This window comes from Cataglyphis hispanica, chromosome 1, assembly GCF_021464435.1.
Source record: "Cataglyphis hispanica isolate Lineage 1 chromosome 1, ULB_Chis1_1.0, whole genome shotgun sequence".
In the NCBI taxonomy this organism is placed as follows: domain Eukaryota; kingdom Metazoa; phylum Arthropoda; class Insecta; order Hymenoptera; family Formicidae; genus Cataglyphis; species Cataglyphis hispanica.
In genome coordinates, this window is record NC_065954.1 from 18236280 (window position 1) to 18372500 (window position 136221).

Consider the following 136221-nt stretch of genomic DNA (forward strand, 5'->3'; position numbering starts at 1 on the left):
AACTCTCTCTTCCTCTTTGTTTATTCCGTCTTTGCCATTTTTAAATGCTATTGTTCGCCAAGTGGCGCAAATCGCGTCTATCCGAAACATTAGAAGAAGCCTATAAATAATGGATATTGTGTTTTAAGCGACGGTAAGGTCACGTTTGAAAAAGTACTCCTTCTTTTTCCACACACAAGGGGGTATCAAATTCTTTGTTTTTAATATATCCAAGAGTCATTAAAAAAAAAAATTGATATCCGCAATTAATACCTAGCTTCTTTTCATCGCGCAACTACGTTATTTTCAAGCTCCAGCATTTCTCCTTTACTTTGATGTCGCAATGTTGCAATTTGCAATATCTTATCATATCATTAAAAAACGAGTTATTCCGCAAGATCGTTATAGAAGCAATCTTTGCTTCGACTTTGCTGAGCGTTTCGATGAAATAAATCAACGCTGATGCGTTCGCCGAACATCTCGATACGATCTCGAACATATGGTATCGTTGTTAATCGACGAGGAAATGATAAACGCGGCGAAATCTGGAGCGGCTTTTCAATCGCGCGTTTCGCTCCTCGTACGAACCTCCTATCTGGGTCAGGCGTGTGACCTGACTCGCGCTTGTATATATATATATATATATATATATATATATATATATATACACGTGACCGCACATCGAGAGGCCATGAGTAAACATATACACACGTGTCGCTAAACCTCCAAGTGTGCTTGTGACGCAGTACTGCGCGTTTCATTTGAATGAAAAGTACAGCGTTGCGACCAGCGCTGTGAAATAACACGTTTCACTTCGATCATCGCCCAAGCGATGTTATATCACAAAGTGAGTATGATATAATTAAGTACACTTATAATTAGAGTATCGATTTTATATTTTTATCTTAAGATGTTAATATATAAATGTTAATAAAAAAAATGTTAATATATAAATCCCACTTGACATATATATTCCAGGACTGTAATTTGTAATTAATTTTGTTTTATATTATGTCGATGAGATAATAGTATTATATGTAATAATCGGCATAATCTTATTTTAAAAAACCACAGCAGCTATTAATGTACTTTTTTTAGGAATTAAATAATTAAAGTTAAGAATTAAAAATTAAATAAAAAATAATTTTATAGATTTTTATTATGAATATAATTTCAAAGGAAATATAAAGAAAAAAATATGTATACATATATAATTGGAAAATTCTGTAATATATTTCAAGTTTTTCGTAATTTTATCATCACATTCAAATATAAAAAACCGAAAAATGTATATAAATTAAATTATTATACAAAATATGTCCGTATATATGTTTTTATCTTTTATTAATCTCTGTCCTTTTACAAAAGAAACAATACAAGAAGAATAATTAAAAAGTAATGAGAAAAATAATTTTGGCATCGTTCGTTTTTTTAGAAAAAGTAAAATTCAAAGAAATATGAAATCAATCACCCATAATATATAATTATATAAATTATATAAATTTATATAATATAACCATTATACATGTATAAATTTTGCAGCGTCAGAATCTGGCTTTTCAGCAAAAGTCGATTCAGCACTGCCGCGCATATGTGCGTTATTCTCGTCGGAACGTCAATATACGAAGGATACCTCGTGCGAGAGTTTTCGCCATAACAGTCGTAAGTAAGCAGCGGAATGCTCGTCCACCGGACGCGCATAGCTGGCGATGCATTCGTGCAGCATCAACACACAGATCGTCGCGTCTAGGAGCGTGCGCGTGCGCGCGCGGATGCACGCGGTTACGCTCGTATATATGTACACATACTTACTGGAGCGCGCGCGCGCAGCTCGTGCACAGGTATGTGGTATCCGAGCGCAAGGTCGTGTCGGGGTTGGGAATTCAGACCATGAAGGGTTCCCATCCCTTCGTACTGCGCCAGAATTCTGACACTGCCCGAACCCGAGGAGGGAGAGACCCACCGAGAGAGTGGGGAGGGACGGAGAGAGAAAGGGCCAGAGAGAAAGAGAGAGCGCGAAGGAGGGGGCATGTCGTCTCGTCCCGTTCCGCGATTATCCTTAGGGAATATCTAGTGGGTGATTGAAAACGAAAGAGTGCATTTTGAACAAAGCGAGGAATTTTTTTTTTTTAGACCTAGGTACTTGAAATGTATTGTTGGAAAGTAAATAATAGAACATAAGACGGCGCATTGTGAATAGAAATAATAATATGACAATAATAGTTAATATTAATGTCATCAATTAATCAATAAAAATAAAACACTATTAATATATGCATATATTTTCTTTCTTAATCAAAGATGTTGATACATGAGTTGCGATGGAATGGGATTAACACGAAAAAAAATTAAGAGTTATCGAGAGAATTACTGGAGAAAGGTAATACTTCTCATTTCGGTCACCCGTTATATACACGCCACCGATCTGTTCGCGTAATATTATAGTCCGGTGAGCAGTAATCTGGGTTACGCCCTCCCCTCAATTCATAAGAACCGCGCATTTGAGTGGGAGAGACTGTATGTGATTTCTGTGCTTCTCTTTTTCTGGCTCTCGGCGCCGGTTCTCTCTCCGTTCTCTTTCTTTCTTTATCTTCTTTGACCAACACCAATTTCCATCGTCTTTCCTTTCTTTTTCGCCTCGTTTTCACCTCTGTCCCGGTTACGCTCCTCCCTTCATCTTTCGTTTTTGCTTTAACAAACGATCGATTATTTTGCGTTTTAGATAATCAATAGAATCAGAGAAAAATCTGGAAAAAATAGGATTTTTTTTAAGAACTTTTTTTTTTTTTACCTGGATAAAAGTTTTGCGGAATTTTCTCAATTAATTATTTTCCTCGGAATTCGGCGAATTATCGTCGAAATTTTCTGTTAGATGGTTACCAAAATCTTGGTGTATAATTATTTTTGTTGAAAATATTCTTCTAGTATACCGAAATGCTATTGTATATTTTTGTTTGAGATTTTTAGACTTTTAAATAACTATCTAAAGAATTTTTCTTCAATATTCATCTGTTGACAGCGCTTTCTTTACGCTTATGATAGATATCTATTTTCTTATAAATAAAAGAATAATTTTTTTTTTATAAGAAATGCAAAGTATATGTTTTATAAAAATTCTTCTATTTTTTTTTTAATATCTTTTTAATGTGATATTTATAACAAGTAGCTCTTTTTTTTAAATTCTTTTCTCGTATATATAAATAAAAAAGAAGCCAGATTATAATAATTAAATTTATTTTAACCTACATTTAAAATGCTATAATTTTATTTGGAAAGTTAGAAAACTTTCCTAAAATTCTCTTTCAAGATTAAACATCTTAAAAGTGTGTAAATTGGTGCCGCAAAATGCGGCTATGTATTATGTCAATATTTTACACATAAAAAAAGACTCTTTCTATCTTTCTCTCTTATTAATTTGTTCCGATTAAATTAATATAAAAAATCTTTAATTATAATCTTCGACGGAAGTAGCACTAAAAAAGAAAATTACGTATTAAATTAAGTTATTTATTGACATCCAGCGGGACATTCCCTCAAGTGACAAGTTTCCGAGATTTGAATTCCGCTTATACACGTTATAAAAAAATATTCCTCTCCTCCTGTCTCCCTCTTTTTCTTCCTTATAGATGCAACATTATCCTTTAAAAAATTATCCTTCTTCGCGAAAGAATTTAACTTTCGATATTATTCGCGAGCGCGAATATACGATATCACGGTCGGCGTCAATTGTAAATATCCGATATTTCGTGTGTATGAATATTGTTTTTGCTTGTTATTTTATTAGTGCAGAACTTTACAGTGCGTCCATTTATCCTTCTTTTCCTCTCCTACGTGCCACCACCTTCCTTTGACCGTTAAGTACACGTACGTGCCAGATATATTTCTCTCACTCCTTTCGCCCCCTCCCTCCCTCCCCTTTCCATTCACGCGGGATTAAGTACTCGCGCGCGCACAACGAGAAAGGCCGGATGTATCGGGTGAGAGAGAAACGACAGAGGAGAGGGTTAGAGAGGGGAGATAGGGCGAGGATGCGGATCGAGGATTCGTGAGAGAGAAAAAGAATGAGAGTTCTCCAAGAAAGTCCGACCGCGGTGAAAGAGGAAAGAGGTGGTTGCCGGGATTGCGGCGCGGGGGGAAGGGGAAAAGAGATTTGTTGGAGTGAGAGGGAAGAGAAGGGAGCGAGAGGGAAGGGAGCGAGAGGGAAGAGAAGGGAGCGAGATGTGAAACCGTCGGCTCACTGTGGGAATTTGTAATTGTGCGTTCTTCTGCGCAGGGGCGGGGGAAGAGGGGGCGAACGGGGGGGACTTTGGGTTAGGATAGGGATGCGCCGGGACAGAGGGAGGGGGAGGATACTACGAGATAGAGTGTCGCAATGGCAATATAAACAAGCGCGCACCCCATATCGGAGAGCTTAATAAGGCGCGACACGTTTTCTCTCTCGTTTTCTTCCTAAACTTGTCATTCTCTTCTCTTGATCTCACTACAAAAATTTCCCTCGACAGTTCGTTTGACATGAGTCACACGCAACAAAGATAATTTCCTTACGAATCGATCGATTGATCGTTTCGATTATAAGATAGAAACATTTGCAGAATAATTCCATTTGATAAGAAATAAAGCTAATTATTATTACTTACCATACAGATGGGATTTCCCGCAAGCGTCTTCTGTCTTATAACACTAATGTATGATGCATCGACCCGACCGAAAAGTAGACTGCGGTAGTTCTGTCGTATATATGTGTTTCAATTAATCTCACGCAGGATATAAATCACCGACTCTATGAATAGCTGTTAGTTACCCTGAATTATAAATCTCGTGATTAAACGATGTAGGAACATATATGCATCCCACGTGATGCAGATGCACCACGCGTTTCAAGATATTGTATTTTAAGTACATAAATAATTTCGTTCATCACGTGATATATGCGTGTATGTTCTAAATAAAAGGGGAGAAATGCATATTATTAATAATACAAAAAATATATATATTATATTTAATCATATTTTTATTAATTTTTAATGTCGAGTAAATGCGCATGTGACCAAACACCAAACACTCTAACGTTGCAGCAGTCGGATAGTATTTAAGTCGCTTCTTTCACGATTATTATCGATAATAAATGTTTGACCCAAAATCATACACGAGTGTATTATATTTTGCCAACGCATTCTTTGTCCTTAACAGTCATCGATCGCCTACGATCGGCTACGAGGGCGTGTTACATAAATCAGCGATCTTTCGAACCCCCTTCTTTCTTCTCGAGCAGTGATTTAGCGCGACGCAGGACCATCAATGACCGGGCGCGCGACACGCGTTAAAAAACTGCTCTCTCAATCCGTATATTTTTCATAAGCCGCGCTCGCCATTGTGTGCAAATACACAGGATATAATACTTTCCCCTCGCATGTCTTTCACGCGGACTGTAACTCTGCGACTCGCGCATATCTCCTCTCGCAGCACGACGAGCGTTAATAAATCTCGCCAAGGAACGCGGCTCTCTGGAAAGGAAGAAACCTGAAGGAAGGGAGAGGATGCGTGCCACCGCACACGAAGGGACGCGAAGAGGCGGTGTCCGTTCGATCGGTTCATTAACGTCCCGGCCGCGGTTCCTGAGAAATGTCATAGAACCTCATAAATGATTTTTTTGTCGAGAATTTTAGGATATAAAGAGCTAATCGAGCAATTTCGTGAATTCTTACATATCTCGTTAAAGATTACCAGAATTTTTCTTAATTTCAATAATTTTCTCAATTTTTAGTCCGACATTTATTTTGATATTTTAAGCAGTTATTTTATAAAATATTTAATCAATAGTTTTGTTGAAAACTTCTCTTTTAAATAGTCTATTTTTAGAGGACAAGATAGAGAGAAGCTCGATTAATTCTTATATAAATTAAACCTGTCAAAATTTTTGAACGTGAGAGAATTGTGGTTGAAAGTAAACCAAAATTTTTCGGGTACTCGAATTAATTATAACAAATAATGAACGATTACGCAAGCTAAAAAAAAAATATATGTATATATTCAAAAAGAAAAAGAACAATTTATTACAACATGCTTTGCATAAATCGATACATATTTTTTTTTGTAGAATCATCTTGATCTTCAAATATATATATTTTTGTTATTTTTTATAAAATTGAAAAATGTGTAAGAAAGGAATTATTTACTTCAAAGATATAGATAATACATATTATGACAGAAATAATAAAAAATATAAAAACATAGATTAAAAATATAATGTTATAAAAATATAAAAATAGAAAATAAGATTATAAAAAATTGATGACTATAAATGTTATAAAATATAGATAAAACCTTGTTAAAAATATATAGCAATTTATTTTAATACAGCAGTCTTTGAACGAGATGAGAAAAATTGCTGGTGGAGAGTATTATTTTAAGCTCTTTAGAACAAAGAAGCATATTTTCCGATGCCGCGGCGGCAAATGAATTAACATCTTCTTCGGTGGTGGTGTAGTAACGTAACGATCGGCCGAGTTCTCGCGCGTCGATCGTAACTTTCGAGCCGAGAGCGGCAATAATAAATGCTGCTTTACGCTATGCCTGTTACCCGACCGAGTATGCATACAAATGAGGTTTCAATGAACGCACCCATCAAGATGAGAGAGGCGAGGTTGCAGCAGGTTTCGCGGCATCTCTCGACGATTACGTACTTACGGCGAATCTGACCGCGAGTCTCCTCTGAAAGAGGGGAAGAGAGGAGGAAGATCCTGGGAGAGTAACGAGTGCCATAAGGTCGCCCGGAGGCGGAGAGCAACCGCTGTGAAATTATGCGGGAGACGACGGCGTTGTAAAAACGTCAGGGAAATGCGAGAAAAAAATTGAAAAATTTGTATAAAGCGAATTTTACAAAAGGAATTTTACAAGACGCTGATTTAATCCGAAAATCGATCCCATATATATAACAAACGCAATTTTGTATATAAACTGAGTTTTTTATCGTTATAATCCCCAGAAAAGACTTTTTATAATAACTTTTATAATTTAAAGCATTTATTGTATTAAAATTGTGAATCGCCATTATTATCGCGATTGATTGTGAATCTCTTGTCGAAATCATTTTTATTATTCATTGTCTCTCGGTCGATCGCGCGTTTGCGTGAGAAACCTACTTTCTTTCCCTTTTCCGTTTTTGACCTCCTCGTTGAAAGGGGATTGGGACAGATCGTGGGGAAATTCGCGGATTCGGATGTGAGTGACATGTGTCAGTAGGTACCCTCGGGACCGGGCTGGAAGTTAGGCCACTTTTTCTGCCAGTTTTACGCACACGTACGCGCTCGCGCGCCCGACAGAGAGACAGTCGTCCCCGTCTCGCATTATAATCATTCTGTACCGATCGAATGTTCCTTTTCGCCGCTCTCTAAGGTGGGAATAGATACGATTCCGGACACACAATGTCGCGTAATTGCAAACAGGCGCTGAGAACCTCGTCAATTCCCATCGTTGTCCCATCCTCGCGCGATCGCGACCCGTGATACAGTTTTAAAGTCTCACACGTACGGACATTACGTAAGACTTTTAATATGTAAAACGTAACTTAGAACTAAGACATTATGTAGATTACAATGACCTATAGTCATTATAGTTTGAATATAGATCCCGGAGTTATTTTCTCATAACTTCTTCCCCCTCTTAGAAGATATAACAAACGGTTATATAAATATTTATAGATATAGATATCTTGTTTTACATACTTGCGTTTTGCAATTTGCAAAGGGAAATCGAGGATAAAGTCTTTCTGCAAGTTTTTTTAAGTGTCTTATAAACATAAAGAAGTCACTCTTAAGACATAAATGAGATTCTACAATTATATTTAATTGCTCATGTGCGTAGTAAAATGCGGATAATGAGAACTAATGGAAAGTGCATAATTCAGGTTTGCGAACCGTCAGTTCTACGTTTTCAACGAGCGCGCGCGTTGTTGTAAATATATCTTTGGACCCTCGCACGAGAGGAAACCCTCGTTCGGGCGACAAATAAATACAAGCGGCGCAGGGGTTGGCCTCCCTCGCGATGCGACGATGTTGGTAAGAAGATTTGTAAAAAAAAAAAAGCGATTCGCTCTCTTTACGACAGCTTGTTAGGATCCATTATTCTTCCTTCCAAAAGCCTTTTTCTTTTTTTTCTCGCGAACATCGCGCCCGGCGGATTCTCTTTTAATCAATTTAACGAGACAATCGATATTATATACGCGAATCTATCTTTGTCGAAACGCGACGGAGATGTCAAGATTTCCGCCTCTCAAGAGAATTTGCGAATCTATTTTATCCGTGTTTCTTGGTGGCGTCAACCTTCTATCCTATATCGTTTCTCTCCGCAAATATATATCCCGATAATCTAATTATTCCGTTCGAGAAAAAGCTCCGCGGATAAGCCGCATCCGTATCACCGGTTTGACTTTGCTTGTAAAATTTATGTCTCCCCTCTGCATTCAGTCCTTCTTCGATCAATTCTCATTTTAAACCGCAATCGCGTATTTCGATCATCATCTGAGAAAAGCGCGAATCCGTGTGGAAACTTCAAAGACTTATTGACGTCCTACTGTCAATATTTCTTATATTTATTATCATCACATCCGGTTTTCTATCAAGACACACTCTGATTCTCTCATACCAATATTTTAATTTAATAATTTAATTTAATACATTTATACACATTTTAATTTAATAATTTAATTTAATACATTTGAACATTTTGATGAGAAAGTTAATGATTTTCTTAAAAAGATACAAGGAGCATAAGCTCTCGATTAACACTTTGGTACTTTAATGTATCTCATTCATAATCGTTCGATTTTCTACGTTTCCAATCAACGCCTTTCGTAATGACGCCACCGTGGGTCACCCGGTAGATTATCGTTCTCATGTCAATACGGTTATCAGACTACTCGAAGATAATAGGCCACTCGACGAGCCGACTCAAGTGGACGAGCGGGAGGTTTCACTGGCGTAGAATTTTTTCTCGATGCATCGAAAGTGATTTTTAAGGACGTGCTCTGCATTCAAAAGATGCAACAAAAATTATTTATATAAAAATAACACGAATCTATTATGTCTTGTATCATTTTATTTTTTTATTCAAAAAGGTTGAAAAATAAAACTATAATTAATCCAAGAAAATTGATTTTTAAATATTTCTCATGATTAATTATGCCCATCTAATATTCCACACTTTATTCTGGAAAAAAAAGTCTTTAATAATTCAAAATTATTTTTCCTGCTTTAGATTGATGATATCATCGAGAAAAATTGATCTGTCTTCATTGAAATCAGTTTGTCACATTTTTTTTGCGCGGCACCGACGTTTCGAATAATATTTTCCATCGCTGTAGAAATCGATGGCAAATAAAAAATCCGTCGTGTTCTCGGCGAATAAATGAATATTTATAACCGCGCGCATATATAACGCGTATTTATAATGCGCTTGCGCAAGAGATATGGGTTCAAGGTGTCGCGGATCGTGATGTGCATTTTGACCGACCTATAAATAAAATATTCGTCAGTGCGAGAGATTCACTCGCGAGCGCATTCCTCTCCTCTCTCCGAAATTCAAGGAATAATAATCCCGCGCGAATCGCCACCGGACGGGCTTTTGCGGGAAAATCTCGACGATGAGAGAATGAAAGAGAAAGAGGGAGGCAAGAACCAAGAATCGTTTTGCGAAGGAGCGTGTTTTATGACGCGTTCGTTTGCGACGTTTCTTAAATTGTCGCGGCGGCTATCGGCGGGATAAAAAATAATTTATCGCGCTTTTACACACGCACATACCAGTGGAATGAATGGTGAATGCGACTAACGTCAATCATTCTCGACTGGAGTCCCGCCAAGAGATGCGATACATCGTTTACGAGCGACGTTAAGATGTTCTTCTTTCTTTCTCTCTCTCTCTCTCTTTCTCTTTTTCTTTTTCTAAGTATTTATTGACATTCCCTAAGTATGTCTTGTATTTTTTGGTGCTTGTTATTCCTAATATTTGTAATTTGTTATTAAATGCTAAATTTACTATTGTAATCCCATCTACTCTGATTTGCGCTTAAGGAGTTTTGTGATCAGAGCGTTGAATGACACTTTCTCTCTCTTTTCAGCAGCAAATTAAATTATTGCAAAAGATTTTAGTCTAAAATTAAAATCGCGAGCAAACTCAAGTCGCTCAAGTCGATGGACATTGGAAGCCGATGAACGAAGTAGAGGATCGCCGATGATTTCATACCACGGATTGAGGTACGAAAGCGATAATTCTATCGTTTCCTCCATGAATCTCGTTTTGAATAAACGCCGATGTGAGACGTTCGACACGGGAAATTGGATGGAGCGGCCACCGATCTCGCATCGGCAATGACGATCATTTTCTTTTTTTTTCTTTCTTCTCCGACGAATGCGAGATGCTAATTATATGCACTCGATAATTATTTCGCGAGTCATTTCTCCCCTTCTCCTCTCTTTGCACGGTCTTTGGAATGTCTTTACGTAAGCATGCGACGAGATTCAGACAGCCCAGAATATTAGTTATACGTGTAAATTATATGCTTACATATTTTTAATTTGATATTAATTTTAATTATTTTTGGTTAATTAATTGTTTGTTGAAAATGGGTAAACACGTTTCATGTATTATAATTTTCGAGAGAAAGTTTGCGTTGATGAACAACAGAAACTAATTACAAATTCGTACGCATATACAGTAGCAAAATATCTTTTAATCAATTTTATAATGTAGTATGGAATAATCTTTTTTATTTATATATATTGCAAGTTTTTGTTGTAAAGAGAGACTGTATTTGTAAACTGCAACATATATAACTATTATATAATAAATGTAATATATGTAATAAACTAAAATAATCATCTCCAACAATTATTCACGAAAATAATTCATGAATATATGAATATGTGATTTTAAATTCTGAAAATAATAATAGAAACTAAATGTCGCACTCTGCGGCTGTTTTTCTTTTGTTTTAATGACAAACATAAAACGATATAATGAAAAATGCGCAAACGAGAGAAAATATATAACTGACAAAATTATTTAGTACTTGAAAATTGAGAAAGAGACTCATATACATATATATATATATATATATATATATATATATATATATATTTAAGTTAAATTGATATTACAATTTCTGATATTATTTGTTAATATGACTGAATAAAGATTTGTTCTCGTAGTCATATTGCTAACAGTAATACTTCTAATATAGATAATGAGTACATCAATTTAATGAAGCAAATATTTAATTGCTGTTTTTTATGCAAAGAAGGAGATCATAATCTACTTTGCTTAAAAAAAAGCTTTATTAAAATTATAAATTAACTAATATAAATTTAGGCTTATCAAAATTCCTGAAAACTTTCATGAGTTTAATATTATTTATAATTCGGGAAACCAAAAATTAAGATCATAGTCTTAATACACATGAGAGAGCCATTTCATCGTTGCAGGGGATAATGGTGATGGTTGAATTACTCGTGTCAAAGTTATTCGAGATATTTGTTTTACATTATTATGCGCTTTCATCGTAACCGAATAAGTTTCTGCAATTCCGACACAGTACATACGAACCTACGACAGTGCACGGTGTATGTGAGAGGCTCGTGGCGCGTATATAATGCGAGTTTGAAGTTATTCACGCACGCGGGGCCAACTTGCTCAGAGAGCATCGGAGAGCTTCGTCAGGCGCACGATATAATACGTGCGCCACACGAGCGTTTACGTAATTCTGATTACGTGTCCTTGCCTTAAATGCAATTGCAGTGCACAGACATATCTCTCAGACTGGCTCGTCCGCGACCGCGAGTATCTACACACACACACACACACACACACACACACACACACACACACACACACGCGCGGAACGTATTACCGCATCGTTTGACGCGCGCCATTAGTTAGAGAATTTTCTACGGTCATCCGGGCGTACCGGACACCGCATAATGGCGTATGCAAACTGGGTGGATGAAGAAAAAAGGAGAAAAAAAACCGGTTCTTCACGGCGGCGTGCACGAAAGTCGAGACGAGGAAAAAATATCGGTGCCCTCAAGAGGGAAAGAGAGAGAGAAAGAAATTCCATTTAAATGCCGTGAGCAGGACACACGCAGTTTATTCTCTTCTTTCTTCCACTGTCTTTCTTTCTTTTTCTTTTTTTTTTTTTTATACCGCTATTTTCATTTTGCGCGTGACTTTCTCCCCCACTTCTCTTCACCTGTCTTAATACCTACGCACATCAATGTGTTTGTATACACGTTGGTCTCTCATTCTGATTGCTGATATTGTTCTCGCAGGGATATCTTCATATTTCGTTGATATGGCGACGCTAATAGATTTCTAACTGCAAATGATATCTTACATCGATTTTATATATATACGTATCATGATGATTTTAAATCTGACAGAATTTTAATCCAAAATCTAGTCTCGAGAATGAAGCTGCTCCGTCATTTTCGATGACAATGCTATGACAAGTATATGTGTATATATATAGTAGCGATTGCGATATAAGTATTTTAGTGTCGTTGCTAGCACATGTCATATCTCAGTAATTTTTTATAGTTACATACTAGCATCGTATAATTTATTTTCGTAATATTATTGAACGATGTGTATCTGTAGAAAGACATACGATTGCAAAAATAATCACGTCAAAAAAATAACTTCTTCCTTTTTTAAATTTAGGAAAGATAGTAATTATCTTTCCCTCCCCTTAAAGAAAGCTGCAAATTGAATTATTAAAGATTACGATTTAATAAATATTTTTCAATTATTTATTCAAAGATATATTCCGGGTCCCTGAAGATACAAATCTAATGTCAAACTAACTTAAAATGAATACCACAGAGATATAAAAATTTAAAAAGAATTTAAATTGTTCTCAAAATTAATATACATTTTTTAAAACCGGTTGCCAAATACGATGTTAAAATTGAATGCAATATGGTGGATTCAATATAGTAATCATAGAGTAAATAATTAATTAGATGTTTTTTGCGCTTTAATAGACTTAAAAAAACATTCAATCACAAAAATTTTCACCAATTTTCTTATAAAAATTGAAAATTTCACCAATGCACAACGCTTTACTTTTAAAGAAATTAAACTAGCTCAGTACAAATTACATTACACATACAAATAAAAGTTTCTGTTAAATTATGTTATACAAACACTGTATAAATTTCTTACATACAGCGACGCTCTGAATCGCGATAAATCACGAATTTTTAGCTTCAAGCCAGATATCGTCTGCCTGATATTTTCATTTTTTATCCATCCATTATATAAGCGTGCTATCGGAATTATATAAGCGATCTTCGGAAAGGATTCCATGAAAAAGAAAATTCGCGACCTCTTCAAAAGAGACAGCATATATTATCCTTTGGCGGTCGGCCAAGAAAATCGCTCTAGTTGTACGACTATATGTTATAGTCGATGTTACGAGAAGGGAGAGAGAAGGGGGAAAGGGTGCACGTGCAATGTCTTGCTTACTATACGCGGTTGTCGTAACCGGATATTTTCATAAATTAACACGTTATTCACTCTCGTTGAACCTAACTAACTCAAGCTCGTAAATAACGCGAAATGGGAATTTTGTTCATAAGTCTTAATTCGGATTAGAGAACGTGTTTATTTCCGCGTTACTCTTGAAACGCATTAATCTGTTCGTTTGGAAATTTTGCGAAATTATTTGCCCTAGCATTATATGTTCTACGGCGATTTACCAAATCTATTTCCGGAAGGAAAAACCTCTCTTCTTCTTAAATTTTCTTTCATCAAATTGCGTAAATTACATTAATTATTTTTCTTATAATTTTGTCTTATTAGAAAATTAGAATTTTTCTTATGTTAAGTTTATATTTTATAATAATTTTTTTTTCATATAATTCTTATATTTTCTTTTACGAAAAAAAGCTGTACGTTTTATGAAACAAGCTGTAGAATTCAGTAGCGCGTGATACGTAGTAAAATATGCATTTGCCCGACATGTTCGTAGCATCGATGATCCGAAAGACAAGCATGGAAATTTAAGGGGAGTACAAGCGAGTTCTAGGATGTGTATTCCACGCGATCCGTGTTTCCATTCATGTCTCGCTTTCATTAATTTTAATGGTTGAAGCCCGGCTTCCCTCGTCGTTCTTCATCGATAATCCTAAAACGAGGTATTCTCGCTTGCCGAGAGGACGCTCTCGTTGTAGATTTTTATCATCAAATACATTGGAATGCGTCAAGAAAATCTATGCGATGATTAAACAGAAGAATCTGTTCGAAATTATTGTGTTTAGAATTTTTGATTGATGTGGTGTTGACAATGTGGTGTTAATTCAATATGGCGGCTATGGAGTAGATAATTAATCATGACACTTTTTCTCTCATTTAAATTCAATATTTGGCAAATAAGAATTTTATTAATTTTAATCTTCACCATTTTCTTTTAAGGATTGGAAATTTTAACAATACACTTAATTGTAGAAGTAATAATCTTTTTTTGTCTTCCTATCTTTCTAACAAAAACCACGTACAGAGACTACATTTATTGTATATCAAAAATTATGTTAAAATAGTTCTTCTTCTAACGTGAAATTTTTAAAAATTATTATATAATAAAGAATTGCGGGGATTAAAATTTTATTCACCATAAAAATATAATACAATTATTCTTGAGGTATTTCTTTTTTTTTTTTGAGATCTGTATAATTTAAATTATTCATAAATTTAAGATCAAATTTGGTTTAATATTCATCTAATCATACCACGTATCTCGTGTAATGCGATGTCTAAGGGTGTAATCCATCTTATTCACAAAATACGGCGCATAATGAACTGAAGAAATATCCTTCAATAAGACGCAGAACGAACATCCTCCGAATTCTGTCTACGCTAATGGCAATGTAGCACTTAAGAGGAAGTTTATATATGTAAAACATATGTGTCTCGGGATGCGGATGAGTTGATCAAAGACAGACAAGGAAAGTGTACAATGTTCTTCCATAGCAGGGAAACGTTTGGACTGTCGTGAATGAATTGGTAGAGAAAGAGAGAGAGAGAGAGAGAGAGAGGGGGAGAAAAGAAAGAAGGAGAGAAGTTATTTTATGTCAGGTATAACCGACCTGAAACTGCTACGCCTATCAGCTTCTTTATTGCCCAACTTTTTCGGCTTCTCACTACAATATGGTGACTGGTTTCTTCTTGATGTATCTAGCAAGAAATAACTTTGTTTAATTATTATTCGACATATTTAACGACATTCGCTTCGTAATTGAATCGACAATGGTTGCGAATTGACTTTCACTCGCTTTTCACGACGGCGCATAACAGTTTTCCAAAAAACCGTGATCAGAAGAAAAATTTGTGTCTGAAAATAAAGGGGAAAAAAAATGCATTACGTGCGTATCCAAATAATCTATTTTCAATTCTACGCATTTTGAATCTAAATTGAAATGATAGAAAAATTATTACAGAACAAAGTTCTTCGTACAGAGTGCTATTTTATATGTTTTATTAAATTATTAACTCCTTATTTTTTAAACCAAATATGTCGTATTGTAATACCAGATTTATTTTAATACAAAAAGAATTAATAAAATCGTCATATTGTTAAAGCATATTTTACATGTATTCTCGCATGGTACGTACAAAAAACGCAAATATTTCGCAGACTGCTTTTACAATTTATATAAGCAAAAGTTTATATTATAATCTCATACAAATAAATTAATTCAAAAATGCCCGGAGAAATATACTTTTTATTTATGAAAAATTGACAATTTGATAAAAATTTATTAATTTTTATTTTAATTTTTTTGGAGGTCAAAAAAAAAAAAAATAAAACTATATCTCTAAAAAAGCTATAAATTGTAATATATTTAATTAACCTTTAGATGTAGATCCTCCTATGATATACAACTTGAAACTGAATCACGCAAGTAACCGAACAATAAATTATCAACATTCGAAATGGCGCAACTTATTTCTATCATATTCATCTTTAAAAAATGCAAATTTTAAACCGACACGATAAAAATAATAACTGTAATGATCATTTCCGAATGATAGTAGATTATAAATGGAAAGTTTGGCAATTAAATTAGCGACATAAAAATTTGTAATTTTTATTTTCTTGGCCAAAATGCCTCACCGCCAGATATGTGGTAGACGATAAATTACATGCACGCGAGTGGAGGACAATGCCGTCCTCGTATCGGATAACGCGTGCCGCTCGTTATCGCTGTTAAATAATAACGCGCCGATGAATCGCATACGCCTACGTGCACTTGCGACCTTATCTTACTCGGCAAACCGTCGCGCGTTCGCCTTGAGGAAGCTACGTTGATAGGGAAATGTGTAAGGAAAGAAACATTATTATATTTATTCTCTGTGTTCTTTGCGAACATCTCATCTATTAACCACATCTCCAGCACATTTCTATCATACCAAGGTAATTTTTTATAATTTAGAAAATAAAAATACGATGTTGTAAAAAATCTGAATGATTGTAGAAGAAGAAGAAGAATGGAAATGGCGGTGAAAATGAGACAATTCTATCTATTTGAGCGAATAGCTCCTTTAATAATAACGTGTAATAAATGATGATATATGATAACGATAACAGACATAACGGGAATTAGTATTCACATTAAATTATTGTATAATACTAATCTCATATTTTCGTGGAATGTGTCACCATTCAATATTATATATTATTGCAACACTTTAATTTTGCAATAATTAAAAATTATTTATATATATTTATATAATTAAAAAATGAAAATATATAAACTAATATAATATATTATATTTAAAATAAAAATATATAAAATTGCCATGTACATAAAATTGTAATATATAATAAAAATTGCAATATATGATAATAACAAATTGACAAAATCAATCAGCAAAATTAATTCATTCATCCGATGACGAATGTTAAGTTAAAACAGCATAAAGGGATCATCTCTATTGTTTTTGGCACGTCTTCTATAACGAAAAGCGTTATGCGACAAGTCCGTTAATAACGATCGAATCGAGAATATAAAAGAAAGGTAATTTATTTATCGGTGATACCACCGATGTACATACATCCTTGCCCGTTCGCCAAGCAAAGTCGCTGAACGATCGATAACTCTACGTACTAGAAAATTGCACACGAATACAAATACATATTGCATTCACATCCGCCGCCTCTTATCGACTTGACGCTTTCGCATCCACTCGCAGCCGGTATCGTTTCAGCGAAATATGGCACTGGCCGTTAACAACGCTTATGCAAACGCAGTCTTTTTCACTGGCTAAGCATTTTATCGTCAGAGAGATAGAAGATATACTTGTCGTCGACTAGTATCTCGAGTCTCGCGAATGAAATTGCAATTCTTTTAAGCTTGCACACATTTTACGTGAATTTCGAATCTAAAATCGCGATTCCGTCATTTTTCTTGAAGAATCAATATTGCTACATATTAGCGATTATATTTCACAAGAAAATCAACTTGTATGTATTACAAATATCTAAACACATTTAATTTTGTTAAAAACTTAATGTTTTTCGTATCATATTATCGTCAAGATTTTTTATATAAAGATATTTATATAATCTCTGTTATATAAATATTTCTGTATATAAATTTGCAACGTAGAGATAACGTTTTGATCACATGGTCGGAATTAAATTGAAAAAAGAAATATATTTTTGCCAACCGGTCTAACTCATATCTGTCTCGTCTCCATCATCAGTTCGCCAGCATGAATCGGAGAGTTACGTCCTGTCGGCATATGAATCCTCCGCTCTTTCCGCTCCCGAATGTATATTATATTTCACGCGCTAACATATATATATATATATATATATATATATATACGAGGTTGCAATTTTCGAGGGCGGCTGCATAAATTTCGCCCTGCGAAAAACGACCGCGGTAAATGCGCCGAGCACGATATCGACGCGTTGTACGCGAACCGCGGTTCGCACGCGGATGATAAATTATTATGCGGTATTTTTTATTTTACGGGACGATGCGTTGCCCTCGCAAAAGAGGGAGATTTCGTGATGACGTGTTATGCTAATAGCGGACTGTGCGCGTATTCGCGCGTACTCGTTTCTAATTCGTAAATATCTCGGATGGGGATTCGTCGAATTCAAGCAATCGGAATTTTATATACTATTCACGAATCACGAATACACGCACAGTTTTGACGCTAACACATCACGATGTGTTCCCGTTTTTGCTTGGCTCATCGCCCGATTTATACGATTCGACCTTCTCGCCGCAGCTCGTTGCAGCTGCATAACGATACGCCTTTCGATGCGATAACGAGGCGAGTTTCTGGTACTGGGAACGCGTTCGTATCATCTTGAAATTAATCGGTGTGGAAGCTTAAGAGAAGACCAGAGAATTCATCCTTTATATTTTCTAAATATATCTATTTAAACATCATAGTGTGTCATGGGACATTTTATTATCGTTGCGTATAGAATGTCGGTTTTATTAAGATGTCCTTAATCCTTTTTACGTACACACATACATAATTTTTTCTAAAAACCGATATATTTTATGTTATGTTATATACATATAATTTTATTTCGTATAATTCTTTTGTTTTATTTTATATATTTTTATTATATATAATTTCTTACATGTAATATCAAAAAGTTAAAATTTCAAATAAAAAAATCATTCCTATACTTTTACTTTAATAAAGTATGCCAAGAATTTAACGATGAAAAGAATTAGCTATTGATAACACATTTCTTTCATTTTTGTGCAGCAAATATTAAATTTGGCATTTATATTTGACATTTATTATCTGACATTAACATGATTTGAGGAATTATGTTTGGAAATCAGAGTCGTAATGATAACAGATTAGCAAGGCAATAATTAGAAGCGGATCTCTCCGATTATATTCAAGCAGGACCCCCCCCCTTTTTCCGCCCCCGTATATAGAGGCAGCATCGGTGCGATGTCGCGGGGGCCGATATCGCGTGACTTCGGGCCCCGGGGAATCCCTCCGATCCCCGGGAACCAATAAAAGGGGAGACTCCCGACCATATTTAAGGCTAACCGGATTCATTAGAATAAGGAGCGAGGGGATCGCACGCTGCATATGCAGTACACAGCACGAACCGGGAAAAGGGTCTCTGCTCGGGTACGTATCAGGATGTACTCCTACGCATTTTCAGAATAATGGAATGATTATGTCAAATACCTGACATAATCAACAATGACGGATGCCGCAGTTTTCTTATCTATCCGTAACGAAAGATAATTAGCTTGTTGACTATAATATTTTATAATGTATGTGATTTGAATTAAAAGAGATAGATACTACATATTTTTTTAAATGAAGAACTTTTGCCGTACATTTTGAAAAGTGTCGAAATAAATTCAATACAATAAAAATAAATGCAATACAGTAAAAATTAATTAACTAAATTAATCGGCGCTTGTCTTGCATTTTATTTATGTGCATTATTTATGTTGATTTTTATGATTTTTTAATATTCATATATCTTTTTTTTATATTTATAATTTTTATTTTTCGTATATCTCAGAATAATTGATATCAAGTCTCTCTCACCATATATGTAATAGTATCTGATTTTTTTCTTTAAAATTTTAATTTATTTATAAAGAGTGTTTTAGTGTGCGTGTGCGTGCGTGCGTGCGGGTGTGTTTTTGTAGTGCGCTCTCTCTCTCTCTCTCTCTCTTTCTCTCTCTGTCTCTCTCATTCTCTGTCGGATATCGATCACTGAGCGGCCGTTGAATTCTTCCGCCGTTTTAGAATATCGGAATATATTTTCAACGTGATGCGAGACGACGTAAGTGAAACCTCGTAATTCGATTTCGACGACCGCCGGCCCCGCGGAATTAATTAAAAGTCGGTCGACCTAAGGTCGACGTATCATACGACGAGCGATCCCCGGAGTTCCACCCCCCCCGTTCCTCCAATCAGCAACGCGCACGAAAACACGGCGTTAGTTTCAGCGTACCAGCCCGGCTTCCTGCTCCTCTGATCCATCGTCGTGGGTTCCATTGTCCTTGGCGATCTTCGCCAAGCGTAACACTCTTCCGCTCGTCCGCTTATCCTGCTAAACGGCGTGCTCCCCTTTCTCTCCCCTCATCCCCCTCTTCGTTCCCATCCCGCCGCGTCGCGTCCCCGCAGAGCCTATTCTTCTCTCGCCATCTCCGACCTCTGATTACGAGGATCCCTCCCGCATAAGAGCGGAAATCCACTCTCGTGGTACCCTGGTAAATATTGGCACGTGGTAGCGCGAACAGCCGGTTCGAAACTGCTCCAAAGCCGAAAACTGGTTGAGCTTTCGACGGTCGATTCGACAGCGCACGCAATGTGTGCGTGTATGTGTGCGCGCGCGCGCGCAAGTTTGTCGGAAGAGAGGGAGGGTGGGGCGAAAAGCACCTGTTATCCTGCACCAGGACGACTCTTCGAGGGAGAAGGAGAGAGAGAGAGGGGGTGGGGGAAACTTCCGGATCGATATTGCCCAGCCGCGTGTAAAGTTATTAATATGGTCGAGAGGCGCGACGCGAATCGTTTCTCTTGCATGTTGAGGCACGCATCCGCCTTCTCTATCCGCTCCCGTTTTGAAAATGAATTTCGAGTTAATCGGAAAGGAGGACAAAGATATTTCTTTTAGCTTTGTTGGACTATGCGAGAGTCCTTGTTTGCATTTGCCGCAGTTCGTTATTTTCGTATTACATATTATTCGGTGCGACTGAGACCGAGTTCAATATATTTGAAAGTTTAATAATATAGAATGACAAAAAGAGCTTAAGAAAAAGAATAATTATTTCATACAGTATTCTTTGATTTAAAAAATATTCTATTGCCTTACATTATTTTGAGAAATTTCAAGTTAAAGTTGTGAAAATGGATTATTTTAACGTAATTTGCCGTACTAGCTATGTTACGCGACGCATTAAAAAAGTTTTTTCCTTTCATTAAATATAATTATACTCAGAGTTTTTAACTCTTGAGAGAAATCTGTCGTGTGAAGATAATACACGTAGCTTAGTGTTAGAAACTATTGTGTCTCTTGATTTTATATTTGATTAATTATAAATTTTATTTTCTTATATCGGATCCACTATTATATTATATTTGTCAGTTTTAATATTGGATTTAATAATTTAAAAAATATGAATTTTTCTCTTATATTTAATCATCTGAAAAATACTGAAAGTGAATTTAAAAAATTGTAAAATTGATCTAAAGAATGTAAATTGTTTGCGTGAATTAATTTACAACATTTTACAACATAATAGATTTAATATTTAAATGCGATAACTCTATCATGTTAGATACATATTTAATGGCGATAATCTATTTTACTCGCCAATATATCTTTTTTAGGATTAAATTTTAAGGATATATTTAATTTTGAATGGAACAAAAGTTATATTGAAACTAACTAACACTTTAATCTTCACAAATAATTCTTTTTAAAAATTAAAGAGAGTCTGATAATATATTTAATTTTTTTAATGGAATAAAAAACTTTTGTTTCATTCAAAATTAAATATATTGTTAGAATTCAAAACTCAGAAAAAATTTGTTGTGATGATTAAAATTAGTGAAGGTCTAATGTTGCGATTAAATATCGAATTTATTGCAAAAAAAAAAAAAAAAAACATTTTAAAGACAAAATTGTACTTTGCATTAAGAAAATTACAAAGATTAATTATTATCTCTTTTTCTCTCTTTCTCTTGAGTTTGAGAAGAAGCTATTTTTTCTTAAACTTTATTCTTAATTCATGATCCTTATAATTTGTCTTAATAATAGTTACGATTGAAGTATTTTCATTTTTTTAAACATAGATAGTATATTTAATATAGATGGTTTGCGTATATATTTATTATAATAATAGTTTCGCTTATAAAATACTCATTACAACTTGGTTTCACTCGTAAAATACTTATTAACTAGTTTCATTAATAAATTACTTTTAGCGCCTTGTATAATGTCACGTATCGCGAAATCAAGGAATCGGATAAATAAAAACGCAGCGGAAGGGAAATTTTAGGGGACTAAGATTCTCAAGGGCAAAATGTTTCAGGATGTTCAGCCATCGCGGGCGGTCGAATCTTCATTATTCCCCCGTGATTCGGATCGCAATAATTAAGGGTTCTTTGGCGAGTAAGGTTAACGAGCTGCTAACGAGCAGTCGCGAACGGGACGATTATCATAATCAATGGCGCATGAAGATGGCCGTGAACGCGTGATTTCCCCCTTTTGGCAGTCGCGTGTGCGCCATGGAAAACCGCCCTCATCATTGTCAGATAGATTTTTCATCGCTTCCTTTAAGCAAATGTCATTGGCGTTCTCACCCATAAAATTACTAATCAATGGTAATAAGAAATAATATAACTTTAATATTAAATTAAATTTTTCATTAAAGAAATAAAATTTTTTGACAACTTTGCGACCAATGGGAAACGCCTAATTTTCTTCCAACTGTAGAAACAATAAATATGTATAAACGTAATATACTAGCTGGTGTTTTTTTTTTTCGTGTGTTTCGCGCGCTTGGTGGCATATGCTACTGCTGACTTTTTTGTAGAAAACGTTTAATATTACATTTCATTAGTACAGAAAAATGATATATCTGTTAAAATTATGTCAGAATTTTCGAAATTTTATTTAAAAAAACTACACTTTTTGAAAGAGAAGAATTTGATATGTTTTTAATATATTTATCAAGTTTATATTTGATCTATTAAGAATGGAATACAAAAAATTTACGAGACCATAATAGTCCGTGTATTTATATTGGAAATGCAGCATGACGAATGTCACAGGATTAGTGTGGAATCACACGTGTCGCGTGAATGTTTTCCACGACGCGCTTGAGATCCTTACCAAGACCCACCAGCGACATACTCTCTTCCAGCTCCTCGGCCTGAAACTTCTCCCTTTTTTTTCCGAGGGAAAACCACGGTGCTTGACGCTGCGCGAGGTTTTAATGAGTCTCCTGCACCCAGCTGCTCTCCAGACTCAATGGCGTAACTTTAAGCGAGTGTCTCAAGCTTCCTTATTCCATTCTTGTGCATTGTAGAAAACAGTCTATCTGTACGTCGATTAACCCATCAAATAGTGGACGCAAACCGTTTTTGGGGCATTCGTGTCACAGATAGATCATGAACTGTCTTCTTTTCTTTCTTTTTCCATTTCATCTCGGTCCTTCTAGGACCGTCCTTTTATAAGTTTTCGACATTTATGTGTCTCGTGGGAGAAAGTTGCGGGCAAGAGGAAGGCAACGAGAACAAAGTAGCTTCGTTAGATGCAAATCGCCTCTGAAAAAAAATCCGAAGAAGGATATAAAGAATGTGCGGGGGTAAAAGGCGCGGCGGGTGATATTTTTCTTTGACAAATCTGGTTAATTTTTCTCGAATTTTCACAGATCGTTTCTAAATCTTATGTCATTCTATATCTTATATCGTCAAGGTGACAATATCACAAAGGTGTCAAGAAAATTTTTATAAAATGGTAAAGCTTTTGTTTAAGCTATCATAAAATGACAATCATGTATTTTTGCAAAATTGTCGAAGTGTATGTTCACACCCTTTGACTATTTCACTATTTTAAGACGGTGTTTACGTGTACACGTGTTTGTATGCACTTCAGCGCGATAAACGACGACAGTATCGAAACATCGGGATGCAAGACTGCAGGAGGTGAAAATGGGGGTGATATAAGCGCCGGCGCCAAACGGGGATTCAGTCGATAAACATTGAGTCGAGCACCCTTCTCCCCCCGTTCCTTTCTGTCCTGCTTGTCGGACTATCGTTATCGTTAAACCGCCGTAAAGCCCAATGACGTACAACGCAGCCAGGGGTGACGCGAAATGAATGTTGTACCTAAGGAATGAATAATGATGAGCCCATGAAGAAACCAGCATGCTTATCATTTGCAACGAAGCCTCTGTCGTAACAATCTGACAGACAAACAATTCGGTCTGAAGAATTTAAAATAACGAGCGTGTATGTTTATATATGTTTATGATAGTCTATAAAAATAATTTATAAAAGAATTATAAAAAGTATAGATATATATTAATATATATTAATATATAATTACATTATAATATTTCACGTATAAAACTTATCGTGTTTATCTGTGTACGTATCATACTATATATATATTAAATATTAATATATTTATACATAATTATATATGTATTATAATTATAACATACGCGCACGCATACATAAAGAGCTTATTATAAAAATATAATAAATATAATAAAAAAATGTATAATTGAAGAACTTATGTTTAAAGTATCTTTAAAAAAATGAAGATTATATATATCAATCTCTATATGACTTTTGCATGATATTTAGTTAAAAAAAAATATGAATTGCCACTTCCGTTTGCAAGTCAAAAAAGATTAAAATATCTGTTACTCTATGCTCTAAAAAGGATGATTTGTAATCATTTTATTGATTTTTTTTTATCAAAGATGTGAGACGGATCTCATAAGAAGAATGATATCTTGATGAAAATTCGAATTGTTTGCGGGAAAGTTTACTCGCGCCACAAGTTAGAACTACATCATGATGACCAGTAAAAGGACGTCGTCCTTTTTCTTTCTGCGATCTTGAGTTTCATCCGGGATTCCGAGCGTGTTCACCAGTAAACCGAGCAATTTGGCTCGCCGCAGCGAGCTCACATACAAGATTGCCTCTGCCTTCTTCCTTTACCTGAATTACACGACAGAATATACTTCTCTCTTTCGACGCTCACTCTTAATCGCTTTACTCCCGGAATGCAATTTACATTTCGCATTCTCGGTGTCTTGAATTGTGTTGGAAAGAGTTTTATCTAGAATTAATTCGCGAGATTAATACATCAGACGGTTTTCTCCATTTTTTTTTTTTTTTTATCAGAGATACACATTCCTTTCTTTACTTCAAATCGTATAATAAATATATAAATAATTATCGTACATCAAATAAAGTTATCAAGATATAGATATTGTATCACCATTCCATTAGAATCTAAAATTCCAGAGGCGTGACACGACAACATTATCCGAAGACGAATTTCTTATCACTGCGTCTAACGTATTTACGCATCAATAAAAATTACGCAAATCGTCAATTCATCGTCTTCCTCCCCGATCCGGAAATTAGTTAGTCGCTAACGACGGTTAAGAAGGGAGTTGACGAGGAAATTTACTGCGAGTACTCCCTACGCAGAAGCGACGATGAGACCGGGAAGGCGGACAACGACGCACTATGATGGGACCGAAATAACTGAGATTTATTTTGCGAGGGATCCGGAATCGCACGGTTTGGCGCGCTAAATTCTGTTAAACGGGGAACGCACATGACATGCAAACCCGCATGTCCTCACGCTCCATAGCTGCAATACGGGATTTATACATTTCTCGCGCGTTAACATTACCCAGTACATATCGGGCATATCTGATTTATTGAGCATCTGAAAACCGCCAAAGCTTCCAGTATTTCTCCGATTGCGTGTATAAATTTAGAATACGGATCGTAGCGTTTTTTGTAAAGAATGAAAAATTTGCGAGCAAATTTTAAATAATAAATAATTAATTAATTAAATAAATTATATATTTATATCTTTAAATTTTTAATAATAATTTAAAATTCTATATATGAATAATATCAAGTTTTATATAATAGCCAGATATACATTATATAATCATAACTTATATTAAATATATTTTTTAATTTTAAATATATATAGTTTTATTAATCTTTTCTTATTAATTAAATTAAATATATTACTTATTTCAATAATATATTAATTATTAATAATAAATTCTTATTAATTAAATTTTACAAAAATTTATTTATTTTCTGTCCCTCTCTTTGTCCTTCTCTCTATCTCTTTCTCTTTTCTATGCTTCTGCTATACTTTTTCCATTCACATACTACTCATAATAATAATTTTTCCGTGCGAAAATTCCATAAAAATAGCATTCGTTCTTTTTAATCGCGCACCTATCTGAATCGAATAATTACAATTCGCGGAATTCGGTTAGATCATTTCGCGGATGCGCGCACGCGAGCGTCGTAAATCACACCGAGGCCTCGTGATTGCGAATCGTGGGCGTCCTGCGCGTCCGGTCGAGGATAGGGGGGCGAGGGAGAGGGGACGAACGGAAGGGTCCGTGAAAGGGCCCGCGCGCGGTTGGAGTGGGACGTCGACGTGTGGGACGGCACTGTGGTACCTGCGAAGGTGGATACCGGAGGCCGACAGTTAGCGCCAGACGGTCAAAAACTCGCCGGACCGGCTGCCACCGCGCGCGGGGCTTTCCGTTTTTTCTTTTTTTTCCTTTCTTTTTCTTCCGCCGTCGTCGTCGCTCGTCGTCCCTTTGGGTCGCACGGGCCCTGGCGCGGCTTAATATCGAACGCTCGTTCGTTTCGACTTGTTTGCGCGAATGCGTATGTTTGAAAATGCACGATCATTTATTTTGATATGGGTTTTGGGCTATTCCGTGCGCACGGAATTTAAGCATATTTCAAATTGTACAATATCGATAAAGATTCAATAATAGGTACAAGAGAAAGAGAGAAACCTATTAAAATTCTTCAGAATTTTTTGTGACTTTAATAGGTAGTAATATAGATAGTAATATGTTAATAGGATATTATATTATTTTTTTAATAGTTTTCTCTCTCTCTCTCTCTCTCTCTTTTTCTTTCATTTATATGGGAATTATATTATATTGTGCTCTTACTTGTACCTCAGACAGAAAATAAACAGTTTCCTACTACGATGTTTAAAAAAGGAGAGCTCTTAACAAAACTATAGATTAAGTAGTTTCAAAGTAGAGTAATTTGATTGTTTAAAATATGAAAGTAGATATTAAATTGAATGTTGAGGTTGAAAATAAGAGAAAAATTCGATTTGGGATAATACAATACATTAATCATGTATTAATTAACTTTTGAAATTCAAGGAGAGAGAGAGAGAGAGAGAGAGAATACAGAATATTCCGAATATTTACATATTGTAATATACTAATATTATATTATCATATAATATTTACATATTTTAGTATATGTTAAATATCTCGCAACGATAACAAATCAGCTTTATACGCGGTATTCGATATTCATTTGTATTGATATAGCGTGCTATTGTGTGTACATACACGAGGTCACACTTTGTTGTCATTCAGCGGGACTCGAGCAGAAAGGTGAAAGAACGATTTATTATCGCAGTATCTTTCGGGACACTATCACGGTAACTATCGGCAGACAGCCGGACGCGATCATTCGCTACAATTGTTGCAATCATGATTATTAGCTTACGCGATTGATTAATTCCAGCGATAAACGACACGTAGAAATATTAGCGACAGTTTATTTATCAAAGTATATATTTTACAATATATATGTATATATTCTCTCTCTTTTTATTCTTTATACACAATATATTAACTTCGCATTGAATTAATTGAAAAATTGTCGCTCTTATCTCGTTATATATATGTTTACGAATATTAATGTAATATTAGTGCGGTGTTAATGTCAGTAATAGTAGTGCAGAACATAAAGCTGATTGTGCGGGCATTAAACGAATCGTAATTTTGTATGACCATAATTTTCGCGCGTTGTTCTCTCATCGCAATGTATAATAAAATTCGCGTCGTGTGTGATCAACATAGGAAATGCCGTTTAAGTATGCGTGGCCATCGGATTTTGTTGATTAACATTTGCGCGATCGTAATTAACCGTATTTTCGCGACTGAATATCGTGAAGGAGCAATAAAGGAAGAATACGAAAGGAGGAGAAATCGAAGATCTGGAGAGGCGACGACAGAGAAATCATGAGGTGAGCAAACTATAATTTATTTAATTTATTATTTGTTGTTTAAAAAAATAATTGCTCGTATTTTCAAAGTGGAGAATTATTATTACATCATTATATAATAATATACATATAATAAAATATAAAAATAAATAATTATATATAAATGTATATAAATATATTCTAGATTTTTTAAAAATATTCTAGAATGATTGTTATTCTTTTAATCCTTCTATTAGTTCCTAAAAATTAAACGAATGATGATTTTGCGCCTTAAAAAAGAATAAGTTCTTTCTACTGTGTGTGATGCGGATTTCAACTTTTAATCAAAAATTTAAAAACAAAATTTACACTCACAGAAGTTTACTAGAGACCGCTTGCTATCTAAATACATGGGAAGACATTGCAATCAATTATTACATTCTACAAACTTTTATTGAGGTTAAAAGAAAAAAATTACTTATTAAAAAAAATAAATATATATTTAAAGATGCGATATTTTCCTTTAATTTTTTTTGAACCACAGGATTTTTGATGCATGACATCTATAAAATATCTTTCAGATGGATTAATCTATATATACATTATATATCGATTTAAGAAAATTATATTAAATTGCGTTAATATAACATTTTTTTTAAATGATTAAATATGAAAATGTAATTTAATTAATTAATAATAGTTTGATTGAAACACGAATAAATTGACAGTAATATGCAAATTCTAGTATTTCTTTTCTCGGAAAAATTTAATGGTGCTAATTGTCGGCAAAATATCGCGATATCATATAGGTAATATTGAAAGATCCCTTTACAAGTCGTCGATGGTTTCGAAATTTATCACAGTTATTTACATCGCTATTATCATATGCATCGAGTAAATATTACATTATATTCGTCGATATGTATGCGTTTCTCGTATGTCGGGTTTACAATTAATTCAGTTACAAGCAAATATACATTTTAATTCTCGTATTTGCCTCGGGGATTATCAATGCGCAATTATGAATAAATCAATGAAATATTATTTTCATAGGCACTGTTGTAATTACTGCCAATATTAAAGATGCGCGAATGTACGATTATATCTGTGATTTATGCCAATAATACGTAGATGTAAAGCTGTATACTAATACCATATATTTATCGTGTATCAAACAGATGTAAGCGTTTAATTTGAGAAAGATAAGTTCAGTTTTCCTAGTTGTTCATTTACATGTCACTTGGTATTATGAAAGATGATGTTATATATGATTTTTATATAAAATAAAATTTGAGAAGAAGGAAGGAATTAAACGATCGCGTTTGGCGCTAAAAACGAGATGATAAAAATCAATAACAAACCTCCTTAATCCGTTAACGACTTAATCTCGGCAAGCGCGAGTCTTAAAAGGAAAAAATGCGAAAGGCGTTTCTCGCGGTGACACTACAACTGGCCGGAAAGGACTCTCTTTGTGCTCGCGAAGCCGACACTCCGGGAGATCGGAGAGAAAAAGGCGAGATGAAAGAGAGAAGGGAAGGGAGGAGGGAGGGGGAGGGGGAGGGGGGAGGGGAGAAGGACGCGAAGTGTAGAGGGTCAGGAAGAGCCTAGACTACTTCTCCTCTCGTGACTCTCCACGAATTTGCATGCGGGTCCGCTTTGGACCGGTCGTCGATATCGATTCGCAGGTGGCTGCCCGGGGGGATCTCTCTCGCTTACAATACGATTTATTATGGGGGACCACCTGCTCGCAGAAATCTCAATCGCGCTGCCCTCCAAGTCACGGCCGGCGAACGACAGAGACGTTCTTTCTCTCCCGCTTCCCATGAAGCTTCGTTAAGACTTTCCTCGTTTCGCATGAGCTAGCAAGGCCGTCTTTGTTCTTGCAGAGCGAGCTCTCAGATCGATCGTTCCTTTAAATTTGATCATTTTCTCCTTATCCTCCTTGATAGAGCTCTCGAAGGGATTTTGTCGAGTTTCTCATTGGCTGCGTGCAAAAAAATTTAAGAAGTTTAAATATCGCAAAATTATGCAATTTAAATAGATACGTATATTTTTTGCCATTTAAAAATTATAAAGAAATAAGAATAAAATTTATTTTCCGCCAGTTTCTAAAATTTTACGACGTATGCATAAGTATACGGTAAGATATAACATCGAGAAACGACAAGAGTCTGTCGTTTACGATCGCTAAAAATCGAGAGTATATTTCGACGACGGTAGTCGGTTTATCTCGCGCTGGACATGGTGAACGACGCTCTATGGTGGTTGAGCGGGTGAGACGAAGCGGGAGTTTCGGTTTATGGTTATTGCACGCCGTGCGGCGACGTCGCGTTTCCAGGATTTTTATAGCTATCGAACTTTCTGCAGGAAGAAAGAACAGAATTTATACCTTCCAAGTTCGGCAATTGTCTTGAACGCTCGACTTAATCTCGATCGCTGATCTCTGTAAGGATCTTGTAGAATCTTATCTTTTGTTCTTGCGGCTAATTCAAATGTACATACATCCTTATCTCCGCGCGATTTTACACCTTCGAAGTTTTAAAAGATTAGAAACAACAATTACGAGACATCTTCGTGTCTCGCGAGGATGCATAAAGATGCTTATATAACGTTTTCACGTTTTTCGCACCTCGTCCGTATCTCTATAATAGATTCTTACATCGCGACAGAGGCGGGACACCCTGTATATCGAGCGAATCCTCGCTTCGATCGAGTTGGCGAGTCGCGCCGCGAGTTCGACGACGAGAAGGAGGTATTTCTCTCTCGAGGAAGAGAGGAGGAGGTGGCTCATTCTCGTCAGAGTGAATAAACGGTGGACTGCCGCGGGGGCGATATCGGCGAATGTCAGGAGGCCGGCCGCGACTTGCTCCTTTTTTTTTTCCGCATCGAACGCAGACACGGATGGCAAATCGATATCTACACTCGCGCAGCGACGGTTTCGCGTTCTCCTACCTGCAACCGACCTCTGGTCTGGGGTCACTGACACGTTGCTGCCACCGACACGTTTGATAAAATTGCAGCCGTCGGGGAAAACCTCGTTGGCGATCGCGTAAAAATATCGTAAACCGGCCTCTCTCTCTCTCTCTCTCTCTCGCGAAAAGACGGTCGTCTCCGGTTGTTCCTCTCGAGCGACGATCTCTCGCAAATTTCCGCGTTGTAATTAATTCGATTGTCGAATCGTCCGTCCGTCCGTCCGTCCGTCCGTTCGTTTGTTTGTTCGTTCGCAATGAAATGGGTCGTGCACGCCGTGAATTTCTTTGTCGATGAGTATCGATCGCGGTTCGCTGTATATGTGTGCCCTTTTTTTTTAGTATGTCGTCGGGAATTAATTTTCCATTTCGCTGCGAAAGCGCAGCTCGGGCCGACGATCTTCGCGCATTCGTAAAGTGAGACTGATATCGAAGCGGATCACTCTCTCTCTCTCTCTTGGTAAGTGCGCGAAACGGAAAAGATTAATATTTACGGTCTCGCGTCAATTTTTCACAACGCCGTCCTATATTAGCGAGACCCCGCCTCTGTTTTGTCGGAGTTGAATCGTTTGTTCGAGTTATATTTAACGATTTCTGCACATTGACCTCAACCGGTTGCAAAATTAACGAGAGCGCGATCTTAATAATAATCTCGAGAGATTGCATTTTCTAATTTAATTAATTTTTCAGAAGGATAAATAGGAATAAGGAATTTTATATGAAATATCTAGCGATCTCTCGCGTTTCTTAATTATGGCTTCATAAATTGACTACATTTATAATTTTTATGCGATCTTATATAAAGTTTTCTTCAGAAGCAAACAATAGCAGATTTTGCAATTTCGTTTTCTTCTTTTTTTTTCTACCACTTTGGTTTAACAATCTTGAGAAGTAATTTCCACGTTTTTTACGAATCTTTCGTTGACATTAGTAGATTTATACGTTTAATGCTAATAGAGACACAGCTTTCTTTCTCGTTTGGCGGTTTCGCGAAGCGAGTCGCGCGACTTTAATAGCCATCCGTAGGTCGATCGCTTTCGACGACCTCTTGCCATTTCTGCGATCACGCTCTAACGCAGGCCCTCTCCTCGTTTCTACACTGTACACGGTAGAGAGAGAGTGTGATTCTCTCCCACGTGGCAGCACCGGTTTCATCTTTAACGATTCCGCGAGGAGGTCGCGTGCTCCTTTTTTCTTCGCGGACCTCGCTGCTTCCCTTCTCGAAGAAGAGGTAGACGTATTCCCTAATAACGCCATGTCCGTCGTACATCTCTATCAGGCGCCGTCTCTATAAATTATCTCGTTTCCACGAAACGCTCTCTGTCCCATAGATACGTACAATCTCAGATTTGCTGTAAACTCGCGATGACAATAATTCGCGCGAGACGCAATTTATAGCGAGGAAAATTGGACTCTTATCGATTATTATATCACATATATATAGATCTCAGAATTCTCTCACGCTTTCGTGTAAGCGAAAGTGCGCGCGTGTGCGTGTATCTGGCGCGCATGCACGCTGTCAGCTGGTAACGAGGAGGTGGGCCACCTCGCCTCTCCTCTCCTTGACGATGAGACGCGGACAGTCTCGGTGAGCCCTAAACGAGACGCGGACTGTCTGGCGTTATGCTCGCCTGGTACCATGGGCAGCCGGACGCAGACGTGCAAGATGGCACGCCCAGCTGTCGCCACGCAGACGCCGTCGATGTTGGCAGCCGTCCCGGCAACAGGATCGCATGCCGCCAACCATGGTGTCCCGTTCTCGGTGCTGTCGCGATCACTTGCTCGCGCTAATAATAACTAACAACGACAATGTGCCGACATCGCGTCGATTGTAGTAACGTCGCGGCTCCGACGCTCCTATATCCTCGCGATCGTTATGCGCGGGCCGCGCGTTTGACATGGAACGTCATCTCCTCTCTCTATCCCTTTCCCTTTTCCTGCAGAAAATCGATGACGTGCGATAATCGTGATTAGAATTGATTAGAGGGAGGCTATCGAAATAGTTTCCTTTCAATTGACGTCATCTATTTCTTGAAGATGCCAAGTACTTTATCAGGCTTAATATGCAAACTTATATCTTTTGTCGGTTTATTTATATATCAAAAACTTATAATTCATGTGCTAAAAGTCGGGAGTTCTTGAAGCTCGAAGGCGCTTTTCGCGAAAAGCAGTTGTTCTCGAGAGAAAAAAAAATTATAAAACAATATTATGAAAATTGATAATATTATGTAATCTAATACATTACTTGTATAAGTAAAAATTTTAATTTTTTGCAGTCTAAAAAAAACAGACAGTATATGGGTCTCGCTACTATGCTTTTAATGTAATGACGTTTTTGAGTTATATAATCGAGATATACTATATTTGCATTGCTGGCTTCTATTGCGTTTTTATGTGAGAAAAATAATATTTGATATAATACATATGTATATTTAATAACCTAATTTCTTGAAAATCTCAAAGCTCTTTCAGAAATGTCTATACATATATGTCGGCTTTTATGATTAATGGTTCAAATTTTATTCATTTCATTCTCACACATATTTGCATCGCAAGTTAGATTATTAGAAATTAAGATATTCTGAATTGTGACTGTAAACGTTATATGTATATAATTTTTGCGGACACTAATTGAAACTTTAGAAATCGATGCGAAATCTTAATCGAGAAAATTAACAAGCTAATACGTTTTTATTTCCTTTTACATCCGCTAGTATCTTGTTTTTTCAGTTATTTCTATTTTTTAAAATTAGATTAACATTAGCAATAATTACAAAAAGCTTTATCCTCATTTTATTATTAAATTTATCTCCGAGATTGGAGGAATTTTTACAATTATATTTTTATTTCAGAAATTTGTAAATTTAATGTTTAGAAACCGTTAGTATTTTACTTATTTTTTACAAAAAAAAAAAAAAAAATTTGTCATATATACATATAACTATGTGTGATAAATAAAAAAGCTTAAACATCCTTCATACCATTAAATCCTATTTAATATGTACCTGAAGTTACGAGAAAAGAAGATGGAAAAAAAAAAGAATAAAACGTTTGTGCACATTGAGTTCGATGAAAAAAGCAGCATGGAAAAACATCCATCCGTATTCGTAGCATAAAAGTACCTCGTTCGCTCGCTGTAATCTCTCGAATTCCACTCGATCCGTTCACGGTTTCGGCTGAATTGTTTAAATCTGTCGTCTCCGCGCTCATGCTAATTGGAGAGCTTCCTCCCAGAGCAGCCTTTGCCGCGATCTTCTCCCGCTCGATGTACCTTTGTTCGCGATCTCCTTTCGATTCCTCCCTATTCCTATGCCGAACTTGGACGTCGTCGTCGTAGCATTGCACGAACGCGAACGCGATTTACATCCCTGTGGCATACATATTTTCGCGATATGTAAATCCTTTTCTTCTTTTTCGCTGCCGATGCAGGACGGATCTGCATAATTGAGACGACGGATGGACGGAAGGGTCGGAGATTTCACGTGTCGACGCGTTCGACTTTTTCGAGAAATTCGTCGCAAGGACGGCGTCGAAGACGCGGGAAAATAAATAAAGAAGCGGCAGTGAAAATTTAATAAAAGCGCAAAGACAGCGCGCTTGTGCAGATAAAACCTTGCCTCGGACGAGAGTGTTACGTCTCATTTAAATTTTACGTCTCTTCTTGTAAGGAGTTCGAGAATGGGACATTAAATACGATACGATCGAAGGATATATAAAACGAATCGAAAAGTATGAGCTTTTGGGAAAATCGCGAACAACTCACGAATCTACGTGAATCTTCGTTAGTATCTTTCGTTATTAATTAATATGATATTTTTTTGTTATTATTAATAATTTTTATTTAATTCTCAAATTAATATTATTATAATTCCACACACAAATGTATTTCATTTCATATATCACACGCGCTTACGTGCATCGATCGAGTACGCTCGTTTATTTTAATTACAATGCGCATATCCGAGTCGAAGTTTTCCTCCTATACTTTTGATCTCAATTTTCAATCTAATAATCTGTTTTGATTTAAACAGTCATATCGCTTTTGTTTTTAAGCTATTTAATCTATAGTTTTGTCAAAAGTTCTCCTTTTAACTTTATCTAAGTTTAAATGATTAATTATTTGTTTATTGCGTGTGCTTACAAATGTGGAGGGGAGCTCAATTTCTATAAATTAAAGCTATATATCGAAATTTTCTAGAACTTACAAACATGAAAAACTGAAAATTGAAAATAAAAGCAAAGCTTCTAGCGGATATACGCAATTGCGTGTGATTCGTACAAAACTATTTCTATCGCGAGATACTCGCAAATAAATTCACATCTTGATCGCCTATGAGTTACTGCCGAATAAATGTATTTGTCATTTATATCTTTAGATTATATGTAAACATTATATGAATTTTCGTCACAAATTGTCCTCTGCATATTTCCTCCTACATTCCGCGTACATATCGTCGTATAAAGGGTATAAAAATAAATCATACGCGATTCCCGGTGATGTTAAATCGGCTAACGTACATCGGCGTCGATCGGCAGAATCGCAGCCGAGTCGCCGATCGGTGTCGACAAAAATGGCGGTCGCGCCGCCCTTGAATTCCGAGGAAAGTGCTCGGACTTTGGACTCGCCGCTGCCGCCACGATTGGCCGATTCGTCCTTGGCCCGCGTAGGGGTCGCGAAGGCGCGACTTCCTGTCTCTCGAAGAAGCGTCGCCATCCTGTGGCGAGCCACCAAACTGCGGAAAGCTCCGCGCAGGGGAATTCATCGAGCCATCATCCCTCCGCGCGACCCTCCTCGCCGAGACCCTCCTCCGCCAGCCCTTATTTCGTGACAGATCGGGGTTGGTAATTCCGGGGCAGGAGCGCGATTTTATCGGCGGCGAATACGCCGCGTGTTGACTTGCGGGAAAACTCGCGGGGGATGACGAGGGCTCTGCTTGTTCTGATTGTGAGAATATATTTTTATAAATAGATGTTTATCTTAACTTTACGATGCGTTTAGGATACATATTGGTATTGTTTAAATCGATTAAAGATATTCTATCTTTATTAAAATCCATGCGAACTTTATGAGATTATCTTCGCGATTGCTCTTCTTTAACAATGCAAAGCTGTCTATAAAATTTGTCATTATTGCGATTGAGATTATAGTTTTATATCATAATGAAAGATAGCTCATGACAATTGTTTCAGTTCCGTTGTAAATATAATTTGCACGAGATAACTCGTTTTTCATAAATTTTCCCTTTTCCCCCAAAACGTTTTACCTTTGTTCATAATTTTCTTCGACTGTTGGGGACTGTGATGTCGTCATATGCAACTGTCAATCTATCATTGACAAGTCATTTAGTATCGTCGAGTCAACGTCATTCATCATTTCGGGAGATCAAAAATATAAAGACACATTTAGCACGTTCTCGCGTATTTATCTAAATCAAATTTTATTTACATTCGGATAAATCCTAACTTTTTATGCCATTCTAAGTGATCTCTTAAAAATTCCGTTTGCGTAAGCGATAATAAAGCTCCGGTAACTTAAAAATTACAGAATACAATTGTCATGAATTGTGTACATAATTCGTATGGATTTTAAATTAACGATCATTGATAGTACTTTGAAAATTCGATTTGATGCGATCAGGCTAATAATGCAATAGAAACACTCGTCGTTCATAAAAAATTTTGTTAAAAATAATAATGTTAAGGTATAAATTTATTTTTAAAAATTCAAGACTTCTCTGATATTTCTGTACTATTGGAAAAAAATATTCTTTTTCTCTCGTTTAAAAAATATAAAATCAATTATTTCCCCAAAAAATCTATTTTTCCTGCGAAAAATATATTTGTTTCTTTCCCAAGACAAGTTGTTACTTTTTCGTAGATATTCTTTATTTTAAGAGAGAAAATAGGATCTTGTGAAGATGAGAATCTATCGAGAAAGTGCGTTAAGAATCACTATCAACAGGTGATATCGCTCTTTAACATTTACTGCTGATCGCGTCAAAAGAATGGATTTCTCCAATCTGCTCTTTTTTAGTCACAATTGCTGCGCCTATTACTTCTTTTCCGCAAACATTTTTCCAAAATACACATACATTCCAATTCAAGATAATTAAAAAAGAAAAGATCCGTGCGGTGCGGATTTGCTGCAAAATGTAAAAAATGAAATACCTTCAAGATACCTTCTCGACTTCTCGATTAATATTTCTATCGCTCATCTGTAATTAGACACCGATGTATCTCTTAGGCGACCCTTGCCGAACATACGCGAGCACGTGCGCGCGTACGATGACGCAACACCCGCGCGAAATGCACACGTGATGTAACACGACGCGCGAGCTCGCGTTGAGTGGAGAGAAGTTAGCGCGAGTTAACCGCCGCGCGCTTGCGTGCGCCCTCTTCGTCCTTTCACACTCGTTGCACTTCCGAGAGTGGAATATGTGCGTCGCGGAAACTCGCGTTGGGACTTCGCGTCCTCGCGTGCGTCCGGGTCTCTTCCGTCGCGCTCGTTCCATTTTCATTGTGCCGGCGGCCCTGTCGCGTCAGCTGCGCGACGACCGTGACTCCGTGTGTCGGTCAGGCTAGTGCGTCACGTGACGAACGGCGGATAGAAAGCGTCGTCATGACGGACGACGAGGACTCGTCCTCGAAAGGCGTAGGAGAGGTGACTCGATGTGAGTGAATTGCGTCGCGAGTGTATGATTAACCTCCTCGCGTTTGAAACTCCAACGAACGAGTTTTTCGATTCATCTCCCGAAAAGGAGGGATATTTGAGGGAGAGTGAGAGAGAGAGAGAGAGTGGGAGATCGATAAGGCGAGAGAGAAAGAGAGAAAGCGAGACTTGCCCGTCGCGTTCATGAGAAAAGTGGGTCGACCTACCACACGGCGATGGAAGGTGAGTGTCTCCGTCGTCTCCGCCGTTACGTCACCGCGGCGCGTTATCGGCTAGAATAGAATCGCTTATCGGGAAAATAGTTGCGCGGTGGTAAAGTGATAGCGGTTCGCCGATCCCTCTCGGCGAGAGGATAGGATTCGCTGGATAGGTGTGTCAACGTTCGATTTCCGATTGAAAGACGAAATTCTACGACAGCGAGCGCTCCGTGGGAGCACTTTAAAGGTAAGATCAATTATAATAATTGTTTGATTAAGAGTACACGACAAATGCAACAGTCGCATTTTGTAACTGTGTATGATGACAGCGCGGTATCAGTGTTTCTTAAATCAATTATTTACTCGCTGCATTTTTACAAAGCTAACCTTTTTCAATGACTTTACACCTCTCGATTATCCTAACCGACGTTATGTCGCGGCAAAGTTCATGTCATTTAAAAAGGAATGTTTTGCGATCGATTATGAGAAAACCAGCGATATTATTTTTTTTTTTTAAATTGCGAAGTAATCTCCTGACGGAAAATATTCCCCGTAAAAATGCACACTTTTTGAAGAAAGTGTCAGTTCAAGCTTTAATATTTAATCTTCACTCCATAAGGTCATCGCGTGCGCATTTGTAAGACAGGAAATAGAGAAAAGCGATACTCATATACGCGACCTTGATGTCCACCGGAACGTACTTCAACTTCAATACGGGAACGGACATAGCCTTTCGGGGAATGGCATTTAATCAATATCGCGTTGTCGAAGCGCTGTTTCACTATGTCGATGTAAAACATTTCCTCACGCAACAAAGAGAAATGCTCGAGCGTTTGTTATTTATGATTTAATATAGTTTTATGATAGATATAAAAAACTTGACTTGTATAATATTTTATTATTTTTAGACTATCTTTCAATTTTGGTTATAATTTTTTTCTCTCTCTTTTTTCTTGATGTTTTGAAAGTTGTTGAACTGATTATAAAAATTATCATCCGAAAGAATAGAACAATGAATCGTAAAAATATGTATTTACTGCGATGATAGTCACTGTCGATAGTACGCATGCGTGGCGAGAAGTGTAACAAGTTGTTGAGTATTCCTACGTAACTCCAATTCACAACTCACAACGTTTGACCGAGTTCCGTTAATTGTGATATTTCCACATTACTCTGATTTTTTGGATAAATAAAAAAATATATAATAAATGAAAACTTGAAGGGATGTGTTTGTAATATTTATACATAATGCATAACAATTAATTTAATTTATTAATTCAATTTTAATTTCTATATATTGCTCGGATCTTTTGGGCAATTAAAAATATAATAAATTAAAGCGTTAAATTGTTTACAATATTTAATTTATTAATTCAATTTTAATTTATTAATAATTAATTTAATTAATTTAATTTAGAATTATCCGTCGATTTAAAGTGTAAGAAAGTAATCCTCCTGTGATTATTACGATTATTTTCTTCCTACAAACATGATTGATCGAAACTTTCCATATGGATAATAACAATAACAATAAATTACGTTTCTAAATGTTAGATATGATTTATTACGTTGGCAGAATCCATAGTTATAAGTCGCAACCCCCCTATAATTGTATCGCGAAGATGTGGAGATTAGATAGTGCAGATCGTGCGGGTACACAGCGGCAGGTCATAGACGTGACTTCTAAATGACAATAGAACGAGATTCGATCTTGCTACGAGGATATTAAGTCGACGCTGGCGTTAATTTTATACGCGATCGCGAGATAACTGTCATATTCCATGATAGCAAATTACATACGTAGATAAATCAATATTTAAGATGGCGTTTTGGTAATAATTTTATGGTCGCGGCTGTGTGTATAGGAGATGAGAATCTCCTATATATTTTATTATTATTTTTGCTAAATTGCTAAATAAGAAAGTTAAAAATACGATCTTTTTTGTCAAAAAATGAACTATTTTGACGTTATTACGGCATATGATGCGCCCGAATTTCATTTTATTAAAAATTAATATTTTTAATATTCCTCACAAGGAATTTATTATTAAGATTAATAGTAACAGAATTTTATGATTAACTATTGAATCTACCGCAAAAAAAAGTTTGAGCTTTTGTGAAATTTCATGATTCGTATTTTTATAGGATTTTTGATTAAGAAAAGGGATTATTGATTAAGAAAATCGAATATTAAAATCGACGAATAATATGATATATATTAATATGGGAAGCATAAAATGGATTAATTATAACCATATTACAGCATAACTCAATATCTCGAAACACACATTACTTATTAATCTTAATCTTCACAATGAATTTCTTTCGAGAATTAAAAATTTCAACAATATTAAATATTGAATGGGATACAACTTTTCTAATACGTAACATAGTTAACACGATCAATTATATCGAAACAATCTTTTTTACGATCTTAATCTAAAATTATTCAAAATTGCAAAATTACAATAACATTTTTTTAATATCAGAGTTGCATCAAACATATGAAAAAAAAAACAAATAAAAAAAGGATAACATAAAAAGAAAATACAATGAATTATTATTCTCTTTTTTCGAACTGTTGTAACCGTTTGAGGATCGACAAACTCATTGGCGTTTGTCGATCGATGTTTCCAGGCGTGCGCATGCAATTTGCGACGTTCAATTTTGCGACGCATGTAAACATAATGAAAATGTGGCACGGGCTCGTAAAACACGAGCGGGACGTACGGGCGACACGTAGGTGGGAATTATATGTAGCCATATGTGGCTAAATATAGAGAGAGGGCTTTTACCACGATGCGGTACCCGGAACGATCGACGAGCCCCAATGACCTTTCTACTCGATCGAACTTCTCGCTCTCATTAAGCAGCGAGAGGACGCGACGTACAATCAAATCGCTATAATTCTATGGCGCAAGATACGGGATCGCTGACGTTATTTGGTAAAGTGCACGGCCGTATTATACATTGACGATGGAGTTGATTGAAAGCCCGGATGCGAAATGTCAAAATATCATTCACAATACATATAGGCCTATTCTAGGTCAATAAAAATTCGGGGTCTTATAGGAAATTGAATTTGGAGCAAAGTTTGGAAAAAAGTTTTGATAGATCCGGAAACGCTTCGTTAAAAAGTTATAGCTAATAAACTTCAAAAAATTATGTTCTTTGATGATTTTTTAAAATATCATTCAATTGAAAATAGTACCAAATAAGACTGATAATTAAATAACAAATTGAATTATACAAATCAAATTATAAATTATAAAGTTATAAATTTCATTTAATTCTGATAAGACATTCAAAATAGGATAAGCTCGAAATAATGAAAAAAAACAGAAATTTGAAAAAAAACCATTTTTCGATCGTTTTTATATAAACTATAGTTCGTATAGCAAACATTACAAATGCAAACATAAAAATGTTCTTATTAAATTTTGATCATAATTAATTATACTTACAGAGAATTTATTAGCTATAACTTTTTAATGAAACGTTTGTGGACCTATGCTTAAGGAATTTTTTTGTTCCAAATTCAATTTACTGTAAGACCCTGAAGTTTTATTGATCTGACTTGGAACATCCTGTATAAGAAATTTATTCACTTGAGAATTTCAGAAAATTTTGAGATGTTCTCTTTTATAATACGTTGCGCTTTATTTTATCAGCATTGCTGTAAATTACAAGAGATTTTTTAAAAGCTCATCAAGATTTTTTACTTGAGAATGTTTTGTCGAATTCTTAGAGTAAGGGCTTTTTGTCATAAGATTCTCGAAAATTTTGATATCTTTTACGTGGCCGTTGTACGTATTAATTAGCAGCGAAAATAGTTCGACTTAATGGAATAAAATCTCTTGCGTAAATGTTTTTACACAAGGCGTTTCATAAAATGAATGACATGAAATAATGACATTTCTCTTTCTCCTCAAATGTGCTGCTTCTGATAACGTTTCGCTTGACTGATCATAGAAATCGAAAAAAAAAATCATGAAAAATCAGAAAAAAGTGCATTGAGTATTGTCTTCAAGGACGGAGAATTTCCGCGATAGATGAACGAAGCATTCTAGCGGAAGAGTCGCTTTTTGCTTAGTCGTTCGACATTTCTTAAGTCGAATCTATCGTCTTATTAAAAGGAGAAATGTCGGAGCTCAATTCGCATTGAAGTTTATCGATGAAATAAATCTATAAAATACTACTCGAGAAGAAATTTGAAGATAAAGGATTATGCGCATTATCCGAGGAGTAATTTAGAAAGAGATTTATTATAAAAAAAAAGTATCGATTTAACCCCGATTTATTTTTCGCTATCTTGTTTCCGAAACGAATAATATAATTTGCGAATCGCAATTACGGGCGTAATTATGGCCGGGCATGTACGATTAATGAAGGAAAAAAAGAATGCTCTTTGTATCTCTCGCTTTCCGATCCTGCAACGCATAATCGGTCGGCGAGAGGAGAGTGCGTGAGAGGTAACGTGGGCGGGTGGAACTCATTGTAGTGGGTGGGCACGTCGAGAGAATGTGTGACAGAGACGAACGGCAGGTTCTCGGTCTAAGTGATCGCGCACGTGACGGAGACGAGAAATGTGCGGAGCGTGGATGCTACGGCAAGAGCGAAAGAGAGAAGAAGAGAAGACGCAAAGAGAGAATGGAACAGCCGTCCTGCCTGACGAGTGTGACGAATGATACTCGAGTGGTTAAAGTACGCATGCGAGAGAGATAGAACGTGCGGAACGTTTCACGTGCAGCGTGTGCGGAAATGATGCCTGCACATTGCGTGCGAAGACGTAGAAATAAGAGAAAGAAAGAGAGACGCGATGAGAAAGTACACGTGTCGAAAGGAAAGGAAAAGAGAGAGAGAGAGAGAGAGAGAGAGAAATAGAGAGAGCGAGAGAAAAGATTGAATGGAGAAGGCATGGAGCACGTTAGGCTATAAAATGTACTGATCAGAGGGAAAGAAAAAGAGAGAGCGAGAGAAAGAGAGAGAGAGAGAGAGAGAGAGAGAGAGAGAGACACAGAGAGAAAAACTGGGTTCTCGAGTGAGCAGAGTCCAGAGAGAAATGATGATTTCAGGAGCATTCGTTTGTGGCATCGCGACGAGGTGCGTGTGTATGTGTGTGAACCGGGGAGGGTTGAAAAGATAGATGAATAGATAGATCAAATTCAGATGAGGGAAGCGCTATTTTTTTCGATTTCTCTACTAAATCGACGTAATGATTTTGTCACGGCACATCAGTAATTTTGATTTTTGTCTTGAAGCACTTTGAGAATAGTTTATACTTGAATTTTATAATCGGCCATTTGGAAACGTGATAACGTCCAACTATTATATGAATTTCCGTGAAAGAAATTTTTATTGGGTTGCCAAAAAATTGAAGATAAAATCTCCTCAATCTTTTCTTAAAGTGCATTATATCTATAGTGCATCTTTTTCGTAGGGACTGTTTATTAAATGTTAATATTAAAACATTATTAATTGGTACTATCATTATTAATAATAATTAATAATAATTTTGTTACAACTATTACTACATTTATTAATAATAATAATTATTATTAATAATTATAATTAATAATTATTAATTTCTAATAATAATTTTTATTAGAATAACTATATAAAATTATACATATGTATGTCGTATATTAAAATGTTCTAAAAGCAGAATTTTTTAGACATTTTTCGAGCTTTCTAAAAAGATTTTCTAAAAGTTGAAAGATGAATCGTTCTTTCTAGATTACATGACCTTGCATAAAAATTCCTCGCGAAAGATCTTTTTTTTTATTTCTCCCTCATAGCGATTAAATAGACCATGCAGTGACCCGGTGGGCGTGATTCTTCTGTTCACAGTGACCCAATGCGACCGGCGATCACCGAGGGGCGATATTCGCATTTAGAGGGGCACAATGAGAGGCGGCGCTGGTGATGGTTCATCCATGGTCACGGTTCCCGCTTCGGCGTCCCTTAATGTAAGTATATTCTTGGAAAAATCGATCGACTGCGCGCGCGACGTGTCACGCTATCTCGACACGCGGGTACGCTTTCGCAACCCAATTATCCGTCGTCAACTTTATCACCAGCGCCATACAGGCAACGACGACGTCGTCGTTATTGAGTAATGAACGTGGAGAACCGGTGCGGCAGGTATCCTAAGAACGGTAGTTGTACGCGGGTCATGGGACTCACCATCGATCGTGCGTTCGATTAAGCATCTGGCGTGCTCGATCAATACGATACTCTCGAAGCTGTAATTTTCATCCCTCTCTTTTTTTTTGAGGGATCGGATCTTTCTTTCGGACAGTGATAGATCACCCCAACAGATTATCTTGGTTAAATTGTTGTTCCAAAAATGTCATATCAATGTGCAAACATATCTATTCCAAAACTGTCGATAATTGACATATAACTTAAATGACATTGTTCGTGGGTTTCGATTGTATTTTATTTGATAACGATTGTTTATTTTTGATATTGCTTACGTATGTCTATAATTTCAATGAAAGTCAAAGTAATATTAAATTTAAATGAAATATTTTAGAATTTTTTTATAACAATAAAGAGCAAAGAATAAATTTTATTATGTATTACGTTTTTTGGTGTAATATTGCTAAATTTAGTCTGAAATATTTAACTAATTTTTAACTTTAAATTATCCGATCAGTTATGTTTGGAAAGAGGATTTTATTTCACACAAAATATCTCATACGCGCGTCTGTCTTCTAAAAATAAGGGAGATAAATTAGTTTAAAAAATGTAAAAAAAGCACTGTCTTTTTAAATAAATATATTAGAGAAAAAGAGAGACGTTAAGTGTGTGATGTGAGTATGTGATTATTTTTTGTATAGAAATAAAAAGAATACCAACAAATTTGACACAAAATAATAATTGAAAAATACTATTTAAAATTAAATTATTAGCAACAATGAGGCAGGTATAAATGATTTGCATATTAGACTTGCACATTAAATAATTTAATAATTAATTTTTTTTTAAATAAAAAATTTGTCTTGTAGCATAAATTTACTATCTGTTTTGTATATTCGAAAAAATAATATATAAATTTTTTAAAAGTTCTTATGCTTTTTTCGAAGATTATTTTAAATTGAATATTTAAAATATATTTTTTCTATAAACAATAAGAAAAATGTAGTAAAATAAATAAGTATAGAAAAGAAATACTGCCAGGAAAAATAAATCTAATTTTTAGTTTTTATTATAATTATCTATTATAATTAATCTATTATAATTTTTATTCTATTTTGATAGAAAAATTTATATCCGTAAGCAAATAAAAATCGTATTAGATTAATGTCGCTAAAAGAATTTATGATTTGGAAAAAAAGCTTGTTTCTATATTTTACATATTATGTAATATAATTACATGTAATATAAAACATATTATGTACAATATGTATATTTAGGAATTATCGTAAATATATTCCCACTCTTTATCAAACTAAATACGCATATATATAATCTTAAACTAATATATCGCATAATCAAAGTCACTGTGTACGAAACAGGGAATCCTTTCAGGATGAATCCTTTCAGATTCATCCTTTCAGGGAATCCTTTCAGATTCATCTTTTCAGGGAATGAGTTTAATGCATTTTTGAGGTAAATCGAGATGGAGAATAATCGACATGAAAGCGAACACGTGCGTGTGCATGTTATTAAGTGAACTCTATCATATCGTGCAGTTGCGTAGCGTAGTATCTCCATAAGTTAATTCAAGGCTTGGGCTTGGGACAATCGCGATGTTTTTACATTTATGTAAAAAGCAGAAAAAAGAAAAGACATGAAATACGCTACAAGATATCGAAGCCGTAATGTCAATAATTGAAAACTAAAACGATAATACTACCTAATAATCCGCTCCTACGCCATCATTTGTACGCCCGATAAAAACCATTAATTTAAGTCGTGCGACGAATACGCAAAGTACTTTAGCCGTTGCTAGAGTAACCTTCGCGGAGCTAAATATTCAACGAGTAACCGGCTAGAGATTATATCGGACTTCTTTTTCTTCGGTACCACTTCGCTAAAGAACAGTGCTATAAATCATGCATGCCGGTCGCCTTTCCTCTTCATGTAAATTTATCGATTCCGTGCGAGTTTCCTTTCGATGTCAACAAGCATCATCATGATGTCACCTTTCGCAAGTTTTCGCATCATATTTCGGATACACGTTTAATTTGAAACTGAGAGAGACATCTTTTGATAATTTTTATTTTACAAGGGAGGATATACATCTCATAACTCATACGAGTATTTTTTGTAATTATTAGTTAGAGTAAAAATTTTTATTTACTGGTATTTATATTTAATTAATAAATATAAATTCTCTAATAATATATATTAATTTAATCATTCTGTTATAGTAAATAACTAAATGTATTAAATTTACTAAATATTATTATAAATCATTCTTTATTTATGGTAATTTTTTTTATTATAAGGTAAAATAATTAATAAATATAAATTTATCTATTAAACTTATATCTGTATTGATAAAATTGCTCTATAAATAAATTAAATTAGCCTACAAATAAATTAAGGATAATGTATAATAATATTTCGTTAAAATATGTAGTTTAATTACATTCTATAAATGGAGAAAAAGAAAGAGAGAGAGAGAGAGAGAGAGAGAGAGAGATCGAAATAAAAATGATTATTTTTATGAAACGAACCATGGATCAAAATGAGAAATATCTAGAGACTAGTAATCGCAAGATTCGCAGGTGAGAGATCGAAATGAATACTGCGACATGTTGGACGAGTTAATCGTGTACTCTCGTGACACCATAAAAGGGGGCCCAGCAATACTCGGTTGCACCACATTTCACGATGGCGTACGGCCATGACGGGATCTAAACGTTACATCTTGGTTTCGCCGGGGACTTATTAATTGACTTTAAGTATCTCTCGACGTTACAACGTTCGTTTTACGGAGATAGAGACATCAGCCGATCGAAGGACAGTTATTTCAGCATTCGCCTCCGCGCGGCGATGGCAGACGAGATTTTGGTTGAACTGGTTCTGATCTCCAGTAGCTCCGAGATAATATTCGCGATAAGCATTTCGCGAGAGAAGTTATCGCGCGATCGGCAAGTTATCGCGAAGACTTGTACGCGTCCGACGCAACACTTTCGAAGATAAGCGGCCTTGGGATTACAATGAGATAATCTCAAGGTGGCAAACAGAATTTCTCGCAGGTCGCAGATGCCTAGCTTCTTGATTGACTTCCGCACAATTGAATTTGTAAAGCTAACGTTAATTATCTACGTCAGTTTATTTTAATCGTTGACGATTTTTAATGATAAAGTTAATTTTTAGAGATAAAGCATCTCAAATTATAATCAAACTGTATAGAATAATTTATGTATATATATAGAGAGACTGAGGGAGAGAGAGAGAGAGAGAGAGAGAGAGAGAGAGAGAGAGAGAGAGAGAATAAAATATAATATCTCATGTAATTAATAAATAATTTTTATTAACATTTATTAATTAAATTATATTTTTATTTATTAATTATATACATTGTCTATCAGTAAACAAATTTTTGTTACGCTAAATCAAGGGTAATTCGTAAACAATACTTTAAGTAATATTTTTTAAATTATGACGGAGAATAGAGAGAATCATCGGAGATACTTAAAGACCGTCGTTTAATTATGATTCGCAGCTTATGATAGCCGAGGATAGCATGAGCGACGACGTGTTCGAGATGGACGACGAGCGCTCATCCGCTCTCACGAGTGTTCTTTCTGGCGGCCTTACACCCGCAACCGGGGAACAACCCCTCAATAAGACACCCTCGCCTACCGGATACCGCGATTATAAACCACCTGCCGAGGTGCTCGATAACAACTATAGCACAACGTTTCGAACAACAAGCGACTTCGAGCACGTGAGGAGTTCTTTGAAAAGGGACCAGCAAAAAGATGACAATTTTGCGCACAAGGTAAGAATCGCTAAGTTCTCATAGAAATGCGGCGTAATTTCTGTCTTCATTAATTTGAAGAAAATTACTTTTATTTACAAATTAAAATAAGCTTTTACTTTCTCTCTAAGAAATTTTATTTCTTTTTTAACGATAAATTGCCTCGGATTTATATCGAGCGTAATAAAAGTACGCGTTTGTCAGTACCTCGCAAACATACGCAACGACGTTAACCTTTCCTTCGTGCCAAGGACAAGGCAGCCTCCTCTCCTCGGCGAAACCGTGGAATAATGATCGGGAATGCCGGGGGTCCCGCGGTACGGCCTCCGAGACGATTCCCCGTCCTTCATCATCTCGCGTCTTCGACCTCTCCCTCGCTCTCTTGGCAGTATCTCTCTCTCTCTCTCCTTTTCTTTCAGCCCTCTCTTCTCCTCCTCTCCTATCGAGCACCGTTTCTTTCTTCGTTTCGTCGCGTTGTTCTTCTCCTCTCTTCGTTTACTGCTCTTCGTTAGCTTCGCAACCGTTCCACGAGTGATCGTAAGATCACTCTATCTCTCTTCACCGCCTTTTTTTTATCGTTGTCTTTATTCAGATTTGTGGATAGATTTACTAGTCAATTGTATGACTCGCGCGATTTTCAATTTCGTACAAAATTATTTCTGAATAAACAATATTTTTCTATCAACATTTTGATCGCCATAATTCGTTCAGAATCATCGCGTACATTTCGTCAGTAGTCGAAGTTTTGTTAAACATCTTACTTTCCGCTTATAAATTTTCCATGTACGTATGCAAATATAAAATGCTCGAATGGGAAATAAATATCGTCCGTAAGGAGATATATTCGTTTTTCGCTACGAAGAAAAACCAGGTGTTTCGAATACGTTTTTCATACATTTTATAATAATAAATTTATTTTTATATCACATTATAAGTTAATTCTCATTCTTATTAATTCTTGATCATAACGATAAGGCTAATGACAAATCTTGAATCTTTGATAATAATCGATGTGAAGTGCGCGTTACGCGACTATCCATGAGATAGATCCGGGTGGAGATTCCATTGAAAGCCGAGTGATCGATCGCGAAGTCGTATTTCCGATTGATTTCAGCTCAGATCGCGATATGACGTTTAATTTTATATTCCGAGCCGCGGGACTCGCCGTGGCAATAAAATATAAAACCCAGAAGCCATCGAACACTTTTTCTCGGTTGCCCGCCGCAATTAAGGAGAGGGTTCCCTCTCGTGACTACTCAACGTGGGACGGAAGAACGTAGAAGATGTAAAGGGCAAGAGAAGGAGAGGAGGAAGCGGGACCGGGGACCGGCGGGCTTGAATAAGCTACTTACACACACTAAGGGGGACCAAGTAAAACCGGTAGGGGGTCTAACCGCGCACCTCTCGAGCCGGTTCTTGCCTTGCACTTTCTTCGGGCCCGTCCGGGCACCTCGTCAGTACTCACTTCGTACCGCCTATAAAGGATAATTGAAGACCCCGGCGCGGCAACCGGCTCTCGATTTTTGCAAATTCTCTCCGGGAGGGAGAAGATAAATATCGAATTAGGAGGAGAGAGAAGAGCGCGCGGTTTCATCCTTCTCTCTCTTCCTCCGCGCATGTTTTTTCCTGTTTTGCTTCATTTCCGTTTCTGTCGGAATATGTTTTCTCCGATTCCAATGAAAAAAAAAAAAAAAATTGCTAGCTTCCAGCATCTTCGAATGCGATCTTATAGAAAAATGCAATAGTTTTTCGATAAAACCGATAAAATTCTTAAATACTCTCTGCGAGCAAGAAGCGAGCATTCGCATTTTTTAGTGATTATGTTATTGATTTGTAATTTTGAAAGTTTGTCCATTCTAATAAATTTTAAAGAAACGTTACAATACAAAATATAGAAGCTTAATTTCTGTATAAATTAAACCTATCAGAATTTAAAATCCATAAATGTGAGATAATTGAGGTGGAAAATAAAAGCAAAATTTTGGCCAGTCTTGCAGTTTCGTGTATATTCGTCGCACTATTATTCTAACTTCATTTTCCCCGGATGAGGTGAGATTAATTGTCTCCGACCGTATGGTTTCATAACGGAGCGTATCGAAACCTCGGCTAGACAATGCGCTGACCTCAACGGCGGTCGTGCATCTGCATCGGACTCGCATCAATCGCATACCAATTGAGTTAGCGGCCGCATGGCAATGTAGAAAGCAACGCGATACATACACGCACATACATCTATATATATGTAGATGAAGGATTCTGGATAAAGTCTGGAAATTGACGAGAGAAGGAAAGAGAGATAGTTCGTTTCTGATTTCGTGTCACGAGAAAAACTGTTGTCTCATAACTGTCGATGTTATCTATATAAATTATGTTAATACACGAGATTAATTTTTTTTTTAATTATAATTAATATATAACTAATTTTTTATAATTTTATAATTTTAAATTCCATTTAATTTACATTTTTTATATAAGCGCGGTTTATTAATATATAAATAAATGAATAATTTATGACTTTTTACAATCTTGTTTCCGGATAGAAAATTACTGTAAGAATAAAAAACAGAAAAAAAACAGAAGAAAAATAAGAGGGAATTATAGTATATTCTCATTTACACGAGATTCATTTTAAATATATTTCTTATATGCGTGCATGGATTTGATTTATATATAATCGGTTCTAAATGAAAACACTTTGTCGAAAAATGCAATTGCGATATTTTTTATACTCGTTTCCCTATCGAATACTACGCGATGCGTCTTTTTTGCAATCGGTCTGCTGCAAGACAGATGCATGAGATCGTCACGTCCGCTCGTTAGATCCCAGTCGCGATCATCGCCCCGGAAACGCATGACGGATCTTCTCTCGATAAGAGAACTTGCATGCTCGTCGAGATACGCAGCTACAATTAGGATTCACCAGTATTGCGAAGCGATAACCTTGGCGATAAGATGGACATTTTTCTGCAGATGTCACGCGCGATCTGCTGCCTGCTCGTTTGACTAAAATCTCCGATTAAGAGAATTGCCGATTAAGATAAGAGAGGAAAATATGCCTTTTTTACGATCGGCTAAGCTTTAACTAACTGGCAGTGGAACTTTAGTAATAAACGAATTGTCCAATCGCAGATCCGATCGAGCTTGTTCTCAGAAATAATTAGTTTGAATTACAGAGATTGCTCGATTATTTATTACCGTCTCTACATTCTTTTTTTTCCAGCCGAAATTTTGCTTCTATTTTCATCTTCAGTTTTCTCACGTTTATGGATTTTAGAAATTTTCGATAAGTTTCATTTATATAGAAATTGAGCTTTTCTATTTTGCATCCAACAGACAATAAATGAATGTTTCTTAGAGATTAAAACGAGAAGCTTTCGTTAAAATTATAATTTAAAGTCAAAATGATTGAAAATTGAGGTTGAAAATAGGAGAAAAATTTTGACACGGTTTGCTTACATATTTTAATGCGTGCTATGGTAATAACGTAATAAGGAAAGGCACGATAATCACGATCGTTACATCATTCAATTGCTTTTATCAGCGAATCGAAATGTCGGGCGAATTCTTGGGCGGAATAATTGAATTGACATTTGCTGAGGAGCGATAGTTAATCAATTATTCGAGTCAGAGTCGCCAAGCGACGATACACATATTCGTGACATAATCATCGTGATCGTAATCATAATGCGTTTTTACGACGAAGATACTTTCTTCGAATATGGAAATGTGTCACGAGTTTCTACTTTATTATCTTTCCGCGAAACTCGTAGAAAATAGATATTTCTTCCGCACACATTTTACGATCACTGTCTTTCAAAGAGGATACAAATTGGCTCTTTAATTGAGCGCCGACTTTAATGTAATTTTAAACTACGTAAATGATCTCTTCCCCTCTCTCTCTCTCTCTCTCTCTCTCTCACACACACACTCCCTTGGAGTTTGTTCTATTCACCGAGAAAGCGCGCGGCGATGTTTCCGCTCGCGGGATTGCTCGACTTCATTTTGCGCTCGGCTGATTCGATCCCGTTCGATAATAATCTAACCACCCGCAGCTGTTGCACCAAAGAGCCGCCGGAAGGTTCTATTAAACCAGCGGTCGTCACCACCGCGACTTCGCTCGGGCTATTTTTATCCGGCGGTTACCGCTCGTGAGATCTTTCTCTCTCTCTCTCTTTTTCCCTCTCGAGGAGACGAGGAAGGAGAGGAAGTGGAAGAGAACTCGCGTCGGATCTGGCACCCGGCACCACGTGCTGCGAGTCTCATTAAAATTATTCGCGTGACCTTACCTCGCCTGTAACGTCGATACTCGACCTCTATAACTGCCGCGATCTCGTTTCCGCGACGCCGAGGATTAATGCCTCCCTCGCGTCGCGCCCCTGCATGTTTATGCGGGACAAACGACGGACACGTGCCGAGCGAAACCAAGACGGATTATGACCGACATTCGTACGCGCGATGTATACTCATCAGCGAGTCTCTCTCGTCGAGTCGTCGCTGCATCGTGTAATCATCTGTATCGCGTTTGTATCTGTGTACAAATAACGCGATTCATCGCGATGTACTCCGACATCTGTCCGCGTTTATATTCGCGTAATATCCGGGCTTTTAATATCACACCGAGCACTGATTAGGACGACTGTGTGATGAGATTATGCATTGACAGCGGACGTCATGCTGGCGATCGATTAAATTTTCGCGGCTGCGACAAAACTCGTTCTCCCTTTGCTCGAATTCCAAAGTGCAATTTTCCCGAATTTTTTTGGATGATTTTTTTAATAAACGGGACATCATTTTTTCAGGAAAAAAAAACGTAAACCGCGTATAAATGTCACGATACGTAAAATGTGGCTAATGTGTCACTCTGCGTGATTTCGATATGAAGAAATGCACCGTCATATATTTTGCGATTTGAATATGGATGATACTTTATTTGAACTGCTCCCATTCATAACAACAATATTTATATGCACTATTCGAAGAATTATTACCGTTCAAGTAATAAATATATTTAAATATGTCCATGTCGAATGAATTTGACTTATAATTTATTGTTATTTACTTTTATATTAATACCATTTAAAAAATTTTTTTTTTTATATTTATATCTTTTTGTTTAATCTTTCTTTTATTTCATTGCTTTGTTCCAGTATTTTTTAAGACCATATTCGCAACGACTCTTGATTTCTGATACTGTGCGATGTCACACTAAAGAGAAAACGCGAAATATTGATTTTCATTTCGGCGAGAGAGAGAGCGAGTCGCAACCCACGCTCGCGTTTATCGGTCGTATACCGCGAGCGTGGATCGTCGTCTCCTCTGTTTCTTCCTCCGTTTCCTTCTCCCTCCCCCCATCCCGCCGACGATTAGCATACGAATGCGCACGGCCTTGTCATGCGCCATTGAACGTCGCGACCACGAAAAGCGGCATTGTCCGCGGCTAAAGGCCGTCGCGCATGAAAAAAGAAAGCGATCCGAGTCCGCGAGAGCTTTCGCGGCATGACAAGGGAAAAAAAATTACGGGGTTATTTAATAGAAAGATATTTTGCCGGCGAAATAAATGGAATTTTCAAATTTACTATCAAATAATTTCAAAAGGATTGTTTGTCATACTCTATTTTTCTTATAATTCTTGTACATATGGAAAGAATATTCTCTCTTTGATTCTTCTCGGATATTATGCTTTCAGCGTCGAATACGATATTGAATATTCTTCTGATTATTCAGTGCATCGGAATATTCCCGTGGTTTCTTTTCGCACCCGCAATCAGTCAGTGCGCCTCTTAAAGATCATTCCTCGATATCACGAGATTCTCGCTCGTCCCTTTGTTCTCTTTTCCTCTATTCTCGAGCGTCTCTACATTTTTTATCGTGGATATTTTCTTCGCGATAGGATTTCCGGTCGTCACGTCTCGCATTGGATCGCAGTGGAATGAGATTTGTCCGTTGACAAAATTCCCTCTTATCCATTTTGTGTGATAAGTTCTTTATCCTTTGATAAATAATATCTATTTTCAAACTTGTACACTTGACGTATGTGAATTCCCGAGTCGAAATTTAGCTTCTTTTTATCAATCTTTTTGGGGGAAATTTTCCTTACGTTTATAGCTTCTATAGAATTTCGATAGATTTAATTTATATAAAAATTATAGGTTTCTCAAATAGACAATAAACGAACAATTTTCTACGTAGAGATTTAAAAGAGGAGCTGTCAGTCAAACTATAGATTAAATAGTTTTAAAAGAAAACGATTTACTACTTAAAATTCAAAATAGATGTTAAATTAAAAATTAAAATCTCTCGAAAGAAGGAGAATAATGGGTTTCCTTTTTAAAAACGTCAGTCAATTTTCAAGATTATTCGGGCATATACTCTTTCCAGAAGAGACGACATTTAATCGAGCACCGCTGGGTATATGATGCCTCCATCTTTGTACGCTCGTTTTTTTTTTCTTCACGCGTGCGAGCTTGGAGTACGCGGCTGTGAATGCGTAACGCGATATCTCATGCATTCTGCAACTGCTCACGATGCATACATGTATACGCATACGCAACGGACGCGTGTTAAATGAACGCATGTGTCGTGCAAATCTCAATGCGATTTGTGTATGTGTACGACACACGTATTATCATTACTCGCTTTTGTTAGCGTTAGATATTATTTTTTTACTTTGTTAAATGACGCAGATTCTACGCAAGTAAAAATCGAATACAGAAACATGTGTATAACCGACATACATATATATATAAAGAAATTTGCAAATAGTACAATACATATTTTTTTTTTATAGCGTACAATGTATAATAAATACATCCATATATTGATTTCCATATTCGTGGCATTTTGGCAAAATCTATCTCCCGCGAATAAAAAAGCTTTGACTGTATGTGCCCGATTGAGTGAAGTTCGTAAAACGCTTTTCTCCATTAAAGACCATTATAGGGTGAACTCGCTTAGTAGGACCATATTGTGACAACCTGTGAATTCCGCATCATCCTCATCCGTAAATTTTTACGGCTTGTTTTCATGGTACGTTTTACGATCACGATTTTTATGGCTGTTCTCACTGATCGTATTCAACTTTACATTTCCGTTTCAGTTATGGACTGTATTCACGAACATATATATGATTAAAAAGAGTCTATTAATGGACAGTATAGCATTCTTGACGTTGGAATCATAATTTCTTCCTGTTTTTAACTTCAACTTTTTTTCCTTTATGGATCACAGTATTCATATATTTTTAAGATAAATTTAATAAGGGATTCTACTTTATATATATATACTTCAACTGATCAATAAACGAAGTTTCCATTTTGAGGTTTTAAAGAAGAGTTTTCGACAAAATTATAGATTAAATAGTTTCAAAAGAAAATAGATTGAAAATTGAAATTAGAAGTAGAAGAAAAGGTCGGGCATCTCAAAACGTTTATAATTTTAATTGTCTTGTTCAATTTTATGTATAATCTTCTATATGCAATCACATGAAATTATGCAATAAATGTAAAATTAGATATTGAATGTCGATATTAATCCAATCTCTTTTAGATTTGCTCTTATATTATAGACAAGATCTTAATTTCGAAACGTACACACTGAGAAAAAAAAGTTGTTGATTTGATTAAATGTGTTCAACTGATTATTATTTTTTTAATTGAAATATTTAAGTATTTAAGTTAAATACATGTTAAATTTAACATGATGTATTTGACTTAAATACTTCAATATTTCAATTAAAAAAATAATAATCAGTTGAACACATTTAGTCAAATCAACAACTTTTTTTTCTCAGTGCAATAAATCCTTACTTTCATCAATTTTGATTTTGATGTTTCTTACAAAAAAAAAATTTTCTATAGATAAGCCTGCGATATAAAGGAATCGCGACAAGTATGTTTGCGAAAAAAATATAAAAAGGACGACTGTAAATCGTCACTGATTAAAATGCAAGGAATGACCGCAACTGATTGCACGCGAGATCGTTAATCATTGTTTCGAAGCGGCTACATAAGAAACGTTTGTTGCAAGAAGTATCGCGATCTTTATAATCGTCGATAAACCATGTCTTGAAAGTTAAAATTCATTATTTTTCACATAGCAATCTGTAACAAAATTTTAAAATTACTAAATGTAATCTTAAACTAGAGATTTTTTGATTGATTTGAATCAATTTTTTTATATAGATAAGATATTTGAATCAATTTTTTTTTAATGATAAGCATATCGAGATATTTATAAATCAGGTAGTTTATGATTGCAAAGATGAAGTACTTGAAATATAAATTAAGCTTCTTACAGAAGAACGAGAGAGAGAGAGAGAGAATCGACAATAAATTTATCGTATTAATCAGTCATATGTATCGGGTGGTTACTAATTCTCTTCATTCGAAATATTTCTGCTATTAAGAAGAAAAATTGATGAACTAAACCATGACGTTAACTTAAATTGATCGAAACTCTATTAATTTTGGAACACGTGCGTTTTAATTTATTTCCTAGAAGTTACAGCTAGAATTAGATCATAAAAAATATCATTTTATTTAAAAAAATAAAATTGACTTTTAAATTTCCTTTCACGTCTTCCGTCCATAATGAAACTATTGTCACTCCATGACGTACAACACAAAACTATTTAAATTCAATTTTCTCTTGTGGTTTAAAATAGCAGAGATATTTCAGGTAGACAGAACTAATGGATTACCTACTCTAGATAATCTCGGCTTTTGAGTACGTAATCGAAACGGACTTAACATTAATCAGAATAAATATTTAATTTGTAATGTTGCCTTTAAAATGTATGTGCGTGTGTGGAAAGAAACTTTTGCGTTTTATTATCGTACGTCAAATTTTAATGTCGGAATGTCACTTTTGCTTCATATCGTCATTTTGCATGCCAATTTCTTCGGATAAAAATAATCCTTATAACTCCGATGTAACAACTTCTGAGAAGTCAGTTTCACGCGACTTGGTCGTCGCACAACAAAATCCTCTCTGACTCTCGCAGCGAGCTTTTAACGCTCGCTCACCCACGGCGATTACTTGACAATTAATTGAAAACGCGCGGCAGGGCGACCATCCACAAAGAAGCGACGGGGTTCCGCCGAGGGTGGAGGGAGGGGGAGAACATAGTGGTAGATCAGCAGCGAAAAGAGAGCGAGGGAGAGAGAAGGAAAGCGAGAGGAGGGGAATCAATGCAGGAGGGAGCGAGAGGCAGAGCGAGAGGGAGCGAGAGAGAGAGAGAGAGAGACGGGGAAGGAAGGGCAGTGAATTAAGTTTCTCCGCCCCTGAGGCCGACACATTCGCCGACACTCGTCACGACCACCCCCTGGGGGTCCCTGCGAATCTTTCAATGGAAATTTCTCTCACTCACGAAGGGGACGCCTCGGCGATCTCCCCCGAGGGATTGTAAATTTTCGTGACCTCGCGACGTGACATCCGAGCTCGGTTCCTCATCCGAGGATTTGATGTCCCGTTTGAAAAACGGGATTCTTAAAGCCGGCGTCGAATCAGAGTATCCCCTTTTGCAATTCTTTCGGTGATCCTCTTCGCGCATTCGCTTTTTTTTCTTGGTAGTCGCTGATTGTGATCTTCGAGCGAAAACTTTCTTCCGAAAGATGCGCGTTCGATAGGAAGAGAGGTAAAAAAAATCCCTCTTTGAGAGATTCAAGCGAAGAGCATCTAAGACACGTGACGGGATATTGAACGTCGAGATCGTGCTGGCTTCTTTTTGCGCCAGTAAGAACGCTCTTTAGTCACGTCGTGATTATTAATTGCAAGTTTAATTTCCCTTCTTCTACGCGCTGTTTAATCAATTTCAGCAATCTTACAATAAATCTACTTAGCTACGTGATGCTTTGTTATGCAGAATGCATTCGAAATTTAAAAAAAAAAAAGAACCTACTTTTTGTGCAAGAATAATGTGGAATATGTGGAATATTTTTTTCACACGAGATTCTATTCTTAAACAAATTGGCTTTGAAAATTACGAAATATCGTCTTTTGTATCCTTGTTCCAACTTGATGATTTTCAACGATCTTATACGTTATTGAATTTATCTTGTCAGTAGCTGAGGAAGTATTCTACTGAAAAAGTTTTCTCTAAAGAGTGTGATGGTTACTTTTATTTTTCTAATAGAATGTTATATATTTTTATATATTATATATTCTGTCGTTGAGATAAATTCAATACAATATCGTTAAAACTTCAAGCTTAAAGAAGTAGAGAAGGAGAATATATAAAAGCGTGTATGAAAAAAATTATTGGTGTATTTTTAACGATTTTCTTGCCGCTTATGCAACGATTTATTTTATCCAATTTTTGAAAGTATTCATCCTACAAAGTGTAACAAATATTATCGATAATGATAACTCTCAGGATAGTGATGTGGATGCACGAGTTATACTCATTGTTAGATTCGAGAAGTAGAATCACCGAGTCTAAAAATATCGCCGTCGGACGCCATCATAAAAAACGCGTTTATATTTCAATGTACTGGCGCCTCTTTCTTTCTCTCTCTTTCTCGGCAGTAAAATCGCAAAGAGTCTTAAGAGTCATATGTCATTTAACCACTTATTGCCCGTTCGCCGATCGGTCGGTGACGTGTTTTTATCGTCAAGCGAAGGACAACGATTCTCTTCGCCAGAACACAATGGAGGCGCACCTGCTAGCCATATGAACTCTCCTACCTGAACCCACGTTTTGTTTCGTTACAGGTAATGGCATTGATATTCTCGTGCATCAAACAATGTAACAATCTTTTCGCCATTGTTTAACAATGATCATGGTGGTCTTATGAAATAGAATAAAAAATAAATCGAGAAGAAAAAATAGAGAAAGTTTTTTTTCCAATTTTGTAATATTTACACAATTCACAGTACAATAATACAGTGTACAATATTTATTTAGGACTTGAAAAATAATTTCCTTTCTAACATAAGAAAGAGGAACGGTCATTTTAAAAACATTTTTCAATATTTATTCAAACTGAAGTTTTCCAGATCGAAGAAAATACGAATCTGATATTAAAATCGACAAATTCGAAAAAGCGAAATTAATAAAAATTTTGACAATTTTTTAAATTTTCCTCTCTGTTATATTGATTTCGCCATTTTGAATCCAATTTTGACATCGGATTCATATTTAGCAATTTGAAGAAACTCTCAAGTTTGAATACATACTATTTGATAGAGCCTCAATAATCTAAAATATTTATGACATTTCCATATTTTTTAAATTATAAATATTTTATTTACGATAATAATCAATACAAACAATAATAATCAACACAAATTGCTTTAATTGCAAAAGGCAACCTTTCTAACACAAGTGTACTTGATTTTAATAAAAAAAAAAACAACTAAGTTTATTAAAGAATTCGGCTTAGCACATTGCGTACCGTAGTTATAACAATATAAAATACATTAAAATAGTTTTAATAATATCATAATATTATATATTTTTTTATATTTATTATATCTCTCTATTTAATGTCCACGTGTTTCGAATATGATATAAGTATATATCACATATTTATTTAATGGATCGTCGGTCTGCTATCTACGGAAGGTTGTGCAAGGAAGAGAACAATGTTGATAGTACGTATCGATCTGTTTTAAACAAGCATCGCGAGATGAATGCGAATAGATGACGAGGTATGAAGATGAACATCGGTGTGTTTCGTTGCGTATCTATCGTTTATTGATAATAATTGATTTTGACGTTACTACTGATTGGTCGAGCCGCGCGTTCGATGAATTGTCACCGTTTGTTTGTGTCTCCCCCTCTTTCTCTCTTTCTCCTATCCTCTATATATCTCTCTCCTTTCATTCGACTCGTATGCAATGGATCAAACAGTCTCAAAATAGAACAGTGATTGCGTTCGAGAGATGCACCGAACTTGACTAGAGCCGGAAAACTGATCCTTGTTATTGCGTTTGCGAACGCTTTTATAAGCTCTTTGTCAGTACAGCTGTTCGTTTCGCGCCAAAACGAGACAACGGGAAAATATTTATACGGTGCTCTCCACAGGGAAGGAAAAAAACGTGTTCGCATGGGAAGGATATTAGTTCGGAGAAAAGTATATCTCTTACAAATTTTCTTCCTCGAGATAAATCGCGTAAGATGTCTTTCTCTCTCTCTCTTTCTCTCTTCCCGCAACGAAAAAAAAACTTCTCTTTCGAGATAAAGTTTCGGCAATCCGATGCCGATTACACACAGCTCATGTGCTATTGTGTGCTTGCAGACAATCCTCCTCGGCGATAGCGGAGTCGGCAAGACCTCGTTATTGGTCCAGTTCGATACCGGAAGATTTCAGCCGGGAAACTTCGCGGCCACCGTCGGTATCGGTTTTACGGTAAGTAACAGAGCGAGTCTCTGCGTCGAGATATTTAATTAAAAGCCTTCCAGTCCATCGAAACGATCGTTGAAATGTATCTTCTCAATACTATTTCGAAAAGTTAAACTTTAGTAACGAAGCTTTTGTTCACTTGAGATTTTTGCGTTTCTTTATTCGTTGCTCCGTAACTTATATCGGCAATGCAATCGTTAATTTGTACAATTTTTCTCGAGATATCAATAATTTTTTAACACCCACGCTGTGTGGATTAGAGTTACAATTATTTTTAATGATCTTTCTTTTCGTAAAAAAAGACCAATATATGGACTGGAAGGTGTGTATTAGTCTTTCTTTAACGGAGTTATATACGTTCTTTGTCTGGTGCACTACTAATTGCGATGTGCGCCGAGCGGAATTGCGTTGCAATGACGTATCAATGTCTGACAATGCGAGCAACGTGACGCAACATGCATTCATACATGTCTTATTCATACGATGCGCTTAACTGCGATTTTGTCATGCAAATCTTTGATTGTGCATCGAATGATCTAACCGAAGAAAAAATAGGAAAGGAGAATCATAAATACAATAGTCGGCGTGATTAGAGACTCCCTAATCTGCCAATAATTGCTCGCGTTTATCCGTGTAGAGCCAGAAATATTTTATCGCATAAATTTAGAGAGAAAACTACTTAATCTCTCCTATAAATCTCAATTGTCGCAAGTTTCTCGTAACTGCATCTGTTATAATAATACTATCGTCCAGCTATTGCATCGCAGGTGTGAATTGTGCCCAACGATGAGATATCGTCTCATGTATCTAGATGTAGATCCTCAAGGCTGAATTATAGTACGCGCTCTCGCGTACGTTTGACTTGGAATTCTTAGCTCAAAGTAAATCGTAACTCTTGAAGCGGCAGGGACTCGATAAACGCGCCCCACTTGCGAACAACCCTCGTCTGTGCATTGCGTCACTTTTATGCTCCAAATACATCATTCGCTGTACGATCGACTTAATATTTCTTCTCGAAGATAAAGTGCGTTGTGCGTTGTTTATGTGCGTTGCGTGGACCGCATGATTTATCGCGATTTATCGAATGAATATTTATGACAGGCCTCTCCTCGAAGATGAGAACGCGATCGCGCGCCTGTCGTCGGCGAGAAATTCGATTTATAGTTTCGTTACTTCGATTTGAGGGAGGACGTAAGAGAATTGCAATTTGCATATTTGATATTTTCGCGGTCCGGCCGACGATTATTGGAGAGGGAGATAAAGGGGACATCAGCCTCGAAAAAGAGTCGTTGAAGCGAATGGCTTGGACCTCCTCCCTTTTGTTCTCCGCTCGGTACAAACTTTTGCGAATCATCGGGAAGACGGGGAAGAGAGGAAGATGCAGATACCGGCGGGAGGAAGGGAAGGAGGGCTGCTCGGTCTGTGTGGGATTTTATGCATAGAGGCGTTTGAGTATTGAGGTTTTCAGGTGGCTGCTGGCTTGCACTCGCCTTTGATGAAGACTCGCCGGCGGAGAGAAAGTCTTTGTGATATACAAACTATGCAATTACGGGGGAGGAGATCGACCGACCGACCGCGGTAGCGGCCGACTTGCGGATCGTCGTGTGACTTTAGCGCAACCTTGGCATTTAACGTAAATCGCATGGTACGTGCATCTGCCAGTCGAGTCCTATTCCTCTACATCTTCTTAATTCCTAGAATTTACTTCTGATATTTTGCAAATTTTATCGGGGCGGAAAAATATTTTTTGCGAAAAAAAAAAATATATATATATATCCAATCATGTTTTTTTATAAAAAATTTCTTCAATGTTTAATTTTATATCAAAATATCTCTTCATACGAAAATATTTTTACGTCGTGATAAAATATGTAAAAAAAATATATGTATATATATATATATATAATATGTATGATTCCAAACATAAAGTTGATCATAAAATGTGCAAAAAGTATAAAGAAGTTTTGCGCGACTCAGGTTTATAGATGCAAACGCGCCGAGGATTTTGCTATTTATCCTCCGTCACGACGGAAATATCGTGGACATCGACCCGTCGATGATTATGGGGCAACGAGTCGCCGCATTTTCCAGTTACGAGAACACGTCTCTCTCGGCACAACCGCCGTGCACGCCAGCTCGGTTTACCGTATCGTCGAGAAAGTTGCAATTGCAATCTATCAAACGACCGCTTAGCCGCGGATTTCACCGGCAACGCGAGAAACTATCTCTCGCGAATGTCGTCTTAGGACGCTCTCCCGCATGGAAAGTCTCATTTTCATATCGTGGAATTGCAGAGAAATCGCCAAACTAACGGGGACGCTTTTTTCTTCTCGAGGGGCAGTAATTAACGTTTAATTAAACCGATATTTCAGTCGATTTGAATATCTCTTTCGGAATTCTTGAAGTAAAGTAGAATTTCCGTTTGGGATTCTATATTTGTCGAGATTTTGTAGTTTTCTTATTCCCTCTTTATTTACTTACACGCGATTGTTATACAAATTTTTTTCTTACGCATCACTTTATCTAAAATTTACTTTAAAAAGTCTATTATAATAGACTAATTTATAAATTCTATAAAATTTATAAATAACTATTTGCACAGAGAATGTTTCTTGTACGTTTGTTATTGTATTTTAAAGCGAAGATTCGTATCTCGGATTTACGAATATCTTACCTTATACCTCATGGAAACTTACGATACAATTAAGAAAGACGACTTAAGTATCTCGTAATCAGCGTAAGTGTCTCGTTCAAGGATTTTAATCTGTTCCGAGGCGGAATCGATGGTCCAAACTCTAATTAATTACTGCGAATTCCGGGCCGAGTTCAAGACCGTTATAGTTGATCAGAGTTCACTCAACGAAGAGTCGAGGCGGTATTAATTAAACGTTTACTATATTCGTTAGTTTTGTTAATCACGGTATTGCTCGGTTAAATAAATCTCGCGAAATCGCAACGTTATTTTTAATATGCAACTTATGAGTGATACGAAACATAAATGCTCAGATGCTTGTTAATTTACTTCGTCTCGACGGTATTAGATGTTTAATAAAAATATTATATCATTCGATAAATTTATGAAAATAATTAATATCGAAATTTCTTAGAATTATATATAATCTGTATCAATTTTCTTATTACGTAACTTCTGTTTCTAACGGTTGTCTGCAATTGATACGAATCGCATTGAATTCTTATCGACGGTAGTTTCTGAGTATATTTTACGCAATTCAATAATGTTGCCTTTATCAATTCTCTTTCTTTCTTGCGCATACACACACACACACACACACACACGCACGCACATATCTTTTATCTTATAAAATATTTTTCTCCAAATTTTTAATTTCTTATTAAAAAATATTTTTACGAAATCGATTAAATGCTTTAAATATTTCTTAAAAGTTATTAAATGAAAAAAAGGGAGTTGTTTTATAATTCGCATATTATCGAAGAAAAAAATATAACAAAAATATAATTATATTTTTTACATTTTTAAATATTTTTTTTGAAATTTTTAAAATACAGTATTTTTTTTCCTATCAGTTTCGATGAGATTTTAATGTGAAAAATATATCATTTTATTTTATCAGTTTTAATCAGTGATAATCTTTCGAACGAAAGAATATCACTTCTATCAATTTCTAGCAAAATTTCAATGATATCGCTATTTTATATTAATTGTGTTTTTTTAACCTCAATATACTTTGAGCACGAGATAATAAACCCCGTGTTCATTATAAATATAAGGGGACGAGTCACGCAGAGAGCCTTGGTGAAATCGGCGCTTCGCGGTGACAGAGATAAAATGGACCGTGATCGCATTGAAGCCCAGTAGCGTAGAAAACGGAGAAAACGCGTCACAATACTATCTTTGACAAGATATGAAAGAGGAAAAGACAAAGCGTACGACTAGAGAGTCCGTTCAATATTGAGATACTTAGGGTAAAAAGCGACGAGGGGTTGGGAGTCGGGGACGAGAGGGAGGTGAATAAAGGAAACCTAAAGAAAAGTTGTACGCGTTCTTGTGGAAGAAGACGGTGGTTTCTCCTTTTAGACGCGCAAAATCAAGTAAGATGTCACGGAGCTATCTGAAATGAGATCGCGTAGAAAGCGATCTCCGCCGAGAGTTAAAAATCGCTATTTCTCCGATAATTACTTGCGAAAACTTGCGTACCATTATTTTCAAGAATTCGAGCCACGTCGACTAACATTGATAGTCTGCGAAATAAGAAATGAAAGGCGGTAGTAAAGTTGATTATAATTTTCCAAGAGACAGAGAAGGAGGACAAGGAGACCTTGGTAATGACGGTCGTCGAAGTATCGAGGATTAAAAGGGGAAGGTGGACAATAAATCACTCGGGCCCAAGAGTGCCAAGTTAGGCTACGCCACGTGACGAAGCAGATTCGGTTTCTTCTTTTCCTCGCGTTCCAAGTCCGTCCTTTCTCCTCTTTCGCGCCTGTGAAAGTCCCGAGGCGAAACGCGCCGATTTCCAGAATATTTGCTAAATTGCCTGTACACTTGGGGATATCAATTTTGCTGCACGCGGCTGCCAAAGTTTCGTCATTTTTTATAACATCGCTATTGAACGTGATTTAATGTTAAAGCGAAACTAGTGCTATAAATAAAAAGATTTTTTTAGATGTGTTATTTAGAAAATATATACAGTAATTTCGAAGGAGAGATGTGCGTGTATAGATCGCCGTTTAAATTTAAACGAAGCATTAAATTTTTGTATAATAACAAAGAAAAACTAAAAGAGTATATTTTATATTCCAAAAAAACATCCTGATAATAAATATGTCTAATAATTTGACTTTTAATACAAAATTATTGGTTGTATATTCAGAGAGAGAGAGAGAGAGAGAGAGAGAGAGAGAGAGATTTTTATTATCTACATAATCTACATAATAATTATCTACATAATTTTTTTTTTAAATTTTAATTTATTTTCTCTCCAAAAATAGTTTTTAAACTCAATTTTCAAGATATATCGATATAATCAACTTTTCTTCGTAAATTCATCTATTCTATCCAATGTAACAAGTTAAGAGAAAGATGAACCTAATCGCTTTTATCTATCATTCTATATTGATAAGAAACTTTATACAAGCACATACATAAATATAATTATTCCTATTTTTTATAAATTTTTTAAAAAGATAGTTTATTTTTATTGCAGAATTGTTTTACATATGGTTCAACATATGCGATATGTCGATGTAAAAAATATCCATTTATTAAATTTATACGAACGTTAATTGACATACCTAGTTTACATTAATGCCGTTTATGCAATTAATTGATTATAAAATACACGCGATTCTATTCTTTTTTTTTTTTTTAATTTTTATACTGTAATGAAGATCGCTCGCATCTATTTGCAGATTGAAGGGAATTTCAGATAGCTTTATAACATCGAAGCGACGTGACTGTAGAGCGAGCGAGAGAGATCTCTACGGGACGGGAAGAACGTTTTAATTATACGCAATGCGCGTTGCCGAGAATTATACGAGGTTAGCATCCGCGGGCTTCGTTAGGATCGCGGCATTTATGATGGAAGAAACGCGATGAGAGACGAAACAATCGCGTATTCAATCCTTCCTCGAATATGCCGGAAATGCACTCTGTTTAATTAAATTGACTGATAGTGGATTGTTCTCCCGATGCTTCAATCATAAAAATCATTTCGAATACTCCGGTTTAATCGACAGAGCCGCGCTCATCGAAGCCAGATGCCGAAACAAGGCGTGGAGCGTCCATCCCCGGAAAATCGCTACGAGAGATTGTTCGTTTTCAACGTTTTTCACACCGACTGTGTGATATCGCGTCTCTCTCGGATTATTCGAATTATATTCGCAAATAATATCGTTTCACATCACATTAATCGGATTCATCGGAATTTTATACAGTTCATGCCAATCAATATCAATTTTTCAATATAAAGTTATGGAGATTTTTTTCAGAAGGGTACCGATGTTTTTAAACAACCTCATTATTTTTACCTCATAGATTTCACTTTCTCCTTCTCCTTTCCCATCTTCATAGATCCGTTTATGGAGATATGTTTCTCTCGTAAAGCAGAAAGATCTAGCATTCGCTTTTCTCTTATGGGATACCTCCGAAGCGCGGTTTACCGTCGGTCTTTTCTCACTATGGTGGCTTCCTAAAAACAGAAAGAGAGAGAGAGAGAACTTACGAGTAAAAACGAGTGGATCGCCGACTCCAGACGATACCGGTGTTGCTCGAATCGTTTCATATCTTTTTGCTCTTGTATGCGCCAGCGTACGAGAGAGACTCGAGAACATTATTCTGGTCACGAACTTGGCCTTCCTCCCCTTTCTCTCTCTCTCTCTCTCTCTCTCTCTCTCTCTCTCTCGTTCTTCCGCATTTGTTTTGCTCCACTCCGCCTCTTCGTGTTGTTCTTGTTCCTTTTCTTCTTCCCTGCTTCATCGTGGATTCCCGCGCTGCTTATCAATATTTATACCAATTTGCTTTCATTGAAAAATGCCCTCGATTTGTCTATTTGTTATTATTTCATCATCGAGCGATTTAAGCGAACCAAGATATCTTGGAGAATTTTCGGAATTTTTATTCCTTTTAATACAGTGATACAGAGTGAGAAAGGGAAGAAGACAGAAAATTTGACGAATTAAGTCTTGTATTGACAAAAGGTTTTGCATGGAAAAATTGACTTTTTATTTGGCACTTAATTTTTATTTGAATTAAATTAAAATTAATTCAACAACATATTCAATACATATGTTAATTGATTCTTGATCTATTTAAACATTCTAAAGTATACGGTCGCTACTTTCAGCATTCATTTTCTTGAGGAGATAAAAAACAAATTAATTTTTTAATTCTTGTTTGTTTCTTGAATTTAATAATGCGATTATTAATTATCTGGCAATTTTGTTTTACCATAAAGCAGAACGCAAGTGTTCGCAAGTTTCTTTGAAACGAAGAGATTGACTCCACATTATATCCGCCAAAGGTTAACCCTTAAATAAGCCCGCATCTCTTACAGTTAAATAAAAAAAAATATATTTAGTTAACGAAACTTTAATTAACGAGAATCCCGTTGTGGCGAAAAATCATTACTATATATTCGATTCGATCAGTAAAGAATTTATCGGAAGGTAGACGCGATGACATCATCCATGAAAATTTGCATTATCTATAATGAAAATTTGAAAACCGTTGCATCCCACGCACCAATTTAAAATGTCAATCGAGAGAAAGGGCAGCGCGTCTCTTTTTCACGTTTTTTTTTTTTTATCTGCGTTATATAATTTCTCAACTTACCGTAAATTCGTCGACGCGGAATAGCCAGCTGATTGTCCACCGAGTGTTCATATAATCAAATTATCAACAATATAATCGAATTATAACTCTTTCAGGCGAGCGCGATAAATTGCGTCGGAGATTAATCCCTCCTCCTCTTTCTTTCACGCATATATCCGCCTGTTGCTCTAACCGGGTGTAATTGAATCGAGGCCGAGTGTAAACTACACTACGCGTCGCTGGAAGATCGGACCGTGTGTGATGTGAAGCGAGGGAAGGAAGAAAGGGGAAGGGACTGGGCAACATTTGTCGTTGATTATTGGTTTTCGATATTGTGCGCGCGCGGGTTCCCCTCGAAAATAATCGGCCACGTGCGGCCGCTATCGATTAAAGGGATTAAATTAGGAGCGGCGCGATGTTTGAGGTACGCTTCCATTGTTTGATGATCGCGATTTCAAACGCGATATCAACTTTCTTGTTTGCTTGTGAATTTCTCCCCCTCTTTCCAATCATTTTCAGCGAATGCCATTTAATCATAATTTGTTCGAGTTGCGCTGTTAATAACCGATTATTATGGATGTCTTCATTTTTGGGGATAAACTTTCGTTCCTAGAGAATCGTGCGAAGGAATATAAATCGCGTAAAATATGAGTCATTGGATCTGTCAAAATCATATGACTGCGAAAACTTTTTTCTCTCGAATTTCTCTTCTTTTTCTCTCTTCTTTTCAGACTTGTCAAATTACTTAAATATTTTTCGCCCATCGTATTCTATAAACTTTGTATTCATCACTTTTATTGAAAATTCCGTTACATATGCGTCTATCCTTTATCATCGTACGTCTTGATCACCGCAAAAAAGCAATTATGCAAAAGTTCGAGCGGTCAGTTCTAAAGTGAACGGCCTCCCACTCTGCTGAATCTCCTGCGGAGATTCACGCGTTAGAGCCCGTCGCGCCTATCCCTTTGTCCGGACCCACAATGAAAAGGTCAGGCGTGAACGGTCGGGACGAGCGGGCCCACGCCCTTAAGTACAAAGTACTTCTGCCATTTTGAAAAAGAATGAGAGAGAGAGAGAGAGAGAGAGTGGGAGGCCCACGTACGCAGTCCCATGTCAGAAAGACATCCGACATCTGCCAGTAAGGGGTGGCACAAACGAAGTCGTCTGACCGTTCGCGGCCTGCAAATAACTATTTCCTTCCTTCTTTTGCCCAAGGGGGGCTTCGTTCCCCCCATTCTCGTCACGGCGGGGAAAAGCACTTCGTTTATGCGGCTGGAGGCGCCCTTATATGTTTTCTACATCCCGAGCTCCATGTCGCTGTATATGGGCGGAAGGGGGGAATTTGGTTAAGGGCACCCTTTTTCGGTAGCGATGGATTGAAGTTGCTCGCGCGCGACAATAGAGATTACGTGCATTTTATTCGCAACAGTCATGTATTGTTAAGATAATAAGATTTCTTAATAGAAATAATATGACCATGCGAAAGAGATGGCCATGCAATCGTATTCTCTCTCTCTCTTGGAAGGCGAATAATTTAATCTCGCTGAGACCATCGCGTTTACGCGTCCCTTCGAGAGGGAGCTGCCGTTTTTATCATTCTGCGCCGGGTCAAGTTCAGCGATTGGCATTTAGTTAACCTTTCGCGCGAAATCAACGCCCCACGGTGTTAATTACGTCACCCTTCTGTATTTATGCTTTATTAATTTTTGTAGCTGATGACACTTATCTCTTTTTTATACGCGCTACTATGTCGCTGCTATATCTTTCACTCTCTTGACTGAGGGTTGAGCTAATAAACTCCGGTCTCTGGGTTTCCCTCGCAGTGGGATGCCCGATAGCAGATTTTACCCGTCTTCGTCTTCGCAATCTGTGTGTATCCGTGTAAGGAAAAATCTCAGCAGGGAGAGAGGAAAAAAAGATATAAAGCCGCTGAGATAAACTATTAGTAAAAAAAGAAACCTTATAATGAAAACTTTGAAAGTCTTTGGTTTTGCGGTTTAGACTAGAGAGCGAGAAAAATTAAGAAACGAAAATTCGCGAATCCTGCTTGTCAGAGAGCTTGTCAGATTGCACTACTAATCGGAGAAACACAACTAAAATTTAATAATAATATTAATCACGCGCAATATGCATAATGTCCCGTATTTCAGATACGATTATTAGTCGATCTATATAATGCAGGAGGAAGGGAGATGTAGAAAGGGAAATTCTGTGGGAGGATTATAGATGACGTTGCAGGTTGACGCAAGATATACAAGATCGACCGTATGTTTGTAAACGGGAACTGTCAAGTGCATAATGCGCGTAACCGCCAAGTTCGCCCATCGGAATGGAAATTTGTTGCGAAATGGAATTTCGCGGTTAGCGCACATTATAGGGAGGGTCCTGCGAAAATTCAAGCCCGCAGTTCTATACAAATAAATGCTCGTAACGAGTAATATCATCGATTGATCGTCGAACGAAAATTTATTTCGCTTCGAATTATATGTAATCTTTTAATTTCAACATTCAACTTACTGATTTATTCCTAATTTCGTAGGAAGTCTTAAACAAAATTGAAAAAGGCACGAAAAAATGCATGAAAAGGAGAATACGCGCAGCGTGGTAACGCAGATGGAACATTCACGAGTACATCTCTGAGTATGTATACTTGATATCGATGTTATATCGAGGCATAAAGAGCTTTTCGAGAGCTTCCTCGGAATGCTTCGTCGTCGTTCGAGGAGAGAGACAAGAGTGCGGGGAATTTGCGAGCGTATTCCGCAGATGTTACATCGGTTCCCCGACATTCTCGAATGTAATTTCCATTGTCACGTTTGAAGCGGGCTTTAGTAGGACGGCTGCGGTTTATAGGAGCCGTACATAGGAGCTATTTGCGACATGTCGCGTGCAATAATTGTCGGACTTAGAGGCCGCCCTGAGACGCGCGATACACCGTCACGATGCGTGCGATAATTGCCGGCTGTGTGCCGACTGGTAATCGCCTTAATGTTGCATCAAGGCTTGCGTAATTAAGGTTGCGTAAACGTCCGTCGCCGTTGCGTAAATCGAGGCGAACTCGCGAAGTCTACGTTCGTAGACGGGAAGTTGGCCGTTGAGTTGACAGGAAGAGTTGATTTGCATCGCAAAATTTATCATTAAGCTCTCGCTATTTACATGCTAATTTGAATTCAAAATATGGCTAACGATAAACCATTCGCCTCGCGACTTTCTAGTCTTTAATATTGAATATTTGTTGAATATTTTCATAATTAAAGCTTTAATTATGAAAAATTACAAAAAAAATTATGTGCATAAAAGGCTATTAAGCATATTATAATCTGAAAGATTATATCTGAAAGATAATTAAATGCAATTCAATCTCACATTTTAAAGATTCTTAATTGAATCTTTAGATTGAAGTCAATTGTAGATTCTCTCTTCAACGAATATTATCAATTCCGACATTTCGTGAACAATCAAGCATATTTTCAATTAAGATTATAAATTAATAAAGTAGACTTGAACAAAAAATTATAGTGATAAATATTGCAGAATATATAACTAACCAACAAAATATATTTTTGAAAAGGATATGCTTGCATTCAAGAAATTTCATCAAAGAAGAGTATCACACTCGACGCGAGATTATTATTCGCAATTCTTTGCATTTATCACAGTTTCTATTATGCGAATACTAAAAAAAATGGAGAAAAAGGAATTCGCGGCGCCGACTGTTCATAAATCTTGGCTACAACATTTCAGCTTTCTACGATATTTCAGAATATAAATTTACAGCACTTTTCAAGATTTATGCGTGTTTCTTGTATCGGCATTGCGATTTTGCATTTTGCGTAGCGATTTGTAGGAAGGTCAGTAAAATTTTTCAACACGCTATTATTCAATATATATTATTCATCTGTATCGTGATTTTTCAAAAAGAATATAAAATACGCTTGTGTAATTAGCAGATATTTTATGTAATTCCAACACGACGCAACATATACGCAAAAGAGTTCCTCTTCATCTGTGAATGTGATCAATCGTATCCGTAGACGATTGTAGATATTACCGAGTTCGCAATGATGGATTGTGATAATTGAAACGGTATCGTGTGTGCGCGCACATCCGTACAATTATTATTACTGTTACTCATATCCGGCCTATGCGGCTCGTTTATTTAACGAGACGGCTGTTGGATTGTAGATACCGCAACATATATAATTAATGCTTTGCTAATGACGTCGCGTTTCGATGAATAATTAATATCGCAGTCGCGAGCAAACTTTGTTTGCAAGCCATTATTTGTCGAAAAAATTTTTTTTCAAAGGACAATATTTTCGAAATATTTGCGGATCAAATGAATGAAACACGAAACACTGACCAAACTATTAAACATTTTATGGGAGCTCGCGTACGAAATATTTACAAAAATCCGAAAGCTGTTCAAATATATTTTCCGAATTCGAACGAGAAATTATCTTGAATTTAAATAACATATTTTTTTTTTTATTGAAAACACGATTGCTCACCCACTACATTGAGGCAAAAGTTTTAATTATTCGTTGATAGAATAAATAATGGATTGTATCAATCTTTTAAGGATTGCAAATCATTTCAACCTTTTTACATCGTATATAAAAAAAATTCATAAACATTTTTTCCGTGATTTTTCCATCCTTTCCTTTTTTTATTTCCGGGAGATATTTTATTTCCCGCGAATGAGAGGAATCGTGTAGTATCGAGAGTAACATCAATCGCGCTCGTAAATCTTTTTACTCGACGAAAAAAATCTTGTTCGAGGAGAGATCACGACGAGCAGAGAGATCGAAGCGAATCAATTTTCCAATTGCGCGGAAAGAGCGACATCGAGAACCGTATAAATCGGCCGAAAAGAAACGAGTCTTTTTTTGCTTTCTCGTACGAGAGGAATGATTTCCATGGAGAAGGATTCAGGGGCCAATTTGTTCGCATATCATGAACGTCGACGAGGAAAAACGTGCACCGGCGACAGACAATCTTTTTTTCTGTTTGACATTTTGATGTACTAATAGGCGCTGTGTATCGATCTTTTTGATGACACAACTCTCGTTCTACGTCGTCGCTAATTGAAATTTGATGATTGAAATTCCAATGTACGCATCGTAAAAATCACAAAACTCACTCATATTTTTCCATGTTCTTTAATAATTAAATAATAATATATGTATTTTACATTATAATATTAATATCTCTTATAATAATTATATATTCTTATCCAATTTTAAATTATTTGCGTAAATGTTAACATTTTTAAGAAACCACATTGTTCTCTGGTAAAATTATTAATGAACAATTTGTTTTTTTTCTATCGCTAAATAGCAAAATGAACGTCGGATCTGCGAATAAAATGTTGTATATAATAATATGATCAATTTGTTCATGAATTAATTTCTAATGGATTATGCGACATCTTCAAAGCGTGAAGTACTTTAACTGTAATCACAGGTTCCATTACTGATAGAGTATCAGGTGGTCCACAAAATCTTGATTGAGAAAACTCTGGGTGGGACCACAGATGTATTGAAGGACGTGAAATGAGTTATCTAAATAAAGGGTCGATCGATCCCTTTACATTCCCACGAGATGATTTATCTTACGATCTTGTTCCATGCTGATATCACTGTTTTGGATAAAATATGTTAATATAATAAACAATTTTTTTTCCTATATTATCACATTATAAAAGAAAAAAATACCGACGAAAATCGATATTGCATTTTGTGTTGCCGGACTCAAACTATTAAATAAGTTGAAAATGAAGATTTACACACCTGTTAGAGACTGTGTTTTTGTCGCTCCTTGTCGCAAATGAGTTTTTACTAAATACTGTTTCAAACTTTTCAGCAAATCGCATTTACTAAAAGCAAATGAAAATTTGAAAAATTGACATATACCGAAACGGATGAAAGAAAGATAGTTGCAATTTTCTCTAACAATAAAAGCTAACTTTTAAGCCATTCAATCAGACTCTAGAAATTTCTGCGAATCGCTTACGATGATTTTCTACTTCGTCTAACTTGAGACAGAAAAGGAGTATCATAGATAATCGGCTTTATACGGTTCTTTTCTATGTCGAATAGACATCATTCCTCTTTCGGACAGCTCTGGGACACACCAAGCAATTGCATATCCAAAGGGACACGTCGATAGTTTCAAGTCGCTTGACATATCGGAGTCACAATTTAAAATTATTTTCGTTGTCATATGACGAAACCGTATGAAATTGAAAAAAATATTAGTGTTACCATATATATATATAATTAATAAAGATATATATAATTATTACAACAAACCAAAATAATTAATCAATAATAATTATAAAAAAATTAAGTATTTATGCGATACAAATATTTTTCTTTTTGGAGATCAAAGATTTATGATGATATACGGCATGTGCCCATTTTTTAAGATTCATATATTTTTCAAAAGAATTCGAAGAATTCATTATCGAAAAGGGGATAGCCGAGCTCTTTGGGGAGCAACACCCTGTATAAACCTCATATATCTCGCCCTTCCATCGCATAAACCCAGAATGGATTTCAACCCGGCGGAATCGTAAACCTCCGTCGTAATAACAATTTTGATTCCGCTCCGGCCGTATTGTCGCTTAAAAAAAATAGGAAAAAGAAAAAGAAAAAACTCGTCTTCTTGCGCTCGCAAAATCACTTCGATCTCGACTCGCGTCGTTTTTCCCTGCTGCGACATACATTATTCCTCCAAAATCCAAGCATTACGAGGCTACGATAATCCGGATCCTGGACCGCAACTCGAGTTCTATTCTCCGCCTACGTCTCTTTTTTTTTCTCTCTCTCTCTTTCTCTCTGCATCTTTATCATCGCAGTCGCGTTACGCGGCTTCGATTTGTATCGATCGTTCATCCCGATCCGTGATATGCCTGATTCCGGGCACACGCGAGCCACTTCAAAACCTGTTGCCACGAGGTGCCCGGTCGGTGGCGCGTGCGCATCGGAAAGAAGCAGCAACGAGGGGTAGGAAGAAGGACGGGGGGCTGGGGGACGGGGGGCTGGGGGACGGAGGAAGAAACGCACGCGTGTCGTCATGGGAACGCGAGCGGTTCCTGGCTCGAGACGCTCGCGCTCTCGTGGGTGCCTGCCTGCCTGCCTGCCTGCGTGGGTGAGCGGCGCGGGTGCGGAGGAGAATTCCCCCGGAGGGGGTCTGCGGACCGTCAGGTCGCGGGGGAGGAAGGAGGGGTAGGTAGGTAGGTAGGTAGGTAGGAAAACCCCCCGTCACACACAGTGAGCGCCGACAGTTTCCCCCAACTGTCGAAGTCGTTCAGTTTCCGAATCCGCGGCCGTTCCGCGGGACCGTTCCGCGGAGTCTCGACACACACACACCCGCACACACACACACACTCTCTCTCTCTCTCTCTCTCTCTCTCTCTCTCTCTATCCTTCGGAGAGAAAGGGGAAGCGAAGATATTCTCAAGTTTTTCCGACGCGGGTGACACGCGTGGAGTGTTAGCTCTCTGTCTATCGTTGGATCAATCGATGTCGATCGCCGGTTTCTCCCGTTGCGCGATACATTTTAAATATCTACAATATTTCTTGATCAGTTCGACGTAAGTTGTGTCGTGACTCTCTTTTGCTCCTATTGATGTTATTAAAAAAAAAATAGTGTGCATTTTTTTCGGTTAATATGCTATGTAAGTTCTTATCTAAATCGCTCACAAGCAATCACTTCCTTGAATGTCCTTTTCACATTGTCGGTTGCAATGCAAGATTTGAAATTCAGAATACTTCTCGTAATATCATGGTTTCTATTAAATATGTATATATTTTATTATATTATATTTTCTAGTAAATATGTATCTATATTTAGAGCCTATATATTTTCTGATATCTATAGCTTGAATAGCAAAATTTTCCAACATTATGATATACTAATTACATGAGGCAATATGTAGATTACAGTCTTCTTGAGATCGAGTATACATTGCTCAGAATTGTTCAAGTTGTCTAGATTTTTGATTAATGTGCATACAAATATCGTTATTGTATAATAATGATTAATGGAGAAGCCGCTGTACATTTAAACGTGTTATCTTAATGAACAACGTATCTCTCTGATTGTGAGTATATATATATATATATATATATATATGTGTGTGTGTGTGTGTGTGTGTGTGTGTGTGTGTGTGTGTGTGTGTGTGTGTGTGTGTGTGTGTGTGTGTGTTATATATATTGAGATATGTTGTTGTATATATAAAGTCGAGAGGCAGAATTAATCACGTGAAAATTCACAAGAATGAAATATCTATAGCGGACAATAAATTCCTTAATTGCTAATGAATACTCTTTTTGTCAGATCGAAAAAAAAAACATAATAAAAAAAGCCAACAAGACTAAAACTAGACAAAAAAGACTATGAAATAAAATGAGAAAAAAAAATTCGTTTTTGGTGTAAACATATTTTTTACAATCTATTAAATTGAATCTCGAGTTCGCATTCAACTCGTTCGTCCATTTCGACGAAGATTTGCAGCGATTAATCCCGGGTTAATTACAATCTGCCGAAATAGCTTCTGAAAATCGAGCGCAGTTAGTTTTTATTGCTCGTTTCAGTCTCTCCCCTTGAAAGTTTTTCAGATAAATTTCGGATAAAATCGTCTCCCTGTTTTGCGAGGTTCCAACTTCCATGTTTTCCGGTTCCACGATATTAATCTTAACTAATCGTTTTTCGCCTGGACAAAGTTGTAAATCTCTAAAAACTTTTACTTTTCCTTAACGATCACATAATTTTAGCGCGACAAAAAATTGAAAAAAAATGATAAGCTTTATCATACTACAATAGAAGAAGATTACAAAAAAATAATATTAAAATAATATTTATGATTTTTTTAATAAATATATCTTTCTGCAAGAAATTTATTAAAAAATATTTATCTTTTTAAGATATATTTATTAATTTAGTTTAATCTGCCGCTAAATCTACGAAAATTATTCATCTCATCGGTATATATCGATCCTTATTACGCGAAATTCCACGAATATATCGATCATCTTTGAGATGAAACAATTAAGAAAAGATATATTTAATAAAGACTCACAGAGAAACTATACGTTTATCGATATCGATTATGCATTCCATCTTTATCCGATCGAATATTGAGGAGCGAAGATGGGAAAGAGAGATTTTATAAATTATTCTCCCTTTCGTTATTAATGCAAGCCAGGTTGTCGAGAATTTGACAAAGTAAGTGACTTGATTAAATTCAGAACCGCAAGAGATTCAACGCGTATTTTTCTCTCCCAGACGCGACTCTCCATCAATTTTATATACGCGCCGCCCTATCGAAATCCAGTTCTGTATACAATTTGCGGACAGATTGTAAACTGATTGCAACTGATTCAGTTGCCGAATAATTCCTATTAACCCGGATCCCTGAGGTCGCGCCGGTTTCACCAAATTCGCCGGTTGATTATTATTTCACTGTTCGCCGAGCTGGACTGGAGCAATTTTCGGAAATCATAAAATCAATCGATCTTCCTCCTTACAGTCGCGGGAAGTAAATATGTTCAGGATAATCTGCATTTATTCCGAATTAATTATTGAGAATTTAGATTTGCGTGATAAAGTCGAGCGAGACACAGTGTCGAATATTAGCAATTAAAAGATTCGGCCAAAGACACGTGTCTGTAAATCTGCGTTGTATCTGCATCCTAATTTCAGAGATAAATCTCGGAATAATAAATATTCCTCAATTATGCTTACTTTATTCAATTATGTTTAATTATTTTTTTCGAGCTAGTTTTAATTTAAAATATGAAATATGTATTCATAATCCCATCACATCATACATGTACATTATTGTATTGTAATTAATTAATCAATATCACTTGAGAACAATCGAGGAATATGTACCATTGATAAATCTTATCGCGTGTACCCGTATAAATTATCCCATGCTAATTAATGGATATTCTCTGGATTCGCGAGCGATTACGCGATAAAATACAAAAAAAGGAGAGACATTCTCGCGACGAGGTATCATTAACAGATTCACGAATAATCGATGTCCAATTAATTACGTAACGAAAGATGAGATAAGCAAGCAAGATGCTTTTTGCCATTGAAGAGGGACAGATCGCGTCCGAACATGGGATCAATTATCAATTTCATTAGCGATTTAATTAGTCGGGCGGCATCGTGACACGACGCGGATCATCTTTCCATCGATATCCAAGATATCGCGATTCTTCCTTCGGAAATAATTAAACCGATATGCAGAATCAATTTATATAATACCACTGCATATTTTTCTCATTATAAATTCTCCGATTGATAATTTCTCTTAACTTAGTTTTCGTGTAACCAACCAATTGAAAATGAGCGGCTTCTCACGAATTAAGCTTCAAGAGAGATAAAATCGTATTTCTGACTTAATTTTCAGTGACTTTTACTTTATTAGAATTTTAATGACAAGCACAGGGTTACTAGGATGTTGATAATTCGAGCGATGAAAAAGAGAGAGAGAGAGAGAGAGAGAGAGAGAGAGAGAGAGAGAAAGGAATAATTAACTGGAAAGTTTATCCGAGAGAGACGATCTGTTTAGCTTCCATAAAATCGAACATCTGCGTCTTAGTCATAGCGTTTCGAGGAGTCCTCGATTTTTTCTACGCGCATTAAATTTGCGATAAGTACCTACTAAGTGCAACGAGAATCGAACATCATTCTAATATCCCGTGCTTTCAATCCTATGCTATTTAAATATATAGAATCTCTAGAAACGCTTCGTACATAGCAGTCCGTAATTGAAGGATAACAAGTTTAATATCGATAAATTTACCGTGAGTGCAGTCGCATCTATATTGAAGACACGGCAAGTTGCAAAATTGCGCGAGAATCGCTGCTTGTTAATCTTCCCTTCCCAGGGGAGAGTTGCTAATGTAAGCGCGAAATTCTAACAGATATTACTCGGATTACATTATTGCTTCTGTGTATAAGCTCGAAAGCCATTAAATCAGGATTAACGTATTCCGGAAAGTGCAAATGGAATTTCCGCCGTTGGTCGGCGCCCGAAGTAGCGGCAATATCGTCTCTCGATCAGGGATGTTACGTCAGGAATGGATTCATTTTTTTATCTCGTCACGAGGATGTAAAATCGCGGGAGAAAAATCACTCTGACGCACTGCGTTATCGTTATCGTTAGCGCTGAATGAGAAACAACTCTTTGCCGAGCACTCGCGACAAATTTATGATTAACAACATAATTTCCGTTCGATTTAATTTTTTTTTTTCGAGAAAATTATATATGCCATTCGACGGATTGTATTTGGACTCGAAGAAAAATTGGCTTGATTTCGGCCAATACAACCTTAATTCTATTAATTATACATATATTTTTGGAATTAGAAAATTATATTATTTTATTATTTTTAATTATATTTTAATTATTTTATTTTTGGATTTTATTTATGTTATATAATATTATATATTTATTAAAAAAGAAGAGTACTAATTTGCGAACAACATTTATAAAGAAAATGTGGATAAATAAATTTCAAGACAATCGTCATGACGTCATATACACGCGATTCCTTGTTCTCGGAATTTATTTTCTTCAGTGCGCAAAGTTGGAAAATAAACGTCGCCCATTTCGTCATATAAGTATGAGAGTAATACGGAACGAGAGAGGGATTCTCTCTGACGGAACACGGTCGGGATGAAAAACGCGCGATTCTACGTGCTCACAATTACATCGTGGTAAACAACGGCGAAAATTATGAGGGGAATCATGACACACTCTCTGCTCGCTGTTTGCGCGAAAGACTTCCCGAGAAGATAGACGGTCCACTTTAACGGCCAAACTTGTGTGAACTTTATAAATTTACGGAATCGACGACATCTTGTCGAGATGGCTAAAAGTTTCGCTAGATCGTATACATGTTATTGCATTCAGACTCGTTTGCGCTCTCGAAACGGCAAATATTTTCTTCTCTTAAAAATTCCGTTCGAAGAAGACCTTGTATTTAGAAATATTATCAATGATAAAAAAAAAAAAAAAACAATTTTTCTTTACTTAATTTTATATTTAATCTATACGCGTTTAAAATTAAACGTAGATATTTCCCGATTCTGCGAAGATCATCTCATTCCAACTAACTCTCTAGTTGTATAAATTCACATTTTTTTTTCTTTCCTTTTTTTTTCGATACTTTGTGACTTTCTCGCAATCTTTTTCCTTGGGTGATATATCTTTCGAATAAGGACATCGTGCATATTTTTATCTCTCTCTATCTCTCTCTCTCTCTCTCTCTCTCTCTCTCTCTCTCGAAAACAGAAACTTCGTCGTCCTATGATCGACGTGTCAATTACCGCATGTTTCCTCTTCTGCTTTTCTCTCTATCTCTCTCCCTCCCCCTCCCTCCTCTCTTTCCTCAATGCGAATATGTGTACTTAGGGGGCTTTGCGCGATCGCGTCACTTCCTGGTTCTTTCTTCGAGAGATGAAAGGGCTTCGACCTTATCGCCGCGTTGCGGTTTCCAAGGGTGAGGGGTGCCGACACGGGGTCGCCGACCTTGCCGTTTCCGTCGTCGCCTTCGGCGAAGGGCGTTACGGAGGTCGAAGGACGGCCATTTCTCAGATCGTCAATCGCCTCTCGCGCGCTCGATTCGATCCCGCGATCAATAGGTATACGTATATAAGGACGAGATGAATAATCGCGAAGCGAGCCGATCGTTGAAATTTACGATCAACCAAGTCTTCGCTGCTTTGGCCATCAGCCATAATCCTGGCGTATCTTTCCGCCGAAAGGAACGATCCACACGTGAGTTCATTGGCAAATATATTCGAGGAATGAATTATATACAACATATTCGAGGAAGGAGAGGTGGGGGGGGGGCGGGGAGGATTGTTGATTGACGGTGATAAAGAAAACAGCGATATATCGGTTACGCACAGAAAAATATCGCAAGGACGCAAAATGTCACAATGTTCGCGAACTTTGAGAACGCGAGACTACATATTTGTCGAATAAACGACCGGAGAGATTAGTTTTACTTTAACCTTGTTTTCGTAGAAAACGGATAAAATAATCACCGTCATCGGCGCCGCATTTCCCGTCAAATGCCACATAATATTCGCGCGCTCTCGCACAAAGAGAGATAGATATGTATGTATACATATTTATATACATATATAGGCTGTGTTTATTTGAAAGACGAGCTCTCTCCCTTTTTTTCCCTTTTCAAAGCGCGCAAACGAGAAAAGAAAACAAGGTCAAAACACAATAAAACAAATATTTTGTTCTCGGAATTGAATCTGGAAATCGACTAACAAGCGTACGGAATATTCAAAAATACGTTACTACTCCTCTTTCGATCCTTGAAAATTTCTTGAGATATTATCTATTGAGATTGTGTCTATTTATATTTTGCTTTTCTGATGCTTTAAAAAATAATATTTGAAAAATATATAAAAAAAAACGTGCATTTAAACTTTGATATACCTGACATAATATAAAATTCTTTATTCGAGAAACTATGACTTTGATAACGAGTAGAATCAATCATAGTTATATACATTCCCTTCATCTTTCTTCGATCAATGAAAATTTTTGATAACAACATTATCGCGCAGTGAAATAATTTTCGTCAAGTGATTGATTTAACGATTATGACATTATTTATGTATTTTGCGGGTTATTAAATCTCTAATTTTAAAGCTCTGTACTTTTTTCCATCGTCAATCACATGTAAAAAAATACTTGTTCGTCGTATGTGTCGGATATCGACATTGACGCGTAGATCCATTGTAGTTTTAGAAAGAAGATTTGCTATACGTCACAACGCAACACGGACGTTATTTTAAGAGTAAACATTTCGAACGCAGGTCGCGTGGTAATTATTGCATTAATCATTCGCCGGGAACATGTGTGTTCACTTAATTGTCAAGTGTGTTCGACTCATTAAATTATGATGTCGCTTCAAATTGCGTTTGTTTATGTCTATAAATGGCATATCTCTCTCTCTCTCTCTCTCTCTCTCTTTTTCAATCTCTCTGTCTCGTTTTCCATCTCGCATATAATAATGAAATCCTCTTCTCGAATTCCGAGATATAGCATAAATGTATCTCGAGGGATTTTCAAACGCGTGTCTCGGGAATTTTGATTTCTTCGCGAGAGAGATCTTCGGAGAGATTCGTCTTGAATTTCGATCCGAGATATCGCATCGACATGATTTTGCGATGCAATCCACGTCTCGCGCGTATGATGATGGCATCTCGATAAGAAAAGAACTCGCTTGTCAATCGCGGTCGGAAGCAATCGCGGATAAGCAGCTGCGCAAAAGAAGCAAGCCGGGATTTGTTTCGGACTTTATCGACGATGAATTCTATTCGCTATTAATAAGCCTAGCAAGAGATTTCGTTTTGATGAATTTTCATATATAAATTTTATTAATTCGTGAATAATAGTATTATATAATGAGCATCGCGCGAAGAAGTCTTTTTCTCTGAGATTCATCTTTGTAAAAAGTCAAACCCGAATATTTTACTTTTACAACTTACTTCCACGAAGAGATAAGTCCGCTAAAACCTGCAGAGATCTTCGCGAACTTCTTTTCTATTCTGAAAAGAGTATTATTCCGCCTTCCTTATTCCTTTTTTATTTATTTTCCTCTTGGCGCGCCATTCACGCTCAATCTGTTTCGAAGGAAACTGTCTTTCTTTTTCTTTCTTTTAAAGTTCTGGCCGTATAATAGTAACAAAACGCTATCAAAATTTAAAAGGAAAATATATTTTTTTATGTTTATACCGTTTGAAAAATTAAATAAATAAATCCGGATTATAAAAAGAATTAAAGTCTTACAAAATAATATGATTTTTGACGTCTTAAAGAAAATAGATGTAATTAATATTTTTCCTAATTTATGTCAAAAAATTTAGATCGTGAATTTGCTCTAAAATCAACTGCACAAAAAAAAACGAGTAATTTGTAGAAAGAGATAGAGAGACATATAACATTTTCGTACAATTTTTAGTAAATAATTTTTAAATCATTTTCACGATGTCTATCTATAAATTTTACATATATCTCTAAATGAAGTTTAACTTAATTTTCATAAAATGAGTTATCAGCTCTTGTAATATGTCAAACGAATCGTTGGGAATGACTGTTTGGACCGATTATCGTGAATATATATGCTTCAACAAGGTAGAAAATCGGCCTCTGCTTGCCGTATACGCGAACAATGGGCAATAAAGGCGATAAGAGTTAATTTTATCGATATCGGCACATGCTGAGGCGATCGCTCGTGTTATAAGTCAGTTATGCCGCGAGGCCGGTTGGATGTACGGAAGGAAGAAAAAGTCGCGAAACTGACCCTTCTCGCGAATTTATCGAGTCGAATACACGCAGTTAAAGTGGAAACGGAAACCGAAACAAGTGGAACAGATTGCGTGATTTTTACAGGATATCGCTAGAATATCGTTCGTCCAAGTATGAGTGCAAGTACGCACGATTATGTAACATATTTGTCACATTTATTCTTTCTAACTCTGCCACATTTGTTCCTAATTCGTAATGGGATCTTTTTGATGTGATTAACGTGACTATCATTCGCTTTATTAAATTTTTTTTTTTTTTTTAATAATATAAATAAACAGTTCTGAATAAGAAAAGGTTTATTTAATTATGTATTATAATTCTCGCGCAATGGACAAATAAATCGCTGATGATTCCGGTATTATTTCCTGAACGGGAAATATACATATATTATTAGAACAGAATATTGTAAATTAATCATTAAACATTGCTATTAATCAAATTCAATCGGGATTTATGAAATTATTTTGCGATTCGGTTGTCGATTGAATAAATCAGGATGTTTCATATTTGCGAGATATATAGGTACTTTTTAAAGCGAGCGCAAACATCCGTTGTGTACGGCTGGATGCAGGCGTCCCGTTTTGTAATTCACGTGATGTACTCGTTATATCAAATAATGGACGGGCACGTATATGTATCTCACAGAGTTAAATTTTCCATTTAAAACGCGCCAACATCACTATTGTATATTGCCTCCGTTTGTCTCTTTCGAATTATCGCTCGAACTGAGTGGAGATTTATTGAGCATCAACTTATCACGCCTCCGAATTATTTTTAATAATGCAATCATCATGTCAAGTACTTATCGCACATTTTAAAAAGTGTCTATCATTTTAAAATTCATTATTTATAACATAATCGAGAATATATGGAATTACTCTTTTTTTTTATGTCATATTATAATGACATTTTAAAATGTTTTGTCTTGCTGATTAAAATAATCTTACTGAGTAAAACAATCATATTCGAATTATATCTGCAAATAATCTCATTAAGTTTTTCCTTTCTTCGTTCGCGGCGCGAGTCCGGATGTTGTTAACTCGGGCGAAGAGCAGCCTCGTCGGTCGCCAAACCGGTAGCGCGATGAAGAACGAAAGGAACAAGAAGAAAAAAAAGGGAGAAGAAAAAAGGGAGTAACGCGAGAAGGAGAGATAGAGGAGGGTGGAGTTCGCATCAGCAACGCGCGTTGTTGCTCTGTCCGTCAAACGCGTCTCCGACACATTTTCCGTGCCGATGCACTTACCCTCGCATCCATCCCCCTTCGTTCTCCCCGCTGCGGACCCCACAGACGACAAGCCACCCCGTCCATGCGCTTGCCCCCCATCCTACCGTCTAACTCCCTTTCGTCCCCGCCCCGTCACGAGCGCCCTTCGCTCACCTACGAGTGACGACGCCTGGTCTCTGGAAATAGTTGCCGCAAAGCGATTCGCCGTGTATCTATCGTGTGTGCGATTGTTACGAGAGAGCCCGCTTCTGTTGTCTCTCTCTCTCTCTATCTCTCTCTCTCGGTTCGCGACCATCCCGTGAAAGGGAACGATGATTTTCCGCTGCGTGGGGCATCGTGCCGGTGTATTTTTTCACGAATTTTCGCGGCGACGTATGATAAAAATCTTATCGGCGCGACGGCCTTCAAGACCGTCGATGATATTTTCGTCATGAAGTTATTACGCACGGTATATCGAGTCGCGCGACTATAATGGGAGTTGTGTTTGTGTGTGTGTGTGTGTGCGTTTGTATCAGCTTGCGCGTTTAGCTACTACATGAAACTACTCCGTCACGGCTTTCCGATTCTCGCGTATTCCGGTCGCGTTTATTAATCCGGCTTCCGAGAAGAAAGTGCGCGTGTTTCTATACCCGACGTGTTGCCTGAAATGAAAGCTGCTCTATCGTGCGAACATGTGCGACGTGACGCAGAATGTGCCGACAAGCGCGAGTTGAAGTAATTAATTGACGCAAAGTTTAATCATTCATTGCGGAATCTCGCGGTTTATTCTCGAAAGGATCAAATTAGATGTTTTTATTTGAAGGAAAATAATCATCCACCGTTGCTGAATCTTAATCTCCGCATCATTTTAAATCATGATTCTCCTTCTCTCTCTCTCTCTCCGTCTTATTTTTCATCCGGATACTCAATTTTTTGTTTATCGACAATACGAAAATAAACGCGCTTAATATTCCAAAACTGAAGACACTGTGCATATTTTTACATTCGTCAACCAGAAGTCAGCCTGAATATCGAACAACGGCGGCGAGGTGAGTCGATTACAAAGAACGACAGTCGGCGCGAGAGCAATCACGATTGGGAAATAAAAAATGATCTCGTTCACGTATCTCGTTATATGGGGCACACGTGGATAACCCCGTGATGAACGATATGCGTTACGTGCCGATGATTGAATTCGCCGGACATATTGACGTACAACGAGAGAGAGAGAGAGAGAGAGAGAGACAGAGACAGTCGAGAGCAGCTATCTTTCTTTATTCATGTATTTATTCGCTGCGCTAAAGCAGTATCGATAATCGTGTATACACGATCCGTATATCGAACATGCGCTCGTTAGCCGCTAAGATGGATAAGCAAAGGAGGAAAGAGAGGCAGAAGGTATCTTAACCCTCAACCTCCTTTCCGTTTGAAGCAACCTCTCTCTCTCTCTCTCTCTCTCTCTCTCTCTCTCTCTCTCTCTCTCGTATGTCAGTTATTTTATAAACTGTCAATATGCAATCTCGGATATTGATGGAAATATCTCGTTTATTGAAAAATAAAAAAAAAAAATTATTTTATAAAATTTTCTTCAACAATTAGAAAGAAGATAAAATTATGAGAAAGTAAGAGGCGAGAAAAAATTTGCAAGTAATTGTGTTTCTCCTTTTCATACAAACCTTTGTCACTAGCACTCAAGATTATTCGATGAGATTTTCTGTGGTAAAGAGAATCCCTATCGAAAATCCCCATCAAAGTTCGCGATAATACACCGTATCCGATTCCCGGGAATCCTATCGTGGGGCTGGCGCGTGTATAGGGTGACACGTGCTATATCCGGACAGAAGGACCGTTAATGAACCGCAGGCGGAATCAAAACGGCATCTCCCGCTCCTCTCCGAAGCGAAGAGAGGGGTTGTTTGCGCCGTTAATTTTCATCCCCACACGCGTAGTGACGCAACAGTGCGGCACGAAACCAATGATAATCAGGACGTGATAAAGGGCGGCTCGCACGCCGCAACTCTCGGGTTTATCGCGCCTCGGGGCGAGCGGATAAAACATCCATTTATCCCTCGGGGCCCGGGGGTGTCCGAAGGGGTTTATGCGATAATGGCACGAGAGTTACGGATGATCCGGCGTGTGCTTCTGATATAGAGTCTCGACTATCGCGGTGTAAAAGTTGCCGGTATGGGCGGATGTTTTTGATCTTTGACGCGATGTCAGAGAATCTGGCTGCTTTAATAACCGGGGCCAAAAAAAGCAATCCGAGGAAAAGCAAATCATTTTTGTAGCTTTATTTGATGCTTGATAAAATATGTTTTCTTTTTTTTTCTTTCTTTTATCTCAAAAATGCTGATCACGCTTTGAGAAAAATCGGATATTAAAATTGTCAAAGGTTTAATTCAGCATAATTTACAGCTGACACGTGCGAAGAAAATTTTATTTTGTTTCAAATTAAATCTGTACAATATTAGAGAATTTTTTCGACTGTCTGAAAAAAAATCTGTTGCGAATATTAAAGTTCGTGAGATTTTCATGAGCACAGATGTTGAATCTATTAAATCATAGGAAGCTTATATTTGATTATCTATTCTTTGGCTATATTGGATATGCTAGATTGTATTCATTAATTTTAATATTGGATTCGATTATACAGTAACTTGAAAATCCTCTGTATTATGTATGAAGAAGTCGAAACTTTTTAATTTTGACATCTGCCACATTGAATTTCCTCATCTTGAATTGATTTTGATAGCAAATTTTTATTCAATAACTTGAAGAACCCGTAAGCTTGACAATTGAAAGATGTTTAAGGTACATTATTCTGTTATCTTCAATGGCATAACTTACAAATTTTCCGCAACAGACCTAATGTTTAATCATTTATTAATTTTGATTTTTATATTAAATTTCTTTCGAGAATGAGAAAGAAAGAGAAGGATTCTTTCTAAATAATATACTCAATTAAAAAAAAGAAATTATTTCATATTACATAAATCGTATAAGCTACATTTGTAAATTATTTAAAGAATCCTTTTTTTCAACTTTATTCTCTAAATTTCTCGGTGATAAAACATTTCGATCAAAATTATATTAAATGTTAAAAAAAATTACAATGATTGATTATTATTTTTTTTGTGTATAATTAATAATTTATCATTTATATATCAATATTGATGATTGTGAAAATGTATTTTCACGCAAAGAGAAACGTGTGCGTTAGAATAATCAACACTTAGCTATACGTCAAAGGAGAGAATTAGAAATGTCATTACTATAGAGATTAACGTAAATTTCGCTAATCATAGTTAAATAAATAAAGAATTATAAAGAGATCGCCGGGAGGAACGTTTTTTTCGCGTCGAGAAAATCCGGCAATGGGGCGAAATAACAACTTTCGTTTGTTCCGTTTATATTTCAACCTTGTTTTTTTCCACACGGCGATAAACAAGATGCAGCAACGTCGAGGGGCCTCCCAATTCCATCCCGTTCACTTAACGAATTAGCGTTTAATTCCAATTAGCGTATACGCGCCCGGTTGTCGTACATAGTCAAAGGACTCGCGAGAGTTTCGCAATTTGCGCGGCGACGCTTTTACAGCGGGATTCGCCCGTTTAATTCAATTTGTTCCCTAGAACAAATCGTCTCTATAGTCGCTGGAGTGTCATTTGTTTGCGCCAGTCTTGCCGGATAAACTTTTGTATCTTCAATTACGGCTCCGCTCCGCCCGTTTTCTCTTTCCGAATCCGAGTTTCCGATCTGCAGCTTTTTACGACGATAAGGACGAGATCGTGCGATTTGTCTTGCATTAGCCTACTTTCGTAATGCCAGTACAGTCGTTCGCATTGATCGCTTCGGTTGGCGAACATGTAACGCGTGATTGGCGATTCTATGAATTCGGAAAATTCTTTTAAATTGTTATATTTTTTTTACTATTAAAATTGGATATTTTCTTTCTTTTATGAATGCTTTTAGTTTCAATTTTTTTTTTTTATCGTGAGATATTTTATTCTTTCTTTAATCACTTTAAAAGTTATTCCATTTTATCTTCAATTATTGAAATTAATACAACAATTTTATATTTAATATAATTATATATTTATTATAATTATTTTTTTTTGTTTATTTGTTTATACAGTTTTTAAATTAATTAATTTATTAAATTTAAAAATATTATTAATTTATTCTTCCATTGATTAAACGAGAGACGTTGACAATTTAATTATCTTTTACTTCTGTGCATCCGTTCCGTACGTAGCGAATATCGTGCAAATTTTACAATTCGAGTTATCTCATACACTCGGAGCAATACGCATACAAGCACATTGTTATCATTTATTTTCTACTTGTTTCTCCATACTGTGTACTATATCCAGTATGAATATCGCTGTGCACTATCTCATTCCTTCGCTTTATTCGCTGCCGTGCGGAAGAGAGTGGAAATGACAAATTGTAAACATGGACGGAAAAAAATATATCGCTTTGAAACTGAGACCTAGATATTTTCACCGTTAAGAGATACCCGTTTCGAAAGAGATATGTGTTTGGAAAATATTTCAGAGAATGTAGAATAGTATTTTCTCATTATCTTATTTTATTTCTTTACCTTTTATTTATTTTTTATTTATTTTTGCTTTAACTTTAATTCTCTTTAAATAATCGAGAGAATGGATATTGTTTTTATAAATAATATCTATTTGACATATGGAGATATATTATTTTAGCGAAACGACTTGTTTTAATTTTGAATCAGCACATTTTCTTTTACATCGTCCTTTACAATTGTAATATACACCGCGATTATTCTGATTATTCACATTTTTCTCTAGTAGTTATTTGAGATTCGCAAATCCGTATATTATCGTCTATCAGAATTATATGTAATTAACTACGACGAAAATAGATTCGCAATAATCAGTCTGTTCATGAAAATTAAAAACTTATGTAACCATCTTATATCTCGTATGATAAGTACATATTCTTTGATTCTTAATTAAATAGTCGCATAGAATTGTCATTCGACATAATATGCGAAAAATATGTCGATTGAACAATTGTTTGAATCGAATGTTCTCTTTTTAATTTAACGAAATGAGAGATTGTTAATTACTCGGGATCGATTGTAAAATTCTTTCTAATCTAATTACGCGATCTAATAATGCAATCGAAATAATCCCATCCGAGACCAATTACATCGCGATTAGCGTAGAGAGAATTTAGCGTCCCTGGGAGACGCGTCCGGCCGTAAGACCGCGAATTTACGACACATGACAGTATAATAATACAGCATGTGCATCGCGACACACACACACACACACACACACACACACACACACACATATACAAGTACACCACGGTCTTACACGACGTGCGCATCGCCGGGAACCAGCTGCACGTAAACGTCTCTCTTCTCGGACAGCGTCTTGTTAGAGACCAGGCACCACTTGTTCAAACGTATCACACACGTGCATGTAATAAAAGTACGTGTCATCATCGTTCGCAGCTTGCGTTATTACGTAACGATACTTTAGCGCGAGCTGCATGCATGCATGCATGCATACAAGCGCGAAACTTTATTAGAAAACTTCGCTTCTCCGCTTTCTTACACCCTCCTGCCGTGAGAAATTTCCTCGGATAGAATCTTTACGAGGTCTTACATCGTTTTAGAATTAAGGCGCTTTATTAGAGGAAAAATATCAGGAAATTATTAAGAAGAAATAAGCGCTTTGATAAGGGAAACACACCTTTATGGAGGAAGTTTTTTGTGAATTCTTTGCGATATCATTAGAACGATCTGAAGCTCGATTATCGCCTGACTGAATGACAGTGTAAATCAATATCATATATTCGCGTAGAATTTTGCTCGAAAAAATTTTAGTAATGGCGATAATGTTTCTTTTCTGCGACGATCACGCGTTGAATTATTTTCAGCTCCAGTTTCGCCCTCGTCTCGGTTGATATTCCTCGCAAAGTTGACTGATCGCGAGGAATTTTTTGTATTCATATTCCGCTATATATATATATGTACATATATTGGCATATTACCACGTTTGTCGCTTCTGTATGCGTTCATCGTGCATTATCCTTTGACTACTCCCCCGCTGCGATGACTTCTCTCTCACAGTCTGAAAGACGCGGCTCGTTACATTATTCCGGATCTTAGAAGCTCCATTATATGAAAAGGGATGGAAATATATTCAGAATGTATATTTTGCGAGAATACGTTTGCACGCTCGTGTGACGAATGTCCCCCATCTCAAAGGCTTACCCGATCCCGAATGCACGAAAATAGGATATCTTCGATGATGAATTCGCATAGGGGGAGTACGGAAGAGACAAAAGGAGAGAAACGTTTCATTTATACCGGAAACATATATCTGGAACTTTCATCAGAAAGACAGAGAAGTCGAGAGAAGTCACAAACGTTTACCTTTTTTCTCCTCTTCTTCTTTCTCCCTCTCGTCAATCTTTTAAACTCTATAATCGAAATTTTTCTTTCGAGAACAAAAACTGGGTGAGCGATATTTCTCGAGAAGTTAAGTATGTCGATAAAGTAGCGGTAAAATGAGAGCCATTCCATTTTCAGCGGTTAAAATTTTTCTCACTTATTTGTTCTTTGTTCCTAAAGCCGAAACGGATATTGCGGATCGTCCTTTCCGAAAAGAAGTTTCAAAAATCGCGGATCAGCTGATACGCCCGCTTCGAAGATACTAACTTTTACTTTCAACGGCAACGATAAAGAAAATTTTTCACGATCGCGTGTGTCAATTACTTCTCATCCACGGAGGCGAGTAGAAACGAAGGCGAGAGAGAGAGAGAGAGAGAGTCTCCGTAAATTGCGAGCAATTTTGCACCCACGCCGCGCTCGCGCAAAATAGCAGCGGGCTCGTAAAACCGCTCGCGCATTTGTTTATATCGTCCGCTCGTCTGCACGCACGCAATTAGGTTTTGTTCGCCCCGTGGCGTTCCATCGCGCTCCAGTTTTTCCCGCCCTCCGCTCCTCCCTTTTCGTTCATAGTTTTTATCACGAGGGAGAACGCGCGATCGTCCTGCCTGCCTGCTGAAAGTCATCTTCTTGCTTTCTCTTCCTCTCCCTCGACCGGCACGTGAGGCTTACGACGAGGTAGCTTCGTTTAATCGGTCACTGTCGAGGCTTTTCCGATCGTAGGCTTTCTCTCTCTTTCTTTTTCTCTTTCCCTCGAACGGTACAGTTTTCTCTCTCGTCAGCCTTAACGAGTTTTTCCCATTCGAGCGACTTTGCTTCCCTTCTCACACTCCGCCGGTTAGCTCTCTCTCTCACTAACAAGAGATATTTTGTCCGACAAAAGTCGGATCGGCTCCATTCATTGTCCCGATCGACGGCCATTCGCCTGTAAAAAGAAAACGCTCCCTGTTGTCGACCTTTTTCATCCGGAGACATTTTTGCGAATCCGTCCGCTTCAAATTATTGGGGATTGAATGACAAAAGTCGTAATATTCTTACGAGTGTAGTAATTTGATTCTTGAAACTGCGAATCAATCGTTATTGATAACCGTTACTGATAGTGTTTTAAGGCGAAGAGAGAGAGGGAGAGCAAAAAATGTGGCAAAACTATTTATCTTTATATTCCTTTTTCTTAATACTGTAAGTGAATATGTCTGAATAATCCTTCCTTCATTTTCTTTCTTATATGTTTGTCTACATTTTGTGAGATCAATGCTTTCCGTTGAGTAAACTCTTTCAGAATTTTTATTAGGTTTTATTTATATGAGATTTGAATAAAGTCAATTTTTTGATCATTCGTAGTTGTTAATAAAAATCCAATTTCTTTAAAAGGAATGATTAAATTATAATTTTCTTGTTTTTGAATAACATGAAAGAATATAACAGTAGGATCAGAAATTTTTGAGAAAAAGTATAAAGGTGGAAAAACATGCTTTTAGAAAAGCATTTTTTGAAAGCCATTGGATGTCCAATATTTTTTTTAGTTATTTTATTATTAGACAAAAATTATTTTATAAAGCTCATTTTTTTTTTTTTTTTCTGAGAGGGAGCAAAAAATTATTTTTTAAATAAAAAAATTTTGGTGTTTTATATTTGTTTGATATTTTTTAATTTCAAGAGCACTCTTTTACTTAAATCAAGTATTGTGGATAATAAATAGAATTTTATTTAAAATATGGCGACGATTACTCACGAAATTGGATAAATATTTAAAAAGTTTTTCATGTAACGAGAAAGAGAGAGAAAGAAGTAGGATAATTTAGCAAATTCGTAAAAAAATATATATTTATATATATCAGAAAGGAGAAAGAAGAAAAATATATTATAATCTATTTCTACAAAAATAATCTATTTCTACATATTTTTATTTAATTTTCAAGATTCTCAATCTCGATTTCGCGAATCGCTGTATATTTAATTCGACGAGACTTTTGAATTTTTCGTTTGCCGATTCTTCCTCCAACGTGAACGGAGTTTCCTCAGAAAGCATCTCGCAGTAAACAGATCACGCAAGAAAAATATTCGTCTTAGTAGGAAAATACTTAAGCAATTTTCTATTAGCTATCGATCCTTCGTCCAGACGCCACTTCTCCTTAAGCAGGATTAGCATAACGTTGCCGAGGGGCTCTTGCATATTCATTGCGCTGCAAGTTGCGCTCACCGTATCATATTATATGCGTAGATAGAGACAGAGAGAGAACAGATCGTTTGATAAGATTGCTTAATTTCGGACTATCTGCGTGACGCTGTTCTTACCACGGGAAATATTGTTTCGACGAGAGAGAGGACCGATAATATCGCACGAAACACACTCGCCTTCACTGTCGACCAAGGCGGACAGCTGACTTGAGCGCTCGCGATATCGTCAAATATATCCTCTATTAGACGCGATAATATATTAAGTTCTCGCTCTCGTTAGCATCGTTTCGCTCGATATCGCTCCCGTCGCGATTCTTAATTGAATATCGATCGCTTTCCGATTATGTGACGAGTACGATGTTGCAAATTTATTAAAATATTTTTAAACTTATTCTCCGAGAGATATGAAACATAAGATGAATGCTAGTCAAAAAAGAAAGCTTCGCGCCACCGTGTCGACTCACCTAATATGCTATATATGTAGGTATGTGTGTGTGTGTGTGTGTAGATAACGACGTGTAATGCGCAACTACCAGATTAGGTACCTAAGCGGTCGGGAGAGCAATGCGGCTTACATTCGGACTTATCAATGAGATATATTCCAACGAGATATATCCCACTTTTGGGAATAGCCGCGCATTTAGCTTGTAATAAATCCGAATGAATTTTACATCTGCTTCTGAAATTATATACAGGGTGCGCGATACAAAAACGAAAAGCGGACAATTCTTGTAAGAATAAGTAAAAAAAAAAAAAACAGATAGAAAATAGACATTTTTTGCTTTATATTGAAATTATATTTATATCAAAATTATATTTTTTTGTCATATTTTTACTACAATATTTTGACTATTTAAATTTATTAATTGCGTCGCTTTGCGGTATCTTTCACATTTTAATAGGCGATTCTGTCTCGAATGAATTGACGCATTCATTCCCGGGATGCGCTTTGATCCTGCATAAATGGCCGTCTATGTACTCGGAACTACCAAAGCCGTAATTACGCTGCGAAAATGAAACCCTAAGTATGTATGCGGAGGAGAGAAGACACTCTCTTCCTCTTGCTGCGTTTAATAGTCATAATATTATCCTCGAGAAAGAGGGAGAATGCAGTGAAATATGAAGGCGCGTGATCACACATGTAACTGCGTTCTCTTGGACCTGCAACAAAATTTATATCGGTGGAACACCGAGTTTCTTTATTCCTTTGCGACTCTTAAACTGTCGGATTAAAGTCGACTTATCGTAATCCCCGCATTGGTCAAAGTCATTGCGTGAAATAATAAAATCGCGGCTTGCGACTTGCTCGCTAGAATGCAAAGCGTTTTCCAGAAAATCCTCCGCGATCGCGTTCAATCACTTGGTTGACAATCACTGGAGTTACTTTATTTGTTGTTTAGCCGATGAATGAATATCTTTTCCTCTTCCAATTCGCATTCCCTTGCGATTCGATTTCGCTGCGTCGACGTATCGCGTCGACGTTGACAAGAATTTAATCGTCGATGATAGACGTAACGTTTTTTTTCTTTCACCACATAAACCGGTGTATGAGTAGAATTCGTTATCACTCTAGAAGGAGACAAAATAGGGAAGAGAAAAAAAACATCGGATCGAGCGCGTGTGAACTGTGCGAGTGCGACTTAAAGGAGACGAGCAAAAAAAAAAAAGGAGAGGCGAGAGAATCGCAAAAAGTCTACGAAAGAACCAGTTCTTCACAGAAATGAGTCAGATAAGAGCGTAATGCAATGTCCATTGCGATTAATATGATTTAGAGCGATAATTATGCCGCGCCATTTACATAAATGCCAGTGCGCAGTGGCAAATTCCGAGTGTCTAAAGCCATGCTAATTAGCAAGATATTCCAGATATCTCTTGCAGAGAACTTTAGAGAATGTACTATGCATCGTTTCGCTCTCGCGACTTACACACAAACACACGCATACATATACAACGAGGTAAATTTCTATATAAATCGAATTAAATCAGAACTTTAGAATGGAATAAATATTATATTTCCATATGTATTTGTGCTTACATAATTTAATATCGGGAATTATCGAATGTAAATCAACGAACGATTTCCTCTTTAATTTTAAATTCGATCAACTCTTTAATTTTAAATTTAATAAATATTGCAATTTCAATCAATGCCTCTCTTTCTCTCGATTGAACAACATTGAATCGAAAGGATTCATTTTAATCTAATAGATAAAATATTTTCATAAATTCTTTTATTCGAATTCAAACGTGTGTTGGGTAGCTATCATATATATATAACTTTGTTGATTATCTGCACGCGCAGAACGTGTTTCGTCAGTGCGAAACATGCAAGATGCCATCCGTCGAAGACGAAGCTATCGCAGCCGCCATTTATCCTTAGTAGCCAGATTTGTTTGGCTGTCAATCGATCCCCGGCGTGGCAAATACCGAACGCCGGCTGTCAGCCGGCACGTTAAGCGAATGATTTATGAAGGGTATGATGGAGAGCGACTGCCTCGACCGCTAATGTACAAGGCGCGGCTGCGCTCTTATTACGTAACTTGTCGACCTAAGTGATTGAATGCGTCTCACGTTTGCACCTTACCGTCGATAGGGACTCGACAGCTTGCATATCTCTCGAATTTGGCCTTCCATATCAATGCGTCAAGAAAAAATTGCATTTTTTTCCCTTTCAATATTTTGATAAAAAAATTATGTCACCGCAAGATGTCATCTCTATTGAACTGAGATGTAATTTTGATCGAATAAATGTCTTTCTCTACATCTTCCTTTAGGACTAATCTCGATGCAATACAGATATATATATATAGTTGCAAATGATTACTTCGTCAAGCTGTAATAAATACATCACCATGCTGAGTGACATAATTAAGCGCGAATTGTAATTTGGAATTTGCTAACGCAAATACAAATCAGTACCAATAAATAATTAATTATACGAGTAATACATAATTAATTGATCATCGAACTAATGTTCATTTATCATAATATACATACTACATAATGCATAACTGATGGAATGTCTATGCAATATTTGTGTGTGTGTGTATGCATGTGTACTTTCTATCGCGTACATCGTATCTTATATCTTATTTATTGTATATTCGTGCCGGTGAAATCGATACTCGTATCACATTATACTTTGGTATCCGCAAAAAGCGTACTTTGCGCAATATATTAAATTATCATTGATAAATATTAATGTCATTTGGCCGTTGATGGATTTAGTGTAACGTTCGAAATAAGCGACTGATTGAAATGACAATTGTAATCAATATCCAATCATGTCGCATTGTCATCACGTCGATTCAATATTATTATCATAATTTGCAAATTTACGTGTGAAATGTCAGGTATAAATATATTTTCACTCTAAAGTAATAACTTTTAATAATTACTATTAATAATTACTCCTTATATTTCCGAGGATGTTGAAGTTATTTACATCTATATATTTTCACAATTTTATTATTCTTTCATACACCTATATACATATATTATTATATCGTTTTTTTATTTAACCATACAAAAATATTATTTATATTTTTCTCGATCCTTCAGATCGGCATTTATTCAACAAGCTGAAACTAATTATGAAATATGGCATAAAGAAGAAAAAGGATCTAAGATTCTATTCGATTAATCGAACGTGGCTTCTAGGCGATCTTGACGGATTGTTTTGATAGTTACAACTTGTTTACATGCTGATGCTTGTTAACGCATGTATTTTTATATCATTTTCCGAAAAAATCGCGTTAACTCTCATCATGAAAGATGACTGGCGATTCGTAACAAAAAAAAAATTTCAAGCTTTGAAATAAAAAAGAACAGTTGCGGCACTTTTTTTTAACATTTGTTTGGCATTTGATGTCCACGTTTCGATCCTAACGAACAAGATGAGAGGGGAAAGATCGGAAACACACGGGTAGCAAAGATAAATACAGCTCGCTGAAAACGAGCCTGATGAACATACACATGCATATAGATAGATGTTGCGCCAATCGAAAAGATCAAATTTTCGTGTCGGCATGCATATTCATTTATTCGCCTTTGATATTTTTCCGATGAACGAGGTGTGTGTGTATGAGAGGAAGGCGAGAAGAGAGGAAACTGGCTTCAAAGCGCGGGCAAATAATTTTGCCGGAAGCGAGCACAATACGAATCGCGAAACACGTGCACGATACGAGCCAAGAGAACCATATCTACATTTACATCGTGTCGATATCAATTGGAGCCCGAAATTCGCGGTCGATTTGTGGACGACCGCGATGTTTTGGCGCGTTAAATTGGCCATTCAATCAACGAGCCGTATATTTTCTCTTTCCGCGTCAATAACAGTCGCCGCTAACAGGCACAAAGTGCCATACGCGTTAAATACACGATTGTCTGATTTTAACGTTTTGACAAAATGATAATTTTACGAATAAGTGGCTGTAAGCGTCACATTATAAAAATTATTTATTCTTAATCTCTTGTGTATTTTTGAAATAAATATTCACTTTTAAAAAGGCATATTAAATCGATACTGGCAGTATTGTTACCTCTTTTCCGCGATGCTGATTGGTTATCTCGATGCTGCACTGAATATTACTTTATATCAATAAAAGCTTGTCGTACTTGACGATATGTTTGATAATTTAAATATTAAGTGTGTGTGTAATTTTTATTTAATTTATTTTGAAAAAGTGGAAAACTAGAATTAATATATAAGAAAATATACACACACACACGCACATAAAATAAAGCATAGCGCGTATATATAATTTTCTAGTTAGATATAAATAAGAATTGAAAAACAACTTTTAAACTCTGGGATTTGTCAAAGTTGCCATAATATCTTGTTAAAAATAAGATAAATCTTGTTAAAAATAGTTAGTTAAATATATACATATAATCTTAAATAATAGAAATCTGCATTTGATTTAAAATACAAATAATTTAAAATTAAACAGAACTAATAAAATAAGAAGCCAGCCGAATTAATGCAATTATTAATAACGAGATAACAGTTGAACTAAAAACTGAAAAACATAATAAAAAAAGCACATGCCACTATATAAAGATATGAGAACATACAATAAATTTTTCAATGACCATTTCATCTTTTCAATCATTTTCATTTTTTTATCTTCGCGCCCATCTCCTACACGAAACAGTCGCCAATTATTCATCACAATTGCTATTCGAACAAAGTGTCACGGAAAAGTCAGAAAAAAATGAAAAATACTATTCGGCCGTGAATTTGGAAAAAAAAAAGAAAAAAAACAGAGCAAATATTTCATTGAGACAGGATTGTATATTTGATTCACACGACTCAAATTAAAGTTCGCGATCCGTATCGAGAGATTGGACGTGTTCATATTTTTGTTCTTTTCCCTCAGGCGAAATTTTAACCGGATTTCGATCCGGATTTCAATTACCGGAGGTAATTTGAATGCCGAGCAGCTTTTTTTTTGCACGCCGGAATTCCGTCGACGCTTCCTACCGTTCTTTTCTCTTTCAAGCGATTAGCGGTGATAAGTAGATCAGGAGATCGATAGCCATGCACCTTTCGGCAAAAGTCATCCCGTATACATTCTGCAGAGGCGATTATGTACCTTTAATTCACATACATATATTAGCAAGGTATTTTATTAATATTTCCGCTTAAAATTTCATTATATCGATTGTTTCAATGTCCAAAAAGTTAAAATTCTCGAATATTTTTAAAAGTCGATTACATATCGATATAAATGCGTATCGTATTTTTATGTATTTATTTTTATTTATATTGCTTTTTTATAAATTTAATATAAGTTTCAATTGTAATTAAAGTGTAATTTTAAAATTCCTCTAAAGATATTTTTTAAAAGACATTACTTAAGCCCTACAAAAATTTAAAGACTTACTAGTCACATTGGCTGCGCAGCCAACGTGATGCCATGTGATATACTCCATTGCAGAAAGAAGGTTCGAGTTCAAACCCGACCGTTGCACGCTTGGCGAGAAAGAAGAGGAGAAAGGGGGAAGAGGACTTGTTTTGAAAAGAACTTTTGAAACTTTAAACTTTTCTCACTCTAAGAATTCACACAATGATGATATCTAAACGTTTACGTTGAGCTTTCGAACAGTATCTATTCATATAGAACTGACGAAGGTAATGAGTTATTATCCTGTCATAGTTACTCTGAGTGTGAAATTCATAAATAAAAAAAATACTTTTTTTACTTATTTAGTGTTATTTGTGTATATTATATATGTAGAATGAAAATAGAGAAAGAGAGAGAAAATATCCTAAATATATTTTTATAAATAATTATTTTTTAGCATTGTTTTAATTATCATTCGATTTTCTGTAAAGAGAAATAACGATTCCATATACATCAATCCTTTTTTTTTTAAATTGATAATTATTTCAAGAAACACATAAATTCAAATCACGATATGCCCGGGATATTTGTACTCTAATAGAAAGCTGCGGAACGTGCAACGCAAAGTGACAGGCTGATATGTGCGGTCTGTCGCAATCAGCGCGTTAATTAGCATATTAATTAGCAACAGTGTAGCAACGGGCCACCGTGCTACGCCGATCTTTCGCGAACTGACCTTAAACTTTGACCACACTCTTCCTTCTTCCTTCTCTCTTCCTTCTTTCTTCTCTCTTTTTCCTTCTCTCTTCTCAGAGGAGCCGCGATTGAAAGAGACCGCGTCAGTTTTTACCGCCGTTTTTAATGGCTAACAACGGTTCCACGGCCGATGCACTCTTCGTAATGGCCAATGGCACGCTCCGAAAGGGCGTGATTAATTTCCATAATGGCCGCTGCGCCGACTCTTAATAAATGCGCTTTGTCGGCTGACAGTTGCGTGAGAGAAAAATGACGAATGACATATTCGCCGCAATAAATACCATCACCGCTTTAATTTGCGAACGCCGGTGATTGTTGACCTTTGATAAAGCATCTCTTCCGCTAAGTTGATGTGCGAGACATATATTATATATAATTCAATAAAAGATAATTTTATCTTTAATTACGCATACTACACACACAAGAGAGTTAATTTATATAGCTATTTTTTAATGTTGAATGCGCAATTCCGGCTTGAAAAATATATTATCATACAATTTTGCTACAATTTTGAGAAGCTTAAAATAAAAATTATAGAAAAAGATTACTTTAACATATTTTATCATGTTATATTTATCACAATTACAGCACGTAATGTGTTATAAAAGAAATTTATTGTAAAGAGAAAAATTAATGAAATTTTGGTATTAAACATCGGATCAGGAAGATTACTAAGTCATTGAAGCTAACGGAGAATCTATATGGAATATTTTTTAACTACATGTAGAAATATAAAAATTTTTTAAAGATATTTAATAAAAATCGTATTGCAAAACAAATTCGAAATGTCACTGAGTTTACTATGATGGATATCAAAATCTGAGAATTATCGAATTTTTAGCAAAATTTATATTTTATTGAATAATAGACGAAAATCTCGATAAATGTACAATATTACGGATCCAATATAAAATACTAGTTACATTTTTCCTGCGATATAAATCTGATATTTAAACGGAAAATTTTTTCAACCTTAATCTCTCTACAAAGAATTCTTTGTAGAGAGATTCTCGTGCTAAATTACATGGAGATGAGCTATTTTTATAAGTTTAAATTTAGATAACAAATAGATGAACAAATTTTTCAAAATTATGACGTAATAGAATATTGCTGAAAAATCATATCGAGCATAAAAAACTGAAATAAATAATTATTTATTAATAATTATTTTTAAAGGGGAAAGGAAAAAGGTTATTTTTGTTATAAAATCGCAAAACAGACATCTCAACCGACGCGAGAGCTGCATGATTAGAGGAGGAGTAACGAAGAACAAAATTCCTTCATTATAACGAGGTACTCAACCTTCTTGTAACCTGACGGCTTTATATCATCACGGTATATAAAAATGTTTTCTGCAAGAAACATTTCCGCGTAGGATGTGGAGAGGTATAAACGCAGGCGACTGGCAAATGAGTTATTTGTTACTTGGCAGTTATGCCGTTTACCTTGCGACTGGTTGTCTTCGGGTTGTGAATCAATCGGACGCTAGTATACGTTACGCAACGGCATAGAAATAGATGCGACAGGCCGAAGCGGGAGGGTTTTAAGCTTTCTAGCTGCCGTGATATATGCATTTGCGATGTATTTTCGATTTATTATTTCCATATATAAATCAGCGTGAAAAAGTTTGTAAATATAATAGTCAAAATATATAATTAATTATTTATTAAGTGTCTAATCGAAGTGCCTTGATCGATTTAAAATTTTACTTGACTTTATTGCAAATAATTTCATTCCTTGTGCTCGACATATATACGTATATGGCGTCTTTACACAATTGAAGAGTTATAGTTAATTTTGTCTACATTTATTCACGTTATCATTTATTCAAGAAAAAAAGAAAGAGAGAGAGAGAGAGAGAAGAGAGAAACGTAAAAGTTTACTTATGTAAGTTTACTCGAAATGTGAATTCTTTTATTTGTTTAATTTCTTCATCATGTATATACACGCATAAAACACTGTGTGCTTACATTTTATCACAGTCTGTGTAATATTTAATTAACTCGGAAATTATTATCAGATATCAGAAATTATTACGCAGATTCTCGACATAAAGTAATATCAGGATGCTGCAGCGGAAGACCGTGAAGAACAGAAATAAACGGGAAAAGTTCGTATTCTATTTGTGTGATAAGCCTGTTAATTTAATGGCTCGGAATGTCGCGATTAAATATGCTTGGTATATAAAAATTTACATTGTGCAAAAAATAAGTATACTCTTGTCTGAGTGAACAAACGAACATATAAAGATGAAATTAAACTTATACGATGAGAAAGATTTATTATTGAACGATCGAAATAATAGAAGCGTCAGAGAATGAGCAGGTTATCAGTAATAATTAATAAAAACCCGATATTCTCCTTATTATTTATTGTCTATATTCTGTATCACGTTTCGTCGACAGCATTAATTATTTCTCACGCGATTCAATAACTCGTTCAATAATCGTTTAATTCTTCTCGAGGTAATTTTCCGTCATTATCGAGGACTATCGACGTTATCGATTTTTTGATAATTATTTTACATTTCTCCGTTTGCCTTTTACTCTTTTTCGTATTGAAATCAAGGATATATTTAAAGAATCCGATAGAGGACTTCAAGGATTATTAGATAAATGAAAAATCGATATAATCGAATTGTATTGTTGGTTTATAAATATCAGATTTCTTATCTTAGAAAATCTATATCTAAGATAAGAAGGGGGAAGAACTAAAGAGTTAATATCGCGCAGGAAATTCCCTTTAAAAAAAGACAGTTAAATACATAAAGTTGAGAAAAAAACACGTTTACCTTTACAGCTCTTTTAAATTAAAAGTTCTTTAATTGCAGACGCTAGATGAACAAAAATTATTATTTCAATAAAAAAACAACTACCATAATCATTCTTGTTATGAACAACGTTTCGCTAAAATAGAATATGCAATTCATCTCTGAGTATTCTTAGTCTAAAAGTATAAATTTTTTTTACATCTACGTGTTTCTCATTTCTTAGTGAATTATTTTTATTTTATTACAATGTAAAATATAATGTTGCGTGTATTAGGCGTTAATTAATAAACGACAGGAAAATAAAAATACACCATCGCAATCGGGAAAAATCGGAAAATGTCGCGAGAGGCATATGGGAGAAGAAGCGAATCACCGACGTTTGACGTGACGTAACGAACTCGCGGAATCAGACGACAATCACGGGGAAGGTGGTGTCAATGGCCGAGTCAAGGGCGTACGCACGAGTAATTCGTCGGCGTACCTCGATTAATCCACGTCCAGTTTTACAATCGCGTGGTTGAGCCGCGTCGATACATGTAATCAATCGTGACGGTGTCACAGGGCGCGTTAGTCACGCTTCCCGGTCGTTTCCTTTCTGAGAAATGTTTGCAAAAGGGCGCCACCGGTCGGGTAGAACCGGATGGCAGCCGCAGGGAGTCTCTTTTTTTTCTCGATGCGGCGTGGGTGGGCCCAAAAGAGCGGGTAGGCTGGGCCTCGAATCTGCAATCCGGTTTTTCGCGCTGATCGGCTGCAGGAATTCCTTTTGAATCGCGTCTCATTAATTTAATTTCTTTCTCTCTCTCTCTCTCTCTTTCTCTCGTGCATCGAAAAAAATTAGCGACATTAAGTTGACACAAATTATATTCCCCCCCGAATTTTTCGCACAAATAATAATTTTGTCGCATTAAACTTTATGTACTGTATGTAATAGAATTTCTGTGCATTCGAGTAATGAATGTCACGGACGATAAGTTATCCATCTCGATAATTATATGCTCGAATATATATTTTCCATCGTTTTTCCTCTCGCGTGTTAAATTATTCAGGACAGCGTCGAAATATCATCGCGCGCTGCAAATGAACCACCGAATGCAATCGCATCCGGACGAATCATGACCCGGACTTTTTCCCACGATTGCACGATATCTGCATTAGAGTAGTCACATCAAACGAGACTGATTGTCGTCGTTCGTGCTATTTCCCTTGTCGATGAAGCCGAAAATGATCGGAGGACAAGTTTTAGTGCCGTCCAGTCCGATGACGATCGGCGGGAGAGACGTAACGCCATCGAAATCGTCAAAGTTATCGACAACCGTCACAATTGTAATGTATTCCGCTCGCGTAAAGCGGACTGCTTTATTCCCGCCAGAAATATTTCTTCTCGCTATACAGAGCGAGATGGAAGTTTTTATTTCTCGGATTGTTTTCCGAAGCGGCGGGAGAATGCGCATTCCCGCGCGATTTTATTATCGCGGAAATGAAAAAAAAAGAGGAAAAAACTGAGTGTATATATATATATATATATATATATATATATATATATAGCGATATTATACACATATGGCGTAATAATAAAATGAAATAATTCACGTCTGAAAACACTCGGGAGGAAAAAAATGATTTCGTCTAAAAACAAAAATACGAGCGATTGCCAATATATCGACTCGAGAGAAAAGCTCTGGATGAAAATGGTAGTCGAGATTTTCTTTTTTTTTTACGAGCGCCATTAGAGAATGCACTTCGCAGTCGACGTTATTCGCGGGGATTCCACCTTATCACGTTGCGACATGATACGCACATCCATTATTACCGGATATAATAATAATTTACGTATAAAAGTTTTATATATATATGAGCTGTCAAATGAAATATCCATTAGCTTCCAGATGTTTTTTAAGATCTTCAAAACAGAGTTCCCGTTCTCTGACGCGCGAGACGGCTCGTTATCGTGGCAGGTGACGGCGTTATCGTATCGCGATGGAATCCCTTCAATGTATTTTGCTGCATATATGCGAAGGGCATCAATCCTGTGAAGTTAAATTATCTTCAGCAAAGTTTTAACTTTTCTATATTAAGACCGACATTGCTTACGCGATGCAATAATTTTATACATTGTCGAGTCGAAATTTTTCTCCTATCTTCGATCTCGATTTTCTCATATTTATGAATTACGAAATTTTCGAAATAGGTCTAATTTATTTAAGAATTTAATTCCTATATTTTGTACCTCTAGGCAATAAATGTATAGTTTCCCACATTTAGAAGAAATTTAAAAGAGAAGCGCGCGCGAGAGAGAGACGAAGTGATAGGTTGAATAGTTTTGATTGCTGAAAATAAATTTCAGATTGAAAATTGTGATCGAAAGTATAGAAGAAAAATTTTGACTCGAAAAGTATCTACTCGAGAAAAAAGCGAATTTATTTCAAAATAAAATATTCAAAGGCGAAAAAAGATATATAGGAATCACGTATTGCAAACACTTTTTAAAGAATCATTTTACAGAAGTATCTCTATAATATATGCACAATTAAAATATATATATAATTAATGAGGGAGAAATTTCGAAAATGATTGTTTTACAATATATACATATAGTATAATGCTTAATAATCATTTTTAAAATCTCATTAATTTTGGCATTAATACATATACGGCGGAACATATTGCGCGGGATTTATTCCTCCGAAGCCGATTATTCGCGCGTGTTCTATACGCTGCAATCTATTTCAATCTCGTAGGAGGTTTGTTGATGAGGTGAACGCAACTCCAAGACCGTTTATATCTCGCGAATTCATTAAAACCACTCGCGCGCGAGCACTTTGACGTAACTAGTTGTGACGTACTCGAGACGCGACGCACTACGACGTAGTTACATATGTGCGTTTTTCGTACAAATTGCTATTCATCCCGACGACAAATTATACTCTCTCCGAACTGTACTGTCGCTTGTCAAAAGTTGGGACATTTAAATGGCTCGCTTTTATCGCGTTTACAAAATCAAAGAGAATTTTTGTTCCTTTGCACTCACGATCGATTTCCCTTTAATATGTTCGCTGTGGTATGTGATGGCCGTTTAGTTCTATTAGAGCACGCTTTTACACGCAATTTAACACATTCGTCGCGCGAAAACGCGCGTTTTTAAATCTCGCCCCGATTACATAAATTATATCCAATATTGCTTCCGATTATGGAAAGAAAGAGAGAGAGAGAAACGCGTACCAGAATAAAAGGACTAACATTATTTTAACATTCCATTACGTGAATGCATGAATAAAACGAAGCGTGTAATGAAAAAACGCTCGCTGGAGAATTTCACTTCGCGCTTCGTACAATCGCAAGCGGATAAAACAACGGGAGCGTTCTAGTGTTTTAGTAGCAGAAATACCGGAACAACAGGCAACAGATTGAATTATTCCGAACATTTGCACTAATCTAGGTGAGTGCATTCCGTAACTCGTCATTCCCCGCCGCGGGGTTTTGCGAAAGTGCGCGGCATCGTTCTCATACCGAAGAAAGAAGAACCTTTCGAAAAAGGGGAACTCCGCGTCTCGAGCAGAGAGAGCGCATCGCCGTTTCGCGTTCTTATCCTGTACTCTGTCAGGTGGGCCCTCGTCGCGAAGAGGAGAAGACGGCAAGCGAGAGCAGAAGAGGAGAAAGGAAGCGAGAGAAGAAACCAACGCGCATACACACACGTACTCGCGAGAAGAAAGGGTTTAGTGACCTCGTCATCGTAATCCTAAGGAGAAGCCGAAGGAGTAGGACGACGACGACGACGACGACGACGTGCACGAGCGCGACGACGCCGTGCGCGACGAGACGACGAGGAGTGGCCGAGAAGAAGAAGAGCAAATTGGTGCTCCCGGTAACAGGGGCTCATGAGCACCGTGGAGGAAACGTTGCGTAACGTGTCGAGGCGCGCGAGCAGGCACGGTACACGTGGCGGATCAGCTGGCGCCGCCGCCGATTGGTCCGCGGCTGGCGCGCGGGGCCCGGCCCAGCCGGCCCCCGTCACCGTGCCCGGCGCCCCCGCCAGGCCCCAGGACATCGCGGGCCCGACTAGACGCCAGTCGTCGCGCGACAGCGTCGACTCCGCCGCCGGTCAGCACACCCCACCCGATCACGCAGACCTCCTCTTCAAGGTCTCTGCCGCCTGATACTCTGGCGCGCTTTCTCGCTCGCCGATACTTGCTTCTCTCGCGCTCTGATCACAATGATATTTCTCCTCCGGATCATTTTCGATTTCTCGCATGTAAAATCTTGCTTTTGTAAATTTTTTTTTTAATTAATTTTTATTAAATTTTTTTTATTTTCTGTACTTTTTTTCGGATAATTAATTAAGATTCGTGATCGGCGTTCATTATGCGAATGGATGAGCGAGTAATAAAATGAATAAAAGGATTGTTTGAAAATTCTCGCTCACGATGCAGGTGATGTTACTTGGGGACAGTGGCGTTGGAAAGACCTGTCTTCTGACGCGTTTTCGCGACGGCCGCTTCCTGTCGGGAAACTACATAACGACCGTCGGCATTGACTTTAGGGTGAGAGACGTCATTTCATCTTGTAATATATTTAATAAGTAGAGTGCTCGAACCAGCGAGATGTTTCTTACGACTTGTTTGTTCTTTAAACGAGAAAATACGTTGCTCGCATTGAATGACGATATAAATTTGCGAGCTATAATTGTTTTCGCGATCCTCGATATCTCGTGATTCTATAAAAATTATATTTTCTGTATATTCTTGCAGAACAAAGTTGTCACCGTCGACGACACGCCGATCAAGTTGCAAATCTGGGACACGGCCGGCCAAGAGAGGTTTCGAAGCGTGACGCACGCTTACTATCGAGACGCACATGGTAAATCATACTTTCACATCAATTCCATAATAATTAGAACGAAATTAGCATATTGATCATTAATTGACGGACGTATATAAACACGTCGGGAAAATTAAAATTAGATACAAATTGGAAGAATTAACATTGACGTTCAAAAATAAGAAAAATGTATCTCATTAGCGATATGTTGTATCATACGACGCGATATAAATCACGCTTGAATGCTCGCATGTGGCTAATTGCGACTAACGAGTGTCTCAATTTAATGATTTAATATACGATAAAATTCAGCGATACCGTTTCATAGGAACGCAATTTGTCGATTGCTCACTGCGCGTGGCGAATAATATAATATATCCAAGATCGTTAAGAGAATTTTTCATCATTCATATCACGATTTATTCTCGCGCCAAAGTTGGGCATATAAAAGGTTCTACTTGTGTTTTATCATAGCAGGAAATGATGAGAGATATCTCGAGAAGAAGAAGAGAGAGAGAGAGAGAGAGAGAGAGAGATATGACGTGCTTCCGACAAGAGCATCGGGCGTTTAATGCGCGTTTAATTTAAAATCGAGGAGATTCTTCTTCTATGCCAAACACGAAATGCGATTTCTTGATGATCATTATCTATGTGCTATACGGAGTGTTCCGAATTCTCCAAAGTTTTTTTTGAAACTCGTATGAGTCCATCGATCGATTTAAAATTAAATTTTCTAACGAAGAATTTATAACTCGTTTTTTTCCAATTTTTCTTTCAACAGCTATCCTTATTTTCGTAATAATAAAAAATATTTCCGTAAAAATAAAAATAAACAAATTTTTGCAAAAATAAATTTCTTATAAAATCGTCGAGTATTAAAATTTTTCATGCCACGACATTTTCGCTGACAAATTATCTGTGCTAGATTGGAAGAGAGTTCGGAGAAGACTTTGGTAATGAAGTCGCCGAAATATGTAACAGCGGTATTACAGTCGGTACGCCTCCGGGGAAATCTTAATTATGTTCATCCCGCCTCGACTCAGTTCAGCTCTCCGAGATTTCGTTCGTTTTCGCATTTGTAATGATCAATTTGCAATGTTGCCGCCAATTCTCGCCGCGTCGCGACGAACTCGAGTCGACTTTACAATGCACGAACCATTTGTAACTTTGCCACGAACTTCTAGTTGCGCTCCCGATTTTGTTGCCCCGCCAATTTTGGCCGAGAGCCAAACTCGATTCGCGCGGATAGACGGGGCAGGAATACGAAGAGAGAGGAGGGTGCCTAAGGGGAAAAAAAGGGAGCGACCTCATTGTTTGCCGAGGTAGAACCTATCTCTGAGTTTTAAAATTGTTGTGACAATAGCGTTGCGCCAACTTCATCGGAAGTAATCACTCTACAATAATTAGACGCGCCATATCCATCTAGAAGATTAAATAGCAACCATTAGAGTTGTTAAAACCCCCGTGAGGCGAAAGTCCCGAGGGTGAAAGTGAACTAAGCTTATTAAACTCACAAGATACTTTAAATCTAAAAATCGTACACTTATGGTTTAAAATAATTAAATCTGAACTATACATTGAAGACTTAAACATAATGTAATAACATCCTTTTTTTTAAGAATAATATTCAAAGCAAATTTTTGTATAAACATTCACAAATTATACAGTTTATTAAAAAATAATTTTTTTTGTACATTGGAAAGAGAAACACTATTTTTTGGCGAATATAATTCCGGCTTTCAAATTTTTAAAAATTTATGATTAAAATAATTCAAGAAAGGATTATTTTAACATGTTAATTATTTTATCATGTTATTAGTTACAACGTGCGACATGTTGGAGAAATTCTGTTGCATTTAAAGTTATGTTGTTAAGATTTTCAGTGTTCAAAAAAATGTGTTAATTATGGTTAATGATGATAAAATGCATGATAATAAATCATTTTGATAAGTTTAATTTTTCAAAATTATGACAAGATGAATCAATTTAGAAAGAGAGGAAGAGAGTGAACTGGAATTGTGTTAAACCTTAAAAAAACTACGGAAAATGATTACTATTTTTTTGTGTGTGTAAAAATTTACGACGTATTTTGTAAAAAACTACCGATTGTCGGATCTGTGTGTGATGTCAAATCGATTAGGTCGACTAAAAAAAAAACGGTTCACGACTGATTCCAGCGCTTTTACTGCTATACGACGTGACGAATAAGACGAGTTACGACAATATCAGGGCTTGGCTGAGCGAAATCCGGGAACATGCGAACGAGGATGTCGTCATCATGTTGCTGGGTGAGTCGCCGTTTATTTATGGTTTCCTCCAGGCCGATATACAATAGATCTGCCTACTTAGAATTCGCGTAAAACTTTATGAGAGACTTTAATCTCCAAGAAATTAAATACCAGATATAAGGGCCAAGTATAATTGTTTAGCGAAGATAAGAGTTCACTAGAAAGCTATCTGGATGACCCAGATTTGATTTCAACAACACCACCCAATTGTCCCAAATAATATATATATATATAGGTGTATATATATATATATATATATATATATATATATATATATATATATATATATATACTGAATCAATTTAAATCAAGAGATTCAGAACTAACAATCTCGGTTTCATGAAGCATCAAATTTAGCTCGCAGCGATTCCGCTTAAGTGTAATTTGGATCGCTTCGAAAACAAATCGATTTTCACGCGAACGTGTATTTAATTAAAAGTATACAATACGATACGAAAGAGTAAAAATATTTTAAAATTAAATTTTTTTTTAATTTTTAATGTTTCGAAATCTAAAAATATCGATCTTCAAATTTAAATTATTTCATATGAACTATCGGCTTACGTATATATAAATTGGCCTTAATTACTCACGGCTAGGTCAGGTCGCATCAATCGAGAACGCTGTTTTGGAAATATATTCATCTTCTCTCGTTGCGTCATGGAAATATATTCACCTTCTCTCGTTGCTCTATATTTATTAAACCGCAGGTAACAAATCTGATTGCGGGACAGAGCGTGTCGTTAAACGGGAGGATGGCGAGCGATTAGCGCAGGAGTACAAAGTGCCGTTCATGGAAACGTCTGCCAAGACTGGCCTCAATGTCGAACTGGCATTCCTCGCTGTTGCTCGGTACGGTATCTAAAATCGACAAACATAATCGTTAAAATGACGCAAATAAATATTTTAATTTTTTAAGCGTAGCCGATTTTATTTGATCTTAACTTAATTAGTGTTATCTCTTTTCAAAACTGAACATTTTTAAAAAGAGACGAAAAACAGATGAAAGTTTTAATCGAGCTTGAAAATATTTTCCTGATAACTTTTATTCTGTCAAAGATAAAAACTGGACCGTACGAGTGGCAAAAAAAATCGATAGACATTAAACAGCTGATCGGCTACTCTCGTTTCAGGGAGCTGAAGGCCAGAAAAAGCGACAACCCTGACGAGACGAAATTCAACGTTCAGGATTATGTGCGTCAGCAGTCTCAGCGAAACACTTGCTTCAATTCCAGCTGCTTGACAACCTGAATCATTTTTCTTTTTACATCAAGTTAAAAGGATACGCGAGCTGGAATCGCGTTGATCGCATGAGATATATATGGCGCGAGTTTCGAGCCATATATGTGAGATTCGTTTAATTTCCGCGTAAGATTACTGGTACATATATGGGACACGTGTGAGTAAAAACTTTACACTCGATTCATAATAACTTCATTAAATGAATCGAAAAATCGAATAGAGAGACAGTATTAGCATTTTTTGTTAAATACATTATTAAAAGATATTATTTTACTTCGTAGAATACAAAACCGATTGCGCTCTTAAAAAATTAGAGTTAGAAAGCTGGAACTTTTCATGTAGTATCAGAGAGAAAAGGAAAGAGAGAGAATGAAAGACAGCGTGAATCTCGTTATAAATGTAAACATGTGTCAATGATTGTTCGCGCATTAATGTGAATAGTTTTAAGAAGATAGAGAATCTCAAATATACACAAAACACGAGATGATATCACCATAGATAAGCCTTTAGCGCTCGATGGTTCTAATTTCGCGTACATCATATATCTGCATATATACAGTGACTTGTGAAATTGATCAAATATGTTGAAAATTTCGCGATTATTTATATATAGAAATGCATTATTTTATGGATATATATTACTTTGTATTATATGTGCATGTATGTATCTGTGTGTACGTACGTATCTATTCTTTCTCTGATAATATGCACGAGCCATAAAAATCTTTTTTTACCTGCTCACTCCTTTCTCTTATTTGTTATGCATTAAAAACTTTTAATGAAATTTTTAAAACATTCGATCAACTTCACGAATAATTGTATATTAATGTTAAACGCTCAGCGCGATTATTAAAAGCAATCGTAAGCGTAAATTACAGCTTATACTGATTGTCGCACGCCCCGATTTTATAATTATTTATTGCGCTGTTTGCATAAAGGAGTGTAATCTTCGATTTGCATACAATGTGCTTGTTAAAAGTTATATAGCGCGCACGTTTATTCAATGTGCGCTTGCATTCGTCTCGCGGTGCCTGCGTAACAAAAATATCAATGCAAGCTCAGTATGCTTTCGGCATACCAAGTAATGTAGTTATGATATAATAGTGTCAAAAGAGAGAAACAGAATAAGGTTTATGCACACTGTACAAAACATCATGTCATCGTCATCAACTTTGCTACTTAATTTTAATTCTAATCAGATTGAGATTCTTGCCTTCAACATTAAAATGTTTTCAAAGTAGAAGAAATTAAACGAATTTGTAATAAAACTGTCTGGGAAAAAAGTTTATATATAACCAAATGTAAATATATATAATATAATATATAATTATATATAAAATATGTGTTAAATATATATATATATTTTCTTTCTTTTGTATAATCTCAGTTCATATACGAAAAATTATAAAAAGAATAATTGAAAAATAATTAGAACAATAATTTTTCAATTATTCTTATTATTTTTCGTATACAGACAGAGATTATATTAGAGAAAAAAAATATATTTATATATAATTATATATATTTATATTTGATTATGTGTATGGATTTTTTCCTAGTTGCAATAAAGGACTAAAAAAAAAATAAGAAAGATTATTGGAAAAATGATAAAGAAAATAAAATCCAATCGACATTTTTCTTCTATTTTTTATTTCATTTTTCAATTCAACATTTACTTTAAGTCAGAGATCACTCATTTATTTTCGAAATTATTATTATTATTATTAATTTTAAAAGAGGATAATCAAACTGTTTGAAGTATCGAAATATAATAAATGTAAAATACTAAATTAAAATTAAAAATAGGAAAAAAATTTTGACTTGAATGACGTTACGTATATAGTGCATAAGTGCATAAGCCTTTGTGCATCTCTAGTAGAAGAGGAACGTCGAGAAACGATTCGTAGCTGCCATCTAGCAAATCAATGCGCGAACATACTTGAGAATTCCTCTCGAGGGAGTTCCGCGTGATGCTTCTTACCTTTCTTTTTCTCCTTCTTGTAGCCGACAAGTATATGTGCGTTTCGTGATCGTTAATAGGCACGTTTTGTATAAATAAATTGATATATTTATCGAAGAGATACCAATTAGTCGATTGGCCGGTGATTATCTCTCAATATAATGGAACAATTAATGAAATCTATCGGTCGTTATAGAGTCAGAATTCTAAGCAATGTTGCGAACCGTTCTATCAACAAGAGTCAATAAGCCTTCAACACTGTTTAATAAAATTCTATTGACGTTACTGTGAGAGGGATCCATTACAATCAGTCTCGATTTCTTCTTATCTTGTAACAGAATTAATTGAAATCTAATTCGAAGACGCGCGCGCGCGCGCGCGCAGACGTTAATTTTATAGCAAACCTGAAATAGGAGAAGAATTTAGAATCGGTTTTTGTGTGCAAGAAATTGGAAGATATATCGCGTTACATTCCTGTTGTATATGATGTGCAATATGTCTTACCTGCAGTGTACAAATGACAATTTTATGTATCAAATGTATATCACAGAAGGCATGTCTGAAAATAAAAAAGCCGACCAGAGATATATATTTTTCTATAATAGTCCCATCCCGATTGAAATCCCATAATTCTTCTCGCAAGCAACTTTTTTCGATATGCACTCATAAAAATAGAATTGGTTTATTTTTTTTTTGCTATGCAAAATAAAAATATCTCGTTTTAGATTAAAAAATACAAAATTCCTTCCAATCTAAAAAAAAAAAACCAATTTAGAAAAGTTGTTTTCTTTTAATAAAAACGTAAAAATAATATTGTATAAAATATATTTGAGCATTACAATAATTCTTTATTTTTATTTTTATTTTTATTTTTTTTTTTATGTAATTCTCGCAATATTCTGGCAAAGAAAATCAAAAAAATCTTTACGCAAATGAATGTTGATGCAAAAATTATTTTATATTAATCTTGATAATCTTATATAATTGCATTAATAATAGTTATCGTTATATATTTTTTAGAATAAGAGAGATATATTTCTCGTTATATAAACTATATTTAAAGAATAAGTAGGGAAAAAATGTGATATCAAAACCGATGTGATATTTTGTTTTTTAAAACTGTAGTCTATGTATAGAGTTAACAGTTAAAAAATAAAAAATATATGCTTAAACGTTTCTGATTAGTTTCAAGCCGGCCATCGAGTAAAATTTTCCTCGGAAAAGAAATTTTACATTGCTTTGGAACCTAGCCTTGATAAACAGAGTTTTCCTGACAGACTTCATGGATTTTCAATGAGTAAATTAATCCAAAAAATTAACTTTAACTCATCTTATTTCTCTCTCCATCAATCGCGCATAGGCGTTATGTTCGGAGGAAATAAACGAAAAATGCAGACGAAAAGAAAATAAACATACTTTAACGATACTCGTCGAAAGACTGAGCGCCCTAAGTGGCGACGCGCCGTTTTATCCGTTCATTCGCGCCATCTTGGTGCAACGCCAGCAAGCTGGACGCGTGGAACACGCGGAACGGGTCTCTTCCCCCCTCTCCCTTCCCACCGGTTTTAAGTAGTTCCCGAAGTGCGTCCTATCTTCGGCTTCGGGCATTCGGAAACCGCAAACAAAACGCCGCGTTCCCTAACCTGCGGAAAGAGGAAGTATCGTGTCGAAGCATCCCGTGTTTCCTCTTCAAGCGTAGCGTGTGCAGCGAACGACGGTTCCCACGATGGAGGACGAGGACGTGGTGGAAATCGGAAACGTGGAGAATGTCTGCCGGCTATGTCTGTCGGTGGACGAGCCGAGGTTCTCGGTGTTCGCGCAGGACCGAGAGGAAGACTCATCCGGCGTGCCGTTGGCCGTCAAGATACAGGCTTGCCTGTCGATCCAGGTACGCTTCCCAAACCTTATCTTCCTTCTCGTGCAGGTCGATTCGCGGGACTTCCGCGGAGAGAATCGTCGACTACAGAGCCGAGTATATCTTTGATCGATCTGAGCATTTCTGAGAGATCTCTCGATCGAGTGCGCGTCGCCCAAAGCACGAGTTTTAAGGTTACATTCGTATAAGAAAGGGCGATAACTGAGATAATCAAGTGCTCGTGTCATGTGATTGGGACTCTTTTTATCGCTCTTTCTCTTTCTCTACTCATTTTCTTTCTTTTCTTTTCTCCATCATCAACGCGCGATTGTCTCATTTTAGATGAATGAATGACTGAGTGAATCATTTTAGATGCTGTGGACATGCAATGTCTTCTCAAGCCTTTTGATTTAAGAATCACAGAATTATACATGGCAAAAAAAGAAATAACTATATAAACAGCATAAACTAATGGAAATAATTTTTTGACAAGCATTAAAAAATTTAATAAAAAACAATGTTGATGGATAATGGTATAAAAATTTTAAGTTAGGGTTAATTATAAACATAAACATATTTCCTTAAAAAGGGCAGAAAATATATTTTAAATGAAATAGATATACATTTCTAAGAAAAATAAAAAATAAAATGAAATCTGTAAAAAAGTACAAAAAATTTCCCAATATAGCGAGTTTGATTTGTGTTCGCTAAAAATTCTAGAAATGATTGAAATTTTAATATACTGAACTCTTTTATTAGATTTCAGCCACTGATAGGTTGTCTACGCTGATATGCACGAATTGTGTGAAGAATGTTAATCAATGGCATACCTACAAGGAGTCATGTCAGCGTTCACAGGATAAGCTACAAGAATGGCTGGCAACTCAGTCGCAACCAAATCCTACAGTAAGTAAATATATGATATTTTCAAATATACATGGTAATCCTTTAAATCATTTCTGTTTTTGTATCCATGTTTCTTGTTCCTGCAGGTTATAACAATCAAGGATGAGCCAATGGATATTGATTATGAGGACAATATAGAGATTATCTCAGAAATTACCAATAACTTGGATCAACAAGTAAGTACAATTTTTTTATAAAATAAGATATAGGTATAAAATAAGATGGCAATCTTCTAATCAAGATATTAATAGACAATATTTTTTTACATAATTCAATATTATTTACTTTTCAGTATTCATCAGCTCAAACAATGGAAAATGAGGAGACTGATAATAAGGAAGTGCAAGAAATAATAGATGAAACTGATGCAGAAATTGATGCGAAAACTGATGCGGAAACTGACGCAAGAACTGACGCGAAAGTTGATGCACATAAAGAGGATGATTCGGAAACAGTTCCATCTGCCACTGAGATGCAGCTTGACAAAGATCAAGATCAAATGGGTCAGCAGGATTCTACAGTTCTACGTTCTATTAAAATTGAACCACAGGATGACGATGATACCGATTGCACTATCGAAGTAGAATCCGCAAACGGCAGTGAATTATTATTAAATCCTATGGCGGTTGCCGCGAAGGAAGATACGGTTATGGAGGCTGATTCTACGCAAAAATCTAATGCGGCTAGCGTGCCGCCCAAAAAGAAACTTAGGCGCGGTCCTCATACTCATTTTAGAGGAACGCGTGTCTTTAAAAAGAAATGCACGCATTGTCAGATTTTTTTGCATTCCAAACATTCATACATGAATCACATGAAGAGATTCCACAGTAAGGAAAATAACGGTATCGACAACTTGGAGTCGATATCGCAGAATGACGACGAAGAGATGGTGGAAGATTTAGAAGACGAGTTGGTTAGTATGGAAAAGGACTCGCCACTAACGCAGGTCCAACAGGAGATTATCAGCCAATTGAAAACATTCTCCTGCTATTCCTGTGAGCAGACATTTAACGATCGGCGTAGCACGCTTTCTCATATACGCCAACATTTGCCGGACTTGAGACCGTATACGTGCATTGCTTGCTTGACTGAATTCTCCGATCGGTCCATGTACCAATTACATTGCGGCGCATCTTTTGAGTGCGCTATGAAGATTGCCCTCGTAGTGCCTAAGCATGGTAACGAGCGGTACTTTACATGTAACATGTGCCTACGTTCAATGCGTGACAGAAAAGAATTGCTGAGTCACTTGTCGAAACATTCTGACAAGCAGTACGAGGAAATGATGTCGCCGGCACGTGCGCCACCCAAACTGAAACCAATGGCGCCGTTGCCATCTGCAAGAAGCAGTTCTGATAAAGCGCAGAAAGTCGTCAACGGACCTTATAAGAACGGCGATCCGGCGCACAATCATGCTTGCGATCTATGTGGTATGATTTACAGATATCGACCCAATATGTTTAAGCATCGCGAATTCTGCATGCGGTTGCAGCCCGAGAATAGAACGTCGTACAAGTGCGTGCATTGTTCCATGACGTTCCTCGTGTTTAAGAAGTTCCATACTCACATCACAGTTGATCACAAAAAGAAAGAGTTTACTTGCATCGTGTGCAATTCAAAATTCCGATCGCCCAGCGATTACTTGACTCATCACGAGAACCATCGCGCAGCGACACGCGGCAATCGTCAGATGCAGGAGGATACGTCACAGAACGAAGTTCAGATACCATTGAAGGAACGGAACCGAGGAGACGCCAAGTTGGCCAAGTCGAGAATTGGCGGTCAGAAATACAGTTGTGCGCTTTGCACTCAAGAATTCTCCACGAGATCTGAGTTAACGGAGCACCGAAATCTCCATCTCAAAGTGAAGATATACTCATGCGCCATTTGCCGCAGCATGTTTAGTAGCCCAGGAGCGTTAGAAATCCACATGAAAGATCATGGCATCGAGGACCCGAATGAACGAAACGCCAATATCTCTTGCGTAGAGTACGGTAGTTTAGATGAGGACGTGAGAATCGACGAGAAAGACTCGATGAATGCGAGTGCCATCTCGGATCCCGGTACGCAGATTCACGAGTGCGGCGAATGTGGTAAAGTGCTGTCAAATTATGCCAATCTTCGCCGACATACCAAGATTGCGCATCGGAACGCCAAGATCTACGATTGTGCCGAGTGCTCGCGGATGTTTACGCGTAAGGAGCTGTATGATCACCATATGCAGATCAAACATAACTCAAAGACGATGTTGCAATGTCCTCAATGTCCCAAGAGTTTTGTCTTCCAGTCGAACTTTACTTATCATTTTCGGACTGCCCATCTTGAGAAATCGCAAAACGGTTATGCATGCGACATCTGCGGCAAAGTATTCGTCGAGGAGGCATCTCTGAAAATACACAAGGGCTGGCATAATCGTGCCAACTCTCGTTTGAGCACACGATATATATTGAGCAATCAGAAGACACCTGATGATGAGTTGCAAATAGAGTCGGTCGGCGTCGAACCAGGCGAGAATTCGGAACGACCAGCAAGAGCACGAAAATCATTCCCCAATCCCCCGCTTCAATCACCGACAACTTCATCGGAGGGAAATTTTCAGTGCCAAGTATGCAATGATAAGTTCAACGATGTCACGGAGCTGAGAAATCATCTATGGGACGTACATTGCGCCCGCAACAAGCCGGAGAAGAATTTCTGCAACGATGAACTCCAGTGCGAGCTCTGTACGAATGTCTTTCCTGATCGGGAGACCTTGGCATCACACATGCGGTGGCATAAGGCCAATCCGATTCTCAGCGACATACGAAAGACGTATTCTTGCGATGTGTGCTGTAAGTCTTACAGCTCGAAGAAGGTCTTGTGGAAGCACAAAAAGCTACACAAGGCTACGGTCGTGGCATCGATCAAGTTTCAATCCTTAGCCAGGAAACCGATGGCCAGTCAATTTCTTTGCAACTTTTGTCGAAAGGTCTTCTCCAGCGGCCAATCGTTACAACGGCATAAGCTCAACTTTCATAGTGAGCTGCAGAACCCGCAACGAACGCAGCAACAATTGTACAATAGCAATCGTAAATTATCGTATGAGGATGAGCCGAGAACGAAGCGTATGAAGCTCGAGATCGATGACGATAATCCGCCTAAATTGCCGCCATTTGCTATGGATTTTGCTGGCGAGAGGAGAAAGTCGGTCATGTGCCACTTGTGTAAGAAGATGTTCTCAAATATGAGCGTGCTGTACAAGCATAAACAGACCGTGCATAAACATCGAGCAAGGAAGGATTTGATATTTGAGTGCATACCGATGCCGACTCAAGACGGCAAGTACTCGTGCAACATCTGCTTCAAGGAGTTCCCAGGCCTGTCAAATCTGCGACAGCACTTTACGATCAAGCACAAGAAAGGTTCGGAATCCGGCCATCCGTCGCCGAGCGGCGACACACTCTCCGAACGACCAACGAAGGAATCTGAGTCGCCGGCCCATAAAAGCATCATGTTCAGTTGCAAGCTCTGTAAACAGTGTCATGTCTTCAATAGGGAAGCGCTCATGAATCACATCACCACTGTGCACAACGCGGTATACCAAGCTGATAGCAGGACGTTTCATAGGGAGATCAATCTGGGCGCTTATGTAGTGAAGGGTGCGATCGGCGCTACGTGCCCACGATGCAACGTCAAGTATCCCAACAACCGGGCTCTAAAGATACATTACATTAAGTTCCATGAGAATGCTGATTAAACGATTATAGCCGTTGGAAAATTGGATTGGTGCCAGATGGAAAGAATTCTTCTCCATATCACGTAATTGCGAAAATATTGACGGACCTTCTTCGTTCCTGGGATCACGATTCTTTCCGTAAAACGCTCTTGCGATATGTTCCTGAGACAGAATCGATCAATCGTTTTTACGTAAAAGGAATATGATTCACATTTCACATAATTGGTAATAAACTCGCGATCAATCGAATCTTTGATTTATTAATGTACAAATCAATAGGTCGCAAACGCTTATACATCCATAATTTCGACGTTTGCGAGATGATATAATGTGTACTAAAGAAATACACGAATACACTTTCTACAGGTTGTATTGGTGTATCAACAGAAGTTTTGTTATTGCTTTGCACACGCGACAATTACTTCCATAAACGTGAACGATTAACTCGTAGGTGAGAATTTAGAACTTATTTGTTACCTATTTGATACAGCAACTGTTGTAATTTTTGCGACCAATGAGATGTGTAAATATCGAGGCGATAGAGTAGATATTACATGACTTGGTAAAAAATACGTGCAGCCTCTCGGTGTATTGTAGCTATAAATTGATTACTGCAGCCAGGTATATATTTACATAGCAATTTCTTATAAAATAGAATTCGTGGAATCCTTGGAATTCCTCTTGCTAAGAATTTGCGACTTTAATGCTTTTATTTTGCAAAAAAAAGAAATATAATCTTAATCTCCTCTTCCTTTTTCCTTAAATCGTTTTTTTCAATAGATTTATTTATTATGCTTCGTGAAATTTTTTATGCAACCTGGTTGCAGTAACAACGACGGATAATCGCCTTAGAGATGTACTGCAAACAATTGCTTAGATTTTAATTTACCTACGTTATAGATTATAACAATTATTATATATAGAATGCAAATAAATATCATGAATATCTTGCTTACGTCACGGTATTTATTAAGCTTTCCCCATTGTTCTATCATCCTGTTTTTGTTTAATCGCTGATTATGTTCTTTTTTCTCTTTATCTTTAATCATGTATTAATGATGCGTTATACATTAGTTTATTTGAATACTTGCTTTTGCGATGTGAAAATAAAAGTAATAGAAAAATAAAACGCTAAAATAAGGGAAGAATGAGTAATCTTTATTATCGAATTTTTTGGACTTAATTATAAAATTGGCAGGAAACGAGATTTCACGTATGTATTCGCGAGATCGTATAAATTAATTCTATATATATATAATATTATATATATAAAATAAGAAAATTTTTTATAATAATACATATAAATATTGAAACGGTAGAATAGAAATTATATAACGAGAAATGTGTGCAGCCTATTATAGTTACAAGTGACAGTTGAATTTTATATATACATATATATCGAACATTGCAGATCGTATAAGCGAGAAAACTGATAATTGCAACAGAGACATTGCACATCAGTTTCTTTGAGACCGAAGGAAGCTGCAATAAGAGAAAATGTTCGAAGTTTACAGGAAATAAAGTATATACAAAAGCTAAATTAAATATTGTAGTATAATTTTACTAAATTTTAGTTAAGAAATCAATGATATAGATTGCGTTCCGTTTCACGCATAGAGTGCATAGATCGCTTGGAAATCTATAATATATGTTACGTGTACTATAGATTTTCAGGCGATCTATGCGCTCAATACATGAAACGGAACGCATCCATATAATATACTTCTACAATCAAAATTTATATCGATTTCTGATAGTTATTTTTACTCCCGTATATAGTTATTTTTAAGCATATGTATGTAAAGATATGAAGATAGAATATATGCGCATGAAATATACATATAAATTATAAAAATTAAATGTTTATGCTTCTAATGCCTCCTATCAACTTGAACTCACACTTTGTTATTGTCAGTCAAACTAGAGTATCACGTAGATGTGAAATGTTACAGCAACATGATATTATTTTCATCATTATAAGTTTTATTGTATTTAATTATTTGTGAATGATTCAATAAAAGATCTATAACGTATTGTTATTTTTAAGCAACGTGGATCTTTTGTCTATCAATTTGTATCGAATGAAAAGAAATAAGACTGTAAATAGTGAGAACAATTGCCTTCAAAAAATATATTTAACAACTTGGAATGTTCCAGTCTCTTCAAATCATTTTCGACAATTGTCAAATCGATATATATATATATATATATATATATATATATATATATATATATATTTAACAGATGTCAATTTGTGGTAGCAACTTATTCTGAGTAAATCTGTTACCAATCTGCTGGTATATTACGCGCATTCTGCTTATTGGATTGCTGCAATATTTGACAATTGAAGAATACATAATTTTAAAAATCGTGCTCTTTGTGTATCTTTTTTAAACAGATGGAACAGATAGAAAACTCTTTCGCAACACTTGATGAATATCAAAATTACTTGGAAGGTCCTCGGAACGCATGTTTCATTCTTTAATTATATAGATCTGTGCGCGCGCAGATTTTGCTCGCCAACAATCTGTTGATCCTATCTGCTGATTCTTCGATTTCTGCCGCCACTCAGATTCTGGATCTACTCGATTTTTGACATCAATTTATCACTCTAATCGAATAATAATTTCTGTACCAAATTTGCCTTTTTGCGACAATTGATAGTAGACACTTAGCATGGCAATGTCACAAAACAGCTGATCTGATCTGGAAAAATTATATTGCATCTGATTGAGTCCAATATTCGATATATGTATATATATATAATAAAATGCTAGTGTGTATTATTGTATAATAATAAAAATAACTGTGTATGTATGTGTGTGTGTGTTGTGTGCATACAAAATGTAATATAACAGCGAAAGAAAATGATTGCGTCCGATACCCAATATACATATGTATATACGTAATAAAATGCCAGTATGTATATATAATATATATAATAAATGTATAATAATAATAAAAATAACCGTGTGTGTGTGTGTGTGTGTGTGTGTAAAATATAATTAACAGCGAAAGCAATCAATTTATTTTTATCCACGAATGCATATAAAGCCATATTATTTTTAATATTTGAGAACAATTTTTATTTAGTGTTCAATGCATATTATGTAAAAATATCTTTGTTTTACAAAATTGCGATATTCAATAGGTTAATGTACTTTCTAGGATTTTTTAACAAATAATTTTTATTCCCAATTAATTTTATTTTATTGTTTAATGAAATACCGAAGATGACACAAAATGAAAAAACGTTATATATAATACATATATACAATATATATATATATATATATATATATATATATATATATATATATATGCGTGTGTGTGTATGTGTGTGTGTGTAAGAGACTCAATAATAGTCTGTGAAATATATTTTGTAATTAAAAAAAATCTAATAAATTGTATTAATAATACAAAACGCATGTCTTCTGTAAATGAACATATCCATCCATCCAGCGACACGTCGAAGACACAGTAATGTTGCATAACGGTATGTTTGGCGGCGATAAATTCAAAGGCTCGCAGATGTCACGGGGATATAAATGGAGTAGGATGGAGGTAGATACAAGAACAAAGACACGCGAATATTTGATACTTTCTTTTTTTTATGAATGCACAAAACATTTTAATATAAACTTAAAAATCCGTACAACAATATGAAAAATTATAGACTATTATACACATATATGTATATAGATATATATATTTATATTTATATATGCATCGTACTTTTTATTTTTTCCATTTTCCAGGTTTATCAATATATATATATATATATAATTATTTTTTTTATTTATATATATTATTTGTGTGTGTGTGTTTACTTCTTTGCTATATATCTTTTTTTTTATCAATCGGGATGGAAAATTTCCGTCTCTCATTATATATATATATATATTTTTTTTTTATTATATATGTATAAGTATATATATATTAATGTACGTAGAAATATAAAGTAAACCGTTAAACGGTCCCGCGTCGCGTTCTCACACACAATTGGAGTGTCAACTCGCTAGAAATAAATAATTTATATCGATAATCGTGCTTATACAGTAAACGCCGACATGTAATCATAACAACGACAATAATGTCGCGTGATAACACGCGCGCATAAGTTTATCTCGCAACAATGCGTTCTGTGTTAGGAAGATGTTTATTTATTTATTTTTTTTTTCTTTTCCATTTATGATAGAGGATGGCGAAAAGAGATATACGAACTTCGCGCTCATGCTCGTCGAATCACGGATACCTCGCCAATGTTTCGTACTTTGTATTACAACGCGCGAGCGCGTATGTATGGCTTGTATGGGTATGTGTGTGCGTGTATTATATTGTGTAAGATTTAAGAATATACGTGCCGACGAATGTGCGCGATGTCAGATGTTGAACGCTGTTATGCGCTCCCATATATAGATCTGGTATATCATACATAGAGATGTAGAGTTTGTATAAACATTTCTCCCCCTCCCCTTCGCCTCTCGCCGGGGAGTATTATACCGCTTAATACGTATAATGACATAGGTAAACATTAGGTATATAACACATCGATGGAGACACAGATTAGGCCAAATCACTCTTTCTCTTTCTCTCTCTCTCTCTCTCTCTCTCTCTCTCTATCTCTATGTATTTAGCTATCTTTCTCTCTTTCTATCGCCATATGTTATATAGCCATTGCGACTTGATATGCGAGTCTCTCTATTCCAGTCATATTATTGTTCTATCTCGTAATCGGTAGGTGTATCCTTCGGAGATAAATTGTACGAGTAACGATAGAAGTGTTAGGAATTATATATAACAAGTAACTCAATATACAAAAAAAAAAAAAATTGAGAGAGACATTATGCAACATGAAGCAAGAATTAATTCATTGATTCGTCATCCTATGCTGTACAAAACTTGTTTGACATCTTCAATATTTTATAATAACCTGTTATTATATATCATATTTTCTCGCTTCTTTTTCTATTTAAATTTTTTTTCAAAGAGTTTACTTGCACGCAAGGATAACAGAAAGAATATTGAATGACTTGATTTGATTTAGTTCGTATCATATGCTTGGATGATGATAAAAAGAAAAGATAAGAATTCGAAGGAATACACCTCGTTCTCGATATCGCGGTGCTGAAAAATTTCACTTTCTCCCTTTCAACTCTCCCGAGAATATGTTAGCATACAAAGAACTTTACGAATAGTAAAGAGAAGAGGTATATCGTTGTGCTCGTCATCAGGCTCGGATGGAAATATGGAGAAATGTGAGTTGCATTTCGTAAACGGATTATATTTGACTGGAGATGTAAGCAAGCGACACGTTCCCTGAAACATGGATTTTTCGAGACAAAAAATAGAAGGATATGACAAAAACAATGGTACAAGAGAAGTTGGAAAAAAATAACGAAACGTTCTCCACGCTGTGGAAATATGTTGTTCGTATTGTGAAAAATAGTATGATTCTGATATCTTTGACGACACGACTTGCTCGATATTTTTAGCTAGTGCAGCAAAACATAATGCAAAATATCGCAATAATTTTGTTTGCTTTTTTTTTTTTTTTTGAGAAGTAAGCATTATTATTTATATTATAGAAAAAAAATAAATTTTTGCATAAAAGGAATATTCATTACTTAAACCAAATTAGAAAATCTAAAATAAATTGTGTATTGTGACAAACAAAATAATCTATTTTCGAATAAAACTCATAAAAATCTAAATTTAATTGCAATTAATTTATTTAAGCAACACATGTGTACAAATTTTCGCGCGTTTTTTTCAATACTCAAAATATCTTTAGAAAACATGCCCATATTTTGCCACCAAAATTATCGAAATCTTCCACCCCCCAAAAAAAAAAAAATCACTTTTGTAATTACAACTATATCTCGTTTCGGCGAGTTAATCTAAAGTTGACGATCCTTTACAGCGGTGACGTAACGCTAAGGAAAATAATTCAAGAGTGAAAAGAGAGTGTCGTTAATTCTCATCTACATCCGCCTCTTTGAAAGATATCGTGTCTCTATCGCGGTTGTCGCAAACGACACCACCGTTCGTTCTAGCGTTCTTAGAATACTGCCGCGGAGAAGGGACCTCTATCGCGGATTAATTATTCAACATACGGGAGTTAGGTCAGAGGCGAGTCTATCGATCGACTTTTTAACTAGCTCGCCACACATACGCTCGTCGGAGAGCCGGCTTTCTAATCGCGCGACCGCGTTCCCTTTACACTTTGATAGTTTCCGGCCCACTTCCGGCCGCCCTCCGGTGATATACGCCTATAGCTATGCTTGTCTGTCTTGTCTCTGCGAGAAACCGGTTAGGTGCAATCGATGGGCACTCCGTGCATGAGAAATAGTTTGACAGGGCTCATCTATCCTAATAATGGGAACGTTTGCACTTGCCGACGTTTTCTTCGATCGTCAGCCGAAGCAGAACGAGTACATATATTTGTTTGTACGAGAAAAGTATACATCTAAGAGAGGAATGAGATACATATACATATAATATGTATTATTTATACACCAGAGAGACAGGAAAACATGTCGCAATCATTTTGAATGATCTGTTTTTTTTTATACTCTGAATTTCTTCAGTTTCTTTTTCTATAACGATGTGTGTGCCTTTTTACATCGATATCCTTGCTTTGAAAAAAAAAAAAAAAAAGGTTCAGGAGGGAATGCGGTTTGCGTATACAAGGCGCCATTGCGTCATTGCCAGTTGATCGTGTCGAGGTTGATTCGCAATGTGTTACGCGAGAGAAATCTCGTGCGGCGAATTTACAATGACTTTTCCCTTTTACTTCGGAAAATTATATGGCATCGAATCGAGTCCTTCCGAAATTCAATCGATGAATTTTCACACATAACACCAAGTAAACACTTAAAAAACAATATAATATGGAATAATTTTTATTCCATATTGATACTAATACTAATTAATAGCAATAGTAATAATTATTTCATATTATAAAATAAATAAAAGAAAATTGCATATTTAAGAAAATAATTCCATAATTATTATTCCACTTTAAGAATAATAATAATAATAAATTAATAATTATTATCAATTTTTGCGTACGATAAAATAAAAATTATTATTGTGACTCTCTATAATATGTCGCGATCTTTCCTTTCCCGACACGATCGATCCTGACCTCGACATTGACGGCTTTTTTTTCTACGCAAACTCACGATTACATTTAGACTTTTAGACGGTCGATTATCAGAAAGAATCAGCCTCGCCGCCTAACTTTAATCGTTACACTACGACGTAAGTGTACTTTAACCCTTAAGATCATGTACAAGATGTAGCTGCGCTGTTCGAGACTGCCCGATTAATCAGGCGCCCTTGAGTAATGCGTCGTGTGTCGCTGCTTAATTAATTGATCGATTCGATCGTTTTACACGATCGGCTGTAGTTATACGTGCCTTGAACCTTACTGCAGTAAACACTTCACTTCGATAATAAAGTTGGAAACTTCTCTCGAGCCTCGAATAAAATTTAAATAAAATAAATATCCGGTTTTTATTTTTTTATATATTTTGTTTGTTTAATCTATCATTAATTAGATACTTCCGATCCTCTGTTTGATCTTGATCGCAAGGAAAAAAACGTCGTAAAAAAGCAGTCGATACGACGACTTACTCAAGTGTATTTTTTTTGTCGCTATTAATCATATAGCGCTATTATACGCTAGTAAAACTGGCTATCGAACATTATTATGTCACATTAATTCATTAATTCTAAAGAGATCGTAATTTAGATGTAGATACGACATCGATATCGAATCAACAGTAGTCACTTTAAAGGTACGATATTAGCTGGTAAGTGTAGGTCTTTTATTAATCTGTTCGCGTTTAAATTGCGTTATTCAGATTATTCAGATCGTAATTAAATAAATGTCGCAATACTGAATAATTGATCGTGTTATCAAATGAGAGATGATCGCATATCTCACCTGGGATAATTAAATATTAATCACGACGTATCTCTTCATTTTTCGTTCATATCGTATCAATAACGTGTATCCCTCTCGCTCAAAAATTCACATGGTGTGCATGTTGTTTGAGATAATCCTAATCTCGTAAGTTTCGAAATTTCTTCATATTTTCTATTATAAATTATTATATATTATATGTCTCACATCTTTTATATCTTTCTCCTTCTCTCTTTTTCCAATCAGAGAATTGAAAAACGATTTTTTAGCAATACAAGTCGAGAAACAGTGGATCGATTACGTGTAAAAAAAAGTCACTCGACTCGGGGCCTCACGGATTCGACGCCATTGTGCCCATGGCAGGAAAAAGGGCCGCGGGGCCCGACCTCGCCATACTTCTGACAAGTCTTCTCGCATTGGAGAAGGTAGAAACTCCTCGGGCCGCTAATACGATCGTTCACCGTTTCTCTCTCTCTCTCTCTCTCTCTCTTGTTCGCTTTTGCCATCTGATACTGTGACAAGGTAAATGCTGATTAAACGCAACGTGAAACGCTTGCGACACCCGCGCGTGTCCTGCGGGCGAGTCGGGATCCCGGACGAAGGACGATCGTGGGCTCGATCGAAAAATGGAGGAGAGATCGATTTCTCTTGTACAATGTCTTCCCTTCGATTCGCACGCTCTTTCGGAATTTTCCTTTAGCCTGAATATGAATTACGAGAATTACTCATCGGAGACTCGAGTCAATTCGACGCAAAATACACATCTGTCGCGAGGAAAACGATCGGCTAATTGCAGAAACGACGAGCGGGAATTGAAGGGAGAGTCGAATCGGAATCGCAGGAGAATCTCGGAATTCTGTCTGAAGCGAGTGTGTAATGACGGGGCGGAAAATTATACCGTTTCTCCCTCGCGGCTATAATTAGCGGTGTAAGATGAAGCGAGGCTGAAACTGATCGCAGATTCTGTAACTTAAAAGTTCGATTAATATCACTTCGTGCGCGCGCGCGCACACACACACACACACACACACACACACACACACGCACGCACATTTGTCGTTTCCATAATAATAAACAGACGCTATAATTATACAAGCGAGAAACGAATCGCCGAGATATTTTCGCGATTTATGTAATCGCGTAAATGCGAATAATGATCGCGTCTACTCGATACTTTATGTATGTCGCAAGCCGTTTATAAACTTCTTTACATAAGGTATTCTCGCTATTCGTGTATATTTAATTGTTAGTAATACTGATAATCTTCTAACTCCGCATATGCAACTGGCGAACGATTGAGATTCTTGTCGCTTTTCTAAGCTAAGATTATTGAGTTTGCTACAACAGATGCGTTCGAAAGCGAATGCAAATCTCTTGCAAATGTAATCGGTAAAACGATGCAAATTCCCGGCATTCTTCGAGATTCAATTATCTCGTCGCAACAAATGCGAAGAGGTTTCGAATGAGAAAACAGTGTAAGAATCGTTTTTTTTTTTTTTAAATGTTAAACAATTTTTTAACAAAATACTTAATAAATTAAGTGTAAAACAAATAAATCTCATCTGCTGTGACATTTACAATTTATTATGATATTATGTGTACGATTTATTTAAATAAATATCATAGTTGCGAACTTTTTTCTCTTATCGCTCATCATCTCTTCTCTCCGACAGCGACAAGTGATCGTGACACTAATTAACATCCTTTCGCTTTCATCACGAGCGGAATAAGCAGCCATCTCTCGAGAGGTCATCTGTTCGAATGATGCTGTTGCACTTGTGCAAATGTTAACGTCAAAAGTACTCGCGCATACATTCGTCAGAGAAATCTTCCGACGAAAACGCTCTTTTATCTTCTAATAATTCATCGATAAAAAGTGGCGTAGAAAAATGCCATGGAGCGCTTATCAGCTGCGGTAGCAATCGATACGACTGTTTACAGTAATACAAACGTAAAAATACGTCTACTTCAGTAATATACATCGAAATTGTAATCGTATCGATATTACGAGACCAACGTTTCATAATACTATGTCATACAAAACGGAAGTATCGATAAGAAAACCGTCAGTGAATAAATTTATGTGACATCTGATTCATTCCGATATTATTATTTTCAAAAATTATTCGGAAAGTATTCGACATCGTAAGCTTTTCTCGATCGATTCTCTTTTACGAGATTAAATCTCGAGTTTCTTTATTATTAATTTTATATATCAAAATAAATGTAATTAAGAAAAATACAAAATCGCACAAATACACACACACACATGTACATAAACAAAGTTTAAAACACTAAAAATAGTCGAGCGAACAAAGGACAGCCGTTCTCTGACATTTCTGACGATGGTAAAATTCCTTTTAAGTCGCCCTTGCATTCTTTGGCACTTTAGGGTCTTCCGCAATTGAAACTTTGCGCGTTTCAATTTGTCTGGTTTCCACACATGACAAATTTGATTTAGTCATTTCATCTTTTTCTCCGTATTTCCTACGAACGTCTTCGCAAAATGTACATGATATCGATTAATTTTTATCGGAGTGATTTTGCGCACGTTGCGAGTTTTGCCATGTTTTATGAAGAGACGCTTGTTCGTAAGAAACTAAAACACACCACGTTTTTTCTCTCTCTCTTTTGCCGAAATTATATTTTCGACAAGTATGCGAAAATCCTTCCTAGAAAATTATTGGCTAAACATCTAGGTCTTCATAGACTTACAAATAGTGTAACAATATATACGATTTATTTATATTCAGCTTGTTTATTTATCATTATCTTTACTTAAAAATGTAATTCTTAAAATTACCTACAGCTAATATTAATAAAATCCGTGAAAAAAGTATCTAGCCGCGCTTAGAAAGAGAGCTACGGCTATTTATTATAATCTCTTCTCTCTAGTATCTTCTCCTCTTTTCTTCGCTACCGCTCTCTTTATGTGAAAGTGTGCCTATGTATTTGCATGCGTATACATATGCGCTTGATATTCTATCGCTTTGATCGAGAGACGCATATATATATATATATATATATATATATATATATATATATATATATATAATACAATTTCGTCACTAAGGATATATCCTGAGAATTAAAAGAACGCAGATATTCGATCAGTCCAGGAACTCCAAGCGAGAAGAGGAAATGTGTGTGTATTCTCTTTCAGAGAGTAACTTTCTTTCTAATCACAATAATCACAATGATGTAAGAGCTCCGAATTCTAATAAATATATAAAAGAAAAGGACTTTTTTTAAATTTGCACCTATATGATAATAAATGGGAGCAATATTATAATAAATTACTCATAAGAAACAATAAGTATTTAAAAATCACACATATACATTTGTACAATATTTCTAATCTCTCACATAAATATCATTATTTGCAGAATTCGCGACACATTTCCCGGAATTCCTGGCTTGGTTCTTCCTTAAAGCCGACACCTTCGTCCGGTTGATTTACATTTTGATTTCGTGACGACACAAAAGCACAGGTATGCAAATGTGCAAGACTGATAGGCAGATAGATATAGATGGACAATCTTATGCAAAGGACGCGCTTGTGACGCGCAATTGATCCATAGATTTTTCAAAATCGTCTTGCTCGGCTCTAATCGCCGTGATCATCACTTTATTTCACACTGTGTAGAGAATAGCCTAACATAAACCCTCCAAATATTAAAACTCGAAATATTTATCAAAAGTCCTGAAAAAAATGAATTAATATCAGAGAGAATACTTGCGATACACGAACAATACTTTTATCTCTGAAACAATTTTATATGTACAACTCTTTTTATATATCCCAATATATTTCAAAATATTTTGTTTTGATAATCCCTTTAGACAATCTATTTTAAACAATTTATTTTTGGACAATTTATTTATCAAATTCATTACATTAATTTTTATCTCAATACCGCTGAGAAAAGTAATGAGTAAACCTTAATTTTTGCAGAAAATACGACTTTTTCTTCTTTTTTTTTTTTTTTTCTTAATATAAAAACGGAAAGATTCGATAGACTGACGCTAACTAATGATAGATTAACGCTGAAGATATTACATGTACTCATTTCGCATATACATCTAAATTATCTGCCCATCTACGGCGTAAAAAGTATATGCGTCCCTTACGTTATTTTAGAATATAAAATCGAATATACATGTTTGCATTGTAATTTACGAGGATTTTTTTGGAGCGCGATGTGAAATGGATTTCCCAACATATTCGCGTTATACAACTATTACGTAAATGTGTGTACATATATATATATATATATATATATATATATATATATATATATAATATATTATAAATTATTATAATACACACACACACACACACACACACATATTGCATACATACATTCATACATATTGCACAATCATTCTGACTAAAGGATCATTTCCATCCAATAATTCTTTTTCTATCACTTTTTCTCTCTCTTTACACTCCAAGTAAAAAATAAAACTCGCTGAATCTCGCCCTTTATAATATCTCATATATTTCTTCAATGTGCTAATATTCATGTAATTAAATTTTATATAAATATATGCAAAAGTAGGAAAAAGATGAAAAACGTGTTCCATTGACCATTGATACCTAATATACTGGTTCTTTTTTGCATTATTTCTTCGTATTTCCTCTTATCTATGTTTCTTTAGAGATAGCCTAACCGTCTTCGAGCTTTGCGTATGAAGATATTGCATAATCACACAAAGAGTCGAACGAATGTTACGTTAGAAAATGTAAACCAGGTTAACAACTACTATGTATCTCCATTACATCCCCTTCGTTATATTCATCTACAAAACAAAATCAGGTGGCAACATATATAGTTTTAAATCAAATGTGAACCTGAGAGATATGTGTTACGTATTGCGCTATTGTTCGTCTAAAAAAAAAAAAGAATAGATTTGTTGAGATTCAAAAATGCAAGTATCGCACTAAGATACGTAATAGTTTTGATCAATAATATCGGTTACAATAAATAATATCTAATTTTAAAATTGCATTATTATGATAATTTTAAGTTATTTTGATTGCATGCTTATATATATAGATGTTTAAAAACATGAAACGTTATTAGTATTATATGAAGTTATGCTGAGAAAAGTGATGACTTTTAAACTATTCTAAGTTTATTTTTAAATTGGTGCCAGAGATACATGAGAGAAAAGAAAACATTTAAAAAGAAACGACTTTATATTTCAACGTTTTCCAATTTCAAATGTATATGTATCGCTATCGACAGGTCGCAAAAAGATTAGCCATCGATAATAAACGGAAATTAATAGATAAGGATATCTCGCTGTATAAATATTAACCAGTCATTGTATGATTTTAATCACCGATAACTTTTTAAGACTAGAGATACGACTCTCCGCTTTCAATCAGCAGCGGCTTTTTCTTAAGTCTAATTTGTCCAATTCTTCTTCGAGAAAGATAAAAAACGATTACTCGATAAATAACTCGATAATAAATGATTCGAGAAAACCGAGGAAAGGAGGATAAAACGCGTGTCGCTCGTACATGTATATATAAGCCTTACAGCTGAGCACACCGATAGATACACAGAAGAATAATAACATCCGCCATCTACGTCCGCCTTAAATAACAACAGCATGCAGCATATTTTTATTCAGTAGCTTTTTTATTGTTTTAAGTATAAAGAAGTAACAAAGAGAATAATAATTTTATGATATTACCATACATATTCTCTTTCGCTCGCATTTTCTCTCTCTCTCTCTCTCTCTCTTATATTCAATAGGTATATATAATATATATTCATTCACATATTAAATATCGTGGCAAATATATAGATAAAGTTCTCGTCGTAAACAGCGACCCTGCGAAGAAGACTCCTTCAACATCCTTATTTACCGATCGGTCGTTCGCGATGCACTCCCATCATCCCCTCCCCCTGCTACTTCGAAGGGAAAACTTTCAGAGTACCTCGTAGAATTTCTCGCCTCGTCCTTTTGCAACGGGCGGCAAATATCAAGAGGAAAAATATCAAGCTCGCTCGGAAAGTTTTTCTCCTCGGAAAGTGCCGGAGCTGAACGAAGGCTGCTCGTTCCTTCGTATACGTCAATCGATATTATTCAATCAACTCGTGCTTTATTTCGTCATCATCGTTACGTGGTTATTAAATAAAAAGGAAGAAACGCACGCAAGTTTCATCTTTTTTTCCTTCATGCCGAAATATATAATTTATCGACGGAAATCGGAGATTTCGTCGTGGAAGTTCTCGCTTCCCAAGTTTGAGATTGTAAATCGGAAATCGGATCGATGCGTTCGTCCAGCTCCGCCGTGAGGTGACAATCTAGTTTCTAGAGATGAGCGATCTCTCTCGCCTTTGCTCGAGACACATTCGCAACTGGATATTGCCGGAAGCACATTCGGTACCCCCGACATACTCCGCTCCACTAGGTGGTCAGAGACGCTCTATTAGTGATTCGAAATTGCAACTATACTGCACATCGCGATAACGAGGAACGCGTTCGAGGAAAGCCTGAAACCATGCTCCCTTTCCGCAGGACAAGGTCCAAAATTGATAGAAATCGCGTCGTCGGGAAAGAATTTCTATGCAAGACCCTTGAGAAGAACTGTCAACTCTCTTGTGAAAGGGCCTCGCGTACAAAATTGCTTTAAAGCAATTTTTATCTCTTTTTCTTTTTCTCGGTAAAGACCACATTATTTCTTCCCTCTATATCGTAATTACTAAATTCGCTATTAAAATTTATAAAGAGATTTCCGAATTAATTAATAATGAATCGCGCGCGTGCACAATGTACGCTACCGTGATATCATTTTTTTTTTTTTGACATTTCACTATAATTCCATAAATATTTCCATTAGCCAATATTCGCGATAACGTGATTTATATATATATTTCTATTAACCAACATTCTCGATCCAAACTCATTTTTAGCAGCTCAGATAATCTTCTCACAATTTCGTCATCCGTTGCTCGCGTCATATACGTTAAAATTGCGTCTGTTCCGGAGAGAAACGTCAGGCAATTAGCGCGCTGGGATTTACGGCACAATAAACGAGCAAAGAGGAACGCGACGCGCGCGTCCGTGCTAATGTTTTATCGATACCGAAGCGGTTTCGGTCAACGAAGTACCGATATTACCGTTTCAATAATTACCTTCGACGCCGTAAAATCGAAGCCTCGTATTTCCGATAAAATTTCATTTCATTCCGGCACGTGAAACGAGGAGAATATCGCAATTTTTGACAGAATGCTCTCTCTCTCTCTCTCTCTTTCTTTCCCGTTCCCATCTCCTCCAATCATTTTGATATTTCGGCAAGTTTCAATCATTGCCTGGCGGGATTAAATTTTCATCGAAATCCTACGGATTTATTATGTATTCCCAAACAATTGTATAAATATTGTGAATTTTCATCGCTGGGCGAAATTCTGGCTTTCCCCGACGCGCGCTCTCTCTTCTCTCTATTTCTCTCTTCCTCGCCACGCTCAACTAATAGAAAACTCGACAACATTGAACTATACTCGAGAATTATCGTCTAGACTATAAAATTCCAACAACTAAGTGGGCGCCCCCCTCTAGCCAAGAAACTAATGTGTACTAATACCAGGCGCCCTGCCCTTTTTTCCACCTCGCCGACGACATCGTCCCGGATCTCGTTCTCCGATCCTCGCCATTTGATCCCTTTTTTCTTCGACGTCGTTTCGATCCATGGCCATTTGATTAAATTTATTCAAGCACAATAAATTTTGTATCGTACAAATTTTAGCCTATATTATTATGCAAACTTCATTTCTCTAATTCGTTTACTAATTCAGAGCTAATTACAAGTTCAAAGAATGGCCGTGTGTATCTTTTTTAGCGGAGATTTTGACAACTTATTATTTCCTTGAGAAAAAAAAAAAAAATCCTCGACGGAAAAAGTGTATTTCGCTATTTCGCATTTTTTGATAATCTCGTCGATCGAATCAAATTGCGATAGCTCCGCTATAAAGGATCACGGGGAGAGAATTTGCGACAATCTCGTCCCAATGATGCGACATCGAGGAAGGGCGATAGAGATCGACCGACGACGATTTCGATCTCCGGATTAATCGATTCGTTCGGCAATCGCCCTCGTCCATCGTGCTCGCAGAAACTAAGAAAGAACGTTCACGAGAAAAATGCACACACTCTCTTTTTTTCTCTCTCTACACACATAGACACGCACGTATTCCACACGAGAATCAAGAAACTGCTCTCTCTCTCTCTCTCTCTCTCTTTCTTTCTTTTCCTCCCGTTCTCTCATACATGAAGCGAAATTTCTTGAAACTTTTCGACGGATCTTTTACAAAAGCCCACGGACCGATTCAATGATGAGGTGGCGAGATGCGTTTGTCGCTCTTTTTTTTTTTTCTTTTGATTACTTTCGAATCTCACGCTTGCCGTGCCTTCTTCGCTGCGCGCGAAAAGATCTTTCGCCGAGTCGTGATAACGACGTGTAAGTATCGCTATCGGTCGCAAAAAAAAGGGTGGTCGACTGAGATTTTTTTTTTTAACGGACACACCATTCCTTATTTTACCCTCACCGGGGAATCGAAATAAATTTTACTTCGTCAGAATCGATTAGACGGCTATTCCGAGCCTTGCGAGATACGAGGCAATTATCTGTCATAATTAGTCAGACTCCGTTACGGCTCGAATGGCGGTTAATTTACATAAGACCGATAACATCTTACGCGTCGCGCTCGGGGATAATCCGAGACCGGCGGGGACGATAAATCTTTCCTCGTGGATTCAACCCTCGACCGCGCTTGGTTTCCTCAATTGCCAATTCTCGACGTAGCTAAATATTCAAAATTATCGCATCGAAAATAACCGGGTTCTCCCTTATCATAATTTATAGCAAAAAAAACACAACGCCCTACAATAACCCTTTCCAATATCCACTTGTGCTTTCGCATTTTTTTTTTACAGACAAGAATAAATATATATTCCTGCCTTTAAAAAAATTAAATCGCGATAAGACAAGTTAATCAAAAAAATCAATTTAGAAAATAAATAGTAGCTTATAGTTATATAGAAAATAAATTAACATAGTGTCATATATACATGTAACATATATCGTAATAAAATTTCGTCAAAGGATTAAACAGTCGCAGTCGAGGGAACCTTGAACACGTAGCTCTCCTATTTATTCGCTGTCCGCTTGATGCTCGAAAAAATAATACCATCTGATTACGCTATTGTAGTTGTTTCTGCGAGGTTATCCAAATAATCGCGTTTGAGGCCGCGCTTTTTTTGGAGTTTACTACATCTATTTGCTAGGTTGAATGAATAGAGACGAGAGAGTTTTTCGCATTTTCCTCTCGACGCAAACAGAGAAAAGAGACTGGTACAAAAAGACGAAGTAATATTTAAAGTATGTAATAACGAACAAAAAGCACTGACAAGCTGCAAAATACATACAGAGAGGTACAAATATAATCGAAAATAAGTAATTGTAATCTTCGGAATTGGCATGTGTGTCGTATTAAATTAAATGTTGCGCGCATGTATATGCGCATTGTGTGTGTGTGTGTGTGTGTGTGTGTGTGTGTATGTGTATTATAATCGTGTTATTTTACAAACGTTTTTGCATTCAAGAGCGCGGATATGCTATTTCACATAATCGTATCAATGATAATAATCTTGGCGCTACTCTCGATCAACGAAAGGACTATCAATAATCGATTAAGTATATCGTCAGTGTTAATTAATGC

The 136221-nt window shown here is 36.3% G+C and overlaps 2 protein-coding genes across 11 annotated transcripts; both read left to right on the forward strand.

Annotated features, from left to right (window-relative positions):
- The first annotated feature begins 27237 nt into the window (after positions 1–27237).
- LOC126859063 (ras-related protein Rab-37) lies at positions 27238–112660 on the forward strand. 9 transcript variants are annotated; one of them, XM_050609982.1, is made up of 8 exons: positions 27238–27835; positions 43480–43598; positions 47315–47593; positions 59812–59922; positions 106516–106624; positions 108763–108873; positions 109584–109725; positions 110007–112660. In XM_050609982.1, exons 2-8 carry the CDS (start codon positions 43536–43538, stop codon positions 110122–110124), a joined length of 933 nt encoding a protein of 310 aa, XP_050465939.1. In that variant the 5' UTR covers positions 27238–27835; positions 43480–43535; the 3' UTR covers positions 110125–112660. The 9 variants fall into 9 exon arrangements, with proteins under 9 accessions (XP_050465939.1, XP_050466005.1, XP_050465949.1 ...); XM_050609992.1 differs by lacking the exon at positions 27238–27835 and adding an exon at positions 37237–37654; XM_050609974.1 differs by lacking the exon at positions 27238–27835 and adding an exon at positions 37238–37876.
- A 996-nt stretch (positions 112661–113656) lies between these two features.
- Positions 113657–119506, forward strand: LOC126855786 (zinc finger protein 62-like). Of its 2 annotated transcripts, none has more exons than XM_050603771.1 (4): positions 113657–113963; positions 114690–114836; positions 114923–115012; positions 115129–119506. In XM_050603771.1, the coding sequence occupies exons 1-4, from the start codon at positions 113802–113804 to the stop codon at positions 118570–118572; spliced, it is 3843 nt and encodes a 1280-aa protein (XP_050459728.1). In that variant the 5' UTR covers positions 113657–113801; the 3' UTR covers positions 118573–119506. The 2 variants fall into 2 exon arrangements, with proteins under 2 accessions (XP_050459728.1, XP_050459816.1); XM_050603859.1 differs by having other exon boundaries at positions 114923–115009.
- The last annotated feature ends 16715 nt before the right edge of the window (positions 119507–136221 follow it).

Excerpts from the sequence above, each read along its gene's own strand:
- LOC126859063 (XM_050609982.1), top strand. The coding sequence starts at position 43,536 with ATGAGAGGCGGCGCTGGTGATGGTTCATCCATGGTCACGGTTCCCGCT. Across the intron at positions 43,599-47,314 it reads CCGCTTCGGCGTCCCTTAAT|CTTATGATAGCCGAGGATAG; the intron begins GTAAGTATATTC and ends TATGATTCGCAG. Across the intron at positions 106,625-108,762 it reads TTACTATCGAGACGCACATG|CGCTTTTACTGCTATACGAC; the intron begins GTAAATCATACT and ends GACTGATTCCAG.
- LOC126855786 (XM_050603771.1), top strand. The coding sequence starts at position 113,802 with ATGGAGGACGAGGACGTGGTGGAAATCGGAAACGTGGAGAATGTCTGC. Across the intron at positions 113,964-114,689 it reads AGGCTTGCCTGTCGATCCAG|ATTTCAGCCACTGATAGGTT; the intron begins GTACGCTTCCCA and ends CTCTTTTATTAG. Across the intron at positions 114,837-114,922 it reads AGTCGCAACCAAATCCTACA|GTTATAACAATCAAGGATGA; the intron begins GTAAGTAAATAT and ends TTGTTCCTGCAG.